Raw genomic sequence first — 142,572 nt, forward strand, 5'->3', positions numbered from 1 at the left:
CTTGGTTGGCATCTGATAGATCACAAATGACTTCTGAATTGCCAGGCTTAGGGTCCATATGCTTGACAATGGGCAGACCCCCATGCTCTCCCTTGCTGGCCAAGATGACTTCTGGGGCTAAGTCTACTAGTAGGTCTAGAAGCAAGTAAGGCTGGTGGGCAGAGGTCCTGAGGAAAACTGACAGTACTTTGGGTAGCAACTACCTCAGGGGAGACTCTTTTCTCCCAGCCGAGAGCGTCGTAAGAGGTAAACAGACATTAATCACATCACCACAAAGTATTAACATTGCAAATAACAATAACCGATATTTATTGAGTGTAGGATGTAGCAAGAACTAGCTTAGGAGTGTCTGTGGGGAACATGAGAGACTCCTAAATCTGGGAAACGAACAAGGGGTAGTGGATAGGAAGGTGAGCGGGGGGATGGGGTGACGGGTGATGGGCACTGAGGGGGGGAACTTGATGGGATGAGCACTGGTGTGCTATATGCTGGCAAATCAAACTCCAATAAAAAATATACAAAAAAAAAAAGAAATAAAGATCACTACAAAAAAAAAGGAGTGTCTGTGGGTATTAACTCATTTTATCCTCAAAATAATTTGGAGTGTTACAATCATTGCCCTGTTTATTCGTAAGGAAAAAGCAGCACAGAAAGGCAAAGTCATATAGCCGGCATCACATAGCTAAAAGTGGTGGTGAGGGACCCTAACAATCTCACCCCAGTTGTCTCAGTTTCTAAAGCAGAATGACAGAGTTTAGAGCTTGCGAAGGTTAAATTAAAAGAAGTCTGGCAAACGCATCTAGCAACAGGACTAAGTTTACAGTAAGTGCTCAATAATGATTACTGGATTTCAATGGCTCTGGGACTGGTGAGACGGATGGGGACCTCCCTCGCCCTGTTGGTAGGTCCTCTTGGCATTTGCATAGGCTTCATGATGGCCTTGGTCACTCTGCATGAGTCCTGAGCCATCAGAGACATTATGCATGGGTGCAAAGACTCGGGGTAAGTACTGGGCCCGTTGTACAAAGAGAAATGTCCAGGCTTCCCAGCCTGGCATCTGGGCCTCCCCAGGTGGTCTAACCAGGCCCCGATGCCCTGCGCTGCGAATACCAGAGGCCTCCCCTCCTCAAACATGCCAGGGGCTCTCCTGCTCCCATACCTTTGCCCCCAACTAAAATGCCAGCCCACTCACATCTCTGCCTCCGCAGATAGGCAGCTTTCCCAGGGGAGTCCCTCCTTGTCAGATCTGTAGATCTATTTTGTGACCAAGGCCAGATCAGTTCTGATCTGTTCCTCATCCCAGTGGCCATGACAGGGACAGCCTACTGTGTGCCTGCTGACCCTATCAGATCAGAGGCTGGGGACATGGAGCTCCTTCTCTCCTATCACCAGAAGGCCTGGGAAGGTGGAAGCAGTGAGAATGCTGTTGGATTAAGGCCATATTTTCTTCCAGAGAAAAACTGTGTCAAACAGTTAAGCTCTCCTGGTGTAGACATTTTACCAACTTCTTCAGTGATACAAAGTTCTATCCCGTGGTCTAAGCTGCTTGCCCACATAGAACTCCCCAACACTGCCTCCTAACCATAGATAGGGGAAACCATTATTGAGAAAAGATTGTTCAACAGAAATTCTCTTTAGTTCTCGATCTTTTTACTAAGGGAGTGGATTATTAGACCTGAGACTTCATGGTTCAATTCAGCCCCGGTGCCATCCCATGAGTGTCCGGTGCTGTGGACAGTGGACAGTGACTGCATCCCATCAACATTGCAGGGGACAGAGGCTGGGTAGCCTGGGCCTTGTCGTGGGGCGGTCATCCTGGAATGGCCTTGCAGCAATGCTGGAGGTTACCGTCAGCATGTCAACAGAATCTGGGTAAACTCCCGAGAGCCGTGACCTGGTCTTGATTTTCTGAGCATGACTAGTCTGGGGTTGTTGACCAGGGTCTGCAGCAGGAGCCACCGCGTCCTGGACCTGGTTGAGATTCGGGGACCTAGGAGTGAACCAGAGCAGAAAGACTTGGGAGATGGGTCAGCTTGTCTCTGTCCTTCTCAGAAGCTCTAGGGGAAGCTGACTGTTAGGTGTGAGGTGCCAGAGAAGGAGCAGGACCAAGACGTGAAGATGGCTGTAGGGTTGTGAGTTTGTCCCAGAACCGGATATCTGCAGTTGGGAACAGTGAGGAACATAGTCCAGACTAATACTCATGAGATAATTGGTGGGTTTCCCAGCAGGAAGTAGAGCAGAGTAATAGGGATGGGAGGAGTGGAGTAGACAGTAGAGACCCTTGAAGGGGCAGGGGATGGTGACCAGCAGAACTGAGCCCCATCTTGGAGGGCATCTGGCCTGAAGTCTGGGATATAGGTGGGATCTCAAACAAATGGACTGGAGGACTCAGCAGAACTAGAGCTCATTTCTGGGAACAAGAATCCACTTAGAAGGACAGAAACACTAGGCCTCAGGGTGGCTGCAAGCTGTGCATCCTGTTCTCCTAGGTAGAAGGTTCCCCAGGACATGGAGTATGGAGGAAGGTGGGCAGGGAAGGGGGAAGCTGGGACATCTCCGGGATCCCAGAGAAACCTTAGGGTACTTGTTTCCTACCATCCAGCCCCAGCATAGGTTCGAACAGGAGCCTTACCTGCTGACTGATTTAGGTACCAGTATTTGATGGCTCTCTGCAGCCTCCTCTCCCTGTGCCCTATGATCAGGATGTTACAAAAGCTGACGAGCACAGGGTTGGTGTGATAATGATCCACATAGAGCATGCCGATCCAGGCATTGAATCCTGAAATGCAGAAGGCGAGTCAGGCCGTGCAGTATGCCCTGTGTCCCAGGATGCTCGACACCTGTGCTTTCAATAAGCAGAACTGCAGTGTCACCTTGTTCCTAAACGGTGCCCAAGTTTTCACTGAGAATCTAGAAAATTAGGTATAAAGAGCTCTTAAGCTCTTAAGGGTTCTTAAGATAGCATTCTAATCTATCCATTTTATGGGGAGCTTGCGGCTGAAATCAGGAGGAGCGCTGTGGCTGATACGCAGAGGCTTCCAGTCACACATTGAATGGATGAGTGAATGAAGGGACACAGGTCAGATATAAAACAAAAATGATTTTTTGCTCTATAGAAGTGGCTTGATTTTGGAGTCTTTCAACTGAACAGACCATTTTCTTAACTAAATTTCCAACTAATGACACCAGTAATTCTGAGATATGTTCTTTCTCAAAATTTTCAGAGCTGTGCATTCATAAAACAATTACTTTCTAACTGTTGAGATGCAATTCTAGTACTTCTTACTGCTCTCCATGATACCTCAGAGGCCTTCAAATATGCAGCCATTTACTAGCCTGAATTCTCTTTTGACCATTAGGCCGAATGTTTTTTTCTGCTCAGTGTTACAACTTCCATGAGAAGCAGAGCTCTGAGCAGAATGAAGAGTGTGAAGCCCAGGCCTCTGGTACCCAACCTGTAGGCAGCTTCTATAAAGCTGCAAGACCAGCACCACCACCCCCCCACGCCTCACCCTGACTCAATGAGCGGCCACTGGGGGACCAGCCACTTACCCATGTCTGCCCCCTCATAGCCATTCTGCATGATGGTCCTGTCGATACGCGCGATCAGCCACGTGCCCAGGATGCAGCTGATGAGCAGCCGGGAGAGGCAGGCGCCCAGTCCCAGCAGCACGTTGTAGAAGAACAGAAAGTAGTTGAAGTTGTGGAACACTCTCCTGCAAACAGAAGGAGACAGAGGGGCTGCACCCTTTCAGTATGAGGAGGTGGCTAGGCAGGCTGGCTCAGGGCCCCAGGCCTATGGTCAAATCCTGCAGCTCCCATCTCCTAGCTATGTGATCTTGATTGTCCCTGCCACACAGCACTGGTATGGGCACTGGCCCAGTATATCATAGAAGGCACTGAGCCCATTGCAGGGTCAATGTCAGTAGTGGCTGTAGTATTTCATGGGCTCTTTGGGTTTTGAGGTTTCCTGTACAAGAAAGAAATCTTATGTGGCCGTAGCTGACATCGTGGTTACAGCAGAGGTTGTGGCTCTCCCACCGTCTGTAGTAACAATGACCTGCCCCAGCTGGAACTGCTCCAAGTCCTCCAAATGGAATTTCCTGAATGACCACTGGATCATGTGGTTTCCTGTTGCCTAGGGGATGAAGCCTGAACGCAGCATCCTGGTTTTCTGGGCCACTTCTGAGAGGGGCCATTTTTGGGGTCATCCCTTTGTGCACTCTCTCTGCCCCTCTCCATCCAAGGCCAGTGCATGGTCACCATATTGGATTATCACTGTTCTCTCCATCTGCCTTGCCCTTTGAGGCTGCCTGCCTGCATCTGCAGAGTGAGGGCTGCCAGCCACACCCTCTCCTCAGAGCCACCTGTAGGAACCCCACCACCCTATGGACTACAGCTCCAACATTCCATGTGCAGCTGAATGAAGCATTCCTGCCTCTCTTTCTCCAGTACCCGGATCACTCTTGTGAGGCTTTCACCCCCTCTGGAGTCTACTGTCACCACATCTGTGTCTACTGGCTCCTGTGGCCCAAGAGCTTCCTCAAGAGGGTCATGTGGGGATATCTCTGTATCCTTAGTGCCCGGACTTTGAATGAGTGAATCACAAAGGGTCCCCATGGGCCAGGCACTATTGTTCTAAGTTCATACTTAAACACATTTCATTCTCAGGATACCTCTTTGAGGTGCACAATTATTTGTAAAAGGAGCAAATTGCACTTGATGAGTGTTTGGAATGGTCACCTAGGATCCCATAGCTCATAAGGGGTGCAGCCAGGATTTGGACCCAGGAGTTGGGTTTCAGAGCCTACTCTCGAAGCATGGCCCCTCACCCTGTCAGAGAGGGCACAGACCACCCAGGATCCTGCCAAAGGTGAAGAGGAAGGAACTAGAGACTGCTGAAGCCAAAGCCTCCAATCCCCATTCCTTCCTTTGCCCTCACCGGTTGTTGAGTGCCAAGGGCTTCTGCTTGTCAGCCGCACTCATCTTTGGCTGCAGGAAGAAGCTGGAGGCAATCCACACCTGCAGGATCATGATACCCAAGACGATGGATATGGTGAGGCTGCAACACAGGGCAAAGACCATCCTCAGGTGGCCTTGTCCAAGCACTGCTCCAATGGCCAGTGATAGGACAGAGATGGGACAGTCCACTGGAAACAAAAGTAGCTCAGGTCTGTGCTGTAGGCCTCCAAAGTACTTTCTCACCTATTGTTGAGAAAATTGAGGCTTGGGTGCCTGGGTGGCTCAGTTGGTTAACCATCTGCCTTTGGCTCAGGTCATGATCCCAGGGTCCTGGGATGGAGTTCCACATTGGGCTCCTTGTTCAGTGGGGAGTCTGTTTCTCTTTCTCCCTGTACCCTTCCCCCTTGCTTGTGCACTCTCTCTCTCTCTCTCTTTAATAAATAAATAAAATCAAAGAAGAAGAAGAAGAAGAAGAAGAAGAAGAAGAAGAAGAAGAAGAAAGAAGAAGAAGAAGAAGAAGAAGAAGAAGAAGAAGAAGAAGAAGAAGAAAGAAAGAAAGAAAGAAAGAAAGAAAGAAAGAAAGAAAGAAGAAGATGAAGAAAGAAGAGGAGGAGGAGGAAGAATAAGAAGAAGAAAATAATTGAGGCTCGTAAAGGGGAGATGACTTTCTCAAAGCCACACAGTCGGTCTTGGCTCCAGACCAGAACTCCAGGATTTAATTAAGTCCTTTTGTCCACGAGTGGCAGCTGAGATGCATGTTTAACAGCATGGAAATCAAAGAAAAGCATGGAGTTTTTTTAAAGAGTTCATGAAGGCCCTGAGAATGGACAGACAGGCTCTGCCCAGCCTCCCACGTGGCTCTAGAGGAGAATAGAACCAAAAAGCTCAGATCAGGGAGTTCCCAGAGAGGGCCACATCCTGTATTTGCATTCCCTGAGCAGCAGTGTGGGACGGCAGTTAAGTGGGGCCTTGGCTTCAGATTCCTAGCTCCCAACCCTGCCTCTTCCCCTCCTTGGACAAATTAGTTAGCCTTCTGTGCCTGTTTCTTTGTCTGAAAAATGGGTGTTAACATGAGATCTAACCTTCAAAGGGTTCTTAAGAGAAAAGATGCATAGTGAATTCTCAGTAATTCTGAGATGCATAGTGAATTCTCAGTAATTCTGTCTTTTACTGAAAAGTCAGCCTTCACTTTTATCTTCTATCTGGGTAAACTGAGGCTCAGAGAAGCAGTTTACCCAAGATCACACAGCTGATCTAGAACCTAAGCTCAGATTCCCTCTCTTCTTCCACTACACTGCTGTGACTCTCAGGTCGCCTCCCTGAACTTCAGTCTTCCCAGCTATAAAATGGACATATGCCTATCCACCCCCCAACACAATTGTGAGTGCCCCAATGAACAGTGTCGACTGTATGGTGCCCATTGTGATGAGTTGCTAGTCTGGCCCATCCTTGGGTCAGAGTTGAGAGAGCAAGGGTCCAGGAATTGGTGAGAACCCAAAAGGGAAGGATCAATCTGAACAGGAGCTTCAAGGGTCCACCAACTCCTAGGCCCTGGGAGTTGACAGGGAACCCACCCAGCACTTACGTCCCAATGCCCAGTCCTTGGAGCATCTCCAGGCCCTGGTTGTGGATGATAGGCAACACCAGGCCGTACATGATCAGCATGCCGCATAGGCTCTGTACCACGTGGATGATGAGGTAGCCTGTGGGCCAAGGGAACCCATGGTCATTCGAGGCCCTTTATGACCTGTCATACATGCCCCTTCCTGAAGTTCCCCCTCTAACCTCTCCCCACCAAAGGTCTGGCATTTTCACTTATGCTGTTTCCTCTGCTTGGCATTGCTGTCTTCCTGCTGACCTTCTCTGCACCTCCTGCCAGATGCCGTTCAAATGTCAAGTCCACTAGAAAGCATTTGTGTACTGTCCTGGATATGGAGAGTCACCTCCTCCTCTATATCACCACTGCCTTTAGCATTTCCAGCCCATGGACTTAGGGCAGGAGGTAATGATAGCTATGTGAGAGTGGGATTCTCTCTCATTCCAGAAGGAGGAAGAACAAGGGCTGCTTCTTCCTCACCTCTCTTCTTACTACACGCAGCCAGGACTCTGCAGGTGACTGCGGAATGGGTGCTGAATTGAATAGGTCACATGATGGCACTTACCCCACAGAATATAAGCTATTTGCCAGCCAGAGTATCTTGCAATGGCCACCTGAGATTTAAAAAGAAAAAGGGGTTTCAGAAGGAAGAAAACACTGATCACCTGTAACACACGGGTCCCACATCCCTGCCTCATCTGAGGTTCAGGTGTCATGATGGTCTTCATTTTACAGATGAGGAAACCAAGGGCCATATGGGGACAGTGACTATCCTGAGTCACCCAGCAGCAGAACAGACTAGAAGTGAGGCCTCTGGACTCCCAGTCCAGGGCTCTCCCTACCCCAGGATGCTGCTCCTGTCCCAGGGGCGGGAGAGCAGGATTCGGCCGATCACTTAGTTTCAGAGCAGAGAGAGGCCTCTGAGGACTTACCACACTCTCTGCTGAGGAAGGATTATGGAACTTCGAAGGAAGAAAGTGCTTATTTCCTGCCCACAACCTCTTCATGTGCTTTCTAGAGAAAAAGTAGGAAATTAGTGATGTTCATAACCACGGCTCCTTATGTACTTAGGACTCAACAGATGTAAACAGAAAAGCCTGTGGAAGGAGATGGTGGCCAGCTCGGCTTCCCTGTACTGACCACAGCTCGTGGGACAGTTCTCACGAGCCTTAAAAATATTTTAAAGAACTTTTTAAATTGAGATATAGTTGATATAATACATAAAGTTTCAGATGTACAACATAATGATTCTATATTTGTGTATATTGCAAAATGGTCACCACAATGAGTCTACTTACCATCCATCACCTCGCATAGTTACAAGTTTGTTTTTCTTGCGAGGAGAGCTGTTAAGACACATCAGTAACTTTCAAATATGTGGTACAGTACTATTATCTATAGTCACCATGCTGAATATGACATCCCATGACATTTATTTTATAACTGGAAGCCTATCTTTTGACTTCCTTCACCTACACCCACCCACCACCTCCACCTCTCACAATCTCAAATCTGTTCTTTTTACCTGTGACCTTGTTTTTTTTTTATTTTTTATATTCCACATGTAAGTAAGATCATACAGTATTTGTCTTTCTCTGTCTAATTTTCTTCATGAAGCATAATGCCTTTTAAGGTCCATCCATGTTTTGCAAAAGGCAAGATTTCATTCATTTTTATGTCTGAATAGTATTCCGCTCTGTGTGTGTGTGTGTGTGTGTGTGTGACATCCTTTAGCCCATTCATCCCTCAATGGACACTTAAGTTGTTTTCATATCTTGAATATTGTAAATAACATGGTAGTAAACATGGATGGGTGCAAATATCTTTTCGAAATAGTGTTTTTTGTTTTCCTCCGATCAATACCCAGAAATGAAATTGCTAGACCATCTGGTAGTTCTATTTTTATTTTTTTTTTTTTGAGGAACCTCCAGACCATTTCCCACAGTGGCTGCACCAATATATATCCCCACCAACAGGGCATGCTCCTTTTTCTCCACATTCTTGCCAATGCTTGTTACTTCTTGTGGTTCGGGTACTAGCCATTCTAACAGATGTGAGGTGATGCCTCATTGTGGTCTTAACATGGCCACACATTTCCCTGATGATTTAAAAATCCTAACATATTTTGTAAAAATAATATGTAATTACCCAGTCTTCATGATGACTGAATGTGATCATTGAGACTCTATGTGTAGCTTTTATTTTCTTCAATTTGCTATATTTTCTTTTTTTTCTGTGATGAATATGTATTACTTATGTAATAATATTTCAAAACAGGTAATAATGGAAAACGATTTTTAATGATAATCCACCTTATAACAACATAAAGGAAACTGAAAAAGGTACCAGAGCCCCTCATACTCCCAGCACCCCTGCAAGCCTCCACATGCCTTCCCCTGTGCTAGTCTCGGCCTGGCCCTTGTGTAAAGATTGGGTTGGTGATGGCTATGTTCATGGTCCATGTTCACATCTGTGTCCTGCTTTTTTCCTTAACATCCTATATCTAGCATTTTCCAGGATGTTTTGCAATTTTATGACCACTACTTTGGGAAGACTTAGTATGAAATGAAGGATATGAATATCTCATTAATAGTTTGTATACTTATTACATGATGAAATGATGGTTTGGGGCTATGTTGGATTAACTAAAATATATTATTAAATTATCTTCACCTCCTTTTTCACTTTTTACAAGCGTCTATTAGAAAATCCAAAATTGCATCTATGGTTTTCATTATGTTTCTGCTCAGCAGGACTGGAATGGAGTATGCCACCAGGAATACAAACATACAGATATATTTGCATGATGTACAGAGAATTTTTGGAAGGACGCAGAAAATGAATAACGTTTAGCTCTAAGGCAACAAATTGGGGTCTGACTGAGAGAAAAATTTTACACTAAATATTTTTATAACATTTTTTAAAAAGAGACTGCAAGGATACCTGGATGGCTCAGTAGTTGAGCATCTGCCTTTGGCTCAGGGGGTGATCCTAGAGACCTGGAATCGAGATCCGGATCAGGCTCCCTGCAGAGAGCCTGCTTCTCCCTCTGCCTATGTCTCTACCTCTCTCTTTCTGTGTCTCTCATGAACAAATAAATAAAATCTTTAAAAAAATAAAAAGAGACTGCATATAGGTTGGAATAATTCTAAGAAAAATAAAAATACTGGCACAGTACTAGTGCTGTCCAGCTGTAGGTTTTTCTTATCCACTCTTTCCTTTGCCCCATGGTCCTGTAAAGCCAACAGGGCAGGGATCATCAGTCCTCAGTGACAGGTATGGGAGGGAGGGGCCAGCCTGGGCAAGAATAAGTCTTCCCTGCTACAGGTACCTTCTCTTCCCTGTGCCCTCCACCCATGTCAGTGCAGCCAGCTCTAAAAGGTGGTTGTGACTGGTTGTGGTCCAATGTCTCACTGATAATCTCCCAGGCAGTGTCAGGCCAATGAAGGAAGGAGTAGGGATATCCCCGCATGAGGCAGGGCAGGGGGGAGCGCCAGTGTCCAGTCCACCCCCGGGGCCCGGGGAGAAGAAAGCAGAGAGAGGGAGCAAGCTAGGGCTGCTATGGAGAGCTGGGGCCTCTTCATGCCAGGAGAGTCCTTACTGCAAAATATCCATCCTTGGGCAGCCAGATAGTAAGGATGTGAGGCAGGATGCTTCGGAAGAGTAGGAGTTGGCCCTAGGCTTTCTGTGACTGCATTTGAGCTAGAGACTGAGGGGGGACAAGGGAACAGATGAGGTGGGGGAGGGAGGGGGAGAGAGAGAGAGAGAGAGAGAGAGAAGGGCAGTTACTAAAATTCAACTATCTGCATGAAATGTTCACTTCATATTGAAGGCCATCCCCTCCTCCTGCTCTGCTCTTCTAGAGACTGATGCACCTGGTGTCCTTGACCTGCTCTCCTTTGATGCTCCCTTGAGCCAGATGTACTTGCTGGGAACTCAGTGTGGTTAGTCCTGGAGACCAGAGCAGGTCTGACACTCAAAAGAGATGCTGAGTGTACAAGAAGCAATAAGGCCTCTCAGGGCAGAAGACATAGCCAGCTGCTAATGGCTTGGGTGAGTTATTTTGTTGAGTCTCAATCTTTTCAGCTGAAAAAACAGAGACAAAATTACCTCTCAGGGTTATGGTGAAAATCAAAAGATTATCTTTTTTAAAGATTGATTGATTGATTAATTTGAGAGAGAAAAAGAGAGCATGCTCACTAGGGAAGGAGCAGAGGGAGAGGGAGAAGGAGAGAAGCAGATGCCCCCCTGAGTGGGAAGCCAGATGTGATGCAGGGCTCAATGCCAGGACCCTGAGATTGTGACCTGAGCTGAAACCAAGAGGTGGCTGCTTAACCAACCATGCCACCCAGAAGCCCTTTAAAATCAAGAGTCTAAGCACAATGTCAAGTTTATAGTAGAAGCTCAAATCAACAGTGTTTTGGTTTGGGGTTTTCTGTCCTACTACCAATAGATGTGGCTGTTCCTGGGCAACATATACATTTCTGGTTCCAATTTGGACACTGCTGTCACGGCTCAGGAATTTTTAGAAAATTCTGGCTGAAGACACACAAATGACTCCCAGGGCCCTCCTACCTGTAACAGGCCAATATGTGGAACAGATAGCTGACGCACGTGAAAGAGGCGGGCAAGATGGTCACCAGCCAGACTCCTGAAATAGAAAAAGTCACAGGACAGGCCTGAGAAGATGAGTCAGAAATTTATTTTCAAAATGCAGATGCTCGGGCAGCCTGGGTGGCTCAGAAGTTTAGCACTGCCTTCAGCCCAGGGCCGGATCCTGGAGACCCAGGATCAAGTCCCACATTGGGCTCCCTGCATGGAGCCTGCTTCTCCCTCTGCCTGTGTCTCTGCCTCTCTTTCTCCCTCTCTGTGTGTCTGTCATGAATAAATAAATAAAATCTTAAAAAAAAAAGGCAGATGCTCACATCAGAAAGGGCTGGGCAAATACATTTTACTTTCTTTTTTACCCACATTTCATGTATAAATAAAGTTTTGTTTATATTTCTGTTTCATTTCAGACACACACCCCCTCACTATACTTCACTTATTGCACATGCCTCTCCTTTGGTATTAATATTTTCCATCTAGAGTGCGTAATGGGAAGAGAAAATTAGGGAATATACACATCGTAGTTACCTTCTGTCCTTGTAAAACCATTAATAGCTGACTTCTATTTGCCACCCCCAGTAAAGAGCAACCACATACAAGGATAAATCGAATCAAGAGGTATTGACTATTCTTTCAACCCTCTTTTGGCAAGTTTTTAATATGCTGTATCTGGTTTGCTTTCACGTGATCCTGTGTGCTTATGAGAAAAGGATGGAGAAACAGGGGAGGGAGATGATATGTAGATATAAAAGCTTCTGGACAAGCTGTTTATTAGTTGGTCCGCAAGAAACATTTCTTAAAAATCCAACACCTCTTCATAATTAAAAACACTCCATAGTGTAGAAACAGAAGAGAACTTCCTCAATTTGATTAAAAAGTATCTGCAAAAAATCCACAACTAACATCATACTAAACAAGAAAAGACTGACTGCATTCCCCCCACGTTCGGACACAAGAAAATCAATATCCACTCTCACCAATTCTATCCAACAGTGTACTGGAGGGTCTAGTTGGGGAAATTAGGCAAGAAAATGCGGCCAGGCTGTAAAGGAGGAAATAAAACTATCTCTGTTTACCAGGGTTCTTATGTTTAAAAAGTCCCAAGAAATAAACTCATTAACAAATGAATTCAGCAATGTTGCAGGTTACAAGGCAAATATATGAAAATCAACTGTATTTCTGTACACTAGCAATGAACAATCTGAACATGAAGAAAAAAATTACGTTTGCATTAGTATCAAAAAGAAATATTTAAGAACAAACTTAAGAAGTATACAACTTGTACACTGAAAACTATGAAAGACTATTGAAAGAAATTAAGGAAGATGGAGATTAATGAAAAGACATGCCATATTCATGTATAGGATGTTCGCTAACATGGCAATATTCTCTAAATTGATCCAAGGATTCAACCCAATACCTATCAAAATTCCAATGCCATTTTTGCATAAATTGACAAGCTAATCCTAAGATTCATATAAAAATGAAGGGATCCAGAATAGGTATTGCCAATCTTGAAAAGGAAGAAGAAAATTGCAGGACTCAACCTCTTGATTTCAAATTTACTACGAAGCTACAGTAATGAAGATAGTGTGGTATTGCCATAAAAATATAAGGGAAGGGAGAAGAAGTGTGTGGGAAATATCAGAAAGGGAGACAGAACATAAAGACTCCTAACTCTGGGAAACGAACTAGGGGTGGTGGAAAGGGAGGAGGGCGGGGGGTGGGGGTGAATGGGTGACGGGCACTGAGAGGGGCTCTTGACGGGATGAGCACTGGGTGTTATTCTGTAAGTTGGCAAATTGAACACCAATAAAAAATAAATTTATTATTAAAAAACGAAAAAAATGATAATAAGAAAAAAAAGAATAGATGTGTAGGATCAATGTAATAAGAATTCAGAAGTAAGCTCGCATCATCAAATATTTTCAACAAGGATAAAAAAGACAATTCAATGAAGAAAAAATATGCTTTTCAACAAACGGCACAGGGTCACTGATACTCACATGCAAAACAATGAAGTTAGAATCTTACCTCACAGCATATACAAAAATTAACTCAAAGTGGATTATAGGTTTAAATGTAAAAGCTAAAATTATAAGTCTCAGAAGAAAATATAATAAATTTTTGTGACCTCACGTTAGGCAACATTTCCTTAGATACACACATGAATATACACAAATGAATATACTGAACTCCATCAAAGTTAAAAACATCTATGTTTCAAAGGACACCATCAAAAAAGTAAAAAAAGCAACCTACAGAATGGGAGAAAATACCTGGAAATTATATCTCTTAAGGGATTCTTATAGCTCAATAATCAATAAAGAATTCAATTTATTATATTTTATTTTTTTTATTTTATTTATTCATGAGAGACACACAGAGAGAGAGAGAGAGAGGCAGAGACACAGGCAGAGGGAGAAGCAGGCTCCATGCAGGGAGCTTGACGTGGGACTTGATCCCAGGTCTCCAGGATCAGGCCCTGGGCTGAAGGCAGCACTAAACCGCTGAGCCACCCGGGCTGCCCAAGAATTCAATTTAGAAATAGGCAAAGAATCTCCAAAGACATTACTCACAGACGATGTACAATTGGCCAATAAAGACATGAAAAGATTTTCAACATCTAGATATCACTTGGAAATGAAAATCAAAACCACAATAAAATGCTATTTCACACTTACTAGATGGCTATCATTAAAAAAAAAAGACATATCATGTTGGTAAAGATATGGAGAAATTGGACCCCTGATACATTGCTGGTGGGAACACAAAGTGATGCAGCTGCTTTTGGAAAAAGTCTGCCAAATCCCTGAGAGGTTAAACATAGTTGCCATATGATTCAGAATTCCACTCCTAGATATACACCCAAGATATATGAGAATATGTGAAAAATTTGGAGGTGAATGTTCATAGCAGGATTACTCATAATAGCCAGAAAGTTGAAACAACTCAGATTTCCATCAACCAATGAACGGATAAATACAATGTGATATATTCATATAACAGAATTAATTCCAGCAATAAAAAAAAACCAGAGTTCAGTCACATGCTATGACATAGATGGACTTTGTAGACATTTGCTATGTGGGAGAAGTCAACCAAAAAGACCACATATCATGTGATTCCATTTATGTAAGAAGTCCAGAAGAGCCAAATCATTGAGTCAGAAAAGAGTAGTGATCTAGGGCTGAGAATGTTGAAGGGAAATGGGGAGTGATTACAAATGGCCATGATTTCTTTACAGGGTGATGACATGTTCTAAATGTGATGGTGGTGATGGTCACACAATGGTGATAGTTGAGAATATACTAAAACCACAGAATTGTACTTGGGAGTTCAATGGATGAATTGCAAGGTATGTGAATTATATCTTTGAAAAGTTGTCTTAAAAAGAAGGAAAAAGAAAGCTGATCTCTGTTTCTTTTAAGTTTTAAATGTGTCTCTGTCCCAGCATCACCAGGATTACACAATTGCTATATCCCAAATTTCAACCAACACAAAGGGTGCAGGTAAACTACCATAAGCTCACCCCTGTGGGGCACATGGATCCTTGAAGGAAGGATGGGAGGAGTCTTGCCACAAGCAGAGTGAGTGCAGACTTGCTCCAGCCAGCAGCAAGGGCATGACTCAATGCACACCTTTAATTTAATGCTTTTATCTACCCAAAGATGAAGCACTTTCAGTTTAAAGTCTCTCTTGGTCAGAGGACAGCTGTTTTAAAGCTGGAAAAGATGAAGATAGAATAAAAAAAATTTCATTCTATGAAAAATTTCTTTCTTTTCATGCATTGATTCTCAAATTAACTAAACATGTGAAGTAACAGTAATACATGAAAAAGGGCGTACAACATGAGGGAATATGGTGATATATTTACTCCAGTTCACCCACCCTAATCACCCAGAGGCATGTTATCAGTTGTAACCCACTTTTCTCCAAAACCAGTCACCTTGTGCAGGTAATAGCAATCCTAGAGCAATCATTATCCCAGGTGTGCACCTGCCACTATCTCTCAGTTTCCCACACCTTCCCAGCAAAGGTGGCAGGACGGTGTTACCTTTGCTGACGCTCATCAGCTCTTTCACCTGCAGGATGACTGGGGTCAGGGTCCCCGTCTGGTTCATGGAGGCGATGTAGTTCTCCAGCTCCCCTTCAAACACATCCAGCTCGTCTCTCACAAACACGAACATGCAGAACTCAATGACAATGAACTGGTACAAAGAGCAAACATTTCAAAGTCTCACCTGAGTCCAGCCTACTAGGTGAATAACACATGGATCTTTCTTTGGTTTTGAGGTCAAAATTCTTTGAAGTACAAAACTCATCTGAAATAGACTCTAAACAGTACCAAGATGAGTGGGATTATGACTTCTTTGGAGTCACCCCAAACTCTTTTCTTCACCCTATAGCATACAAGACTAGGTCCTACAAGGGCTCAGGGAACTCTTCCAACATTTATTACATCAAAGTGAAATGAATGCCTGTGAATAAGGAGCGATCTTGGGGACAACTCTAGCCGAATCTGCTCTCCTTCTTGGTGGTAACCAAGTTACAGAAGTACTGTTTCCTGTATATAGTATCTTGGTAGTAACCACATTATAGGAAGTACTGTTTTCCGTAAACTTGTCACACGTGCTCACTCCCATCATCCTGGCATCATGGCCTCATGCCACCTACTAGCATACCAAAACTTCTAGAGTTCCCACTACCATTTTATTACTTCATCAACCAAATTTTGTCTGTTTTTGAATGTGCAGCCAAATGTTACCATCTTCAGGGAGCTTCTCAAACTAGAATAATTCACTAATTTCAGAGTACTTTCATCTTTTTTTTTTCTCTATTTACATGGCAGGTACTTCATACCACATTCTATCCCCATCTCTTAGACCAGGTCTCTCCCAGAAGGTCTCTCCCAGACCAAGACTCTTTGGAATCAGCTGTCTTCTCTCTTCCAGGTCTGAGCATGGTGCTTGGCATACAGTAGATAACCATGAAAGACTTAAGGAACACAGTAACGCCAAGTCATGTTGCAGAAAATTTCAGTTGTCCATTAAAACCCATTTTCTCATTCTTTGGGCACAAAGCCGGACTACATTTCCCAGCCTCCCTTGAGTTAGATGTGGCCACATGACATGTTTTTTTTTTTTTTTAATGACATGGTTCTTGCCCATGGAAGAGGAGTGGAAGGAATGTGTGCTATTCCACACAGGTCTTTGAACCCCCCACCCCCACCCCATGCATTTCTCCATATACCTTCCCCTTCTGCTGACTAGATGCAGAGGGTGAGGGTTCTTGGGGATCATAAGGCATATGGTGGAAGAATCTGGGTTATGGAAAAACACACAGAGGACTGCTGCCCCCCTCAAATATGAATACCCACTCAACATTGTTATATGGGCAAATATACATATAGTGCTAAGTCACTGAAATTTAGGGGTTTATGTGGTACTTCAGCATTACCTACCTAACACATTCATCTAAAACTCAATCACAGGATGAATTTAGGTTATCATCCAAAAGATAACTTGGAGGCAGCACGGGTGGCTCAGCAGTTTAGCGCCACTTTCAGCCCAGGGCCTGATCCTGGAGACCCAGGATCCAGTCCCACATTGGGCTCCCTACATGGAGCCTGCTTCTCCCTCTGCCTGTGTCTCTGCTTCTCTCTCTCTCTCTCTCTCTATCTCTCATGAATAAATAAAATCTTTAAAAACAACAACAACAAAAGACAACTTGGTCTTGCCAGTTCTATCTTTCTATGTTCACCCCACTTTTGACTCAGACAAGTTACCTCAGGTAACTGACCGCATGAAGTGTTTTGATCCTGTGTTTAATAAAATATTAAAGTCAGGGGGATCCCTGGGTGGCTCAGTGGTTTAGTGCCTGCCTTCGGCCCGGAGCGTGATCCCAGGGTCCTGGATCAAGTCCCACATCAGGTTCCCTGCATGGAGCCTGCTTCTCCCTCTGCCTGGGTCTCTGCCTCTCTCTCTCTGTCTCTCACAAATAGATAAATAAAATCTTAAAAAAATATATTAAAGTCAGAATTATGCAAACATTTAAAATTTTTGTTGAGAAAACACACTTAACTAACGCACCTATGCCGAAACATGATTATCATCCAAGCTCCATAGTTCACACGAGGGTTCACTCTTGGTGTTGCACATTCTATGGATTTGGACAAACATCTAATGACATGTATCTACCATAATAATATCATACAAAGTATTTTCACTGCCCTAAAATCTTCTGTGCTTTTCCTATTCATCCCTCCCCTCCCCCACCCATGGTAACAATTGATCTTTTACTGTCTCCATAATTTTGCCTTTCAAAATGTCACACAGTTGGAATAATATATGTGACCTTCTCAAATTGGCATCTTTCACTTACTATTATGCATGTAATTTTCTTCCATGTCTTTTCAGGGCTTGATAGTTCATTTCCTTGTAGTGTATCCCTTTGTCTGGATGTACCAAAGATTATTTATCCACCCACTGAAGGATTCTCGGTCACTCCCATTTTTAGCAATAATGTATAAAGCTGCTACAAACATCCACATGCAGGAAAACTGACTTTTTAGTATGTTAACCTTATACCCTGCAACTTTGTTGTAGCTGCTTATTAGTTCCAGTTGAGTTTTTTTAAGACTTTAAGTAATCTCTATACCCAACGGGGGCTTAAATTTACAACCCCAAGATCAAGAGTCACATGCTCTACTGACTGAACCAGTCAGGTGCCTCTTCTGGAGTTTTTTGTTGCTGTTGTTGATTCTTTTGGGTTTTCCACATACACAATCCTGTTATGTGTGAACAAAGACATTTTCGCTCCTCCCTTCCCAATTGGTGTTCCTTTTATTTCCTTTGTCTTGTTACTTAGCTAGGATTTCCTAAGTAAATGTTGAGTGGTGAGGGGAACAGTCTTGCCTTCTTCCAGATCTTAGTAGAAAAGCTTCTAATTTCTCACCATAAAGTATGATGTTACCTGTAGATTTGTTGTTGATATTCTTTATCAGATTGAGAAAGTTTCCCTCTATGCTTAGGTTGCTGAAAAATTTTCTCATGACCTGGTGTTGGATTTTTTTAAATGTTTCTTCTACATCTATTGGTATGATCATATGATTTTTCTTCTTTCGGTCAGTGATGTGATTGATTACATTAATTGACTTTTTAACATTTACCAGGCTTGCATATCTGAGATAAATCCCACTTGGTTGTGGTTTATAATTCTTTTCATACATTGATGGATTGATTTGCTCCATTCCATTGTGGTTCTTTTATCTACCTGTCTCCAATTGTAGGGGCAGTAGTTTGTACCATGACTTCTCTTCTTTTATGGATCTAAGAAGAACTGTTGATTTTTCAATTTGTTCAGATTTTTACTTGCTGTTAGAATGGAGTGGCATCTTGTGAGTTCTTTACATGGTCAAAAGTCCTTTGACCCAGCTTTTAAAGAATCACCCCTGCCCTAAACCATCCATTCCCACTTATAAAAAAGAAAAGAATTTGTTCAGATATACTTACAAGGTACAGGCATATGAAAGCCAACACAATGGTTCCAATCATTCTGCTTGGGAACTGAAAGCAAGGGTCCCACTCATATATTCTGGTTTGGAACCAGGACTTTTTAGACTCCCTGTGAATGAATAAATAACAAGAAAAGAGAGGCTGTGGTTGATAAACAAATGCCTGATTCTTCTGAAAATAACTGCATTGCCTCTGCTTATCTTAGAATCTAATGAGGAGAAAGAACACTGGTAGATTCTAGTTTTCTTTCTCCCCTTATTCTTAAGAACGGAGACTCAATTTTACTCAGTAGAGCAATTCACCAAACTAAAGGGCTATCACTCCTGAACTCTCTTACAGCTAAGAGTGACCAAGACTAAGCACAGGCCAATCAGATGTGACCACAGTGTGGTGTGGCGCTTTGGGGAAGGCGCTGAAGTGGAATTGACACAGCTGAGAGGGACCCCATTGCCCTTCCTTCGTTTTTCCTGCCTGCTGTCTGAAATGCAGACATGGTGGCCAGTCCAGGCTGGAGCCTACCCAGCATCTACCTTGGACATGGACAGCCTTCATGATGAAAATCATAAGAATGATCAGCAAAGTTCCATGGTGGGCAGTTCAGGGTCAGTATGAACTACCTGCCTCCAAAATTCTTTCACATGAAAAAGAAATCTCCCTCTTGCGTGTCCCACCATTATTTTGCGTTTTCTGCTACATGTAAGCAAATGTAGTTCCAACCAATGTACAAGTTTCGTCAGTGTATGACCTTGGACTAGCCACATCCCTCCTCTGGGGTACATCCTCTTATACATGGTGGCAGTGGCACCGTTTATTTTTGGTCACTGAAGACCAGGTGCTTTTGCTTGGCCATGAGCTGTGTCTTCTTGTATTAGTAACAGCAAAGCAGTCTTTCTCTAGGAACCTGCTCCCTCCCATCAGTCCTTGCGGTTAAGTGAGGCTGAACCACTTCCTATGTTCCAACGGTGAATATGTGACAGGCTTACCAATCCACTTAATCTAATCACCCTGCCATAGTAATTGGTTTGGGGAAGGCTTGGGGTCCAATTGATCCAATAAATCACAATGGGAGTTTGGTCTGAATTATCAGAAAGAAAAATTTCTTTTTTTCTGGGATCTTAAACCAGGAGGGTATAAGCTTAGAGATTCTGGGGGCCACCACAGGGAGGAAGCCCACCTCACTATGAGGCTAACACAGGCTAAGAGAAAATGAGGCAACTAGCCCTGGTTCTGATAACAAGGAAGTCACTGGCTCCATCTGCATCGGAGCTGACCACCTCCAGACTTTTAGTTATGGAAGGTCATGCATTTCCATTTTCTCTTTAATTTAGTCCGAGTTGAGTGTCTGTCTTTAGCAAACAAACGTCCTGACTACTATGCGCCCTTCCAGTCGTCTCACGGTCTGCCACACTGTCAGGGCTCCTCAGCGCTGGTGCAAACACCGAGGGGTGACTGAGGCACCCTGGGGCTTACTGCAGGGGGGGCTTCCTCAGGAGCCGTTTGACGTGCTCTGCCTGGTGAGCTTCCAGGAAAGGCTTTTCTTCCTGTGAGGCAAGAGAAGGGTGCATGCTTAGGCTCACAAATTCTTGTCAGGGTTTGGTCTCTTTAACTGGCTACTGTCACAGAGGCCAGGAATTTGGGTAAAGTTGCTCTTTTGGATTGAGAACAGCAGTTAAGAGAGAGCCTCAAGCCCTGAGCTCTCTGGGTCCAGTTCTGGCTCTGTTCCAGACCAGCTGCGTGACCTCGGCCAATGCAACTCCCCTCCCCGGGTCCGCGTTTCCTCACGTAGAATGGGAGAAGTAGAACCAGCGCCTCCCTCACAGGGCAGTTGTGCCCACTAGACCTGCGGGGACACACACGGGGCTCCCCCTCAGTACTCACCATCGGCAGCTCCCAGCCCAGGTGGACCCTCAGAGACTTGACAAACATGTGCAGGAAGCGGCCCAGCAGGAAGGCCAGGCACAGCAGTGAAGGCCAGTAGAACATGACTGTCTCGTACCTCCCCAAAAACTGCAACAGAAGCAGAGCGCGGGGTGCGGGCTGTAGGCGGGCTGAGGCCAGGCCACCGGTAAAGCTGCGGGCAGGGGTCTGCCTGTCTGCCCACTCCCTCAGAGTTGGGCGGCCAGTGGTCAATCTCTGCTCACCCGGTCCCATGGCATGAGCAGTGGCCCTACAGTCTAGCAGCCCTGGGTGTGAGTCGTAGCACTTCCATTGTATTTTATACAAAGGGCTTTCGTGGCTTTTTCTTTCTTTTTTTTTAATATTTTATTTTTTTATTCATGAGAGACACAGAGAGAGAGGCAGAGACATAGGCAGAGGGAGAAGCAGGCTGCCTGTGAGGAGCCTGATGCTGGACTCGATCCCAGGACCCCAGGATCACACACTGAGCCAAAGGCAGACATTCAACCACTGAGCCACCCAGGTGCCCCACGGCTTTTTCTGATCAGGTATCAAATACTGCTACTTTTGGAAAATACACATAACAGAGAGAGATATAGAAAGAGGAGTAATGAGGAGAAACAGGGAGAGGAGGGTCAGAGAGGAGAAAAAAAGAGAGAGAAGGAGAAACAGAAAGAGAAGAAGGGAAAAAAGGAAGGAAGGAAGGAAGGAAAGAAGGAAGGATGGGCAGGAAGGCCTCATAACTGCCATCATGTTGGCAGCAACAGAAGTTCTCAAGAGTACAGGTCTCTCAAGATATTGTTCATAGTTTTTCTGTAATTTTAGTTTCATTTTAACGGAAAAAAAACCCACACAAAGTACTTTTTCACTGTTTTAAGACAAATAATATTGTGACTTATCTTTCACAATTTAGTGGTTAGTTTCATGGGGGTTTTTGTTTTTAAAGATTAATTAATTTATTTCAGAGAGAGTGAGTGTGAGTGGAGGGAAGGGCAGAGAGAGAGAGAGAGAGAGAGAGAGAGAGAGAATCCCATGCAGACTCTGCACCCACTGCAGAGCCAGGTGCAGGGCTTGATCCCACGACCCCAAGATCAAGACCCAAGCCAAAATGAAAAGTCAGACATTTAACCGATGGAACCACTCAGATGCCCCTGGTTTCATGTTTTTTATGTTTCCTGAGTACTTGCCCCCATGGGGAGTTAGGTTTTGATGCTGTGATGTTCAGGTACCAGGCAGAAGCATGCTGAGATGTGAGCACTCATGTCTCCCCCTCATCCTCACCACTCTATGCTCACCACTCAGACATCAGACATCACCACTACCAATATTCCAGTGTCTTTTCTTTGTATCTATCCTTACATATATGTCTATTATAAACTGAAATTATGGGATGCCTGGGTAGCTCAGCAGTTAAGCATCTGCCTCCAGCTCAAGGCATGATCCTGGCGTCTTGGGATCGAGTTCCCCATCGCGCTCCCCACAGGGAGCCTGCTTCTCCCTCTGCTACTATTTCTGCCTCTCTCTGTGTATCTCATGAATAAATAAATAAATCTTTAAAAAAATAAAATAGAAATTATACCAAATACATAGGCCTGTATACATCGTAATCAGCTCCCCATGTGCTTACAAATTATTTGCAAATGTCACTTTTAATGCCCCGTAATACTGCATTACTTAGATGATCCAATTTTATTTAAAGTTTCTCCTAATATTTGACATTTTTTACTCTTCCAATGTCTCATTTTCATACATAATGCTTCCATGAACACATTTGAGAACACAAGATGAAATCTTTATTATTACCTTGATCTGGATTCTAGTCCCATGATTTTTAACTCATAAGTCCCATTAGCCCCTGAGTCTAACTTTCTTATTTATTGGTGAGCTGGGTATAGTACTACCATACAGCCTTCAAAGGACCTTGAAGCGCCTTGAATCATGCAATAGTTAATCTCGGGGCCTGAGCCTAGGACAGCACCTAGAATAGCAGTTCTTAACATTAGTGACTGAGCATAGAGGTAAGAGCCTGCCATTTCCCTTAATTGACCATGAATATTTCGAATTTCAGAAGAACCTCAGGAAGTCTGGAACCTCTCCAAAGAAAATGTCTGTGATCTGGAATCTCTGGCACTGTGAGCAGGGTGGAGGGTATCTCTTTGGGCAGAGGAATGCTAGAATGTTCTCGTGCATTTCAGCACAGAGATGCAGAGGGAAGGCCCAGCCCTCAAGCTTGTTTTCCAATCCAGCTCCATCACACCCTCCATGGTTAGTGAAACCTGGGAAAGACTTTGACAAGGCTCCCATTGGCTCCTGCTCTCGGTGGCCTCCTGATGCTCCCCCCCCCTACCTGCCTAGCAACACTTCTAGATGCAGTGTGACACTCTCTTTCATCTTGCTCATTTTCCTAGCATACAAGGCTACACAGATGAACCAGTTTCTCAATTCCAAGAAGGACAATGCATGCCCAAGCTGGAGGGTTTATCTAGTCCAAGTCTCCCATTTTATAGACAGAGAAAGTAAGGCTATGTGAAGGAGTCAGCCAGACCTGGTCTCAACTCTTAAATCTGCTACTACTTTAGAATTACTTAATACACTTGGGCCTCAGTTTCCTCACCTATGAAATAGGTCTGCTGAGGAGTTCCCCACCTTGAGGGGCTGCTGTGAACATCAACTGAGAGAACATCTGTCTATGAATGAGCACCTTGATGAATAAAAGATGCTGTACAAATGGAATATCGTGAATGGCTCCAACTTTCCTTTTGCTCACACACGGAAACTGAGGCCCAGAGAGTGGCAGAGGCTTGTTCAATACCACACAATAAACTGGTCACAGTGACAGGACTGAATACTCTAAACATAGCTCAGTGGGGACTCACCTGCCCATGGGGACACTCTGTGATGTAAAGGATGGTGACAGCAAACCTGCAGGACAAAAACAGGGTTTGGGGTACTATGGTTGCTCCCAGCATATTCCTTGTGAAGAAGCCCAAACGAAATCAGAGAGGGAGACAAGCCATAAGAGGCTCTTAACTCTAGGAAAAAACTGAGGGTTGCTGGAGGGGAGGGGGGTGGGGGAATGGGGTAACAGGGTGATGGGCATTAAGGAGGGCATAGGATGTGATCAGCACTCGGCCTTGTATGCAATTGATGAATCTCTGACCTCTATATCCAAAACTAATAATACACTAAACATTACTTAATTGAATTTAAATAAAATAATTTTTAAAAGATGAAAAAAAAAAAAGAGGTCCAGATCCCATCAGCCTGGAGCTACAACCTCCCCTTCCCTTCCTCCTCGGGAAGGCCTCTGTGTACATCCTTCCCAGATCAGACACCCTGCTTATGCCAAAGTACATGCCCCAAATTCATTTAATATGCCTCGAATAGGACCCAATCCCAGAACCCACAGAGCAGAGCCCCTGAGTGATCTCCTTCTCCCTGCCTCTGTCACTCAGGTGGGCAAGCCAAAGCCCACAGAGGGACAGAAATTTGTCCAGAGTCACACTTGGAGCCAGGACCAAGGCCCAGGTCTCCCGACTCTGGCATCTAGGCTCCTTCTGCCCAGACTGGCTTCATTTGTAAACACTGCCCTGAGGAAGGAGCCTAAAGCATTTGCCCACTGGACGCACAATCCTCTTTGTGTTCCAGCCTGATTCATCTTCTGGGGAGCGCAGGTTGCTGAGCCAGTCCCACTACCCTCTCTTCCCCGGGGCGAAGATTTGTCAGGGCTGACAGACGGTATGGTATTACTCCAAGTCTGACCCTGGATACTCTCTTTTAATTTTATAAAATGAGCCATTTACAAACTTGGGAATTGTAGTCGCTGATGTGTCAGCTGTTTGCAAGCCCCCGAGGTGGCCTGCACATGGGCCTGAGGATCCCTCTGTGGATCCCCAGAAAGTGCTGCAGTGCTTGGGGGGTGGGGAGAACCAGCTCAGTGAGGGGGACAGAGGCTCAAATCCTCTGGCCAGAATGCCTATGGGATTATTCAATCAGCAAGTACTCCTGGGGCCAGCTCCATGCTGGTGCTGAGGACATAGACATCAACCAGAAGGTCAAAAAGTTCTCCATCTGTGGGGTCGACAATCCATGAAGGAAGAACATGTATCTATCACTAGGCCAAGTAGGGGAGGCTGATCCACAGGGGGAACAGCCACATATAGACAAGGAGGTCAGAATGCATGAACCACAAGGGTCCCTCTTATTCGCTAACATGTTCCCTGGGGCACAGCGAGGATATGATAGCATGTCTGCTGAGTTAGTGGGTGAATGAAGGAATGCAAAAGTGTGGTATGACCTGAGGTGTGTGCTAGAGATCGTGGCGGATGGAGAGAGAGGGGAGGCCACACTGCAATGGCCCTCAATGTTGAGCTGAGGTGCATGGATTTTCTCCTGGGCTCCCAGGAGATATGTGACAACGCAGAGAAACATCATTCACACAGGACTCCTGCATCCCCCTATGGGATCCTTGGCAGTTTACAGAAATGAAGTTTGCTATATCCCTGACTTCTGGGAATAATCTAATCATGAGTGACCCATGAAGCAGAAAGAATGGTGTCCAGACCTTCTGCAGCCTTCAATGCAGGCCCACAGAGAGGCCATAATGGAACCTGGGACCAGTCACCCTGCCTGCCCATCATGAGCCCCAGGTCTGGGCAAAGATCCTCAGGGAGCTCTCAGGTCACCTCCAGCCTTTGTCCAGAGTTCAGCCATGGCCAAAGGAGTCACAGGAAGGCAGACAAGCAGCATCCGTCTTACCAGATCAGAGAGTAGCTGAAGCCGAGGATGGAGCTGACCAGCTGGAACTCCGACGAGAGGCAGGCAAAGAAGGGGAAGTGGGACAGGCCAACTTCCACGCCTCCAATCAGCAGCACAAAGGCTGGGAGAGACAGGGCCAGAGACGCTGTGAGTCCACTTCTCCCGGGCTCAGGGTGTCCCAAGGAAGCTATGGGACTTCTCACCGACTTCCAGTCACAGGCCTCAGGACCCAAGGAGATGAGAGGACAAGCCCCAGCTTAGCAAGGAGGAATGCAGGAATGTCTTTCTGTCTTGCAACAGACCTTCCCTGGGACTCTTCCATGCCAGGCACTGGCTAAGTATTGAGATGTAGAAGACCTGGCCCCTGCCTCTGGCCAGCTCACAGTATGATGTGTGGAGACAGGCCATATAAGTGAACAAACAGCAATCACCAAGAGAAGAGCCCTGCAAATACACCATAGCAACACAAGGACTGGTGATGTGTGTGTGCAATACCTCTTGTAACCACTACCTACTTTCTAAACAAGGCAATGATAATATTCATTCTACCACTGACTCGCTCTTAGAGGATCTAACAGGATCCAGGAAAATCTAACCATGCAAGATGACCTTTACAGTATCTGCTTTGAGCCAGGTTCAGAGCCAGGCACTCAGGCCATGGGAAGAATGAACAAGTTCCTTGCTCTGAGATGCTTACAGCCTCAAAGAGAAGACAGGGAGAAAGGTGAGTGTTGTATTACCAGAGACATAGTCAACCTGCTGTGGGGACAAAAAGTAGAAGCCAATGACTTCACCTGGGGTCTGTGTCAGGGAAGGCTTCCCAGAGGTGCTGACATTTAGCAAGGCCAGGAAATGCAAGCAGGAGTTTGTAAGATGGAGAGGAGAAGGGAAGGAAGGGCATTCCTCACTCAGAGGAGGTGGGATGGCCAGTTGGGGTTGGTCAATATTTATGTGCATGTGAGCTATGGGAGGCTGGCAGGGACAGACTATACACAAGGAAGAATTTATGTAAGGATAGAAGCCACAACAGCATCATTTTGCAATCTACCTGAAATCCCCATCACAGAAGCAGACAGAGCAACTAAGATGGCAAAACCAAACCCAGAGACAACACCAATCAGAAATCTAGGTCTCGAGACCATTTGGTATCAATACCCGAGTAAGAAGAAGCAGAAGAAGGCAGTGGGAGTCTGAAGGGCCCAACAGTAGAATCCCAAAGTGCCAGCAGACACAAGACACCAAAGCTGAAATCCCAGCTGAAAGCAGGCAAGGTGCTGAAGGCCGAGATTTGCAGATGAGAAGAAGCACGGTATGCTGGTGCTGGAGCGGGCAGGCCTGTGACCTCCCTATGCTGAATACCTCAGGCCCCTGCTGGGATGGGGGCCCCCCAAGGAGGTGGCCTGCGGACAGTAAACTCCAAAGTGGGAGGACCGTAGGACTCCTAGGAGCTGGGAAACAGCGTGTCCAGACACAAGTGGAGGAAAGAAGTTGACTCAGAAAGTATGAGGATAACAGGAGGATACGCCTCTATAATCACTATGTGAAAAAGAAGAGAGGAATCTAGAGTCATGAAGCAGGAAATGATGTCTGACCCTGCCAGATGCTCCACGGCATTGGTCTTTAGGGACCTGTAAATCCAGACAGCAATTAGATACTAAGATACACACAGATACACATACTAAGATGGCTGTAATTGTTAAAAATAGAAAATACTGTTGGGGAGGATGTGGAGAGACTGAAGCCCTCCCATGCTGATCGATGGACCAGAGCAGAGTCCAGAAACAGACCCATATGTATGTAGCCAACTGATGCCGACAAAAGTCCAAAGACAATTTTGTGGGCAAAGGGTAGGTTTTTGAAATAAGCAGTGCTAGAAAAAATGGGTAACTAAAGGCAAAAAACAAAAAAAACCCCAAAACCCTTCAATCCATACCTTACATTATATGCAAAAAATAATTCAAAATGTATCATAAACTTAAATGCAAAATATCATAACTATAAAACTTCCAGCAAAAACACAGGAGAAAATCTAAATGACCTTAGACTGGGCAAAGATTTCTTCTATGAGACTGTAAGCATGATCCATAAAAGAAAATGAATAAATTAGATTTCATCAAAACTTTAAGTGAGCTTTCAAAAGAAATTGTTGGAGCAAATGCAGTTCAGACATCTGATAATGGACTTATATACAGAACTAGATCTAGAACTATCAAAACTCAATATGAAGAAAACAAAAACCCTAATTTTTATTAATAAGGAAAGTGATTTGGACCTTCACCAAAGAAGCTAGAGGGACAGCAAATGAGCACATGAAAATATGCTCAATATCATCAGTCATTATGAAAATGCAAATGAAAACCACAATAAGGCATGACTATGTGCCTCTTAGAATGGCTAAAATTAAAAAGACTTTGTTTCGTTTGTTTTTTAGGTTCCACATATGAATGAAATCAGATGGTGTTTGTCTTTCTCAGTCTTACCTCACTTAGCATTAGACACTCTAGGTCCATCCACATTATTGCAAATGGCAAAATCTCATCCTTTTTATGGCTGAGTAATATTCCTACGTGCGTGCATGCGTGTGTGTGTGTAGCACATCTTCTTTATTCATTTATCGATGGGCACTTGGAATGCTCCCATTTCTTGCCTATTGTAAATAACACAGGGTGCTTGTATCTTTTTAACTTAGTGTTTTCATTTTCTTTGGGTACATACCCAGCAGTGGAATTACTAGATCATCTAGTAATTCTATTTTTAATTATTTAGGACTCTCCATACTGTTTTCCACAGTGGCTGTACCAGTTTACATTCCCACCAACAGTGCATGAAGGTTCTTTCTTCTCTACATCCTCGCCAACATTTGTTATTTCTTAAACAAACAAACAAAAAGTAGAATCAGATCTATATTTACAGAGAACAAACTGATGGTTGCCAGCAAGGGAGTGCGAAGTGGATGAAAGGGACTTCCAGCCTGCCAGTTATGGAATGAATAACGAACAGGTCACAGGACTAAAAGGCACAGCACAGGGAAGATAGTCAACGATATTATAATAGTGCTGTATGGCGATAGATGGTAGCTACATTTGCCTGGAGCAGAGCATAACATACAGAGATGTTGAATCACTAGGGCTGTATACCTCAACCTAATGTAACATTGTGCATCAACTATACCCAGAATAATTTTTTTGTGTGGAGAAGAGAGTGCATGCACAAGTGGGAGTGGGAGAGAGGGGCAGAGAAAGGAGAAAGAGAACCCTTTAAAAAAAGATTTATTTATTTATTTGAGAGAGAGAGAGAGAGAGTGCAGCAGGGAGGAGCAGAGAGAGAAGAGAGAGTCTTAAGTAGGTTCTACCCTACTAAAACAGAGCCAGACAGCCAGACATGGTGTTCAGTCTCACAACCCTGAGATCATGACCTGAGGTGAAATCAAGAGTCAGGTGTTTAACTGACTGAGCCACACAGGTGCCCCCCAAGTTTTTTAATAAAGAGAACTGACAACAACAATATAAATAAAAAATAAAAAGACTGACCATGTGCTACCAACGACATAGAGAAACTGGAAGTCTCACATATCAATGATGGTTATCTAAAATGGAACAATCACTTTGGAAAACAGTTTGACGATTTCTTTTTAAAAATATGATCTGGAGCATTGGAGCTTTTCAGTGATTTAGCGTCTGCCTTTGGCTCAAGTGGTGATCCTAGGGTCCTGGGATCAAGTCTCACATCAGGCTTCCCACAGGGAGCCTGCTTCTCCCTTTGCCTATGTCTCTGCTTCTCTCTCTGTGTCTCTCATGAATGAATAAAGAAACTTTTTAAAAACTTTTTTAAAAATCTAAAAATAAAAAAGTATGATCTACTACATGAAGTATATGATCTAGCCATTCTATTCAAAGGTAAAATGGAAGCCAGGAAAAATGGAAGCACAGGTACACACAAAGATTTGTACACAAATATTCATAGCAGCTTTATTTACAATAGCTAAAAATGCAAATAAATCAAATGTCCATCAAGAGTTGAATGGGCAGGCACCTGGGTGGTGTGGCTGGTTACAAGGCTAACTTTTGGTTTCAGCTCAGGTCATGGTCTCAGAGTCATGGAATTGAGCCCCACTTTGGGCTCCAGCTCAGTGCAGAATCTGCTTGAGATTCTCTCTCTCCTTCTCCTCCTGCCCCTCCCCACCACTCACTCACTTTCTCTCTCTCTCTCATCAATAAATAAATCTTAAAAAAAAAAGAGGTGAATGGGCACAGGAACTCTGTTTTCTCCATATAGTAGAACATAACTTAGCAATAAAAAAGAATGAATTTCTGGCATGTGTTAAATGGGTATGAATCTCAAAATAACTATGCCATGTGAAAGAAGAATACATTCTGTATATTTCCATTTAAATAATTTTTAATAAAAGATCAGAAATGAGGGCAGCAATGGAATAGGGGGAAGGAGAGATTACAAAAGAGGACAAGGAAACTTATGGGGTTCATTGTCTCAATTGTGGTCATGATTTCATGAATATAAACATTTGTCAAAACTTATCAAATTATATATGTCAAAGAGATATGTGATAGTATATCATTTCAGTTTTAATTTGCATTTCCCTAAAGACTAATGAGATCTTGGTAGACATTTGCTCAGACAGGCCTGGAGGCCCTGAGAGAGGTTGGACAGAGAGGTTCAAAGTCACTGTATTAGGGTGACTGAATCTGTATACTAGAGTGATCCTTCAGGGAGAATGTGAGGCATGGGAAATGAAGAGGCTTCAGACCAATGGCCCCAGAAATAAGCATTGTTCTGTAAGGAGGAATCCCAGGGCTTGTTGATATGAAGAAGGCAGCAATGGCTAGGACTCAAGAGAGTTTTGGGGTAGGTAATGATGAATCTAATTTTGAGCCTTTGTTCTATGTCTAAAGGAGCTCTAAATCTCACTGGGAGAAAGCCCCACAAACAAGCTTTGAGACCTGGCAAGCTAGGCATTTTCCTTGGGCAAGTGACAGCTAGGGAAGAACACTGACTCTCATAACATTTATCCTTTGATCTCAGGGAACCTGTGCCAGGCGGTCTCTGAGAGCAAGACCTGCCATGGCAAAATGCCCAGCAGGTATGAGGCAGCCTTTACCTTGGGCCCACTGCGGGATCTGCAAGGGCTGGTAGCCTTCTGAGAACAAGAACATGACCTTGTTGGCCGTGGCCCCAAAGGCGATGCCATAGGACCATCGGTTACTAAAGGTGCCCACGAAGTCCAGAGGTCTGTGAACAAGAGAAACAGCTTGTGAGGCCAGAGAGTGGCTCATTCCCACAGGCCATCTCCAAGATAGCAATCTCACCCTGAGGAGGGATTACTGGGTAGTGAATTATTCATTTCAACTGACATTTTCTGAGACCCTCAGCTCCAATTCTGGGGTAAGTGTGGATTCAGGGTACTGAAGCAGGAAGACAAAAATCTTTGCCCTTGAGAAGCTCAAGTCCTGGGGGAGGGGGACACAAGCAAGGACACCACTAGCCATGACAACAAACAAAATAGGATGAGTTTCACCTATGAGAGGCACAGGCAATAGGACTTAAGAGACCTAAACAAGGAGTATGTGCTTGGCAGGCTTGGAGGAGCATGCCCTGCACCCCGCCACTGTGAGGGTTCCAATACCCCTAGGAAGGTCTGGGTAGCATTAGCTGGGCTGGTTCCATGCAAGCCTACCTTCTCAGCCAAAGCTGATTGGACCAGGGGTGACCACCTGACTTTGGATAGGCCAATCAGATGCCTGGCCTTGCATTTTGGGTTTCTGACGCTGAGAACAGGAACCAGTCAGCTGTTAAAATTCTGTTCTGGAAAGTCATGCCAGGTTGGAATCAGAGTCGGGAGCAATGCATGGAGGCAGGGACCTGGGGGCAGGATCTGGATCTCACCTCCTGCCTCGCTTGTCTTGCTGTCTTCCCCTTCAAGGCTTAGCTCAATGAGCACCTCCTCTGGGAAGGCCCCCCCCCCATCACCCAAACTACTCCCAGCAGGCCCAGCGGGTTGCTGCCTTGCCTGTGTCCCCTCAGCATGAACAGTGTGGCCATATTTCAGCACACCTCTCTGTGCTATCTGTTGGTCTAGGAAACAAGAAGCTCCAAGGGGTGGGCACCTAGCACAGGCCATTGAAGAGAGTAAGTGCTCACTACATGTTCGCAGACACGCATTTTGTTGATGTGAACCAAACTTAATCAGTACCTCAGAGATATATGAGACTGTTGCCATATCATTAAAACAGATAGCAACCCCCGCTCCACTCATGTCAGAGACACTGTGGGTGACAAATGAAGAAATAGACAAACTGTCGTGTGCCATGCACATGTGAGGGGCTTTCAATGAGAACTACTCAGAAAAGCAGGGGTTTTGATGGGAAAGTGGCCAGGGAGCAAGCAAGTTGTGCCGTTAGCAACTGAATTCAAAGTAGTTCAACATGACCCATACAGAGCTCCTACCACTTAAAAAGTCCCGTACCAGGCCCTGCATGTCCAATACCTGGGAGGGTATACCTCTGCGCCCCACCCACGGCGGCTCAGAACCAGCAGTTTGGGAGCAGTTGAGCCCTCCATTGGGTAGTATCCAGAATGAGTCTGCTAGTCAGAGCTGGTACAGGGATTCCCTGGACACTGCAGGTGGATTTGTCACCCTGAAGCCTTAGGTCACCATTAGCCTTGGTCTTGACACCCTGGCTTCCTCTCCCTTCTCCAGATCCCACGGCTGAGACCTTCGCATGTTTACAGGCTTGAGCCTGCTTAGCATATGATACTGGGGAATCAGAGCAAATATCAAGCAGACCTCGGTTAAAGCTCTTGTCACTTAGTTAGCTGTGTAGACTTGGGCAAGTCACTTAACCTCTCTGAGCCTGAGTTTGCTCATGCACTACATGAGGATAAGAACCGCCAGCATGCTAGGTTGGCAAATGCTAGGCAAAACAAATGGTTCAGTGCCCAGACCACGGTCCCCGTGCAATAACTGTTATCTGCTTTATTATCATTATTATTTTGAATTATTAAGGGGTGATGCAGCAGAGATATGAACAATTAGAGCTTAAGGAGAAACTGATAACGGGTGCAGAGACAGGATGGCTGAGCCAGCCCAGCCCGGAAAGCAGCCTGGTCCAAGCAGATCTCCCTGTGAGTGACTCATGGCACCATCCCAGCATGAATGCTTGCTGCTGCAGGCGCCGACCAAGAACTCTTCCTCCTGCTTCCTGAGGCAGCCATAGTGCTGGGTGTGGGAAGGCCCTTCCCATAGTGAGCTGAGCCTCCTTGAGATGTTTTCATCACATCTGGGCAGCCCTGGGTGCTGAGACTGCATGAGCTTGGACACCGATTCTGAACTCCCAGAGCTGGGCTGGGGTGAGGTAGGGAGGGGAAGAAGTGGGGGAGAGGAGGCAAGGCCTGGAGAGGCAGCGGGGAGTAACCCTGGCCTTATAACAGGTGTTGGCCCCAAACACAGGGCACCCCAAGCTGTAGTGATCAGCCCTAGCTCCACTCACATGATGATTTCAAAGCGCTTTCCCAGGAGGTGGGAAGTTTCATCTCTCTGCTTACGGTGATCTCGTTTTTGGAGAAAGGACAAGACCAAAATGATGAAGAGCTAGGGGAAGAGAAGATGGGAGTGTCAGTGGGAACATTCATCCTCAGTGCAGCCCTGAGGCCCTTCCCTGAAAGAGAAAGTGAGGGTCAGGAGAGGACGTAGAGTGTCTGACTCCTCAGACCCCCCCAACCCCAAGTCGAGGAGCTGGCTGCACATACCCCTGAGTTTTCAGAATGTTTTTTTTAAAGATTTTATTTATTTATTTATGATAGACAGACAGAGAGAGAGAGAGAGAGAGAGAGAGAGAGAGAGGCAGAGACACAGGCAGAAGGCAAAGCAAGCTCCATGCCGGAAGCCTGCTGTGGGACTCAATCCCGGGACTCCAGGATCATGCCCTGGGCCAAAGGCAGGCGCTAAACCGCTGAGCCACCTAGGGATCCCCTTCAGAATGTTTTGTATTGAGTTTTCCTCTGTGTTGCCCTGAACAGGTTCACGTCTCGTCTCCCCCACATATTGACTGGAAGAGAGACCTAACTTCTCTGAACTTCCATTTCCTCATCTGTAAAAAGGGGTTAATACCTGTCAGGTTGCAAATCCTTCTTTGCTTTTTTTTTTTTTTTCTTTTCCTCCTCCTGTGGATTCAATCATATTCTTACATCCTTGATGCCCCTTTATCAGAAACTTCTTGAGGATTGTCTACACTTGCTGTCTTCATATCCTCACTTCTCACTTGCTCTTCAGCCCCTAACCTGGCTTCACACCCATCCAAGGAAACAGCTCTGGTCAAAGCCAAAAATTATCATCAATCCAATGGAAACCTGAAGCTCAAATCTGGCTTGATCACTCAGCCGAGTTTCACCAGGTTGACCACTTCCTCCTCTTAGAAACACCTCCCTAGGCTTCCAACAACCATGAATTTCTGGGTACTGTCCATTACCTCTCAACCTCCTCTGCTGGATTATTCTTTATTCAACCATGAAAGTCGGGAGTTCTTCATAGTTTAGTCCAAAGACCACTCCTTCTATTATTGCATCCTCTCACACATGTCCATGCTTTCAATGGCCACCAAAGCACAGAAGACTCACAAGGCCACCAAAGCACAGAAGACTCTTCAGCCTAGACCTTGTACATGAGCTCCATAACTGTTTATCTAACTACAGGGTTGGCATTTCTTTTTGACATGTTGAGAGTTTCTTAAATTCAGTATGTCTTAAATGGAACTCATAATTTGCATCCCTGCCCTGTACCTTCAACCACCCAAATGCTGATCTCTTCTGGTTCCCCTTAACTAGTGAACGGCAGGTAGCACCATCCTTCTGGCTGCACAAGTTAGAAACCCACGTCATCCTCAACCCTTCCTCTCCCTAACTTCTTTATCCCACACACTACCCAGTGCTACTGTTTTACCTCCCAGATGTCTTGAGCTCACCACCACCATCCAGGATGAGCTAAAATGTGACCCACAATGTGACCAGAATGATCATTTTAAAAGGGAAATCTGATCACACCAGCCACATGCTAGAAACACTCTAGTTACTTCCCACTGCACTAAAAATGCAGGTACCACTCACACTCTCCATTCCCCTCCTCCACAGGGCCTTTGCACGTGCTCCCCCCTCTGCTTGAAAGATCACCACATCTCCCTTCAGATCTCAGCTGTTACTGCTTCCTTAGAAGAGTCTTTTTTGACTCCCCTAAAAACCAATGTCCTTTACTCTTCAGCCCTTAAAAGCCTTCTTCTACCTGCCTTTTTGGTGCATAATACAAGAGAGCTAGTCAAGAAAATTCAGCTGATGTCTCTGCTGATCTATTCAGGCCACTTTGGGAGTCTGTATATGGGGGTGACCCAATTCCCCCCACCCTCTGCTCCACACTCTCCCCTGCCTCTACTTACTGATGGGATGAGAGAATAATGGAGGAAGAGCTCCAAGTCCACTGAGCCAACACAGGTGCCATTTAGCTGCCGGATTCTGAAAAACAGCCAAAAACACATTCTCATCATCAGTCACTGCTGCAATCACTGACCCATCAGCCTTGAGCATCACTGTTAGGAGTGCAGCTTGTACCCTACTAAGATCATCTAATCTTTCTTAACTTTGCTTCCTCAGGGCTGACACTGCCTACCTGGGATGGGTCTTCCCTAGGTGAATTCATTTTCATTCGTATTTCTTTCTCCACCTTGATTATCTATCCAACTTTCCTGCTAACTGGATCTAACTCCTCTCTTTTAAAAAAATTATTTTTAGGGGATCCCTGGGTGGCACAGCGGTTTGGCGCCTGCCTTTGGCCCAGGACGCGATCCTGGAGACCCGGGATCGAGTCCCATATCGGGCTCCCGGTGCATGGAGCCTGCTTCTCCCTCTGCCTGTGTCTCTGCCTCTCTCTCTCTCTCTCTCTCTCTCTCTCTCTCTCTCTGTGTGTGTGTGTGTGTGACTATCATAAATAAATAAAAATTTTAAAAGAATATTTTTAAAGTAATCTCTACACTTAACATGGGGCTCAAACTCAGGACCCCAAGACAAAGAGATCCATCAACTGAGCACTGAGCCAGTCAGGCATCCCTAACTCCTTCCTTTCTTGATGACATAGTTGGGGATAGATTCAGGCTCTGGGAGACCCAAAGCTTCTATAATTTGGACATTTTTTTTCCAAATAGAACTATAAAGTAATCTTAAAAGTAATCTTACCTTTTTATATTTTCAGGAAAACATACCACCATGAAACACTTAACAAAGGTGCCCACCTCTCCCCCCAAGCCTTGGAAGGGCCCTCCCTAAGCAGTGAGGCTTGAGCTTCACTAATTTCACAGGAAAGTCACGGTCATTCGGACCACAGGCTGCGGACTGTGTCCTCTCCAGGCTTCCTTCTGCAGGACTGGGATGCTGGGGGGCCTCGTGTCTAAAACATAAGACAGCAGTTCCAAACTTCACTTGACAGGGACCCTCTCCTTTCTGGGCTCCTTCATACTTTGTTCTTGATGCTCAGATGCCACCACACCCCCTCTGCACGCTCACCAGTGCTCATAGATCCATGCGGACTCTGACCCCCATCCCTAAACCATCTGTCTGGCCATCTCCAGGCTTCCTCCCCCAGCCAGATCCGGCCTTTCCCTCAGAGGGAAGAGTGCTCCTTGGGGAAACCCATGAGCAGGGCACATTCCCCTCTAGTTTTTAAAAATCCTGATATTCCCCAGTTATATCTAACCATAAGTCTGAAAGATCTAGAAGTGGTGGGGAAGGTGTGGGAACCCTGGGTCATCAGAAATGTGATAGAACTATACGGTCCCACTTCTGCCTTTAGGAAGGTACACAGAGCACATATATTAGCCTCCCCATCCCGCACAAAACCCTTAAAATGATAAAGATGTGGTTTTTCATTTTTAATTTTTTTAAAGATTTATCTATTTTGAGAGAGAGAGAGAGTACAAGCAGGGGGAGGGCAGAGGGAGAGGGAGAAGCAGACTCACTACTGAGTAGGGAGGGAGCCTGACATGGGGCTTGATCCCAGGACCCCGGGATCACAAGCTGAGCTGAAATCAAGAGTGGCTGCTCAACCGACTGAGCCAGCCAGGCATCCCAAGATGTTTTTGTTGTTTGTTTGTTTGTTTGTTTGTTGTTTGTTTGTTTGAAAAGAAAGAAAGAAAACAGAGATATTCAAAGACAAGAAGGGAATCTATTAGGGACAGAACCTATGAGAAGACCCTGAATTATGGAGGGCATTTAGGATTACAGCAAAGAGAAAAGGCATGAGCCAATAAGGCTACAGTGTGGGGCCCCACACAAAGGGCTCTACATCCACAGTGCCAGAGGGGAAGCAGGACAGGGTTGCCAACAGCCCACCCAATGATGAACTTGGGTCTCACAGAGACACAACTGTCCTCCCCGCTGTCTGCTGACCACCTAGGGGCAATGGAGGTTGTCACCAGTAGTGTAGATGGGTCACAGAGAGAGAGACAGGTAGTGCTCTGGATCACGGGTTGTCCTGCAATAGACCAGGAGCTTCGGCTTCCAGATGGCCAGGCCCTGGGGCACTCCCCCAATGGTGCCTCCCCCTCCAACCTGCTGCCCTGACAACAGCCTTAGGACTAGCCACCTTCCACGAAGCAGGTAACCCACCCTCACCCCCCTAGTGGCCACTCAGTCACAAAGATGAGCACACAATCAAGAGTCCTCAAACATCTGAGGAAAGATTACACCACAAATGGGAGGCAAAAGTTCAAGAAGGAGAAACTTATTCTTGAGGAGACATGAGTTAATACAGAACCTCTTGGAGATCATTACTACAGAAAATCCTCTACAAGAAGCATAAATCTTGGAGGAAGCAGAGGAGTTCAAAGAGCTACAGCAGGAAAAAGACTTAGCAAAACTTACTGTTAACCCTGAGCACAGGATTTTAAGTAAATATATATTTAAATAAATATAGATAGATGATAGATAGATAGATAGATAGATAGATAGATAGATAGATAGATGATAGATAACATTCTTAGAAATACAAGGCCTCAAAAGACCCTCTGGGGAAAAAAGTGACAGAAATTCTCAAGAAATAAGAGGATTCTAGGAAGAAGGAGAAGCGTTTAAAAGCAACAGCCAACAGAAAAATGAGTAAAATATATTGTTAAATATCAGGGTGCCTGGGTGGCTCAGACCCTTGATTTCAGCTCAGGTCATGATCTCAGGGCTGTGGAATCCAGCCCCACATCTGGCTCTGTGCTTAGCATGGAGTCTGCTGGGGATTCTCTCCCTCTCGCTCTGCCCCTACCCCTACTCATTCTCTAAACAAACAAACAAACAAACATCTTGGTAAGTAGTTACTGTGACAAAAAACGTGTGAAATGCCAATTTGGAGGTAAGACACTGGGCCATATCCCGCAGCGGGGGGGTGGGAGGGGCCCAAATATGCAATAAGTTCTTAAAATTATAACTAGTAGTAAAAGTAGAAGATAAAATGCTATCTTATCTATTAAATTGGGAATTATTTTTTTAATAATAAATTTATTTTTTATTGGTGTTCAATTTGCCAACATACAGAATAACACCCAGTGCTCATCCCGTCAAGTGCCCCCCTCAGTGCCCGCCACCCAGTCACCCCCACCCCCCGCCCTCCTCCCGTTCCACCACCCCTAGTTCATTTCCCAGAGTTAGGAGTCTCTCATGTTCTGTCTCCCTTTCTGATATTTCCCACCCATTTCTTCTCCCTTCTAAATTGGGAATTATTTAAAATACTACCCAGTATTAACTGAAGGTTAAGACAAGTTACTATCCATTTGCTGGTAGTAAGAGTGTAAACAGGTATAACCATTCTGTGGATTAATTTTAAAATATATACACCAGGAATCTTCAAAACACAATTCCACTTCTAAGAATTCTACTTTTGAAAAATAGAAGCTAAGGAAGTACTCAGAAAGCTACCTCAAGATATGCTCAGATTCTCCCTCTCTCTATCCCTCACTCTGCCAATCTCTAAGTATATAACACTTGAAATGTAATATATGCTCATTGTAAAACACTCAAAATATTTACAAATGTATAAAGTAGTAAATAAAAAGTCCTTCTCCTTTATAACTTTTATAGTTCTAAGCAAAAATGGGATCTGACTACACTTGATCTCTTCATTTAATCAAGGAAAGAAAACGCATTTACTAAAGAAAGGAAATTTCTTGTGTCAGTATATACAGATGCATCAGACTCTTCTGGATGGGTGACTGCCACACAGATTCACCAGCAGGCCTGTGTCCTGCTTGGAGGGGCTGAGCCGAGAGCTGGTCTGGAAACAGGTGAGCTCATGTAGCCCTGGGGCTACATTTCCTCCCAGCAGCCACCACCGTGAACATTTGAAGCCTACCACAAGCGACCCAAGTTCGAAAACCACTGAGACCCCTTCCTGGTCTCTGCTACTGATACTGCTTCCTGGTGGGTCCAGGGCTGGTGGGCAGGTGGCTAAAGGGTGAACACCTATAGGGCAGCAGCAAAGCAACACCCCCAAATGTAGAAGATCCTCTTTCCACGGATGATGCCTTGGAAATGTGTTTCTGATATACTGCTAAGTGAAAGAAAATTCCTTCTTGATCCCAAGTTGTGAACAGTGGGCATAGGTAGTGGGATTTCAGGTCATGCTACTGTCTTCTTATGATTTTTTTTCTGAACTGCAGTACACGGAGATATGCTGCTTGACAGCTGTGTCCTTCTATCCAGATGAGTGCTAAGAACACTGTCTAGCACGTAATAGAGGCAATAAACATGTGCTCTGTAATCTGGGGAAAAAATGAATGGTTGTCCTTAAGCCATAAAACACCATTCTGAAGTGAAGATGTGTGTGAAATCAGCATAAAGAGAAAATATGCAAGGTTTGTGGTGGTATAAATTACAAATCTTTAATTTAAAAAATCTTTTTTTAAAGGTTTTATTTATTTATTCATGAGAGACACAAAGAGAGAGGCAGAGACACAGACAGAGGGAGAAACAGGATCCTTGCAGGGAGCCCGATGCGGGACTTGATCCCTGGACCCCGGGATCAGGACCTGAGCCAAAGGCAGATGCTCAACCGGTGAGCCATCCAGGAGTCCCTAATTTTTAAAAATTCTTAATAAAATGCTGTGAGGGCCAATCTGAGGTGTGCTATATATTGCTCCTTTTGGCCCTAACATTATCACTCTATAGAAATAAGTTAAACATAGGACAACAGCCCTCCTTGACAGATGGGTGTCACTTAACTGTGTGTCGGCTATGGCCGAGGCATCTGCAATTTTAGATTACCTAATCTTTGCAGGAATCTCGTGTTATCTCCTAAAATTAAGAAGTGAAGCCAGGAGAGGCTTCATAGCCCACCCAGAAGAAGGTGAGGCTGCCCATCACCACCCTCCCAGTCCCAGCTGCCAACTCACAGGGCTTCCTGGAGCTGCTATAGTAGCCTGGCCTCCCAGCCTGGGGCCGACCCATCTCCCACTCCCAGGGGCAGCCTGGCACCTGGCACAGAGAGGCCGAGGAATGCCTGCTACATTTAAGAAACAAAACAGAGGATCAGGATCACAGGGAAAGGGAGGGAAAAAGAAAACAAGAAGAAATCAGAGAGGGAGATGAACCATAAGAGACTCATCATAGGAAACAAACTGAGGGTTGCTGGAGGGGGGAGGAGTGGGGAGAGGGGGTAACTGGGTGATGGACATTAAGGAGGGCATGTGATGTAATGAGCACTGGGTGCTATATACACCTGATGAATCACTGACCTCTACCTCTGAAACCAAGAATACATTATATGTTAATTAACTGAATTCAAGTTTAAAAATAAATAAATAAATATGAAGGAGGAAAAAAAAAAGGAATTGGCACCGGGAAATGTTGAGTCTATTGATTTGGGTGAGGTCAGCTCCCTCTTAGGTGCTTAAGCAGAAGAGTGCCTTCTGCTTCACCTCCCAACTATCAAGTTTTAAGTAAGTAAATACTTTAGACCAAAAAAAAAAACAAAAAAAAACAAAAAAAAAGAGGGCCAGGGAGCAGAGGAAGTCAGGATGCCCAGGACTATTTCAAGCATAGCCCAATGAGTTCAGGCACTGGCCTCCTCATGGGCAGCAGCAGCAGGACTGCTCAGTGTGGAGAAGGATTAGGGAAGGAGGAAGAGGTCTCTGTCTGTCCGTGTGTGTGTGTACGTGTGTGTCTACATGGGTGCAGGTGCCTGCCTGCCCATATGATACCTCCAGAAGGGCAGTAGTCTGTGTGTTGGGGTGTGTGATGTGCCAGCCCGGACCCACCTCTGTGAATCCCATCAACCCCCTCATGCACAGCCTCCCTGAGGGTTCAGGGCAGATGTAATGGTGTGCTCAGGCTGGCTTGTACCAGCTTGGGACTGTCCCATCATCAGGAATCTTGCCAGCCAGTTGCTCAAGACCAGCACTGTTAAAAATTAAATTATATAAATTTATAATTAAATAAGCCATATTAAAAAGAAAGGTAGGAAACACTCAAAACCCATCACTTTGTAATTATTTTTACTATCATCTATGCTTTTGAGGTTATTTACATCTATTGTATCCATATAATGGAAACTATGTTATAGGGTGCCACTGAGCATCTCTTCCCATATTCACTTTCAGGGACATCAAGCTGGGAATATTTGCATCATGTTGGGAATATTTACATGGTGGAAACAGGGAAACACTACAAATCAGGGCTTGCTTTATTGTTTTGTAGATTGACTATAAAGTGGCAGAGAAAATGTTAATAATGCAAATTACATTTAAACATGTTTGTAGCCATGGCACTGTAAATAGCAAAAAAAAAAAATTTTTTTTGAGGAAATACTCTTCCAGAATTTAAAAACTCTTATCCTATTCATCTAAGAAATAGTTTCCATCAGTTGATAAACAAGTGAATTTCTGACCCATCCCTTGTCTTCGTTGATTCATATGGGTCTTACTCATTAATGTAAATAAAATGATCAAATAACATTCATGTCGAAACTATGCTCATTCATCAGTTGCAGGTTAGCTACAGATAAGAGTTCAGCAAAAAATCAATGAAAGCATTCCACGAGAATTAATTGGTTGTATGGAATCTGTACTCAAGAGTGTTATATATATTTAATTATTTGTAAGTTGTGTGATACATCTGTTCTATTAGTACCATGTATGTTAAACATATATATTTTTTTCCAGAGAGCCAGTTTTTACACATTCCCTGGCACACCACTGGGCAGATGTGGCCCTGGCCCTGGGCATGGACGAAAAAAATGAGGATGTTGGAGTTTGGAAACTGATGTCGATATAAAATATGCTTTGGGAGAAAGATAAGTTTAGAGGAAAAAAACACAGGAGGGAGCCAGTGCCCTGATCTACTCTCTTCTCCCATGCTCTGCAAAATGAGAGGATTGGACCAGTTTAGTATTTTTAAGTTTTTTTGACTACAAGTCATAGTTGTGGTCAAGTACACAATAGCCGTGACCCAGTTCACTTGTGTATGTGTGCGAGCACACGTAAAACAAATTTTCCCAACACGGTACTCTTCATATGCACAGTATCCTCTAGTATTTTTAATTTGATTCAATTCTATTCATTTTGCTCTGGTCCATTCCATTTTGTAAAATGCCGGTCATAACCACTAAATTAATTGTACAGCCCACTAACGGTTCTCAATCAGCAGTTTGTTAAAAACCTGACTATGAGGTCATTGCCAGGGCAGGGGCCCCCATCCCTGAAGGCCTCTGACTCACGGCACCTGCTGCAAGCATTTGTCCGTACACTGAGGGTTCCCAAATACCAGGCCTTGCTCTGATGTGTAACAGAAGGTGAGATCATCTGGAAACTTTAGATGAGGCCCTTATCAGCCTGCCCTTGGGGGCATTGCACCAGCCTCCTGGCCCTGGCTCACCTCCCTGGTGCCAGAGTCCATCCCTCTGCCCTCCCCTGGGAAGGTCTCTCCACAGCTCCTTAGCCACGTGGCTCTCTGGTACTCATCACCTGTACTTCCTGTTGCTGGTGACTTCTTCAGGCCTGAGCTCTCACTCTCAGCCTGGGCTTTTCCAAAGCAAGAAAAGTGTCACTCAACTTCAAACCCCAACCATCTCCCATCCCAGCTCTACCTCCAGCTTTTAACTTGGGACAGATACATAACGAACCCAGTACGTGCTAAATGAATGAATGAAAAAAGATGAAAGGAAGGAAGGTGGAGGGAGGGAGAATGAGAAACACAGCACTGAAGTGGTGGGCTTGTGTGTGGCACAGCTATGCCCTGTCCACCTGAGGGAAAACGCTCTCATCCACCCATCATGGAGTCACAGACCTCCGGCCAGTCACCAGAAGTTTCTGGAATCCAACCCCTTTGGATGCCTGAATGCCTTCTAGGACCCTCCCCAGAACCCATATCGACACCCAGGCAGCCATGGTATCTCATTTGGGCACTTCCCCACAAAGCCAACCCTTCCATTTCACTGAGTCATTGGAGCCGGACAAACCTGAGAGGGAGCCCAGTTCCATGTCTCAGCAGCTGTGTGACGGTGGCCAACCATGCCTTCCTGGGCCATACTCTCCTCATCCTGAAAGTGGATCTGATGCTTCCCCTCTGGGCTGCCTGACAATTAGATACAGTGAGAGTCAAGGGCCCATCTCAAGTTCAGTGAGAACTGATGTTCTTTTTCATCCCTTTCCTGCTTTGGCACAGCTCTGACCAAAGAAAAGACATTTGCCTTCAGTTGGGCTGAAAAGGTACTCTTGCTGGCCAACCCTGTCTGCTCCTCTGTCCTTGGAGTGTCTATGGTCAGCCCTTCTCAATCCACTGCACGGCACAGTCTGTCATCCCCGGCCTCTTGCTAGGCATGAGGGTATCGGGGACTCCCCTGCCGTTGGCCCCCTGACCATGCAATGGACTGAAGTCCTTCACCTGGTTAACCAGTAGCCACAGTGTCTGCTACGCTTGGTCCTGTGACTGCCTCTCACTTACATGCTACTGGCAGGGTGGCCAAAGCACAGCACCTTTACCCAGAAAAGCCCCACTGCCCCTTAGAGCCACCAGCTTCTGAGACCCTCACATAAAGAGGCCTGGCCAGGCATGACTGCTTCAAGGTCACCTAGCTGTGCCGCAGGTGCCACAGCTCCTTTAGCCTAGAGACCACACTTCTGTTTGGTCACTTGTGAACTAAGAAGGCTGAACTGCTTGGGGCACAGCCCACCAACACAGAAGCCAGCCCACTGCTTGCAAGTGTCTTTTTCTGGGTCTGCATCCCCCTGGATGGGGAGCTCCCTGGGGGCTGAGACCCTTCGCATTTATCTCTAGGTGCCTGGCTCCTGGGTGCAGCAGTAGGTGCTCACAAAAGTTCCCTAAGTGGTTGGAGGGATGGCTACCATTTTCTCAGGGCCCACTGTGTACCAAGCCACGCTTTAAGGGCTGTACAATATTAGCTAACTTCATCCTCATGACAGCCCTGTGACAGAGGCACTACGATCACCCCACTTTACAGATGGGGAAATGCAGAGGCACTGAAAGGTCAGGAAGTTCATCCAAGCCTACCCAGCTAGTAAGTGGAGGAGCCAGCAGGACTCGAACCCTGGCAATGTGGACCATCACATAAGAACCTTCTGTTACATTCTAGGATTCTTCGATGTCGTATTCCAGTTCCATGGTCAGGGCAATCTGAACTCTCTCAAAGACCAGAGTTGCATGGGGGCCTGTGAAGGACTGACTTTGTGTGCCAGGTCATTTGTGCACAGATTTAAGAGTTCCATGGGGGGAAGCAAACTTCCTTTCAAGCCTGAGATCCACGATGAAATGATAGGCTGCCTGGAGGAGTGGGGAGTGGAGGGGGTCCCCAGAAAACCAGTCTAGCTGTGGGATTGGTGATGGGAAGACATGGGTTCAATACACTATTCCCATATCAGAAAGGGAGACAGAACGTGAGAGACTCCTAACTCTGGGAAACGAACTAGGGGTGGTGGAAGGGGAGGTGGGGGGGGCAACTGGGTGACGGGCATTGGGGGGGCACTTGATGGGATGAGCACTGGGTATTATTCTATATGTTGGCAAATTGAACACCAATAAAAAATAAATTTACAAAAAAAATACACTATTCCCTCCTCTGTTATAAATATGTATACTTCCAATTTTAAAACTTTAAATTGTTTAACTAAAATAAAATTAAGTCCATGACTATCATAAAACCCACACGGGTGGCCGCCTGGCAGACGATCTCTTGTTTTCTTCCCTGCCCCACTACCCCACTTCAGGCCTACCTCTGACAGCCTTTCCAGAAAAGTCATATGTGTCTTCTGTCTGTTTCTCTCTTACTGTCTGCCTGCTGGTTTGTCTCTGTCACTTTCTGTGACTCTGAGAACCAGGGGAAAGCTATGTAATGAAAGATATACACACACTCTGTTTTTGTTCCACTTTTTTCCCAGGGCTTCTGTCTTCTCTGTGTCCAAATCCATTTCCTTCTCTTTTGCCTTGACTACTGTCATTCATTTTGTCCTTGCTATACAGCTGGAAATGGTCGGTTCTGGGTCAGTAACTTCCTTAAGAGGGCATGTATAGGCTTATTTTTTATGTTCTTGTGGGACCTCAGATCTGTCTGGAGGGAAGAGTCTGAGATTTGGAGTCAAGCACCTTGCAACCTGGGGTGATTCATTTCTCCTCCCTGCAGCCTGGGCTGCCTGTCTGCAGAATGGGTAGAGTGCCAGCACGTCCCTAGATCATTAAAGAATGGATATGGATGGTGCATTGTTAACTGAGGCCCATGTCCCCTTCCCTATAGCTGCCTCCCTTAATGCCTCAGGTGGATTCCAAGCAGCAGCCTGGCCCCCAGGGGACCCCGGGGCGCTCTCCTTGGGTGGCACCAGCAGCAGCATCGAGAGACACAGAAGCCACTGTACCAAACTCCTGACTGGGTGCCCCGGCTCCACCAGTGTCTCAGGGAGACCAGATCAGCTCGACCAGGTTGGGAACAGAGCTCTTCACTGGAACATAGGAACCATGGGGTCTTCCCCTATGTCGGCTAGGGGGTACCTCGGGAAGGAACAGGGCTCTTCAGTTCCCAAAGCATTCTCACTCCCAAGGTCTGGCTGGACCCTTAGAGAAGGAGCTTCAGAGAGAGGCTGTCACTTGTCCACAGGAGCGGAGGGGGGACTCCAACACAGGTACTGACTTTAAGCTCTGAGGATCAGAGTTGAGGTATTAATGGGCCTTTCATGCCTTTATTCCATTTTCTCCCAGGGCCTCTTATTTTCCCCACCATGTGCCAGGTCTTTATTCTCTGTGAGCAGAGCCAGACAACCAGCCTGGGTCCAGGGAGATGACCATGATAAAGAGGAGGTCCTGGGAGGGGCACATGGAGGCAATGAGGGCATGAGGCTGACCTCAAAAGAATGTCAGGGGCCCAGAGGGCACAACAGCCCCACAAGGTACATCACATTCTCTGAGGGCAGCTCAGACTTCTATTCTGAGTCCAGACCATATAGCCAATTGCCTGCCTTCTCGTTATCTCGGTTTGGATGTCCCAAGCACTCCAGTCCAACCTGTCCCAACTGAACACTCCTGCCAACCTGCTCCTCCTCAGAGATCCTCAGGTCAGGAGTAGCATCACCGCCCGTCCATTAGGCCAAGCCAGAGGCCCAGAGGCATGCTCTCTAATCCACCCCTAGATCAAGCCCAGTCAGGAGGACTCTCCAATGCTTGCTGAATCCAGACACGCCTCCATCCCCCCAGTCACCACCACAGTCTAGGCTGCCCTCATCCTCACCTGGACTTCAGGATAGAATTCCCACCATGTCCTACACCTCCTGCGCTGCCCCCCTCATCTGTCCTCTACCCTGTGACCAGAGGGACCTCCCGAAGTCCACATCCAACCACACCCCGTTGCTTCCTCTTACTGCTTCCTCTTAATGCTTCCCTCTGAGCCCAAGGAGCCCAGCTGGAGAGAGCGGAGAGAGAGACCAGCCAGCGCCCTCACTCTTCCTAGTTCATGTCCCCCAGCACTCAGCTGACTCCCCTCTCTGTCCACTTGTCCTTCAGGACACCCTCTGGTCTGTTCCCTGTCCCACATCCTTCTCCACCCACTGCCCTCAGGCTTCTTCCCTCTTTCCCCATACCTAGGGCTCCAGGTACAGGTATGCCCTTCTTTTCAAAAACTCACATTAGGCCACCTTGCTTTTATAAAAGCCCTACATTAGTACTTGTTTTCACTAACCAAAAGAAACCCAAAGGGGGTTTTCCCCTTTATGAAAAAAGGCCAAAAGCAAAAAAAACAGTGTTCAGCATTTGTTTTATAGCAAGTTGTTATAGAAGCAGCAGGGACCCTAGTTATCGAGATGTGCCCCCAGCCCCCCGCCTGCTCCTTCCCCAGGAAACACATTCAGCATCTCCATCAAGCTGCCAGAGCTTGGAACTGTGTCTGTGAGCACTGGTGCTTTATCTTGATTTATTTTGTGCATCTGTTAGCAAGATGTGTCCTAAGATAACAGAAAAGCCTAAGAGAGGTTAGTTCTGGGGTCTGGGAACACTCAAAAATTTTTCTACATAACGGCTTTACAGCACTCTGGCTTATGAAAAGTTTAGTAGCAGACAGCCTGCTTCCCCAAGGGACTCCCGTCATGTCTGTCTGTCCATGACTCCTCTTCTGTCACTCACCCTCCACGGCATCCCTCAACAACCTAACCAGACACACTATGACACCAGAAAGTGACAGTTCTACTTTCTGTCATATTTTGGGCTACTCTTTTCAGGTCTTAGATTATTTAAGATGAAAGATTTAAGTTCCAATGTTTGAATGAGAGTTCTTAATCGCTGGCATTTGGACAGGACTTTATAGATCTCAAAGTCCTTTCACATCCTCTTCTCATATGATCTTTTTTTTTCTCATACGATCTTTACAAAGTTGGGGTTCAGCTGGACCAGAGTTATTACACCTGATTTATAAATGAGGAAACTGAGGCATTTGGATTTCCCGGAAACTACAGAGCCAGGATTCCAACTCAGGTCCTCCAACACCATCCCTGGGCTCTTCCCATTTGACTCCGGCTCCAAACTGAAGGTAAATAGAAATCTGTTCACTGACCCAGGAACCCATCCATGGTTCCTGTCTACATGCCAGCCTACCGACAAATCAGCTAAATCTATGCTTTCTCCCAGTTTCCGTGAACCACCAACATCAAAGAAGACAGCTGACAAGAACAAGTGGTTGTCCAGCATGACTTGTCTTGAATCCGACTCTGATAACTCACCTTGAGTTTGTAGAAAGCATCTCGGTGGGAAAGCAGTTGCCTGCAACCCCAGTGAGCAATCTGCTTCTCTGGATTGTGCTGTGAGCTTCTCTGGCCTCTTGGTTATCAACTGCTTCTGATATTCTGGTGTTGTGCCCAGTTGCCTTCACAGCACCCAAAAACCCTAGAGAAAAGGCAAACATCCAGTCAAATATTTACTAAAGAAATGAAAGCAGGCAGGTGGCTTTCTTCCTTGTTTTGGAAGACAAACGGCTATTTTTCTGCTCTTCCTCCCCTTCTCCTACTTTCTCAGGTAAAGCAGGAAGGTCCCTCCCATTTGCTCTCTCCTGGACACTTGCTATCTCTTTTAGCCCCCTGGGGTGGGCACCGGAGTGGGGTGGGGGGTGCTGAACTATCAGAACTTTGCCCAGCAGCTAAGGCCTCTTTGGCTAGCTATAAAAATCATTATAGGCAATAAAGTAGGACTCTGTCTCGAGGCAATAAACCAGGAAACGAGGACCACTGGCTTCAAGATTCTCCTTGGAAACAAGGCCACCCATTGCCAGGAGAAGAGGCTAGGGACAAGTTCAAAACTGAACCCCACCCATGCAGCAGAACTGGCTTGCTGGCCGCCAGGATTCCTGATCCTTTTCCATAAAGTGAGACTGTTGCTCAGAAGGACCTGCCCAGCCAGGGCCATATTCCCCAGACTCCCCAGGCCCTGGCTTCTAGGAACAGACATGGAGCTAAGACTCACCAAAGGAATGTGAGCAGAGGTGACTGGGGTTACTTCTGGGCCAAGACAGTTAAGAAGCAAGTGTGTCTTTTCCACCTTCCCCTTCCCCAGTTAAGAAGCAAGTGTGTCTTCTCCACCTTCCCCTTCCCCATCTGCTGGCTTAGAACACAAAGGACCTAAAGAAATGGGATGGACCAAGCCTGGGTCCCTGAATCACTACGTAAAGGAATCTGTTCTCTGCACCAGCAGACCTCTCACACACTGCTCCGTGGGCAAGAAATAAAGTTCTACTGTAACAAGCCAGGGAAGCACAGGCTTTTGTCACGACAAATGTTGCCCTCGCTGATGCGGCACAGAATGTGGAGGACTTGTAACCATCATGAGGCCCAGGTCCTTTATTCTAAAGGTAAGAAAGCTAAGGTTTAAGGAAGAGAAGTGGACTAAAAGTACTGGCCAAGCCTCAGAAACCCTGCTGTGCCCGCAGAGCTGTGCCAAGGGCATGAGCAGCCATGCGGATGTCACAGCTAGAGACCCCAGGGCCCTGCTGATTGGACCAAATGCCCGACCCCAGACAGCCAGTCATAAACTGCATCAACCTATTATCTGTGATGGACACTCTGCCCAGCGGGTCACTTGTCTCGGGAGTCTGACCTGAGACAGAGCAAGAGCTGAGTGTTGGTCAGTGGGACCGAGAACCAAGTGACACATAGATACAGGACATAGGGAGGGGTGGCGGCCCGATCAGGGCTGAGCATGCCTCTCCTGTAGCTGAGAACAGTTACGATTTCCCAGGTACCACAGCGGCCACGGATTCTAAATGGCCTCGCTGTTTCCAAATGGTCTGATTGGGAAGGGGAGGCCAGGCTTCCCCGTCTGTCAGTGCCCCCTGCGCCCAGCTCCAGGCCAGGCCAGGCACCACCCGCCCTCCTCCCCGCTCTCACTCCGGCCCCTCTCACGCACCCCTTCCCCAAGCCCGGAGGGGGCCCACATCACAACGGTGCAGGCACAACCCGGAATGAGCCGGGGTCCTGCATCAACACTGGGGGACGGGAAATACCTGTTTGAGGTTCTCCAGGATTAAGGAGTAAATGTCCATCACGTTCGAGTCATTACACGCGGTGGAGGCGGCTTGCTACAGCTGCTGGTCCGCATCCTCACGGACACCCCGGCCTTTCGGCTCCAGTCTCAGCGGGTGCCAGACCACCTCGGAGGTCCCTGCCCCTCGCTGCCCCGCCTCCCCCTCGCTCAGGACAGGGCACATCTCCCCCGGCTCAGCTGAGGTGCTCCTGCCCTTGCCCGGCGCCCTCCCAGGGCCTACACTCCTGCCCTCCTCGGGGCCTTTCCAAACCTTCCAGGGAGTCGCTTCCACCTCCTTCTCTGGCCTCATCTCCACTAGTTTCCTGCCACATTATGTTCTCTGTGAGTTGTAGTCCATCCCTAAGCACAACCTTCCATGCTCCTCTGGATCTTCAGGGAGCAAGGAACAGAGATCTACTCAAGGTGCCGTGTCCATGCCACATGGTTCAGAGAAAAGAACTGCAAAGCTCTTTTCCCTCCAGACACATGGAGATGCCATCTCTTCCAGGAGCCAGGTGCTTCCTGGCTCCATGGCCCAGGCTTCAAACGGCTATTTTAAATTCTTGGATTATAATGGTGGTTTCCCTCAATTCTACAATTCTTCTCTTCACACCATTCAGGAAAAGTCATTATTGAATTGCCACTGACCGCCCTGGGAAGGATGGGAACAGCCACTTCAAAGTGGGAGAAACGCTAACATGCTTGAGCTAAAATGCTCAAGTTCAGCAAAATTTCATCTGCAATAATAAGCACCCATTTCTAAGCAGCTATGATGTTCCAGACGTGGCCCCTCTGAACAGGGAGGCAGCCCTCTCTGGTAGATTCCATTTTCTTTCTCTCAAGCCTTCTCATTTTAGTGTTCAATCGAAACAAAGGACCTGATGGGCATCTGTAGAACGTTTCAACATTTGATTTTTCTCTACCAGTCTAACTTATGCAAACCTTTCAGAATATTGCTTCTTCTATCCAAAGCACATTAATTCCTTCTTGAAGTTTTGGGGCACCTGAATACTTATGCTGAGTTCATCCAGGTTATTGATAAAAACACTGATTATAGAGCCCTATAGCACTCCACCAGAGACCTCTTTCCAGCAGCGATGCGATGGTGCTGCAGTTGGCAGAGAGTGAGGACAGAGATGAGCAGCTACACCAGAACCCAGGTTAGGCTGGCTTACTGTCTTGCAGCTGTGTATTTAGCAGGGTTCAGAGTTTGGTGACAGGACAGAAGGGAACTCAGCACTGCATCTCAAAGGCTGTGCCCGTTTCCTGAGCGTGGGGAGCTTATCATAGGACAGCCTCTACTTATTCCAGACACGTGGCTGGCTTAATTATTAAATTTAGAAACAAAAGAACCCAGCTATCCAGATGATCTAGTGCAATTTCTCCATTAAGTAGCTATGATGTGGGGCACCTGGGTGGCTCAGTGGTTGAGCATCTGCCTTTGGCTCAGGTTGTGATCCCAGGGTCCTAGGATTGAGTCCCTCATTGAGCTCCCTGCAGGGAGCCTGCTTCTCCCTCTGCCTGTGTCTCTCCCTCCCTCCGTCCCTCTCTCTCTCTCTCTCTCTGTCTCTCGAATAAGTAAATAAAATCTTTAAAAAAAAAAAGTAGCTATGACAGCTTTCTAGAGCAGGGATATCCCTTGACTAGGGACAATTTTCTCACTTAGAAAAAGAAGGAAACTAATCTATGTTCCAATCCTGCTCCTTCTCCATTGCAGACCAGCCTGGCTCCGCCTGCTAGGAGAATGAAGACAAACTTAACTGGGCATTCAGCAACCTTTGTGACCTGGCCCCAGTTTATCTTCCCAGACTAGACTCAACTTTGGACAAGTCCGCAGGAGATCAGGACTGACCTCTCAGGTACCATCCATTTCCCCTGCAATCACCCATTCATTCTTGTCACAAATATTTACAAAGTACCTGTGTGCCAAGAAGAATGCCAGTCCCTGAGGATAGGTACTCTAGAGACACATCTTGGGCCCTCTTCCCATTAGCCAAGAGCCTGGCTGAGGCACAGTGTGCTCCCTGGGGAGGGTTCTGGTACTCTGTAATTGCTCACAGATGGGATGCAGAGAATGAGATGACTACACCAGGAGGCTGGGCTGGGGTTACACAGGGACAGACCAGAGCAGCAGATCAGACCCTGCAAAGGCCATTTCTAGAGCATCAGGAGGGGGACCCACTTAAACTCAAAGCCAACCACATATGGGAAAAGGAGTTCTGCGCTGGGACACCCAGAGACCCGGGTCTTCCCCTCAGCTCTGCCCTGCAGGGCTCTGGAACTTTGAGCAAGTTTCTTCCCATTCTGGCTCCAGTCACCCCCTTTGTAAAGTGAAGATGTCAGAGGTGGTCTCTAAAGACCCCTTCTCCCCACCTGACCCAGCTCTGATGAAGCCTTGCCTGAGCTCCCTCAAGAACCCCACTGCTTCAGATGGACTCATACGTCTGGAGCACGCTGTGATTATCTGTATCCATTTCTGTTCTCTTCTCCTAACCAAGAGTGCTTTATGCCAGCACCTTGGTTCATCTGAATGATTAGGGAACGGGACACCTGGGTGGCTCAGTGGTTGAGCGCCTACCTTCGGCTCAGGGCGTGATCCTGGGGTCCTGGGATACAGTCCTGTATGGAGCCTGCTTCTCCCTCTGCCTGTGTCTCTGCCTCTGTGTGTGTGTGTCTCTCATGAATAAATAAAATAAAATGAATGATTAGGGAGCATAGATTGAACTAAATGAAGGAGGTACAAGGTCATTTCTAGGTCTGTAAACCCGACCTTGTCCACAAGGTGGCACTGTGCACAGGTGGCCATAACCCAAGCCTCCCGTTTGGTGGAAGCCCTGGGAAAGATGCTGATGGGAAAACACAGAAAACCAGGGATTTTCCTGAAAGACTTATCCTCTGACTCCTCGGTGGGTATGTACTATCCCTTTCCTCCCCATCTTTAAGGTGTCGGTCTGTCAGACAGCAACACAGACCTGAGCTACAGGGCTGAGGCCTAGATCCCATGTTTCCAAGCTCCTCAGCCGGCAGGACCAGCACGCTGACCTCACCAGCCTCAGCACTTCCCACAGCCCCGCAGCTGGGCTGAGCCTCCTCTTTGCTCCTGACTGTGCCATGCTCTCTCTGGTCTTCATGCCTTCAGACACTCCGTTCCCTTTCTCTGCCCTCCTAGACAGCATCTACTGGCCCCTCGAGGCTCAGTTTAGAGAGTGCCTTCTCCAGAAGGTGGACTCTTTGCCCCCAGCGCTTTTCTGTAGTCCTGTTTATTGCACTGAAATTGCTTCCAATTTGCCTTCCAGAGGCCACCCTCTTGAGCACACAGCGCCTGGCTTACCCTGCTGCCCTGCACCTGCCTGGCAAGTAGTAGCAGGCCCTCTGAGAGCTTGCCGCATGAAGAATGAGTCAATGAATCTACAAATTAGGGACGTGATGGAGCAAGACAAACAGAGAACCATCTCTCCTCCAACAGGGAGACACTTAAAAAAAAAAAAAAACAAAAAACAAAAACAGGGAGACACTTGAGAATAAGAAAAAACAACTACAGGTGACCCTTGAACAACATGGAGCGGGTAGGTAGGGGCACTGACCATTTGCATAGCTGAAAATCTGCATATAGCGACGCCTGGTGGCTCAGTGGTTGGGTCGGCCTTCGGCTCAGGCCGTGGTCCCAGAGTCCTGGGATCGAGTCCTGTATTGGGCTCCCTGCACGGAGCCTGCTTCTCCTTCCTCTTCCTGTGTCTCTGCCTCTCTCTGTGTGTCTCTCATAAAATAAATAAAATCTTTTTTAAAATCTGCATATAGCTTCTGATTACCTGAAACTGAACTACTATTAGCTCACTGTCGATCAGAGGTCTTACCAATAACGCAGGCGACTAACACGTTTTGTATGTCCTATGTATTGAATGCTGAATTCTTACAATAGGGTGAACTTGAGAAAAGAAAATATCAAGAAACATCACAAGGAAAACACATTTACAGTACTATAGTATATAAAAGAAACCTGCCTACTTTAAATCCGTGTTGCTGGAGGATCCACTGTACATTTTTATGTTGACACTGGCTCAGGAAGAGACCAAATACTCCTTAGCACAATAAGGACATACTATTACTTTGAAAAGAGTAGAGCCAAGGGCATGTTAAAAGGAGGTAAATGCTTTCCTCTAGTGAGACTAGGCTGTGCTGTCCTCTAAGAAAATAATTCCTCCCCATGGCAAGGTGACTTCTCTTTCAATTATTTATGAGGAAATTGGTGGCAGCTGCTAACTCTCCTGGTTAAAAAAAAAAAAAAAAAGTTCCAGGGGCTTCCACTAGTCCCTGCCTCTTCTAATAGTCCACACTCCATATGTCACAGAACTGATGTTGGGATTCGGCCAGTTGCCAAATGTGTCTATTCACTGTGGATTTTTTAATAAAGATTCATATATTTTAGGGAGAGAGAGAGGGAGCAGGGAGGAGGGGCAGAGGGAGAGAGAGAACCCCAAGCAGACTCCCTGCTGAGTGGGTAGCCTGACACAGGGCTCAATCTCATGACCCTGAGATTAGGGCCTGAGCCGAAGTCAAGAGTTGGACGCTAAACCAACTGAGCCACCTAGGCGCCCCATGGTTCACTATGATTTGAACATGGACCCTGAGTCCTGCAAGGCCCCCTTTGATTGTGGGCTACAGTGAGCCACTCCAGTAAATGGTCAGAGGTCCTTCTGGGAAGGCCTTGAAGGAGGACTTAATAGAATTTGTATAGCATCCTTGTGTAAGGGATCTGGCCTCCCCTTCTAATTAGGCCTGAAAATTGGAAAAGAGAACCTAGTGATTCAAATCCGCTTCTGGACACCAGATCTGGAGCTTTTTCCCATTGTACACAGCAAGTAACATTTTAGTAGGATGCTCACTATTTCATTCCTAGGGACACTGTGACAACCAGACAATGCCAAAGATCCCTGTGAGTCAAAACCAGGATGTCCACTTCATCCTGCTGTCCATCATGGTAACTGCACCCTGCCATGCCTTTGGCAGTTAAGTGCTACCACTTGGCCTCTGCTCTCCTGCAGTCTCACCATCCCCAGAGGACTCAGGGAGCCCCTTTCAGTGGTGGCATCTCTCATCATCAAATGCGGCCAACAGAGGAGAGCACCCAAAGAGTTTTTCAAAGATAACAGTGCTCCCCTTGCTAATGAATTTCTCAGTGTCACAGGGAATGAGTGGTCCTCTGGATCCCCTTGGGGAATGTAGTAGGTGGTTGTGCGGTGGTCCATAATAAATCTATTTCAACATCTCCCCTAAGCCTTTTAATTTTCTCCTTTGCAACACCCTAAGGAAGTATTGGCATCTCAATTTAATTCAGTGCAGATCATCATTAAGCCTCAGTTTCACTTAAACAAGCTAAGTAAACTATAGAGTCACTACCAGCTACACAAACTGACACATTGAATCCACTGCACCTGTATCAACGCTATAAAAAGTTATATTCTGTTTTCTTTGGTCCCTCACCCTTAGAATCTATTCTTGCACATACTCCTCAAGTTGCTGCAATGTAATTTAGCAGAATCTTGGCATTCTTGTATATCTCAGATTAGACTTTGTACTTGCCCTGCTCAAGCATATGGAACTCTAATGCTTGTGAGTCAGGGGCCACAGCAGGCAAATGGAGTAGGTCTCGAAGAGAAAAGGTATGCCTGGGAAGCCCGGGTGGCTCAGGGGTTTAGCTCCGCCTTCAGCCCAGGGCGTGATCCCGGAGACCCTGGATAGAGCCCCATGTCGGGCTCCCTGCATGGAGCCTGCTTCTCCCTCTGCCTGTGTCTCTGCCTCTCTCTCTCTCTCTCTCTCTCTCTCATGAATGAACAAATAAAATATTTAAATATATATATATATATATATATATATATATATATAATTTAAAAAAGGAAAAAAGAAAAGGTATGCCTTGCAAGGTAACAGCCTTAAACAAGGGAAAGTGAATCTTCTCAGACATAATCTGCAAACTGCTTCCACTGGGGAGGGAGGAGGCAGGGAAGGCTCTGAATAACTCAGAGGCTCAAGATTCTTAACTTCATCTGAGTCCACCCAGATATCCCCATTCCAGGTCCAGCACCTACACTATGTCTGGGTTTTATAGTTATCTACAACAGGAGGGCAAACTCTCTATCATATCTTGGCTGCTTAGCATCTAAGTGTCCACCTTTGCAGAGCTCCACATCTTGCTATGTTCCCTCTGACACAGTATTGAAATCACAGTATTGAATTGAAATCTGTCCCTCCACAACTCCCACCCTTCATGCATGAAAACCCACCCCTCTCTCTGCTCTGAAACATCCCACCAGAAAACTGGAGACAGAGATTTTGTTTTCCCTCAGCCTTCTATGATTGGCCTGTTAAGCTTGAGATTCAAGACTATGGCCCATTTATGATCCCTGGGTGGCTCAGCCGTTTAGTGCCTGCCTTCCGCCCAAGGCGCAATTCTGGAGTCCCGGGATCGAGTCCCTCGTCGGGTTCCCTGCATGGAGCCTGCTTCTCTCTCTGCCTATGTCTCTGCCTCTCTCTCTCTGTGTGTGTCTCTCATGAATGAATAAATAAATAAAAGCTTTAAAAAAAAGACTATGGAGAAACTTCTCCTCACCTTAGGTCCTCAGACTGGGACAGTCACACCCACTTCAGCAGCTGCTGAGTGTGTATGTATCCATCCTAACCGCAGTATGAGCTAGTCTCCTATGTGTGCCAACTGTGAGCAGAGGAGGTAGAAATTCACACCATGGGAGCTCACTACCTGGCAGACAACAGAGGTACCTCAACCCTCTTCCCTGCCAGGAGAACTCATCTTTTCTTTTACCCATAATCTTATGGGGCTCACAGATGTCACGCTCTGTGTTAACTGGCACTCTGGGAACCAGAGTTCACTGGGCTATGGGCTTGCAGGCAGTTTTAAAGGAAATGGACACCAATCCAAAAGGCTTCTCCATCTCTAAGAGTTCAGAAAAGAAAGAAAACTGCACACGGCAAATCAGGATTAAGGGGTGAGCAGGAAAAGCCATCCACACAGCTGAGTCAACAATCTTCTCCCTCCACCCCACGTCTTCACTTCACCATACATCCAACTCCAGCAATCAGGACTCCCTAGGGTTTACTGTGCAGGTCCCCTGCCAGGACGGGGCCAGGGAGAGGATCCACAGCCTGGCTGCCAGCAGGGGCCACGTGAATAAATAAACTGACCACATGCTACCCTGTCTTTCCAACATGCACTCCCCACTAACCACAGATATACTGACACCTGCGCGCCAGGACATTCATCACAGCATTATTTGTAGTAACGAAAGGACTCAAAACTGGCTAAATAATTGCAGTTTCCATGCAATTAAACACTATGCAAAGTTTAAAAGTCTGAGGCTAATCCAAAATAGATCATCAGATCTCATCACAACCAAAGTCACTTTTGACTGTGAAATATACCAGGGTTTTAGTAGCATTCAGGGGAGAAAACCAAACAACGCTCCATTGTTTGTACAAGCCCCCTTTCAGAGACAATAAGAGGCTGGACACTACGGGAACTACTATGGATGGAAAAATCAAGTGCAGAGTAACATGCAGGCCACGCCACTGTGTGTGTGCCCGTGTGTGATCAGATGGAGGGGCTGTACGGCCATACGTGCTTTAATGGGCATACGAAACTTCTGCAAACACGCAAGAACCTGATAACGAGTGGCCTCTTGAGGCTGGGCTGGGACACTGGGTCACAGGGCGGAAGGGAAACTCTTTTCACCATTACGCCCATTCGTATAAACTCTGACGTTTTAATTTTTTTTAATTTATTTATGATAGTCACAGAGAGAGAGAGAGAGAGAGAGGCAGAGACATAGGCAGAGGGAGAAGCAGGCTCCACGCACCGGGAGCCCGACGTGGGATTCGATCCCGGGTCTCCAGGATCGCGCCCTGGGCCAAAGGCAAGCGCCAAACCGCTGCGCCACCCAGGGATCCCCAAACTCTGACGTTTTAAACCTTATAGTCGCTTTTTAAAAACACGAAACTTGAAAACTCCTAAATGCAAACTAAAATTAAGAAGCGCGTCCTGTTGCGAGCGTCAGTGCACCTGGAGCCCGTACGCCCAGTCCTGGCGCTGCGGCGGCGACCTCGGGCGACCTCGGGCGAGCTCCCGCCGCAGGCCCCCGGCTCTAGGGGCGCGGGCCTCGGGTCGCCGCCCCGGCCGAGCCCACCCCGCCGCGCGGGTCCCGGGCCCGGAGGCCGGCGGCGGCGCCCCGCGGAGGGGGCCCGGCCAATCAGCGGCCGCGAGGCGGGCGGGCGGGCGGGCGGGGTGGCGGCGCGGCGCGCGCCGAGCGCAGCGCGAGGCAGAGGCGCCGCGGCCGTCCCGAGGCCGACCATGGCTCGCCGCCCCCTGCTCGGCCCGCTGCTGCTCCTGCTGCTGCCGCCGCTGGCCCGGGGCCTGGGGCTCCGCGCGGCCGGCGGCCGGCTCCCCGCGTGCGGCCCGTGCCGGCCGGAGCGCTGCCCCGCGCCCGCCAGCTGCCCGGCGCCCGGGATCGCGGCGCGCGACGAGTGCGGCTGCTGCGCGCGCTGCCTGGGCGCCGAGGGCGCGAGCTGCGGAGGGCGGGCGGGCGCGCGCTGCGGCCCCGGCCTGGTGTGCGCCAGCCGCGCCGCGGGGGCGGCGCCCGAGGGCACCGGGCTCTGCGTGTGCGCGCAGCGCGGCGCCGTCTGCGGCTCCGACGGCCGCTCCTACCCCAGCATCTGCGCGCTGCGCCTGCGCGCCCGGCACGCGCCCCGCCCGCACCCCGGCCACCTGCGCAAGGCGCGCGACGGCCCCTGCGAATTCGGTGAGTCCTGCTTCGGTACCGCGGTGCTGGGGCGGGAGGAGAAATAGGGACCCCAGCCCCCCCGCCCCCCCGGAATGTGGAACAGAGGATCCCCGCACGCACGGTGATCGGTAGAGCCTCGGTTTTCCCTTCAGAAGCAGGGTTTCTTACCTGGCCAGGTGCTCCAGGAGACTTGGGACAGGAATCCACATCCTGCCCCCTTCCTTGCCAGGCTCATGGAGATACAAGCCCCTGCGCTGGTCAGAATTTTGGTGAGCCTGCTGTCCCTTTTGGTACTTACCTACCGAAAGGCCTGCAGTTAGTGCAGCCTGCCATGGATGCCCCCAGCCGACTGGGAGTGGGGGGAGGAGGAGTCCTACAGGGTGGAAGTTCCCCGAACTGGCACTGGGCCGCGCAGGGTGGGGTTGATGAATGAAGAGGGAGGGAAGGTGAAGATGCTGGGGGAGGAGGCACTCCAGACAGGGGACTTGGGAATCACTGGGCCAGAACCCCAGGGTTGGGACCCTGCTAGGAGGACCTGAGGGATCTCCCACCCAGGACAGTTAAGACCTTTGAGGACCTAAGCTCTGAAAAGATGATGGTGCCATCAGGGCCAGATCTGGATTTCGCAGGTCCAAGGCTCATATGATTTGAAGGTTAAAGGAATGGAAACGTATTCATTGCTGGGTACCTAGAAACTTAAGGTTTATTAACATCCCAGTAAAGTCATCTATGGGTGCCGTTGTTGCCCAACTCTATATGGAATTTTTTAAACTCAAACAAAAATAGATCGAAAACATCAGTATAGGGATGCCCAGTGAAGCACCCTGATGGCCCATTAGGTTTTGGAGAACTGCCCCCGTCTACACTGCCTGGAGGGGGCAGTGGAGAGTTGGTGAGTGAGCTGGTGGCCAGGAAGTTCCAAGGAGTCTGGTTGGGGGTTCTGGCCTGGGCCTCCAGACCCAAGTCTAGACCTAAATGCCTAAATCAGTGTAATGACTTTAGCTCCAACAGGAAAGCCTTGGGGGTAAGGGTCCACCTTTTCCAGGCCCTGGGTAATTTTTAGTATTATTTCCCACCCCCTAAGCATTCCAGGTACGTGCACTCAAGTACAGGAGACCCAGAGGGTTGTTGGGGATGGGGTGGGAAGGTTCCTATCTCTGGAAACACAAAAACAATGTGCTGCCCATTGAGGGGGCTGCAGCAGCCCCGGAGCACAGGAGAGTCACCGTTGGCTATTCCTGGCCGGGGCTCCCAGGAAAAAGAAGGGAGGAAAGAGCTGGCAGGTGCTTCCCGAGTTGCTGCTGGTTTCCCTGAGTGACCTTGGGCTGGTCCCTGACCCTCTCTGGGCCCTGACAGCCCGGTGGAGCCACTGTTGAGGTCCCTTCCACTTTGAACCTTTGTCTCTGCCCCGTGGCATTTAAACAGTCCTGCCTCCTTCCTTCTTCTAGCTCCCATCACTCCTTTTTACAATCTGCTTTCCTTAGCAGTTAATTCACAGGCAGTTCTCTTTGTCTCCAGACAGGCCACACTTTTCACTCCACACACTGGAGACACAAGAAATGCTGACCAAGTCCCCAGAATCTAGCCGGTGCTGATGGTCTCAGATTATTTCTCCCTGGAGTGATACTCTATTCCTAAAACAGAGCCACCCTGAAGACACATAGACCAAATCTGCTATTGTGCAGAGGAGACTGAGACCTGGGGTGGGGGTGGGAGTGGGGGCGCAGGGGACACAGCCAGGATGACCAGGAAAGCCTGACGGGCATCCAGGACCCCGACACCCTGTGTAGTGCTCTTTCGGGACAGGACTTGATAGTGTTAAGTCAGGCAGGTGGTGGTTGCCATGGTTACCAGAGTGCGGCCAGATGGCAGATGGAAACCCCATACCCCTAATTCACTGAAAATTACCAAATGACAAGTAAATGTGACAGCCCCTCCACTCTGATCTATGGGCTCTGAGGCCCACCCCGGGCACAGGCCCCGAGAGTAAAGATGTTCAACGAACTAAAAGGAAGGAAAGTCAGAAACTGCTTTTAATGATCTTGTTAGTGACAGGCATCAGGCCTCCCCAGAATTTAGCTCTCCTTCCCCACCAGCAATGATGTCATCTGCCACAGACTCAGGCACTCTTGTTCCATCTCTCTTCGTCCTGAAATGTGCTTGTGGCCCCTGCCTTCGTGTCCTGGTGAAGCATGAAGGTGTGGATGGGGACCTCTTTCCCAGCCAGTGAAGGGGACATCTCCTTGTGCCTCCCTAAAGCCATCCTTTATTCAGACGACACAGCAGGGGTACTTTTTAACAATGCCCCTAGGGACCCGGGTGGAAGGGAAACAGGCTGAGTCATAGTGGCAGCTGTTCTGCTTCAATATTGTTAATAAAATTACCCCTCCTCGGCGCTCACCTATCCTTCAACAAGCGAGCACCTGACTTTAATGGAATGAGACCCCGTAAATATTTATCAGGTTCCGAAAGGTGCGGGAAGGGTTCTTACACATGCCTCTGTGGGGCATTTGGAAACCATTTGCAGGCTTAAATTCTGACCTTTTCCTATGGTCTGAAACTCCCCCCAGAACACCTAACAATAAGAGCAATCCTTTGATTAACACATTTAAGGAAGACTCACCCTGTTCGCTTAGATGAGGAATTCTTGACTGTTGAAAATCGCTCTTGCATCTCTTCTTACGCAGTTTTCAGAACACCAGCCCCTGGGCCAGATCTTACTCCTCTTTTCTTTTTTTTTAAGGATTTTATTTATTTATTCATGAGAGATACACACACAGAGAGAGAGGCAGAGATGTAGGCAGGGGGAGAAGCGGGCTCCATGCAAGGGAGCCCGATGCGGGACTCGATCCCAGGACCCCGGGATCACGACCTGAACCGAAGGCGGATGCTCAACCACTGAGCCACCCAGGTGCCCTCACTCCTCTTTAATAGAAAGGAGAATGGAGGCACACAGAAGGGAGTTCCATGGAGCTTCCTGGCTAGCTCCTAGCTGAGGTAGGGCCTCAGCCTGGCTTTGCCCGGCTCTCTTCACACGGAGCCAGGCACGTCTAGCCTACTGGCCTCCTGATCAGGATGGGGCTGCAAATTGGCTACCCTTGAATCTTGAGGGTTTCTGGGTCTGGATCCACCTTCTGCTTTTCCCTCAAGGCTTGTTGCTGGCTCCTCTCTTCAGGGATAGCTTCACGAGGGGAAGATATCTGAGAGGAACCTTGAAGGACTTTTAGAAAATTCTTGGGGAGAGAGGGGGATGGGGAGGTCCTTAGGTGGGTGCAAACCTTGGCTGCTGGGCAGGTATGGGGGAGGGGGTGTGCCTGGGGCCGGGGGTGAGGCGCATAGAGGTTTGGGGCAGGGGCATTGCCAGCCTTGAGCACCAGGCTGAGGGATGAAGCTTCGTTCTGTACTGAGTTAGTGGTTTTGTTCTGAGCTGTAAAGTGGCATGGTGTCGTTGCTGCTGTCATTACTTTAAAAGGCTGTGTCGTTCCCTGCGTGCTCCCTGGCCATTTGCTGACACAGGGAGGGGACTGGGATCCTGCGGGCAGCAGGTTGCTAGCCGGTTCTGAATGCTAAATCAGATAGGATCAGGGTCCCCGGCCAGTACCCACCAGGGTCCTGGGCCCCCGAAGCTTCACTGCGCTCTTGAGATCCTGAATCTTAGAAAATCCACCTCCGTTGACATTCCAGCTCCACTTAGAAATCGCAGCCTGAGCGAGACGCGTGTTACCAGGTAACCGGGAGAGGCTGCAAGCGCCACTTTGTGAGAGGGACAAAGACGGGGGCCTCGTGCTCAACTGCCTTTCATGCCGAGGGAGGGGGTGTGCGGCACGGGCTGCGGGGAGCCGGATTAAGCTGTTTCTCCTTCCACATCCTAACATGACTATTAGCATAAATTATCAGGGCTGTTCAATGCATTGATGATTAAACTCTTTGGTTGTGCACTTCTTTGTACAAGCAGATGGGGTCCTGGAGGACGACTTTTGATATTCTTTCTTTCCTCGGCACCATTGACTTAAAAGGAACCTCAGAGGCTTTTGGGAAGATCTTTCATTCTAGCCATCAAGGACAGATCTAGTTGACCGTGTGGGGGGACAGATCACCACACACTAGAAAAATACTGTCGACCCCTCTCACTCGTATAGACCCACATGGTTAATAATTCAGCCACATCCATCCTCTCCCTTTACCCCAGAGCAGACTCGAGTAGCAGTGACTGTCTTCATTTGCAGACAAGGAGGAAATGGTTGATGACTTGCCCAAGCTGCCATGGTTGGCACCGGGACCCTGGGGCATTTGAGTTTCCCTCTATGCATGCCCAGCGCTACCTCTGTGGGTGCACATGTGGGTGACTATTCTATTACCTGATGGGTGGATCTGTGCCATCCCAGCTTTTCTAGAGCTGTTGCTGGCATGGACAGAAGGAAGCAAGTATTTAGCCAGAAAGAGCTAGAGAGACAAAGCTGGCACATTCACAGACTGGGCCCACCGGGCACCATCCTTCCTCCAGAAATCCACATCACTTTCGTCAAACGCAGATAGAAAGGAAAGCACTGGCTCTTCCAGGAGTGTGGCAGCCCTGGCAATCGCGAGGTGAGAGGCTGTGCCCCAGGCTGGCCAGAAAGAAGGCTGTGGGCATGGGGTCTGGAACCTCTGGGCAGGGCCCACCTAGAGGCCTGCTCCCCCGGAGGCCAGGAGGCCGTCAGTCTGGAGCAGGCTAGGAGCTTCTGAGGAGGAGATTCCCCATGGGGCAGCACAGCCTGCCACGTCCAGTTGCCTTTTATGGTTTGCAAGGGTTCTTGGAGCTCTTCCTCCCTGGCGGGGGGGGGGGGGAGAGGAGAGAGGAAGGAGAGTAGACACCACAGAAGAAATTGAGACCAAGTCACAGCATTGCAGGTGTAGCAGAGGCAGGATTTGAAACTGGGTCTATTCTGCCTGTAGGAGTCATGATGTTGGGAGCATCCCAGCACCACACTCGAATGAGCCCTTGGCGACAGCAGGATTGGGAATGTCCTGCTAGTGTAAAAGACACATCACCCATTTAATAGTGTCTTCACAAGAGCTGTTCCCTGGGGGTGGTTTGGAGGGATTTCCCCCCTTCCACCACCACCACCACCATGCAGAAGAGAGTAAACAGAGCAGGCCTGGGACTTATCCTTACCTTAGAAAGGCCTCTGGTCAGGTTGACCATGGCTCGTGTCCGGGAACTTGGATTTCAGGAAGGTTCCTGCCATTTTCACACTGATGCCTAAACCGTACAGACAACCCGCTTTATGCTGCACGCCTGCTCTTCTTCAGGACCCTGGAATTTTGGTCAAGCAGAGGGTGCCCAGGTGACCTGCCCCCAACAAAATTCCCGGGCATGGAGTCTCTAGAGAGCCTCCCTGGCAGATGGCATTTCACACGTGCTGTCACCATTCACTATTGGGGGATTAGTTGTGTCCTGTGTGATCCACCAGGAGAGGCTCCGGGAAGCTCATGCCGGGTTTTCCCTCTTGATCCTGTGAGCTCCTTTTCCCTTTGCTGTTTGCTTTGTCTCCTTTCGCTGTAACAAATTATAGCCGTGTGTAAAACTGCTGAGGCCTGTAAGTCGTCCTAGCAAATCACTGAACCTAGGGATTGTCTTAGGGATCCTCAGTGCAGTCCCTAAGGAGCTCTTTCATATTCTGGAATGGAGTCCATACAGACCACATATGTTTCACTTTAAAACTCAGTGGAGAGTTGATGCGATCAGGGTGCCTGGGTTTGAGTCCCTGTTCCTCCAGGCCCTTCACCTTGCTGAGCCTTGGTTTATCTCATCTGTAGAATGGGGATAGAAGCACCTGCTTAGAAGAGTATGTTTAAGGATGAAAGGAGTAGTGTACAGGGAAGTGTCATCCAAGTAGAGGACAAGACTCTGTGGGGCAAAGCTCAGAACCCTGGGCTCAAAGTCTCACCCAACCATTTAAGCCTGGGTAGCCCTAGCTAGCTCCACAGCTGATGAAATTTCTGCAAAGATGGAATGAGTTAACCCCTGGGAGCAGACTAGAGTGCCTAGCACACAGCAAGCTCTCGGAGTTAGATGGTGGCATTATTACCATTATTACTATGATGATGGTGGTGGCTGATTATGAGAAGCTATGATGGATAAAAATATTTTAAATTAAAAATCAGATAGGTTAATATTAAAACCAGATTCCTGTGACAAAGAGCAACATGAGGGAATTTTTTGCAGTAACTGGACTCTTCTAAATCTTGGTTGTGGTGGTGGTTACACGACCGTAGGCATTTGTCGAAACTCGAGAGTTGCACTCCACAAGGAGTAAATGTGCTGTATGTAAATTTTAAAATCAATAAAAATGTGAACCTTACTTTATCATCAAAAGCCGGGGGCTCTTTTGTCAAGGAAGTGATATTTTCTGCCACAAGATCAGTAGCAAAGACACTGTTTCCACGACAGTCTTCAAAAGAGGGAGAGGGAAAATTTGAGGCAAGAGAACGTCGAAATGTGATTTACTGGTTTATTCGTTTAGGCCTGAGAGAGATTGATGAAATCTCATTTAAAATTTATGACTTTACATGAATGAAAGTAAAACATGTTGATTGAGTGTCCCTTTGGAATCCATTGAGGGCTTTGGAATAAGATAGGGTTCTGATTGTTCCCCCAGCGAGCTATTTGAGGAGTGTTGGGCTCCAGGGGAGGGGATGTTGGTGGGAGGGTGCAGATAAATTAGACTCTCTTTGTCATGTTGCAGATGGGGCCCCTGCTGGAGAGGAGGGGTGTTGTGGTTCTTTGTGGCAGTTTGCAGGTGGCTGAGATGCTTCTGACAATGTTAGAAGCCTAGGGCCTTGGTTCAACAAGGGCACTTTGGCTGCACTCAGCGTTGTGGGTAGAGCCATGGTGCTTGGAAAGCAATCAGATGGGCACAACTGAGGAAGCGGGCTGATGAGGCTGAGGGAGGAGAAAGCAGTGGGGCAGGGGGGAGGGATGTTAGTGTCTGTATTCCATAGAGGCCCATGGGGCACCCAGGAAGCTATAGGGCTCCAGTGAAGCAGCCCTGCGATCAACATGTGGGAGTTACAAGCAGGTGAGTTTTAGCTCCAGGTGAAGAGAAACTTTCTTACCAGCAGGGCTCTCCTAGGGTGGAAAGGCCTGGCTCTATAGGTAGTGAGCTCTCTGTCACTGGAGGCATGCAAGTGGATGCTAAACTGAACACATCATAGATGGTTAGGCACAGGATCTTGGGGGAGTTGGGGCCCTCAGGTTTGAAACTCTGGTTCTAAGACAATTTTCCGGAGGTTTTTTTTTTTTTTTTTTTTTTTTTTACCAGCTTGACAAGTCTGTGTGCAGGGGCCAGACCAGTCTTATTTCTGTGCCCTTTCACTTCTGGCCCTCCCCCTCCTCCTGCGGCCTTCTCCCTCCCTCCCCTGGCTCTCCTTTTTTATTGCAGCTGCACCCAGACAGGCGAGCGCCCCATCCCTCTCCAGGAGAACACATGAGTCACAAGGCGAAGCCCCGGGAGCATAAACCCTGCAGTTTGTTTGCTCCTTCTTTGCCATGTGTTTCTTCATCTAGTCATCTGTTTACCAGATGCCCACTTATACGTCCTGGTAACTTAAACCACTACTCTCACACTCATCCCAGGGTAAGATCAGCTCAACAGCCCTGCGAGCAGGGGGTATGATCCCCATCTTACAGACGCCAAGCAGGGAGCATTGTCCTCACCGGGCCTCCGCACTGCATCTTGTCCGGGACGCTGCTGGGCTGGATGCAGGGGTGAGTCCCGCTGCTGTCAAGGCCAGGTGAGGCCAGGGGAAGCACCTGGACTGCCTGCTGGCTGTCATCTAGCAGGTCAGAGGGGTGCAGGCGCCCTGGTCCTGGACTCAGACACACACCCTCCAGGTCCTGCGGGATGGGGAGCTGTCCCCTATGGACTTGGGGGGTCATGCATGCCAAGCAGAGGGGAGGCAGGCAGTGCGGGCAGGTCAGTCGAGCGCCTCGGTGCAGGGCCTGGAAGCCGAGGTGGCCGGACTTGATTCTTTTAGCACCATTGCGAGCAGAGCACGTGGAGGGCACTGAGAGGAGGGCAGTGTGGAGTGCCAGCTAAGTACTTCCCACTCGGATATCCCATGGTCTCGGGCCCAGCCAGCCAGCACCGCCCCCCCCCCCTTTTCTGTAATGTTCTGGCAGCCTAGAGTGGCACTGCCTGGGTAGGGTGGTCCCAGGAGGTCGCCCCTCTCGGGGTGTCCTCAGACCCTGTGCAGGGGCTTCGGTGCCTGAGCTCTGCCCCAGGAGGCCAGGAGGCCGTGGGGAGGGGAGGCCCGCGGAGTCTGGAGTCTGTGATATGCAAACGAGCGTCTGGAAGGCCCCGCAGGGGGTCTCAGCTCGGAGTGCAGCTGCTCCGCTCGGCCTAGTCTTTGAACCGCCCTCCACGTGCAAGGAGAAAAGCCCATCTGCTAGAAGGCTTGGCGTTGGTGAGGTGACACCGGCCCCTCCGTGAGCAGATGGCAGCCGGCGTCCCGGAAGGGGCCTGGGCACGGGGGTGACGAGCCCCAAGCTCTGCCGCCGACGTGGTGGCGGATTTGGGAAGTCGCCTTTCCTCTCCAGATCCCTGTGTTGCTGTTGGTAGAACAAAGGCGATGGGTGAGGAAGCGCGTAGGCGGCCCTCCAGGTCTGAGGGAACCGGGACTCGCCTGCGACCGACCCCGACCGAGCGAGCTCTTTGTGGCAGCTCCTTGCTGCCGCTCCCCTCCCCTCACGCGGGGCTGCGGGCAGGGTAAAGGTCGTGACCCCTTGTCATCCCTTGTCTTCTTCCTCCAGCTCCTGTGGTCATCATTCCACCCCGGAGTGTTCACAACGTCACCGGGGCACAGGTGTACCTGTCCTGTGAGGTGAGGGCTGTGCCCACCCCTGTCATCACGTGGAGGAAGGTATTTATGTCCAAGAATTCTGTGTGTGTGTGTGAGTGAGAGAGAGAGAGAGAGAGAGAGAGATCTGTGTGCTTGTACGTCTGCATCTGTGGAATGGATGGTTTAAAAAATGATATGGTACATGTCACTCTTCTACCTCCAAGTGTATATGCCTCAGAACTTTTACCCCGGAGCTCTCCCCAGAGAGGGGACTAGCCAGCTTTTCCTTGTGCCATTTGCTCCCTCGGCCCTTCAGCTGTCCAGAAAGTTCGCCGTTTATCTAGCCTAGATGCACTGGAATGAAGTTAGAGCCTACTTCACGGGATCTGGGTTTTAGAAAGACTCTCCAAATCCTATTCCAAAACTAGATCTTCCTGCAGATCAATTTGTGAGAGACTGGCGTGGGTCATAGCATAGCTGTGCCCCCAGCTCAACAGCCCCGGAAGGGTCACGAAACTCTGAACCACTTCTGTGGGATAACGGTGGTGTCGGCATCGTTACTGTCCAGCAGGGGGTGCTGTCTGCACAGACATTTAGGTTTATAAAGCCACTGACGTATTTTTACTAGGAATAAGAGGTGCTAGGATATGGCCTTTGAGTCAGTCGGAAGATGATGACAGTAAGGATGCTTTTTCTAAACCACCCATGGTTTTTCTGTCCTCTGCAGGTCACACAGTCTCCTGAGGGTACCCGGGTGCTGGAGGACCTGCCTGGGGACCACGTCAATATAGCTGTGCAGGTGCGAGGGGGCCCTTCTGACCACGAGGCCACAGCCTGGATTTTGGTGAGTATCTCATTTGTTTCGGATTACTGGCTATTATTGACTGGCCCTTATAAAGTACTGCTTATATTTCTATAACACATTACACATTTCAAAGCTGGTTTTTTTTTTTAAGATTTTTATTCATTTATTCATGAGAGACACAGAAACATAGGCAGAGGGATAGCAGGGAGCCGGTTGTGGAACCCGATCCCAGGACCCCAGGATCATGACCTGAGCCAAAGGCAGATGCTCAACCACTGAGCCACCCAGGCATCCCCTCAGAGCTGTTCTTATCATTTTCTCGTTGGACCCTGCAATAACTGTGAGGGAAGTTTAACCCCTGAGAACATAAGTGACCTTCAGTGGTGTTCAGAATTATGGCCCCGGAAAGCTGTCCACGTCCCAGTCCCCAGAATCTGAGGATCTGTTATATGCGAGAGGGGCTTAAGGTTGCAGATGGAATTAAGGGTGTTCATGACCCAACTTTAATAAGGGAGTTATCCTGGATGATCTGGGTGGGCCCAGTATAATCACAAGAGCCCTTTAAATGCTGAAGAGGGGGACGCCTGGGCAGCTCAGTGGTAGAACGTCTGCCTTTGGCTCAGGGCGTGATCCCAGAATGCTGGGATGGAGTCCCACATCAGGCTCCCAGCATGGAGGCTGCTTCTCCCTCTGCCTATGTCTCTGCCTCTGTGTGTCTCTCGTGAATAAATAAAATCATAAAAAATAATAATAAAAAAAATAAATGCTGAAGAGGGAGGCAGGAGGGAAGGAGCCAGAGGGATGCCAGCATAGGGGAGATGTGAGCCATCATCTCCTGCTTTAAAGATGGAAGAGGAGAGCCATAAGCCAAGGAATGCCGGCAACCTCTAGGATGGGAAAGGCAAGAAATGGATTTTCCCTTAGGACCCCTTGGAAGAAGGCAGCTCTGGTGATACCATCTATCCTCAAGAACTAAATATAGGGGCGCCTGGCTGGCTCAGTTGGTGGAGTGTGTGACTCTCCATCTCTTGGGGTTGCGAGCTCAAGCCTCACATTGAGCAAAGAGATTGCTTAAAAATAAAATCTTTAGGGGCGCCTGGGTGGTTCAGTGGGTTGAGCATCTGCCTTTGGCTCAGATCACGATTCCAAGGTCCTGCTTAGCAGGGAATCTGCCTCTCCCTCTCCCCTCCCCACCGCTTATGTGTGCTATCTCTAATAAATGAATAAAATCTTAAAAAAAAACAAATAAATAAAATCTGTAATAAGATTTTTTTAAAAAGAACAAAATATAATAAATTTGTGTTGTTTTAAGCCATGAAGTATGTGGTGATTAGTCACAGCAGCCACAGGAGACTAATAACACTCGCCCAAGACCATGTGGCCAATAAAGAGGGAAGTCAGCACACTGGTGCCCCACCCCCACCCCGCTGGGCTCTCCTGTGCCACTTGCAAGCAGTTTCGCTAAGTCACAGGAACACACTGTATTTGAAAGAGTGAGGGAGTGACGGACAGGGATGTGTGTAGGGCTAGTCACTCTACCCTTGAGCTTCAGGTTCACAATTGTACGAGGAGGGCTTTGGACTACAGACGATCCAGGGGCCCTGTGACCCAGTAGTCTGTGACTTACCTGCCAATCTCCTGCAATATCAGGATGATGATGCCCCCCTTCCCCCACGATAGGCGTGAGTTCAGAACGAAGTGCTGTGCGTAATGCCTGCCCAGTCTGCAGAGTGACCCATGGTGGACAGAGGTGGTTCTACCAAGAGAAAGCGAGAGAGTAGAGAGCCAGTGTGGGCCTGCTCTTCCGGGGCGCGAGGACGGGCTGCTCTCAGACAGTGTCAACCTCATTTCACTCCCACTCTGCAAGGTTTGGTGACTCCTCTACCCGGCCCAGACACTCAGAGTGCCATCGGGTCCATGGCTTTTTCAAGTCAAGCACATTCCCCTGTTTATCACACGAAAGGGTAGAGGAAAATGTTATCCCTCGTTTTATTTTGTAAGGCTGTCTCCACTGAAAGCACTTACGAGTCATTCTTTGGTCAGTAGAGTTTTCTTTTAACTTGCAATATTTTCCTTGTGATGTATACCTATCACCTTCAATAAAAGGGCCGGGTAGCCCACAGTGAAAGGTGGGAATGCAAAGGAATCATTAAAATGAGAGCCCCAAGAGAGAAGGTACAGAGAATAAAATTTAACTCTTTAGGGTTAGGGTTAAGGTAGGTTACCCAAGACAAGAAGAGGAATAGTGAGCTCTAGCTGATTTTGAAAAATCAGTGTTCAGACATATCATTAGGAACTAAATAAGCCATACGTAACTACAGAAACTTGCCTGTTTTGTTTCTAGATCAACCCACTGAGAAAGGAAGACGAGGGTGTGTACCTGTGCCATTCAGCCAACGTGGTTGGGGAGGCCCAGTCCCAGGGCACGGTGACAGTTATAGATCTGAGTAAATACAACGCGCCCCGCCTCCCAGCTCCAGATGACCGCATGTGATGGAGTAATGTACGTGGTTTAAGTCATTTCTGGTATTTATACACCTGTGTCACAAGAGATCGAGGTGGCATACAGTAACAAGGCGCTTGGGTGGCTCAGGGGTTGAGCATCCGCCTTCAGCTCAGGGCGTGACCCCTGGGTCCTGGGATCGAGTCCCACATCGGGCTCCTGCAGGGAGCCTGCTTCTCCCTCTATCTGTGTCTCTGCCTCTCTCTGTGTGTCTCTCATGAATACACTCTTTTTAAAAATAATAAACTCTTTTTAAAAATAAGATGTATAATAACAAAGAGGAAAAATACATAAATCGAGGAAACAGAGGAATACCAAATGGAAGTAGGCACATATTGCAATTAGCAGACAGACTCTAGTTCAACACACGTACCACCCTGGGCTTCTCACACAGTGTGCAAACTCAAGAGCTGTGAACTCTGTGGGTGTCCATAGGTGGGGAAGACCAGGCTTGTTTTTTTTTTTTTTTTCCTGTTTCTGAAGCAGAAGAGAATATTTCCTTCAAGTCCTGCACAGAGAGCAGTGTGACAACATGCCCACAGCAGAGACAGTCTGAGCGTCATTTGTCTGTCCCCGGGTTCTTGCTGGCGGGCAGCTCTGCTGTCTCCAGGCCGTACCTCCCTGTCCTCAACACCGTACGTGCTCAGCAGCACGTCCGGGAGAATCTGCATCTCCCCTGGCCCCAGGGCTCTCAGTCCTTATTGCCCCCCCGCCCCGGGTGAGAGCTGGGGTTGCATCTGTCCCCTGCCGACAGGTGGGCCATGAACCTAGGAAATAAGCCCCTTAATTAGCCGGCTTTTGCTGCATAACAACCCCAGAGCCCGCTGGTGCACAGCCACCCACGTGTATGTCTTGCTCACGTTCCTTGTCATGGCTGCCACTCGGCTGGCTGTGGCTCTGCGCCATGTGTCTTGTCATCCTGGCACCCAGCCGGAGGAGCAGCCCCAGCGTGGACTATGTCCATTCTTGTGGCGGAGGGAGTGTGCGAGACACTGAGCCAGGTACACAGTCTCATTTAAAGATTCTGCTCAGGGCAGCCTGGGTGGCTCAGCGGTTTAGCGCCGCCTTCAGCCCAGGGCGTGACCTGGGATTTAGTCCCACGTCGGGCTCCCTGCAGGTAGCCTGCTTCTCCCTCTGCCTGTGTCTCTCTCTCTCTCTCTGTCTCTGTCTCTCATGAATAAATATAATTTTTAAGAAATTAAAAAAATAAAAATAAAAATTCTGCTCGGATGTGGCATATGTCACGTCTGCTTATGTCCAGCCACGCCCAGCATCGGTGGGGTAGAGGACCCTGCTCCTGTCACAGGAGACCCGGGGCCAGGCACGCAGGACTTTGCTGTGCTTGTCATCCATATTCTTTCATATTCAGCCACTGTCGGGGTGTACCTTCTGTGCACAGGCCGTACATCGGCTCTGCAGGGTTGCACAGAAAAGCAAAACAGTGAACGTCACTAAGATACAAGAAGTGCAGTGTTAAGGAAGCGAGGGGTGTGCACGAGTTTGAGGCGAGAGAATCGGCTTAGAACCGGGTAGAACAAAATCACAAGGGGATCCCTGGGTGGCTCAGTGGTTTAACGCCTGCCTTTCGGCCCAGGGTATAATCCTGGAGTCCCAGGATCGAGTCCCGCATCGGGCTCCCTGCATGGAGCCTGCTTTCCCTCTGCCCGTGTCTCTGCCTCTCTCTCTCTCTCTCTCATGAATAAGTAAAATCTTTGAAAAAAAAAAAGAAGCCGGGAGAGCAGGGGAGAGTGGCACCAAGGAAGTGGTAGTGGATGAAGTAGTTAGAGCTGCTGGAAACGGGAGGGAAAAAGAAGGTGGGAAATTGTCAAGTAGGAATTCAGGCAGGAGATGGTTCTTTGTTTTCTATGGATGCGTATTGTTATACGTTATTATGTCGCATATCAGGACTTTGGTCCTGCACACTTGTATGCATATATATGTGTGTACATCTGTGTGTGTGCCTCTCTATATTTCATGTTTTAAATATATATTCAATTTTTAATGTGTATATTTTTCAAAAACACACACACACCGTGGTACCAGGCTATGAATGTAGTCTATTACAGATGAGTTTTCAAAAGGGAGCTACAAAGCACCATGAAACTTTGAGACCATTGCCAAGCAGTTCTTCATTTTCCCCTGCAACATGCAGTACTGGCCAGCTCTTGCTTGCATACCTCCAGTAATCTGGAGCTCACTACCACCGACATCCATCTTTGGATTTTCCAGTAGTTGAAAGTTCTTGCTCGTGTTCAGCTGGATCTTGCCTCCCTGCAATGTCCACCCAGTGGTCCCACGTGCACTTTTGCCTGCCCCCAGTGCCCCTCTGGTCCTCACCAGCACTACCCCTTGCCAGGATGATTTAGAGTTCAGGATCATTTCCCCCATCTTCCATTTACCACGTAGTTGATTATAACAAAGCAGCTTCTTTCATCTCATGCTTTTCTCTCTTTCCTTCCAGGGTCTTAGAAACATTGATGACAGGATGTTGGAAAAGTCGTCTTGGATCGTTTTCTTTGTGAAGATTTGGAGAAACCTGTGTTTGTAGATGACCCCTTTTATATGTTTTTACAAACTAGATGCCAACTAGATTCGTATGCAGATGTAGTTTTTAGCAGGACAGGCATTGGGAAACCAGACTGCATGTGGCTTTTTTATACTTTTGAAATGAATTGCTCTGTGAGAATTCTTTTGTAACTAATTCCTCCCAGGGAAGGTCACCTGGTGGTGTATTTGTAATTCTAAAGGGCTGGAACCAGGCCTGTGTCATCCATGAGTCTTTACTTCATTTGTCCGTGACTGATTAGCGTGAGTTGTAGGAGGAGGGGGTAGGGTAGTGTCCTCTGCCTTCCTCTGACATGCTGTGTGGCCTGGACAGGCCCTTCCCCTCTCTGGGCCTTTTCTTCTTCACCTGGGAACCTGGTGTTTGGACTAAATGTTCCTGGGTCCCTTCGAGCTGTGTCATTCTAGTGAAATGGTCCTGTGGAAAAATACGAGAGGCAGAGTCTTCGCGTTCCTTTTATGTGGCAGTCCCTCAAAAACAGCTGCAAGGCTGTGGAGCTGGCCTCGGCGCTCCCTTTCCTGCCATTTCCCGCCTTAAAGAGATGGAGCCCTGGGTAGGACACGTTCCCTAACTCAGGAGCCCCTTGGCTGGATGTTTGGGGACCAAGATGTCCCCTTGTCCACAAGCCCAGCACTTTCTAATCAGGTGGCAGTGGCTTCTGGACATCAAACGGAGGAAAGGGGGTCAGATGCTTCTTTCTCTGGGATTAGAGTGTAACAAAATAATTTTACTTGGAGATGTTTTCACCTTACCTAGGAATAAGGCGGGCTGGCTTGCTTTCTTACTTTTCCTTTCTTTTCCTTTCTTTTCTTTCTTTCTTTTTGTAATGGGAAGAGTATTTAATACCTGGGTGAAAAAATAGATCCCTTAGGTGATCAAAATTTTTTTAAGTCAGGACTGGGATCTCCGTTGTGTCTAGTCCTTCAAGCTCCTGAGCGCTTCTCTGTCTGTGGTCCTTCCATCTCCAGGACGGCAGGCAGGGCCCCGCCCCCTCTTTGCAGATGAAGGAACCAGGCTCAGAGAGGGAGGTACCGACCTGAGGACTGAAGGCCTCTAAGAAGGACCAGAACTCAGGGCACTTGGCCCTCCTGGGCCCCCTCCCCTGCCATGGTGCTGCTTCTCGGGCAATCTCGTAGCTACATAATGGAAGGTTCTGGGGGTTCCAGGGACTCTTAGCACCGTCCCGCTCAGCTTTTATAGCACACTCCCATGCCACTCCCGCTGGGCATTACATTCTGGAATCCTTTTTGGAATTAAGTTTTCTGCCTTTGAGCCTGGCCATTCCATCTCTGAAACACATTGGGGTGGCATCACCCTGATGTACTACATGGCAGGAGCATGGCCTGGGAATCCAGAAACATGAGGTCCATTTGGGAATTCATCCCTGGCTTGCTGCCCAACTGCAAGCAAGTCCCCTTCACCTTCTGGACCTGGGTTTCCTCATTTCAATAAGAAGGAAATGACACTAGATGGGTGGTTTGCAAACTTTAAAACATCAGAACCCCTTTCTTTGAATAAGATCAGAGCTGAAACAGATTAACTAGAAGCTGTACATGTCTGTTGGAGGTCGGGGCTGCAGGGGAACCCGCTCACATCCCCCCTACTCTGCACCCCCTCCTCTCTCCCCACCCCACCTTGGGGGTTTCTTATCCAAGGTCTGCAGCTAAGTCTTCTGTGATTTGAATAGTGAGAAGAATTGGTAAGGCACTTAGCGAAACTGTCAGGAGAAGTAGGGATGCTTTGGCCCTGGAGAAGGTACTAGAACAATCGCACATCTGCTGATAAATGCATTCAGCGAGATCGCTTGACTCCCCTCCCATTTGCCCAGTCACAGTTGGAGAGCTGGGTCTAGATGCCAAGGGCAGGGGGGCAGACGGAACGCTTGGTTGGCAGAGCTAAACATCAAAACCGCAGGAGGCTGGGTGAATGTCGTAATGATGTGCAAAATAATAGTGATCATCTCGCACTCTCTGAAATTTTCACCAAAACCAAAAAGACAGATTAACAGGATTGTTCCAACCTAATGACTTTTCAACTAGGAGAGTCCAGAGATATTACCCCCTCCGTCCCCAAGGCCGAGAGGACTGTGCTATGGCTGTTGCCCTTCAGAAACATGATGCCCCCAGAGCCTGTGTCTTCTGCTCTGTTTTTATAAATGGTATGCTGTCACATGACCCCTGCACCTGAAAATAAATGTTTTTAAGGACAGTCTTGGTGGTCTCTTTGTTCTTAGAATACTGCTGTGGGTGGGAGCAGGTCCCTCAGATACGTCTCCAACGCCCTTGACATCCCTTGCCCTTTTCTTGCCCACATCAGCTACTTTGATCTGAATCCTCCTCTCCCCTCACACCTGGGCTCTGGTCACAGCCCCACCTGGACACCTTGCTCACAGTGTTTAACTAGTGCTAATTGCCTCCTGCCGGCCTGATCCTTCTAACTCCCTCAGAACTTGTATCTCCCACTGAATACTCATCCTAGTATTTCAGTCACTCAGAGACCTGTGCGCTCTGTCATCTCCCACATGCACACAGGGTGGTGTTTTCGAGAGGCCAGAAAGATGCAAACACTGGCAATATGAAGGTGGGTGGCGGGATGCCTGGGTGGCTCAGTGGTTGAGCATCTGCCTTTGGCTCAGAGAGTGATACCGGAGTGCTGGAATCAAGTCCCACATCGGGCTTCCGGCATGGAGCCTGCTTCTCCCACTGCCTAGGTCTCTGCCTCTCTCTCTGTCTCTGTGTGTGTTTCTCACGAATAAATAAAATGTTTTAAAAAAAAAAAAAAGGTGGGTGGGACCTGGGCCCTCAGATGAGACTCAAGTGGGGAGGGGTGGGATGAGGTTACAGTCCTGCAAGGCAGCACAAGGTGTCTGCTTTGTGATCAGCTCAGGGGGAAGTCAGAGAAGACTTCCTGGAAGAGGAGGCATCTGAGCTGGCAATTGGAGTAGGTATGGGGAACTCTGAGGTAGGGCAAGAGTATGTGAAAGGAGCAGGGGTGGAGAAGTGAAGGGTAGCTTGTGAAGGGGAGTAGTGACCTGTGGTAGATGCCTGGAGCTGTAGTGGCAGGTGGGGGACAGTGGTTTTCGGCCACACCCCTCACTGCCATCCAAGGAGGTTGGACCTGAAGCTGCAGGAGGTGGGCAGCCTGAATCTCAGTCTCCTATTGCTAAATGAGTTATAACTGGGCTTAAGGGAGATCATTCGAAAGACAATGTTCAATCCCAAATGTACCCACTTCCCACCTTATACAAAAAGCCTGATTTTTAGTCAAAATGGATTTTTTCCTTCGAATTTTATGGTAAAATTAATTCTATGTCTTTAAAAAACATTGCCCTCCCTTCTCCCCCAGGGATGGATGACACAGGAAAATTTAATAAGAACGAGCAAATCAATCGACAGTGAACAGTCCCCTCTAATGAATTTCCTCGTTCCCAGCCTTTGCCAGGGTCTCCTGAACATTAAATCAGAGAATTTTTATTATGTGATATTTTAATTAATTGAGGGAGGCTAAAGTGGCCTGGCGTCTGGAGCTGAATAATGACTTTGAGAAGTGGAGCCTGTCACCCAGGGCAGGACCGGAGAGCGTGGTTACCCAGCCTTGGCAGGGTGGGACTGGCCTCTGGCCTCTGGAGTGTGGACTTTATGAGTCCGGGCTACCTCTGAGTTCAGGCGCGACTGCATCCAGAGGCTGAGGACAGTGTGCCTGGTGGCAGGGGCACAGGAACACAGAGCAGACATGCTGGGGGTCTGTGGAAGACACAGTCCAGTAGGACCAAAAAATCAGACCCAGGGGTGCCAGAGTGGCTCAGTCAGTTGAGCATCTGCCTTCAGCTCTGGTCATGGTCCCAGGGTCTTGGGATCGAGCCCTTCTGTCCAGTTCTCCTGAGTGGGGAGCCTGTTTGTCTCCCTCTCTCTGCCTCTCCCCCTGCTTGTGCTCTCTCTCTCTCTCTCTCTCTCTCAAATAAATAAATACCTTTAAAAAAAAAAACAGACCCTTCTCATTATATGCTAACAAAAAAGAGCCATCACAGAACAACACTAAATGAAAGGTGGGAATTATGAGCCCCAAGGGGCCAGAGATGGCAGATTAAAACAGCCAGAGAAAGCATCCCGGGGGAGCCAGGCCTTCAGCAGGGCTCTCAGAAATCGGGCTGACTTTAGAGGGCAAAGAAGTAAGGAGGAAGGAAGAGCAGGAGCGAGGTTGGAAGGGAGTGAGCGAACAGTCCATGAAAGGACTAAAGTCTAAAACTACATATGTGAGGAACACCATAATCCTCGTGCAGACCCGCCTGACGGCGCGATGTGTCAGGGCAAGCTGCCTGCTGCATGTCGTGGCCCTCTCCACGGTGCCAGCAGGTCCCTGTAACTACATCTCCTTGCCTCCTCCGGCACCTCAGTTGGGTCAGGTCATTTTGGCCAGTGGACTGAATGGAAGCCAGAGCTTTAAAAAGTAAGTGGGGGGGGGGGCATCTCGGTGGCTCAGTTAAACATCCAACCCTTGATTTGGGCTCAGGCCATGATCTCAGGGTCATGAGATTGAGCCCCAAGACAGGCCCTGCCCTCCATGGGGAGTCCACTTGAGAGTCTCTCTCTCCCTCTTTGCTCATACCTTCTCTCTTTCTCAAAAAACTAAAATTAAAAAAAAAAAGTAGGTGGGCCTCTTTCACACTTTTGCCCCCATTACCACATGACAGGGAGGTCTCTGAGGCCCCACACAAGGGTTTTCACTTGGGTCTGTGGACCCCCTAGGGATTCTATAGATGGTTTCATGAGGTCTATGAGCCCCTTGAAAGTGTGCAAAATTTTGTGTGGATGGGCATAGGTGCAGTTTTTCCTAGTAGCTTTCATTAGCTTCCCAAAGGAATATAGGACATAAAAATGGTTAAGAACCATTGTTGACAGGGGAGCCACCAGCTGCAAGGAACCTGTGCTTCTGAATCTCCATGTGGAAGACAAGTGCCAATTAACTAGGCACCTGCACTAGATTAGTGTAAGAAATTAACCAATTGGCCATCATTAATCATTAACCCTGGTTGACCATTGGTTAATTGCTTAACCAAGATTAAGCAAGAAATAAACAGTTGTTGCTTTGACCCCCTCGACTTGGGGGCTTGTTTGTTGTGGCACTCGTGTTACATTGGGACACGTGGGAAGAGTACATGGCTGGGGGCCAGGAGACCTGTATCCAGGCCACACTCAGGCACCACAGAGCCCTGTGGTCTAGCACTGGTTACTCGGTCCACCCTCTGCTTAAGTGAGTGGGAAGACCAGAGCTTCTCCAAGGCCCTCATAATGTGCCTTCTTGCTTTCCTTCCAAGGTCTTCCAACTCTGGGATCAATGTACAGACCTTTGGGGCCTGGGGGGATTTAGTGGCGCTCTCAACCTACAGTGGTCTGGCTTCTGTCCCTACCCTTCCACATGAACTGCCCTTTCCAAGTCTCCAGGGACCCATGGCTTCAGCAGGGGATGCTTCCCAGTCCTCTTACCTGACTTCTAGGAACCACTTGACTCTGCCTATGGCTCCCTCCTTTTGCAAACTCCTGCCTTCCTAGGCTTCTTGACTTCGCTCTCTCAGGTCTTCCTTCTTGGCTTCTCAGCTGCTTCTCCTTGGCATCCTTTATGGAATTCTCATTCTCCACGCACTCTCATCAGAATGGAGCTATGTTGTCCTCCCTGCAATTTGCTGTCAACAAGGCAGCTTCAGTGATCCTTTTAAAACATGTCAGATCATGTCACTGCTCTGTTCACAACCCTCCGGTGGCTCCTTCATCATTCAGAGTAAAGGCCCCAATTGGCACAGTGACCTTCAAAGCTCCATGTACCCCTACCCCAGACCCTCTACCTCTCTACCTCCATCTCTAGCCCTTGCTTACTCCACTCTGGCTCCTTGGCTTTGTGTTCCCAGAATCCCCAGATGTGCTCCAGTCTCAGGCCCTTTGCACCTGCCACTTCCATACCTCTTCAGTTCTTTGTCATCTCTTCAGTAAAACCATCTCTGAGCACTTTATTGAAAACTACAGTTCCTGCCCCACCCCACCCCCTCACCCATGTTCCCTATTCTCCTTCCCAGTAGGACTTTTCTCCACAAGAACCTTATCCACCCGATGGACTAAATGTTTCACTTACCTTACTTGTGGTCAGCATGCCCCATCAGGGGGAGTGCGCAGGACTCATGTTTTGTTCCCTGCCGTGTCCCAGCACCTGGAATAGCTCACCTCTGGGCTGGAGGATCTACTGCCCATCCTCACACCAGGCTCAGGTCAGCATCACTTTGGCATTGGCAGTAGCAACCAGCTCCAGGTCGACCCCTCAACCCATCCTCCCACTGAAGCATAACCAGCTTTAAAAACCAAAATACAATCCTACCACTTTCCTTGGGAAGCCCTCCTGGCTTCCCATTACTGGACAGCCCATGACTTCCTTGCAGGACCTCCAGCCCCTTTACAATGCAGCATCTGCCTTCTCCCAGGTTTCTGTTTTCCTCACACCATTCCTACACCCCCCCACACACACACTTCCTCTCTCTCTGCTTGCTTACCTCCTTCTCCTCCAGCAGATCCCACGCCCCTCCCTCTGGGCCTGTCCCTTGGGCCGAGCCAGGTGCAGGAGAGAGTCATGAGCCCTGAGCTGGAACCCTGGCTCCACTCACTGGCTGAACACCTCTGGGCCTCCACATTTACTTAGCAAGTGGAATGCCAATAACAAGTACCTTGAAGGTAGTTAGAAGCACTACATGAGATCATAGATATTGGAGGTGCCTTACAAATATAGTGTGGGCTTCACATTATTCCTTTCTTTCTGTGATCTTATGGTCTCTGTGCTTCTACTTATCACAGACTTTTCTCCTCTTCTGAGAATGGCCTCCCTGCCAGGCTGTGAGCTCCTGCAGGGCAGGGACTGTTTCATTCAATTATGTTTTTCTCTTTCCCCACAATCTGCCCAGAACCTGCACCTGAGCCTTTTTTTTTTTTAAATCAATGACTAACCTGAGCAAATTGACTAACAGAGTGGCCACCAGAGGTCAGCCTCACACCCAGAATAGAACCAACCCAAACTAGAGTTCTTTTTTTTTTTAATTTATTTTTTATTGGTGTTCAATTTACCAACATACAGAATAACCCCCAGTGCCCGCCACCCATTCACTCCCACCCCCCGCCCTCCTCCCCTTATACCACCCCTAGTTCGTTTCCCAGAGTTAGGAGTCTTTATGTTCTGTCTCCCTGATATTTCCCACACACTTCTTCTCCCTTCCCTTATATTCCCTTTCACTATTATTTATATTCCCCAAATGAATGAGACCATATAATGTTTGTCCTTCTCCGATTGACTTATTTCACTCAGCATAATACCCTCCAGTCCCATCCATGTCGAAGCAAATGGTGGGTATTTGTCATTTCTAATGGCTGAGTAATATTCCATTGTGTACATAGACCACATCTTCTTTATCCATTCATCTTTCGATGGACACCGAGGCTCCTTCCACAGTTTGGCTATTGTGGACATTGCTACTATAAACATTGGGGTGCAGGTGTCCCGGCGTTTCATTGCATCTGAATCTTTGGGGTAAATCCCTAACAGTGCAATTGCTGGGTCGTAGGGCAGGTCTATTTTTAACTCTTTGAGGAACCTCCACACAGTTTTCCAGAGTGGCTGCACCAGGTCACATTCCCACCAACAGTGTAAGAGGGTTCCCTTTTCTCCGCATCCTCTCCAACATTTGTGGTTTCCTGCCTTGTTAATGTTCCCCATTCTCACTGGTGTGAGGTGGTATCTCACTGTGGTTTTGATTTGTATTTCCCTGATGGCAAGTGATGCAGAGCATTTTCTCATGTGCATGTTGGCCATGTCTATGTCTTCCTCTGTGAGATTTCTCTTCATGTCTTTTGCCCATTTCATGATCGGATTGTTTGTTTCTTTGCTGTTGAGTTTCATAAGTTCTTTATAGATCTTGGAAACTAGCCCTTTATCTGATACGTCATTTGCAAATATCTTCTCCCATTCTGTAGGTTGTCTTTGAGTTTTGTTGACTGTATCCTTTGCTTTGCAAAAGCTTCTTATCTTGATGAAGTCCCAATAGTTCATTTTTGCTTTTGTTTCTTTTGCCTTCGTGGATGTATCTTGCAAGAAGTTACTGTGGCTGAGTTCAAAAAGGGTGTTGCCTGTGTTCTCCTCTAGGATTTTGATGGAATCTTGTCTCACATTTAGATCTTTCATCCATTTTGAGTTTGTCTTTGTGTATGGTGCAAGAGAGTGGTCTAGTTTCATTCTTCTGCATGTGGATGTCCAATTTTCCCAGCACCATTTTTTAAATTTATTTATGATAGTCACAGAGAGAGAGAGAGAGAGAGAGAGGCAGAGACACAGGCAGAGGGAGAAGCAGGCTCCATGCACCGGGAGCCCGACGCGGGATTCGATCCCGGGTCTCCAGGATCGCGCCCCGGGCCAAAGGCAGGCGCCAAACCACTGCGCCACCCAGGGATCCCCCCAGCACCATTTATTGAAGAGACTTTCTTCCAGTGGATAGTCTTTCTTCCTTTGTCGAATATTAGTTGACCATAAAGTTGAGGGTCCACTTCTGGGTTCTCTATTCTGTTCCATTGATCTATGTGTCTGTTTTTGTGCCAGTACCACACTGTCTTGATGACCACAGCTTTGTAGTACAACCTGAAATCTGGCATTGTGATGCCCCCAGCTATGGTTTTCTTTTTTAAAATTCCCCTGGCTATTCGGGGTCTTTTCTGATTCCACACAAATCTTAAAATAATTTGTTCTAACTCTCTGAAGAAAGTCCATGGTATTTTGATAGGGATTGCATTAAACGTGTATATTGCCCTGGGTAACATTGACATTTTCACAATATTAATTCTGCCAATCCATGAGCATGGAATATTTTTCCATCTCTTTGTGTCTTCCTCAATTTCTTTCAGAAGTGTTCTATAGTTTTTAGGGTATAGATCCTTTACCTCTTTGGTTAGGTTTATTCCTAGGTATCTTATGCTTTTGGGTGCAATTGTATAATGGGATTGACTCCTTAATTTCTCTTTCTTCAGTCTCATTGTTAGTGTATAGAAATGCCACTGACTTCTGGGCATTGATTTTGTATCCTGCCACGCTACCAAATTGCTGTATGAGTTCTAGCAATCTTGGGGTGGAGGCTTTTGGGTTTTCTATGTAGAGTATCATGTCATCGGCGAAGAGGGAGAGTTTGACTTCTTCTTTGCCAATTTGAATGCCTTTAATGTCTTTTTGTTGTCTGATTGCTGAGGCTAGGACTTCCAGTACTATGTTGAATAGCAGTGGTGAGAGTGGACATCCCTGTCTTGTTCCTGATCTTAGGGGAAAGGCTCCCAGTGCTTCCCCATTGAGAATGATATTTGCTGTGGGCTTTTCGTAGATGGCTTTTAAGATGTCGAGGAATGTTCCCTCTATCCCTACACTCTGAAGAGTTTTGATCAGGAATGGATGCTGTATTTTGTCAAATGCTTTCTCTGCATCTAATGAGAGGATCATATGGTTCTTGGTTTTTCTCTTGCTGATATGATGAATCACATTGATTGTTTTACGAGTGTTGAACCAGCCTTGTGTCCCGGGGATAAATCCTACTTGGTCATGGTGAATAATTTTCTTAATGTGTTGTTGGATCCTATTGGCTAGTATCTTGTTGAGAATTTTTGCATCCATGTTCATCAGGGATATTGGTCTGTAATTCTCCTTTTTGGTGGGGTCTTTGTCTGGTTTTGGAATTAAGGTGATGCTGGCCTCATAGAACGAATTTGGAAGTACTCCATCTCTTTCTATCTTTCCAAACAGCTTTAGTAGAATAGGTATGGTTTCTTCTTTAAACGTTTGATAGAATTCCCCTGGGAAGCCATCTGGCCCTGGACTTTGTGTCTTGGGAGGTTTTTGATGACTGCTTCAATTTCCTCCCTGGTTATTGGCCTGTTCAGGTTTTCTATTTCTTCCTGTTCCAGTTTTGGTAGTTTGTGGCTTTCCAGGAATGCGTCCATTTCTTCTAGATTGCCTAATTTATTGGCGTAGAGCTGTTCATAATATGTTTTTAAAATCGTTTGTATTTCCTTGGTGTTGGTAGTGATCTCTCCTTTCTCATTCATGATTTTATTAATTTGAGTCTTCTCTCTCTTCTTTTTAATAAGGTTGGCTAATGGTTTATCTATCTTATTAATTCTTTCAAAGAACCAACTCCTGGTTCTGTTGATCTGTTCCACAGTTCTTCTGGTCTCGATTTCGTTGAGTTCTGCTCGAATTTTAATTAACTCTCTTCTTCTGCTGGGTGTAGGATCGATTTGCTGTTTTTTCTCTAGCTCCTTTATGTGTAAGGTTAGCTTTTGTATTTGAGTTCTTTCCAGGTTTTGGAATGGATGCTTGTATTGCGATGTATTTCCCCCTTAGGACTGCTTTTGCTGCATCCCAAAGATTTTGAACGGTTGTATCTTCATTCTCATTAGTTTCCATGAATCTTTTTAATTCTTCCTTAATTTCCTGGTTGACCCTTTCATCTTTTAGCAGGATGGTCCTTAACCTCCACGTGTTTGAGGTCCTTCCAAACTTCTTGTTGTGATTTAGTTCTAATTTCAAGGCATTATGGTCTGAGAATATGCAGGGGACGATCCCAATCTTTTGGTATCAGTTCAGACCCGATTTGTGACCCAGTATGTGGTCTATTCTGGAGAAAGTTCCATGTGCACTTGAGAAGAATGTGTATTCAGTTGAGTTTGGATGTAAAGTTCTGTAGATATCTGTGAAATCCATCTGGTCCAGTGTATCATTTAAAGCTCTCGTTTCTTTGGAGATGTTGTGCTTAGAAGACCTATCGAGTATAGAAAGAGCTAGATTGAAGTCACCAAGTATAAGTGTATTATTATCTAAGTATTTCTTCACTTTGGTTATTAATTGTATAAGTATTTGGCAGCTCCCACATTCGGGGCATATATATTGAGGATTGTTAAGTCCTCTTGTTGGATAGATCCTTTAAGTATGATATAGTGTCCCTCTTCATCTCTCACTACAGTCTTCGGGGTAAATTTTAGTTTATCTGATATAAGGATGGCTACCCCTGCTTTCTTTTGAGGACCATTTGAATGGTAAATGGTTCTCCAACCTTTTATTTTCAGGTTGTAGGTGTCCTTCTGTCTAAAATGAGTCTCTTGTAGACAGCAAATAGATGGGTCCTGCTTTTTTATCCAGTCTGAAACCCTGCGCCTTTTGATGGGGTCATTAAGCCCATTCACGTTCAGAGTTACTATTGACAGATATGAGTTTAGTGTCATCATGATATCTATTCAGTCCTTGTTTTTGTGGATTGTTCCACTGAACTTCTTCTTAAAGGGGAATTTTAAGAGTCCCCCTTAAAATTTCTTGCAGAGCTGGTTTGGAGGTCACATATTCTTTCAGTTCCTGCCTGTCTTGGAAGCTCTTTATCTCTCCTTCCATTTTGAATGAGAGCCTTGCTGGATAAAGTATTCTTGGTTGCATGTTCTTCTCATTTAGGACCCTGAATATATCCTGCCAGCCCTTTCTGGCCTGCCAGGTCTCTGTGGAGAGGTCTGCTGTTACCCTAATATTCCTCCCCATGAAAAGTCAGGGACTTCTTGTCTCTTGCTGCTTTAAGGATCTTCTCTTTATCTTTGGAATTTGCAAGCTTCACTATTAAATGTCGAGGTGTTGAACGGTTTTTATTGATTTTAGGGGGGGATCTCTCTATTTCCTGGATCTGAATGCCTGTTTCCCTTCCCAGATTGGGAAAGTTTTCAGCTAGGATTTGTTCAAATACATATTCTGGCCCTCTGTCCCTTTCGGCGCCCTCGGGAACCCCAATTAAACGTAGGTTTTTCTTCCTTAGACTGTCATTTATTTCCCTTAATCTGTCTTCATGGTCCTTAATTGTTTGTCTCTTTTTTCCTCAGTTTCCCTCTTTGCCATTAACTTGTCTTCTATGTCACTCACTCGTTCTTCCACCTCGTTAACCCTCGTCGTTAGGACTTCTAGTTTGGATTGCATCTCATTCAATTGATTTTTAATTTCTGCCTGATTGGATCTAAATTCTGCAGTCATGAAGTCTCGTGAGTCCTTAATGCTTTTTTCTAGAGCCACCAGTAGCTGTAGAATAGTGCTTCTGAATTGGCTTTCTGACATTGAAGTGTAATCCAGATTTTGTAACTCTGTGGGAGAGAGGGCTGTTTCTGATTCTTTCTTTTGAGGTGAGGTTTTCCTTCTAGTCATTTTGCTCAGTGCAGAGTGGCCAAAAACAAGTTGTTTTGGAAAAGGAGAGAAAGAGAGAGAAGGAAAGGAAAGAGAAAGAGAAAAAAGAAAAAGAAGAGGAAAAAAAGAGAAGAAAAAGAGAAAGAAAAAGAAAGAAAGGTGAAAAAAAGGGGGGCGGGGGAAGCAATCAGAAATCAAAAAGAAAAGAAAAAAGAAAAAAAACAGAAAACACGGGGAAGTATCTTCTGAATCTGTAGACTTTAAGTCCCTTGACTTCCCCTGGAACTGTCCGTCCAGCTGGTCTTCTGGGGGAGGGGCCTGTTGTGCTGATTTTCAGGTGTTAGCACTTGGGGGAGCTGCTCTGCCCCTGCCTGGTGCAGGCTACTCAGTGGGGGTTGTTTACCCCGTGAGGCCCCAGGAGGAACAGCCGCAGTGGCTGCGGCAGCTCTGGAAGCCTGGATTCAGCCTCCGCAGTAACTCCGGGGCTCTCCGTCTGCAGGGCCTGGAGGCTCCGGGGCGGGGCCGCTGATCTGCTCAGCTCGGGGCAGGAGCGTCCTCGCTGTCCTGGGCCCTCCCGGCCTCTGCCTGTCCCGGGGGAGGCCGGATCCTGGGCTGTGTCCCGGCGCCCTGTGCTCCGGGGCCTGCGCTGGTGGATTCGCGCTCCCGCCCCGCAGCCGCCTCCGCCGAGCCGCCGTCCCGAGCCCCTCCGAGCTGCTGCGGCCCCGCCGTGCGCGCTGCAGCCCTTAGGGAGCTCGGCGCACTCTCCCGGGGCGCAGGTGTCTGTTAGTGTCCCCGGGAGCCCGAGGGCATCCCCGCCCTCCTGGGTCCTGCTCCAACTCCCTGCGAGCCCCTTTCCGCCCGGGAAGGTTGGTGCAGCTCCTGCTCCTCCGGGACGGGGCTCTCCTGTCCTGGGGACACTCGCCCCGGCCTCAGCCCGGCTCCTCGCGGGGCCCCTCCCCCTCGGAGGCCTTTTGTCTCTTTATTTCTTTTTCCCCGTCTTCCTACCTGGATAGAAGCGCGAACTCTTCTCACTGTAGCGTTCCAGCTGGTCTCTCTTTAAATCTCAGGCCGAATTCGTAGATTTTCAGGATGGTTTGAAGGTTATCTAGGTCATTTGGTGGGGACAGGTGATTTGGGGACCCTGCTCTTCCGCCATCTTGCCCCTCCTCTCCAAACTAGAGTTCTTAAAAGGCCCAGGATCTGAGATCTGGGGTCTGATCTAGAGAAGCCCTGGTGGATCCAGCAGAGAAGTAGGGTGTTTGCACTTGTTCAGCAGCTGCTGAACTGCTCTGGGCTCCTGAGGCTTCCTGAGGTGTGATTAGATGCTCCGTCAGTTTGGCCCCCTTTCTGGGCCCTAGTGTATGCACAGAAGAACCTGAGTCCAAATGAGCCTCGTGCTAAACCCCTCAGCTTCCACTTCCTCATCTAAAAAGAGGGTCGGGGTCCCTGGGTGGCACAGCGGTTTGGCGCCTGCCTTTGACCCAGGGCGTGATCCTGGAGACCCGGGATCGAATCCCACGTCGGGCTCCCGGTGCATGGAGCCTGCTTCTCCCTCTGCCTGTGTCTCTGCCTCTCTCTCTCTCTCTCTCTCTCTCTCTCTCTCTCATAAAAATAAATAAATAAAATAAATAAAAATAAAAAGAGGGTCACCCCACGGCCTCCTTTATGGGATTGTGAGGCTTCAGTGGCACGTAAAGACGACTGGCAGAGATTGTGCTGGACAGAGTAAGCGCTTGGTGTAAGCTTGTGGAATGGGTGCTGGCCCAGAGTCGCATCTATGACCAGGTGCAATCATGTACTTAATGAGACCTGGTTCAACCTCCTGCTCACACCTCCTGCAGTGACAGCAACGAAGGAGGACAGAGGGGCCTTGGGGCTCAGCTGACTAGGAATCTGACCTGACTGGTTAAGCTCAGAATTTCAGGGATGAAGTGAAGGACCTAGAAGGAACCCCCACACTCTGAGACACCCTCTAACAGTTCCTCTTGGCTTGGAAGTACCAAGAAGCAGATGACAATGTTGCTTGTTAGTGGTGGGAAACCCCTGTTTCCTTCTTCCTCCCACCTTCCCAGGCTGTTGCTCTCTATGCAAATGTGCCAACAGCCTCCAGAGAAAAAGATCAAAGGTGCACTTTGGGGGACAGTCAGGGTCACCCCAGGCTTAGACAAATGGTGCAGAAAGGAGGCCCTAGGAAGGGGAGACTAGGGACCTGAACAGACCCCGAGTTCGCAGGAAGCAGGGTCAGGCCCACTCCTAAAGACACAGAACAAAGTCATCCCGATGCCTCAGTGAGGTAACAGGACATTAAAGAGATGACCAGGGCTGCGCATTCCCATGACTGGGTCTACTTGAGTGAACCAAGAAGTGCAATGAGCAACGTGGTCTAGAAAGATGGAAGACAAGGAGAGAGAGGATCGACATTGTTGTGGACCGTGGTCTGGCTGTCTTGGATTCACTCCCTTCCGATAGGGAATGAAGTTGGAAGACTAACAACAAATACACTCAACTCTGAAGTTTAAAATTCTGGAAACCAGGGCTCCTGGGTGCCTCAGTCAGTTGAGCATCCGACTCTTGATTTCGGCTCAGGTCGTGATCTCAGGGTCCTGGGATCAGCAGGTGTCAGGCTCTGTGCTCCAGAGGGAGACTACTTCTCTCTCTTCCTCTGCCCACCTCCCCCCCTCCCTCACATGCACAAGTACTCTTGCATGCTCTCTCTCTCTCTCTCTCTCTCTCTCAAATCTTTAAAAAATAAAAATAAATAAAATTCTGGAAACCCCTAGCATGTCAGAATGGCTGTGATGCAGGGCTCTGCTTGAGGGGTGGTGTGCTTGGGTAGGGGCTGGGGGAGAGTGTGGAACCCTAAAATGGGGACCCAAATGGACTTGTTCTAGGCAGGAACCAGGACTTTTCTCTGTGGGCCTTCAGACTGCACTTTGTCACCCAGCCAAGGGAAAACAAAAATGCAACTAGAAATATTGGGGAGGGAACTTTTGCACCTGGCTGGGGGTTGACTACATGACTACTTGTGTCCCTTCTGTTACCTCAACTCTAAAATTTTCAGTTAGAAGAGAATATTGGCACCCAATGGACTAGATTGGCAAACAACGTATGAATATCTTTTATTTGATTTTTAATTGAAATTAATTCATATATCATAAAAATCATCCTTTTATGTGAATCACTGTGCAATTCAGTACTTTTTAGTATATTCACAAAGTTGTGCGACCATCACTACTATCCATTTTCAGAACCCTTCAAAACTTCCCAAAAAGAAATCCTATACCCATTAGCAATTACTCCCCATTCCCTCCTCCCGCAACACCTGGAAATCACTCATATACTTTTTTGTCTCTGGATTTGCCTATCCTGGACATTTCATGTAAATGGAATCATACAATATGTGGCCTTGTATGTATGTCTGGCTTCTTTCATCCTGCCTAATGGTTTCAAGGTTCATCCATACTATAATGAATGTCAATACTTCATTCCTTTTTTTATGGCTGAATGGCACAAGGAATATTCCATGGAAACATTTCATTTATCCACTCACTAGCTGATGGACACTTGGGTTATTTATTTTAAAGGAATGGTTTATATAAATGCATTCTTTGCTCACTTCTCCCTCAAATTAAAGAAAATCAGCAGCAAAATGAAGGGTAAGCAAGCAAAATAGCCAGCAACTGGTACTTAAAAAAAAAGGAAAAGCATTCTTGATTTTTTAGGTTAAGTCATTGAAAAATGGGGCCAAGATTTGGCACCCACCTAGTTTGACACTCCTAATGCTTTCAAATCCTACATCTGAACTGAGTCCATCTACTAAGCCATTAGGTTAATCCATTGGGATGTCCTCGGATCAGAAGCAAGAACTAAAAGCCACTGCCCAGATCAGTAGTTTTACATCTATTTTCCAGACACTCCCAAGATTTCATGGAAATAACTCTGGGCCACCAAGGTGGCTGGGGCTGAGGGGCTATTGGATAGGACTCCAGGTCTGGTCCCCGGCCCTGCTTTACCAAGAGCAATTCTCATTTTAATTGTTTTATTTGTTGAGCTTCCCTATTAGAGTTCATATGGAGCAAATAAAGTGGGGCCTGAGGCTAAAAACACTATTTGGCAACCATGGTCTAGGTGATTATGGAACCTGTGGACTGGAGGGGGGGTCCCCGTGGTAGCCTGTCTTACGAGTTCTTTTGCGGAATCTTGATGGTAACTGTCTTCACCTCCGTGTAAGCCTTAAGCCCATCCTCGCCCAGCTCCCGCCCATTGCCAGATTCCTTAAACCCTCCGAAGGGCGTGTGGCAGGTGACAATGTTGTAGGTGTTTACCCACACCGTGCCAGCCTGGAGCGCCTGCGTGAAGTACATGGCCTTGTCCAGGTCCTGGGTGAACACGGCAGCAGCCAAGCCGTACCTGGTGTTGTTGGCCCTCTCGATCACCTCCTCTATCTTCTTGAATTTAAATAAGGGCTGCACGGGCCCAAAGATCTCCTCTCTGGCGATCTTCATGTCATCCTGCACGTCACCAAAGACCGTGGGCTTGATGAAAAAACCGCGATCCCCAAAACGCTCCCCGCCGCACAGCAGTCTGGCCCCCTCCTTCTGGCCGAGCCGGATGTAGTTCAGGATTCGTTCAAACTGCTCCTTGTCCGCCTGGGGCCCCTGCTGGGTGTCCAGCTCAAAGGGGTTCCCGACTCTTCTCTGCTTAGCCTTCTCCACGGTTCGCTCCAGAAATTCATCATAGATGGATTCTTGGACGAAGGTCCGGGAGCCGGCACAGCAGCACTGGCCCATGTTGAAGAACAAGGCTTCGTGGCACTGCGCCACAGCATGCTCCATGTCAGCGTCGGCCAACACGACGCTGGGGCTCTTCCCACCCAGCTCCAGGGTGACCCTCTTCAGGTTGGAGTCGCCGGCCGCCTTCTGGATCAGGTGGCCCACCTCCGTAGAGCCGGTGAAGGCAACTTTGTCGATATCCATGTGCTGGGCGATGGCTGCACCTGCCGTGGGGCCGTAGCCGGTGACGATGTTGACCACCCCCGGGGGAAAGCCCGCCTCTTTGATGAGGGAGGCCAGGTACAGGGCGGAAAGGGGGGTCTGCTCTGCCACTTTCATGACTACGGTGTTGCCGGTGGCGAGCGCTGGGGCGAGCTTCCAGCCCTGCATGACCAAGGGGAAGTTCCAGGGGATTATCTGGCCACAGACACCAACCGGCTCATGCCGGGTGAAGCAGAAGTGCTCGCCATCCATGGGGATGGTCTTGCCGTGCCACTTGTCGGCCCAGCCAGCAAAGTACCGGTACACCTTGATGACCTCATCCAGGTCCAAGGCGTAAGACTCCTGGAAAGGCTTCCCGTTGTCCAAAGTCTCCAGTGAGGCCAGGTAGACGCGATCCCGCTCCACGAGGTCGGCCAGGCGGTTCAGCAGGCGGCCCCGCTCTGAGGCATCCATCCGGCGCCACGGAGACCCCAGGCGGAAGGCCTCGCGGGCTGCTTTCACTGCCCGGTCCACGTCAGCCCGGTCCCCTTCAGCCACATGGCCAATGACCTCTCCCGTGGTGGGGTTGACTGTCGGGAAGGTCTTCTTGCTGGCTGCGTCTTGCCACTCATTGTTGATGAACAGCTGGTTGTAGCGGATGTCCGGGTTCAGGATGGGGCTTGGAAGGGCTGCTGCGGAAGAGTAGGGGGCGGTCCTGCCATGGAGGCAAAGCAACCGGGGTGCCAGGAAGCGCAGCATGCTCACCACTCTGCAGGGGGACAGGAGGAAGCAGAGGGAACAGGTGAGAGCTGGCCAGGTGGTCACGCAAAGGCCCACCAGCTCAGACGTTCTAAGATGCCAGCATAAAGGTGCCACCTCTAAAAACATGGATTGTCAAGGGTATAAAGGCCCTACAGAACCCTCTGGTCCAACGCCCTCATGTCCCATCTATCCTCCAGCTCACTCTCACCTCTTCTGGGTCTTGGATCAAATGTCACCTGCTCAGCAAGGCCTTCCCTGATTGCCCTTTATAAAATTTATAAAACTGCCACCTTTCTCACTATCAGCGCCCTGTCTCCCCCATGCTTTATCTCTCCCCACCTGCGACATCGAATAGTATATTTACACACTTATGTGTACTTATGTGTTTATTGTCTGCCTCACCCCAGTAAAACATCAACTCTGAGAGGTCAGGCATTTTTTTTCCTGGTTCATTCACTGCTGTGTCCCTGATGCCTCGAAGTATGCCTGGCACAGAGCAGCTGCTCCACAGCTAGTTGCTCAGTGATATGCATCAAAATTTCCATAAACACTGTTCATAGTTTGACCTAACAATGGGGAAGAAACCAAAGGGGCTGAGAGACAGAGTTGTTCTCTGAGACAAGGGCTTGCTTCACTTCACCCCCGTGCCTCAGTTTCCTCTTAATGTGAAAGGCCTCATGGGGCTACACTGAATGGGGCTGTGCACTTAAAAAGCTTGGCAGCCCTCCACCCCAGCACATCAGAGCCAGCAGCACCCTCAGGAACCAGCCTAGCCTGGCCCCCCGGGGCACAGGTCTCAGCTTCTCAAGAGGGTAGCAAGTCTCAGAGCCTCTGGAAAGAAGGGCCTGTTTATTCTTGCCTAAAACTCTGAAACATTCAGAGTTTATTAAAAACAACAGCTATAACATTTAAACAGTATATAAAATGTATTCAATGAAATGCATTTCATACATATGTATGAATACAAATTCATGTATGAATTTCATACATAGGTGTATGAAATTCCTAGATTCATTGAAACAGTTACTCTTCAGCCATATCAACCCCTCCACCTTCTCTGTCTCACTTGAGTCTTGACCCATCCAGCAGCCAAGAGGAACTGCACCTGGCTTCTCCACCCCAACCCTCTGCCACGGGGCATCCTGGAAAGCAAAGCCCAGCCAGGTGCCTCAGCTTCATACAGAGCAGTGCTGCCCCAAGAAAGCCCTCCCTTGGAGGATAGTTGAGCCAGCAGACCTGTCAGGGGTGCATGCAAGTTCCATTCTGCTCAGTGCTCTGTCCTATGCTGGGACAGAAGCAGCTTTGTTTGAAGTCTGGGTCTGAGGCCAGAAGGGGTCCCAGGGGAGGCTAAGTGGAGGTAACCAATCCATGGGGAGGTGGGGGTGGAGGGGCTAAACAGAGAGACAGTCATAGACCAAGGCTGGCAAATCTTTCATGCTAAACGCCAAGGCTGTTCCTCTTCTAGGGGCTTAAATGGGTCCACGGTTGGAGCCTTCACTTGCATTTGGAAGACCATTGCTCGCAGCATACCTCGCTTGACAGTTTGCAGGCCATTTTCTTAGCACCTAAGTCCAGGAGACTCCTAGTAAACCCTGGGGTAATCTGGGCAGATGATCATGACCCCCATTCTGGAAGAAGACTGGGATCAGAGAGAGAGGTCAGGGACTCACCGAGAACACACAGCAAATAAGAACAGGAGCCTCGGCCTGGATTCCCACAGTCCTAGTTTTGTTTCCTCCTGACTGTGGGCGATTTCTTCCGGTTCCCAGCACTAGTGCCCACCGCCAAGCACCAGAGCTCTGGACCACCCTGTACGAGTGGCACCAACGGCAAGAGCGGCCCCTCCAATGAGGTGAATTAATAAGTGACCTGCAGTAACACTGGCTGTTAGCAAGGTTACACCCTTTCTGCGGGGAGGGGTACGTGCCTTGGCCTCCAGCTAGAGTGGGGGGGGGGCTCTCGGCCAGATTGGGCTGGATGCGCGGGAGCCTGAGGTTGAGCTAAGGGGGGGAAGGTTTGCCCGGATCTGCGTCCTGCGAGCCCCACAGCAACCACCCAGCGACCCGGGTGCAGGCGCAGGGGTGTTAGTGTCCAGGGGGTCCCACAGTGCACGCCTTGGGGTCCCTGGGGGTCCCCCCTCCACGGCGGGCGGGCGGGGCGCGGCGTGGGGCCCGAGGGGAGGGCGCTGGCTACCTGCGGCCGCTGGCTGGTTAGCCCCGGTGCGCTCCGCTCCGCTCCGCCGCGGCTCGCCCGGGCCGCCTCCGCGCTGGGCTCAGCCGCCCGACCCGGCCGAGGCCGCTCCTCCCGCTGGCGGTGGGGGCAGAGCCCCCCTCCTCGCTCCCGGCTCCTCCCCCCTCGCGGAGACTCCCGGCGCGGGCTGCGGGCCCCAGGCGCTCGCGGGGGAGCGGAGAGACCCCGGGGCAGGCCCTCGCCGCCACAGGTAGGCTGCAGCCGGGCGTGCGCTTCTGCAGCCCCTGGGGACCCCTCGGTGCCGCCCCTCTCTCGGTCTCCACCCCCCCCCCCCCCCGCCGCTCTACCCCCTGCCCTGCCCTCTGAGATGTTCTTTGCGCGCTTTTTAAAAATGCATTTTCTGGGGCCTAGGACAAAAAGAATATATGCACAATCTAGAAAACTTGGAAAACACGGAAAAGATTGCAAGAATTTTTTTTTTTTTTTGGTTGCAAGAATTTTAAGGAATACCTTCCATTGACAGTTTTTCTGTCAATTTCTGAGAAGACTGTTAAAACCCGTAAGGATTGTGCGGAGCTACTTCTTTGCATTCCGTCATTCCTTGCTTCATGTATTAGGTACATAATATGTTTATGATCATTAAGACTTATGTATTGACCTTACATCATTACGAAATTACATTTTTGACCTCTGGGGGGGAAAAAACAGCTTCAATCCTTTCACCCAAAAGGTGCCATTTATCTTGCAGGTATTTTTAACTGTATTCTTTTTCAAAAATTCATTTAATACAAAAGAAATTATATGGTGACCTCTATTCTGTGGCCTGCTTTTTTCCCTTTTCTTTCTTTCTATCGTTCTTCCTGTCTTTTTACTTATTATGACTTATTGTGAACCTTTTCTCATGTCATGTTAACTAAAAGGCAACACTGGCCTCTCCCAACTGGCACAGAATTCTGTGGTAGGGTAGACAGTCCATGGACACTTAGCTTGTGGCCATCTTGTTGCCATAAAGCCTGAATGCACATCTCTGACTCACTCGGCCTCCACTGCGCCTTCCCTCTGGTTGGAGAGGGTGGTGGGAACCTAAGAGCTGTTTCCCACCCTTGTTTGCAGCTAGAGTTCTGTGCTAACTAGGTGCCTCTGATTTAGCGACACCCCTGCCAAATGTGGAAGGGGGAGGGTACTGTCCTGCCCCTTCGAGGGCATCGCTGACATGATGGCAGGTTTGAGGATTTTCTGCATTAGCCTTCCTGGTCCCTTCTCCAGCTTCCTGGATACAGGGTGGCAGCTGTGGGTGCCACCCCTAGACTCGGACCACCTGCTCTTTGAATCATGGCTGCAGGGCTGTGTCTGCAGCTAACCAGCTCCTGAGGTGGCCTCACACAGTAATGACACTGGTGGGCCACATCCATCTGGTGCTGGGACTCTGTCCTGGAGGTCTGGCTCTCCCTCCAGCCCTTCCAGCAATTCGGTCATCACCTGAATCAGTAGTTTCAAATCCCTGCTTCTGCACATATTGAGTATTCCTGTTTTCCTGCTTGAACCTGACTGATTCACATTATTGTTTCCTTAAGCTACATCTCTTTGGAATCTTTTGTTACCATGTCCCCCTTAGGATGTTTACATCCTTGGACGCAAAATGTAGTTCTTTGCTCAAAGCAGCACATCTCGCGTCTTGCCACGGCTATGTTCATGGCTTCCTCCGGCTCCCCCAGCAATGGTGTAGTCCCTTGCAGAGCCCTTCCGCCTCCCCCACAGCACATGGCCAACCCCGTACCCCTTGGGCACTTGGCACTACGTGATGGACTGACTTAATAATAATTCAGTCAATTATTAACAGCCTCATTGACAGAAGCAGTGAGTCCACAACAACAGGAGTATCAATTTTCATGCTGCTAAGAAAGCTGTGGCAGGTGAGAGGCCAGTGGCAGACAGGAAGTGGCCCCATAGGGAGAGGTTGAAGGCTGTGTCCTGCGAAGAACAGCCCAGAAAGAACTGGTGTGTCCATTCCTTAGAACCCACGGGACAAGTTTGCACCCTCCAGATCTCCAAAGGACAAAAACAGGCATCTGTGGAGTGAGGGACAGTTACAGGGAGCAGAGGAAGAACTTCCTGATGGGCGCCTGGGTGGTTTGTGGTTGAGCATCTGCCTTCGGCTCAGGTTGTGATCCCGGGGTCCTGGGATCAAGTCCCACATCAGGCTCCTTGCAGGGAACCTGCTTCTCCCTCAGTCTGTGTCTCTGCTTCTCTGTCTGTGTCTCTCATTAATAAATAATAAATAACATCTTTAAAAAAAAAAAAAGAACTTCTTGACAAAGTAGAGCCAGCTAAGCAAGGATAGGAGGGGCTGCTTTGAAAGGCAGTGAACCAAAAAGAAAAAAAAAAGAAAGGCAGTGAACCGCAACCCCCCCCCCCATCACTGGAGGAATACAAGAGGAGATAGACAACCATTTGGCAAAACCCTGTACAAGGGAGCACTAAATAAGGACTGAAGAAGACAGGTGGCTTCCAGACTTAGATGTGCATCAGAATTGCCTAAAAAGTATCCCCCCCAAAAATCCTAAAACCAAAAAAAAACCCAACCTCAGAATCTCTCTAGGTCTTACCTTCAGGGATTTTAAATTTTTAGGTGTTGGTTGAGACCCAGGAATTTTTTTTTTTAAGTTCTCCACATGCTCTTGGTATACAACTATATTTGGGGAGGACCGACCTATCTGCTCTTTGGGGATTCTATGACTACCGTGGATGGTTTTCAGAAAGGCACTAATCCAGCGAATGCTTTGTCTCTATCTATAGAGTCCATTCAGCATGCCCACCCTTGACATTTCATAAGCTGTGGCTGTCATCAGAACTCACCAAAATCGTCCCATTGAAAGGCATTTGTAAAAGCATCCAAAAAATTAAAAAGCAAAAACCTTCCACAATGCTTGACATTTATAGTTTGGAGACAAGGACACATGTGCCGTGGTTCAGGGTAAAAGGCATAAATTATTTTTGCGGAGAGTTGACTATTGTTCAGGAATGTTTTCGATTCAGCTTCCTAATTGGCAAAAAAAGATCCAGGCCTCTATAACGGATGTTGGGCCTGGAGCCACTGTAAGTGTTTGGACTAAAAGGATTGGAGGGGAAATAGTGAGATAACACAAGCCACAGCCAGGTCATTGTCAGCAAGGAATGTCACCCAGGGATGTGTTTACACTGGCCTGGTGGGAGAAGAGAAGCTATTTCTATCCTTCAGCATTTTGGGGCCTTATATGTCTAGGAAGTTACTAGAGAAGATTCCTGGCTCTGAGACAATGAACAGATGAGACAGATTCTGAACAAAAAGACATGCAAGCTGCACTGGGCATTTATTCTCCACGAGCCCGACAGGTGCCCCTGCTCTCTGCCTTTGAACTGGAGATGGAAACTGGGTCAAGATAGTGAGGGAGCTGCAGGGAATGAAAATTTAAAAATAAAAGTGCATGTAAAAGCAAACGAGAATAAACCCTTTGCCTCCCTGTCCTTTTCTCCTGAGTGAACCTCTATACTCTGTGAAGTTTACATTGTGTGAACACGACCAAAGTCTGAATGTTGTCAAACCAAACAACCAGCCCTGAGTACTGACCACTAATTCCATTTCCCTTCCACCTGCCTGCCTGCCTTCCTCCTACCCTCCCTCTGCACCTCAGGTTATAGTTGAGTAAACTGAGAGCCAAAAAGGGAGAGGGACTTGCCCAAGAACCCACAGGAGGTGTGTGGCCAGAGTTCAAGCTAAATCCCGGCTCTCGCACAAGCACACAAATCACAGGGACATGGAAGTAGAACGTGGGGCAGCACAGGGCATCTGTCGTTAAGGATCATGAGGTAGGGAGATTATCCCGGATGAGAGGGGTGGGTGCAATGGAATCACAGGGATCCTTATCGAAGAGGGATGGGGATGTTAGCATCAGAGGAGATGTGATAGAGGCAGAGGGTGGAGTCATGCAGCCGTGAGCCAAAGCATGCAAGCAGCTGGAAAAGGCAAGGGAACAATTTTCCCACAGTGTCTCCAGAAGGAACACAGCTCTGTCAACATCTCCACTTTAGTCCAGTGACCCACATCTCAGAGCCCACAGAACTGTAAGATAAGCTAGTATTGTTTTAAGCCATTAAGTTTGTGATAATTTATAATAGCTAACAAATGGAAAACAAATACATTGGCTCACTCATTTATAGCCCTTGTAGTCATTCGAGTTCATGGGCTCTGGTCTAGCTGGAGCAGGCCTAGTGGTCAACAGCCTTCCACTGTACAGATGCCACAATTACAGCGGACGTTGTTTCTTTTGCTCACCCAGCATTCCTCTGTTCTGAAAAGGGACCTTCTTCTGCCTCCACCCCAATCATATTTTTGAGTCAGAACTGCCCGTCATAGCATAGTCCATATCCTGGGGAGCTCATTAATCCCTGTTAATTATAAATGCCTTATATTCTGCATTTCTAACAAGTTACTCAGTGATGCCAGTGCTGCTAGTGCCAAGACCAGCTTCATACAGCAAGGGTAGAGTGTGAAGGACAAGCAAGGGGTAATGAAGAAGCAGGTGAAAGTTGCAGGTAACAGGGACAGGCATAGGCATAGCATAGGCCTTGAGATGGGAGAGAGGTCAAGTGCATTCAAGGAACTGGGAGAAGACAGACAAGAGAGGTGAAGGGGCAAATAGCTCTGGAAGAGGCTGGAGGTGTGGGGAAGGGGCCAGACTGTTCTGGAGGCCCAAGTAAGATCTCTGACCCCTGGGCCAGGCCCTGGGAATAAACCTAATGTGGTCCTACCCTGGAGTTCCTCTGAGCTTGACCCGACCACACTGCTGGCATAAACTACCATACACCTCTGGTAGAGAGTAGCTCCAAGCTCTGTGGAAGAACAGAGGAGGAACCCTGAGTTCCTCCCACCTGGGACCTCTCAGGAGATTACTTTTCAGCTGAAGTCTGTGTCAGTTAGAACTAGTTCAGACACAGGGGCACCTGGGTGGCTCAGTAGTTGAGCGTCTGCCTTTGCCTCAGGTCATGATCCCGGGATCCTGGGATCGAGTCCTGCATCGGGTTCCCCGCAGGGAGCCTGCTTCTCCCTCTGCCTGTGTCTCGGCCTCTCTCTGTGTGTCTCTCATGAATAAATAAATAAAATCTGTTTTTTAAAGATTTTATTTATTTATTCATGATAGACATAGAGAGAGAGAAAGAGGCCGAGACACAGGCAGAGGAAGAAGCAGGCTCCATGCCAGGAGCCCGATGTGGGACTCGATTCCGAGACTCCAGGATCACGCCCTGGGCCAAAGGCAGGTGCTGAACCACTGAATCACCCAGGGATCCCAAATAAATAAAATCTTAAAAAAAAAAAAGAAATAGTTCAGACACAGATCATTAAACAGTGGTTCTCAACTGTGACTACATGGTAGTAGCATCACCTGGACAGCTCTTTACAGCATCAAAGCCTGAGCAACACTTCTGATCCCCAGTCAGAATCCTTTGGTGTTGTACAAGGTTGTCTAATTTTCCTCATTGTCATTTGGGTTTTTTTTAAAGATTTTATTTATTTATTCATGAGAAACACACACACACACACACACACACACACAGAGGCAGAGACACAGGCAGAGGGAAAAGCAGGCTCCATGCAGGGAGCCAGAAGTGGGACTCAATCCCAGGTCTCCAGGATCATGCCCTGGGCTGAAGGTGGTGCTAAACCACTGGGCCACCAGAGCTGCTCTTGATTTTGTTTTTAAGCTCCTCTACTGACTCCAGTATGTAGCTTTTTGTGGACTCCTGAAATTAGAGAGAACCCAAAATAAAAGTGGCTTAAACAAGAGAGAAGCAAACTTTTCCTCTCACTTCAAAGAAGTGCAGAGATGGGCTGTCTGGGGCGGATGGAGCTCTGCTTTGCCTTCCTTCCTACGGCACAGAATCCCACTATAGTTTTGAGGAAGAAGGAGGCAAGTTGAAAGGATCCAGTTTGCAATTTAAAGATTATTCTGGTTGTAGTGTGTATCTCTTCTAGATTCCTAGGGGGTAGAGATGATTCCAAGTTATACTACCCAAAACAGCAGGTGTCAAGAACTACTTAAGCTGGCTGCTGATGGGCACAGAGAGGTCATTATATTTATTTCTGTGTATACTTAAACTGGTTCATAATAAAAAGTCAAAAAACGTGATAGGATCATGTCACCAGATCATTAGAATCTGTCCTGGATCAAAGGCTCTGCAATGGATCTGTCCCTTCGTGCCCCTCATGGGTGGGCCTGAGGGGTCTATGTCTTTATCTAAACGCACAGTTAATTATTGGACGGCAATCACAGAACAGGGCCAGGGTGGCACCAGGGGCAAGGGGCTGGGTGTGTGTGACCTTGGGTAGCTTCCTTCTCCTGGCCCCAGTCCTCCCCACTTCAAAGGAGGGGCTACAAGCTATGAGATGCACAGAAGGGCTATTGGAGGATCAGGGCCCAGGAGGTTATGGTTTGGCTGATAAATTGTTAGCAGAGTCCTTGGACCACAAACTTCGGCCCCACACATGTGCTAGTTGTAAAACCGTCAGTTGACTTTCCCATCCTGTTATCACCGCTGGTTCTAGGCTGTAGTGAGGCAATGACTGAAGTACAAAGTGTTGGCAGAGGCCAAGTGTATCTTTACACACTTGCTGACTGAGCGAGCCTGAGATGCTGCCCTGCCGTTAGTGACACTTGGGGCAGATTTGCCAATGAATGTGCAAGGAAGGGCTTCTTAGCTCCAGGAACACCAGACCAGAGCAGGGGAGTGGGGACCAGCCACTGCTCAGGATACCCTTGCCTTTCTCCTCCTGCTTCCAAGACTGTTTCCACACTAACAAGCATCTGCTTCCATCTTTCCTCTCTTCACTCGGCATCTATTAGGGATGACCCTGGTGCAGAGGCCCTGGCAGTGCAGAGATGAACCAGGCACTACCCCCGTCCTCAGGCCTTTGAGGCAGATTAGGAGGCACACAGATGTGGAAACTGGTGCATTTCTCTTACACAGTGTCTCTGTGAGAGAGCCCCAGGGTGCCAAGAGAGCAAAAAGAAACAAGAAATGGAACACGATAAAGCCTGGGAAGGTCTTGGGAGACTTCCTGGAGGAGGTAATACTTGATCTGAATATTGAAAGCTGAAGAGGGCCAGGGGAGAGATGGCATTTCTGGAAAGCTGAGTTATAGGTGCAAAAGACCAGAAACGAGGGGTGGCCTGGGTGGCGTGGGGAGCTGTGAGTAGCTCCTGCTCGCTGGTACTTAGGATGGGATGGGCAAAGTGGGGTGCAGTAAGAGAGCCAAGGCTGGATTGGGGAGGGTGACATACCGGGAGGGGCCTGAAGTATCATATCATGCTAAGGAGTTTCAATGTTACCCCGAGGAGACACAGGAGGACTTGTGACTTGGTTAGGTGAGAACCATTTCATTTCATCGGATCCTGTGATAGTGAGTGAGGATTAGGGTGAGTAGAGAAATGCCAGTAGCAGTGACCTGTATAAAATGGGAGTTGATTTCTCTAAATAAGAAAAATAAGCCCAGGGGGAAGCCCGGGTGGCTCAGCAGTTTAGCGCTGCCTGCAGCCCAGGATGTGATCCTGGAGACCCGGGATCGAGTCCCATGTCGGGCTCCCTGCATGGAGCCTGCTTCTCCCTCTGCCTGTGTCTCTGCCTCTCTCTCTCTCTCTCTCTGAGTAAATAAATAAATATATATATTTAAAAAAAAAAAAAGAAAAAAGAAAAAGAAAAATAAGCCCAGAGGTAAGCAGTGCAGGGAGGCGATAAATGATCCTCAAGTATATGCATCCCCCCAACTCACCAATTGGTCATCCTTAGCAGTAAGCATTGCCTTCGTGGTTTGAAATAGCAGCTACTACATCCACATTTCAGGTGGCAGGAGGGAGGGAAGGATGAGGACATTTTATTTATTTATTTATTTATTTATTTATTTAATTTATTTTTTTTAAGATTTTATTTATTTACTCATGATAGTCACACACACACACACACACACACAGAGAGAGAGAGAGAGAGAGAGAGAGAGAGAGAGAGAGAGAGGCAGAGACACAGGCAGAGGGAGAAGCAGGCTCCATGCAGGGAGCCCGACTTGGGATTTGATCCCGGGTCTCCAGGATCGTGCCCTGGGCCAAAGGCAGGCACTAAACCGCTGCGCCACCCAGGGATCCCAGGATGAGGACATTTTAAAAGGCACTGCTTTTGAGGAAAGGTCCCCAAAGCTGCCACCATTTGCATTCCTTTGGCCAGAACTTCATCACATGGTACAGCTAATTATAACAGAGGCTGGGATGGACGTGCAGGCTTAATCCTGGGTGGTCATTTGGAGAGATCCCATTTCTGTGGTTCTATGGGAAGACAGATACTGGGGCATAACCAGGAAGCTCTGCAACAGACCCTCCTAACTCTGCTTCAAAAACAAGCGTTATCAGCTCCGGTGGACAGATAAGAACACTGAAGCTCAGAGAGTGAAAATGATTCACTTGTTAGTGGTGCACCTGAATTGCAAAACTTGGCTTTGATTGCCACATTCTTAAGCACTAGGCAAGCTACTGGAGGTGACTGACCTGGGCTTAGCCTCCCCTCTCTGAATCTGGTTTCAAAGATCCTGCCACGCCTGCCTGAGTGGGTCATCGGGAGGAGCAGCCCCTACCTGGGAGGACTACCATGATGGCTGATACTACGCTTCACCTTACAGAATCAGGGACAGAGCAGGGAGCAAGGGGGCCCTTGAGTTTCTGGTCCAATGTTGCCATTTTACATATGGGGAGACTGTGGCCCAGGAAAGGACTTCTCCAGGTCCTTCAGGGAGTCCATGGTAGGGAAGGAGGCTTGGACTAGCATTCATAGCAAGTCTTATTTATTATTCACCTGGTATCTAGTGTGGTGTTTACACAACCTTTTCATATAGGCTGCATCCTGGTTAAGGCCACAGATGCAAGTTGGGGAAATTGCCGTAGGGGTGGAATAAGAAAGGTGTTTCCCATTGCACATCTGTTCATAAGGATTATGGGGCATGGAATATTCCTTCCCCAGAACAGAGCAGTATGTCTGCAACAATGAGGAGGATGGAACCACAGATGAGAGAGGACACAAGATATAGTGGGCAGAGACCTGGGCTGGGGGCCAGAGGCCTGGGTTCCATACTACCTGCCTCACTGTGTGCCCTCTGGGCCTAAATGTCCATATAGTGAGGGGACTGGGCTAGACCACAGACCCAAATGAAATCTTACACAGAAGGTCAATGTCAGGGTGCCTGGGTGGCTCACTCAGTTAAGAGTCTGCCTTTGGATCTATACCCTAAAAACTACAGAACACTTCTGAAAGAAATTGAGGAAGACTCAAAGAGATGGAAAAATTTTCCATGCTATGGATTGGAAGAATTAACATTGTGAAAATGTCAATGCTACCCAGGGCAATTTACACATTCAGTGCAATCCCTATCAAAATACCATGGACTTTCTTCAGAGAGTTGGAACAAATCATCTTAAGATTTGTGTGGAATCAGGGATCCCTGGGTGGCGCAGCGGTTTGGCGCCTGCCTTTGGCTCAGGGCGCGATCCTGGAGACCCGGGATCGAATCCCACGTCGGGCTCCCGGTGCATGGAGCCTGCTTCTCCCTCTGCCTGTGTCTCTGCCTCTCTCTCTCTCTCTCTGTGACTATCATAAATAAATAAATTAAAAAAAAAAAAGATTTGTGTGGAATCAGAAAAGACCCTGAATAACCAAGGGAATATTGAAAAAGAAAACCAGAGCCGGGGGCATCACAATGCTGGATTTCAGGTTTTCCTACTACAAAGCTGTGATCATCAAGACAGTGCAGTTACTGGCACAAAAACAGACACATAGATCAATGGAACAGAATAGAGAACCCAGAAATGGGCCCTCAACTCTATGGGCAACTAATATTCAACAAAGCAGGAAAGACTATCCACTGGAAAAAGGACAGTCTCTTCAATAAATGGTGCTGGGGAAATTGGACATCCACGAGCAGAAGAATGAAACTAGACCACTCTCTTGCACCATACACAAAGATAAACTCAAAATGGATGAAAGATCTAAATGTGAGGCAAGATTCCATCAAAATCCTAGAGGAGAACACAGGCAACACCCTTTTGGAACTTGACCACAGCAACTTCTTGCAAGATACATCCATGAAGGCAAGGGAAACAGAAGCAAAAGTGAACCATTGGGACTTTTTTTTTTAATTTTTATTTATGTATGATAGTCACAAAGAGAGAGAGAGAGGCAGAGACACAGGCAGAGGGAGAAGCAGGCTCCATGCACCGGAAGCCCGATGTGGGATTCGATCCGGGTCTCCAGGATCGCGCCCTGGGCCAAAGGCAGGCGCCAAACCGCTGCGCCACCCAGGGATCCCAACCATTGGGACTTAATCAAGATAAAAAGCTTCTGCACAGCAAAAGAAACAGTCAACACAACTAAAAGACAACTACAGAATGGGAGAAGATATTTGCAAGTGACCCATCAGATGAAGGGCTAGTATCCAAGATCTATAAAGAACTTATGAAACTCAACACCAAAGAAACAAACAATCCAATCATGAAATGGGCAAAAGACATGAACAGAAATTTCACCAAAGAAGACATAGACAAGGCCAACAAGCACATGAGAAAATGCTCCGCATCACTTGCCATCAGGGAAATACAAATCAAAACCACAATGAGATACCACCTCACACCAGTGAGAATGGGGAAAATTAACAAGACAGGAAACAACAAATGTTGGAGAGGATGCGGAGAAAAGGGAACCCTCTTACACTGTTGGTGGGAATGTGAACTGGTGCAGCCACTCTGGAAAACTGTGTGGAGGTTCCTCAAAGAGTTAAAAATAGACCTGCCCTACGACCCGGCAATTGCACTGTTAGGGATTTACTCCAAAGATACAGAGGCAGTGAAACCCCGGGACACCTGCACCCCGACGTTTATAGCAGCAATGTCCACAGTAGCCAAACTGCGGAAGGAGCCTCAGTGTCCATCGAAAGATGAATGGATAAAGAAGATGTGGTCTATGTACACAATGGAATATTACTCAGCCATTAGAAACGACAAATACCCGCCATTTGCTTCAACGTGGATGGAACTGGAGGGTATTATGCTGAGTGAAGTAAATCACTCAATCGGTGTCCTTCAATCGGAGAAGGACAAACATTATATGGTTTCATTCATTTCGAGAATATAAAAAATAGTGAAAGGGATTATAGGGGAAAGGAGAGAAAATGAGTGGAAAATATCAGAGAGGGTGACAAACTATGAGAGACACCTAACTCTGGGAAAGGAACAAGGGGTAGTGGAAGGGGAGGTGGGCAGGGGGGATGGGGTAACGGGTGAGGGGCATTGAGGGGGGGCACTTGGCAGGATGAGCACTGGGTATTATACTATATATTGGCAAATTGAACTCCAATAAAAAAGATACACACACACACACACACACACAAAAAGAGTCTGCCTTTGGCTCGGGTCATGATCCCAGGGTCCTGGGACTGAGCCCCAGGTTGGGCTCCCTGTTCAGTGGAGAGTCTGCTCCTCCCTCTCCCTCTAACCCTCCTCCCTACTTGTGTTCTCTCTCTCTCTCTCTCCCTCCCTCCCTCGTAGATAAATAAAATCTTAAAGAAAAAAAAAAAGAAAAAGGTCAATGTCAATCCAGGTGAAAAGGAGCTGCTCCCTGGACCTCCCCACCCCCATAGGACCCCTGAGGCAGCTCCAGGGGTCTCTGTAGCTCCATCATCCCTCCCAGCTCTGCTCCTGGGCTGAGGTGTCTAGGAATGTTCAGGAGGAGGGGCAGCATAAACAGTCGCAGCATAAAGCGACGCAGGGGCAGGAACCAGGGCGTGTGGCCTCCACCTGGCCTGGTGAGAATCCTTCACAGGGTCTAGAGGACAGCTGGCCAGGTCTGTCCTCCCAGGACCAACTTTTTGGACCAAATGACCTGCTAGAAAGGAGGGTGGGTGGACAGATCAAGGGTCCCTTTCTGGGCAGTGACTTCCCAGGGCTGTGAATTTGTCCCTTGTCCCACTCTGGTGTGTAAAGGGTGGGAGAGGCTCCTCAGACAGACAATACTGTACCAGGTGGTGCTTGAGCCTATGGAGGAGCTAGGTGTGCCATTCAAAACCTGAACACCAGAAGTCCACACGGACTAGGAACATAGAGCCTGCTGGGCCAGGCAGGACTCCTTTGGATGCTGAGTCATGAGGAGGTTTGGGGGGGTCTCAGGGCAGTGGTTAGGAGGCCAGAGTAGATATAGGTGGGCTCTTGGGGGCTCAGACACTGGCTGCTTACAAATTGGTTGGTGATCATTTCATATGAAAGCACCCATATGGCAGTACTAGCACTTTTCACCTGGGAAAATGAGTCCTGCATTGTCATTTATGACTTGAGCCAAAGGGGTTATCACTGTGACAGGAAGAATATGAACTAGGAGCGTTGTTATCCTGATTGTACAGGAGAGGAGACTGAATCCCAAGCAGGGACAAAGACTTGCCCCAGGCCAGGCAGAGAGACCCTGGCAGTCAGGGCAGGGCATGGTGGAGGAGAACCTCAAGTCTCTGTCTCTGCACCCTGAAGCCACCACACTACGCTGGTGGCCTTGGAAGTGTAATTACTGCCTGCTGGGGGACAGATCAGTGCCTTTAATAGGCATGTTTATATAAAGGGCTTCCAGACTCTCAACACCTAGAAGGAAAGAAGAGATAATTCAATCTTGTTTTCAAGCAAAAAGAAAAGCAAAGAGGCGGGGTATGAGGGCGCCGAATCATCCCCCAGTTGAGGAGGCCAGAGTCTCAGACTGCATTCCACCAAAGCCATCTCTGCCGGGGACAAAGGAGCGGCTGTACTGAGCGGGGCTGTTTCTTCTCCAAACCACATTTGCAAGCCTGTTTAATCATTCTCTTCTAATCAGCGCCACCATTCCGCGCTTCACAGAGCAGCGGGGGCTGGCAGAGAGGGCCCTCCTGCTCCAGATGTACAGGCTTCAGGCCCCCAACAGGGGTCTGCCCCTGCTTCTTGTCTCCACTCCTGCTCCCGGGGCTCGCAGTCCCTGGGCTCCATTCCAAAGTGATCTCGAGCTGGGAAACTGTTCCTGCCTCCAGCTGAAGAGCATTGAGGAGCATAGAAGAGGAAAAGCAATTATTTTTGAAAACTCGAGGTCACCCCCTCAGGGAGCCCTCAAGTCCATAGTAAACCGAACTCCTGGTTTTAAAACCTGAAGGATTTTTAAAATCCTCCTCTGCCTGCCAAACAGGCTCTACCCTTTCTGAGTATGTGTAAATGGGTAATTTCTTACAACCTTAAGGCATGCTGGGAGCAAGATACTCACCCAGGTGACACTGAACCAGGTGCTTGGCCTGTGCTTTGAGTGGCATGGGAATCCCATGAAGCCAGAGAGATGTCTGATTAGATCCTGTCTTATGTCTCCCTGGAGTTTGAAATGCTTGATTTAGGGACGCCTGGGTGGTTCAGTGGTTGAGCGTCTGCCTTCGGCTCAGGGTATGATCCCGGAGTCCCGGGATCAAGTCCTGCATAGGCTCCCTGCAGGGAGCCTGCTTCTCCCTCTGCCTATGTCTCTGCTTCTCTCTGTGTGTCTCTCATGAATAAATAAATACAATCTTTTAAAAAATGAAATGTTTGACTTAACTATACCTGAAAATGTCACCATATTAGTGATCTAATGAACCTTTCTATTTATCCTGAACATTTTAGAAGTGGATAAGGTAGAGGGTGCTGAAAGATGATCTGTCAGATTATTGAAGTATAATACTACTTAACATTTGTTGAGGGCTTATCTTGTGCCCGGCACTTTACACATGTTGCCTGTTCAAGGCTCATCACACCCACATATAGGTAACCGACCTCTGATTTCTATCTCCAAGGAGGAACAGATTTAGAGGGGTGTTGCCTGGCCACACGTTAGAATCACCAGGGGGTTTATAAAAACACTGACGCCCAAGCTCCACCCCAGACCACCTGAGTCAATCTTCAGGGATGGAGCCTGGTCACGGGTATGATTTGAAGTGTTCTGGGTGATTCTAATGTGTAGGCAGAGTTGAGAAGATGGTGTTGTATAATCTGCTCAAGGTCGCCCAGCTAACAGTGGTGGACTCTAACCCAGCATGTCTAACTCCCCAGGCCTCATTTGAATATACCGCTAATCAGTGTCATCAGTTACCTTCTCAGAGGAACTAGGGATTTAGTTTCTTTTCCCCTTAACAACAAAGGCATATGTGAGCCTGAAACCTCTAGCAGCTCTGGAAGCAGATGTGTTTATTTCCTGCTCTAAATCTTCCTGATTGTACCAAATGAACATGACACAGTATATTAGTTTGCTATTGTCCCCTGATACAAATGGCCACAAACTTATGGTTTGAAACAATGCACGTTTATTCCCTTACAATTCTGGAAGTCAGAAGTCTGAAATCAGTTTCACTGACCAAGTCAAGGTGTCAGGGCCAAACTCCCTCTGTTCTCCCTCTAAGGGAGAATCCATCTCCTTGATATTTTCAGGGTTGTTTTGTTTTAAGGATTTTATTTATTTATTCATGAGAGACACAGAGAGAGAGAGAGAGGCAGAGGCATAGGCAGAAGGAGAAGCAGGCTCCATGCAGGCAGCCCGATGCGGGACTCAATCCCAGGACCCCAGGATCATGACCTAAGCCAAAGGCAGATGTTCAACCACTGAGCCACCCAGGCGCACCGTTTTCAGTTTCAAAACTTTTTTTTTTTTTTTTAAGGCTCCTTGGCTCATGGCCTCTTCCTTGATCTTCAAAGCGAGCAGCACAGTATCTGCCTCTTTCTCTCTTTTTAAAATATTTTATTTACTTATTTGAGACAGAGGGAGAGAGAGAGACAGAGACAGAGCAGGAGCAGAGGAGAGGGGGAAAGGGGGAGAGAGAAGCAGACTTCCTGCAGAGCAGGGAGCCTGACAGGGAGCTCCATCCCAGGACCCCAGAGGATCATGACCTAAGCTGAAAGCTTGACCGACTGAGCCACTCAGGTGCCCCCTTTTATAAGGATCTGCCTTTTATAAGGACCCTTGTGACTGCTTTTAGGGTCCACTTAGATAATCCAAAAAGTCTCCCCATTTTAAGATCTTTGGCTTACTCACATCTGCAAAGACCCTCTTCCATTTTACAGTCAGCCCCAGGGGCATGGTATGCAACTTTATAATCTGTCCTTGCCCCTACATTAATCAGCCCAAGGCTACTAGGCAGCTGACTTAAGTGAAACCAGAAAAAATCCATCATAAAGGAAAGAGACAGGTCAAAAATCAGGGAAAAACAAAGCATTCCGCTGACAATAAAATGATGGAAAGGGGGCCCATCAAGGTCTCTCACAAACAACTGTGGTAAGATCTAATATTATCGGGGCACCTGGGTGGCTCAGTCGGCTAAGTGTCTGCCTTTGGCTCAAGTCCTGGTCCTGGGATTGAGCCCCATGTGGGCCTCCCTGCTTGGTGGGGAGTCTGTTTCCCTCTCTACCCTTCCCCCCCCCCCCACTTATGCTCTGTCTCTGTCTCTCTCAAATAAACAAATAAAATCTTTTTTTTTTTTTTAAAAAGGATCTAATATTATCTGGGACCTCTAGAGAAAATAGAGACAAGCTCCTCAATTTGTTTTTTTTTTAATTTGTTTTTATTGCAGTTCGATTTGCCAACATGTGGTGTAACACCCAGTGCTCATCCCGTCAAGTGCCCCCCTCAGTGCCCGTCACCCAGTCACCCCATCCTCCCCTTCCGCAACCCTTTGTTCGTTTCCCAGAATTAGGAGTCTCTCATGGTTTATCTCCCTCATTTTTCCCACTCAGTTCCCCTCCTTTCCCTTATAACCTCTTTCACTATTTCTCATATTCCCCGTATGAATGAGACCATATAATGTTTGTCCTTTTCTGATTGACTTACTTCACTCAGCATAATACCCTCCAGTTCCATCCACGTTGAAGCAAATGGTGGGTATTCGTCGTTTCTAATGGCTGAGTAATATTCCATTGTATACATAGACCACATCTTCTTTATCCATTCATCTTTCGATGGACACTGAGGCTCCTTCCACAGTTTGGCTACTGTGGACATTGCTGCTATAAACGTCGGGGTGCAGGTGTCCCGGGGTTTCACTGCCTCTGTATCTTTGGGGTAAATCCCCAACAGTGCAATTGCTGGGTCGTAGGGCAGCTCTGTTTTTAACTCTTTGAGGAACCTCCACACAGTTTTCCAGAGTGGCTGCACCAGTTCACATTCCCACCAACAGTGTAAGAGGGTTCCCTTTTCTCCGCATCCTCTCCAACATTTGTTGTTTCCTGTCTTGTTAATTTTCACCATTCTCACTGGTGTGAGGTGGTATCTCATTGTGGTTTTGATTTGTTTTTCCCTGATGGCAAGTGATGTGGAGCATTTTCTCCTGTCAAGCTCCCCAGTTTGGTCTTCTTAGCCTAATGAAGGTGTTGCCTCAGGGAAAGCTGTTTATTCCTTTGAAGGAAGGTTCAGAAAAGCCAGGTGTGGGGGCAGCCTGGGTGGCTCAGTGGCTTAGCACCGCCTTCGGCCCAGGACGTGATCCTGGAGACCCAGGATTGAGTCCCAGGTTGGGCTTCCTGCACGGAGCCTGCTTCTCCATCTGCCTGTGTCTCTGCCTCTCTCTCTCTCTCTCTCTCTCTCTCTCTCTCTCTCTCTGTCTCTCATGAATAAATAATAATAAAATCTTAAAAAAAAAAAGCCAGATGTGTTGTCAAGTGCCCTTCTGCTAACAGAGGAATTTGAGGGGTGGATCCCCTCACCTCTAGAGATTAGGGGTTAGGCTAATGTTGCCCTCTAGTGTTTACAATAGGGGGTGACCAGAGGTCCCATGTTGAACTAACCGATCATTGGTCCTACACTAACAAATACGCTGTCTAGCTCTAACAGCTTCTGGAGCTGCATGCACACTTATCTATGGAAACCTCTTGAAATCTGGTGGAGAAATAAAAAATAAATAATAAATTGGTGGTAAATTTCAGGCAAAGACCCTCACGGGGAGATACCCTCATTCATACTTCTATTCGGGTTCAAAGCCATCTGTGATTCGGCTGACAGCAACAGGAGTGAAATCATGTTGGTTGATATTAGTTTGGTCTGAATGAAAATTTGGTTAAGAAAAAAAAATGCTGTAGCAAGTACCCAAGAGAGCCCCCGAAGAGCCCTGGCTCATGGCACCCACACCCTGCCCACCTTGCGTAGCCCCCTCCCACACACGTGAGCGACGGTGAGTGATGGTGCTGTGTCACACCCGAGATTAGATCATGGAAGACTGAGGCGTCTGTCTTGGGCTTTTTCTCTCTGATCTCTTCCTCCAGGGAAGCACGCTGCCATGTGAGCTTTGGGGACACGCACCTCTGACAAGCTGTGGCGTCCTTTCAGGCTGTCAACATCCCATAAGCGCACTTGGAAGTGGATCCACCAGCGCAGGCAAGTCGTCAGGGGGCTGCCAATGGCTTGGTCACAACCCCATGAGAGACTTGGAGCCAGAACCAGCCAGATAAATCATTCCTGGATTCCTGCCCCTCAGTAACTTGTTTAAAAGTGCTAAGTCTGGGTACGCCTGGGTGGCTCAGCAGTTGAACGTCTGCTTTTGGCTCAGGTCGCGATCCCACGTAGGATCGAGTCCCGCATTGGGCTTTCTGCATGGAGCCTGCTTCTCCCTCTGCCTATGTCTCTGCCTCTCTCTGTGTGTCTCTTATGAATAAATAAATCTTTTTAAGTGCTGAGTTTATTTTATTTTTTTTAAAGATTTTATTTATCCATGAGAGACACAGAGAGAGCAAGGCAGAGACACAGGCAGAGGGAGAAGCAGAAGCAGGCTCCATGCAGGGAGCCTGATGTGGGACTCGATCCCGAGACTCCAGGATCAAGCCCTGGGCTGAAGGCAGGCACTTAACCACTGAGCCACCCAGGGATTCTCAAGTGCTAAGTTTAGGGGCAATCTGTTATGCAACAATAGAGAATGAATACAACTGACTGTTCTGTCTCTGTTCTAGAACTGGCAATTTTTAGTTCCTCTAATGGGACATTTTGCAAACTTCCAGGTAACTTGAAGCATTTTGTCTATCTTTCAGAAGTGTGCAGTGACTGATTTTTCTCTTTTATAAATGTTCAGCCATTGACCTCTGTGTTCCCAGATTTTAATATGAAAAAAAGGCAAAGAGAAGATGACTTGGAATGATCTAATACCAAAAAAATGGGGATTGGCTGGTCAAGGCACACAGCTCATCATCACTGGTGCTTCCCTGACACAGGGGCAGTGGAAAGTGGCTGGGACCTCCTTTATCAGGACAGACCATTATATCCCAGGTGACCCTCTCTTTCTGAAAACCTGCATCTTCCCCTCCACTCCTCACCCCCCACCTCACCTTTGCCTTGACCTTCACCAGGACCCTTCAGTTTGAAGAACTTACTGTAGTGTTGGGAATCATCTTTTCTATTTCTGAACTGGGGTCTCGCTCTATCTGCTCTCCTAACTTGGCTTCTGGGTACCTCTCTTCCTTGCTCCTGACCTCCTTTTCTCAACTGCACACTGACTGCAGTGAAGTGACCCTGACTCTCTTTCCTTAACAACATTTCCACCTCTTCCAAGTCAAGGGAGCCTCAGCTGGAGGTCAGAATCAGAAGGAAAGCAAAGGGATTGGAGTAATTCACACCAGGGGGTGAATGGCTGATAGCTCCATAACTGTAACTGTAGCCCACCCCCAGGACTTAGCCTTAAAAACAAAAACAAATAAGAGTGAATCATGCTGGTGGCATTTTACATGAACTGGAGAAGAAAAAAAAGGAATTACTCTGGTACTGAGAAAGATAAAGGGACCAAAAACCCTCCCCATAGCCTGAGATAGACTTAAAGCTCTGGGACCAGAGCTGAGGCCGAATCAGCTCTGCCACTGACAGGCTTTGTGGCCTTAGCAACTTAGCAATCTCTCTGAGCTTCAGTTTCTACACCTGTAAAAGGCTGCGATGACCTCTGTATCTCATTTGTAATAAGCTACAAGCAAGTCAGCACAGGTGATGTGCCCAGCCAAGTGGGTGACCAGGTGCTAGATTTCCTTTCTTCTTTTCCTCTTTCCACCACCGAAAGTGGACTTCTTCCACCCCCGGCCCCAGCCCTAGGATCTGGTGTGTGGGCCACGAGCGAAGTGGACTGCAGGAGGAAAGCCAGATCTGTGCTGGCCCCCAGGATGGGGAGGGTAGCAGATGACCTTCTTCCCAGAAGCCCCTGGCCCCACATGCCCTGACTGGGTACAGATGGTGGAAGCTGAGGGTTGGCTGCAGGACAGGGCTGGCGGCTCCCAAGTACCACGCAGGGTGGAGGGGAAACAGCTTTCCTTTAAGGCAAGTTGGCTCAGCCCACTGCTTTGTTTAGCTTCAAACATTCAACTTCTCACTTCTATTTGAAAATCTGCATCTGATGTGACGTCCTGGCAGCTGGCGAGAAATGTGGGGAGCTGCATCTGTGTGTACGTGACAGCCTAGTCTTCTCTGTGCCTGGGATCACATTCAATCACTCATTCATCAAATATCCAGTAGGTGCTTACTATCTGTGCTAAATGCTGGGATCCAGTTGATGAACAAGACAGACATGGTCCCTGCCCTCAGACTGTAGGTTCATGGAGGGGAGGGGCCGCCAGTAGCTCATTACCCAAACAAAGCACACAGGTTGGTGTATGGTTGGGGCCGATGGGTGTTCTCAAGGACTGGAATATGCTACCATCAAGATGGGTAATGGCCTTTAACCAGGTAGAAGGGGCTGGTGAATTTAAGTGTTTCTGTTAATCCATTCATCCAACAATTATTTACATCTACTCTGCCCTAGGCATGTGTCAAAGCCCTCAAGGGAACGTCGCCTTGCCTACCAGAAGCTCCTTGAGGGATATGCAGACATGTGATCATTCTCCTCTGTACCCTCCATGCTAGACTCAGGCTTGGTGATGCAATAGGGACTCAGATACTGAGCCTGGGATGGAAAGCTATGCAGAAAAGCAGAGAATCCTTCCTGGCTGAACAGAGATTTGAGGAAGGGGGAGGGCCCAGATTATCACTAGTATTACTGTGAACTTGAGGGCCTGAGAGATTCAGGTTCTAGCTCTGGTTGTCTTACTCAAGAGCTGTGTGACTTCAGCCAGCCCTCTCCCTTGCTGGTCTTCAGTTTCCCCTACTGTACAAGAAAGGGGTTGGAACAGGTCAACATCTGGGTCAAAGCCACAGAGCCCAGGACAATATCTAGGACAGAGCAAGAACGATTATGTCATTTGTCAGAGGGGCCAGATGCAACCAGAGTTGGAGACGTGAGTACTGCTTATGACAAACAGTACTAAGCAATGCTGTGACACTCTCATCCTACCTGTTCATAATCAGGGTGATTTTGTAATCGGAGGAACACAGCATAGTTCAGTTTATAGTGATTCTTGGATCATTAAGTCTGACAGGCAAATTTCCCCTTAAAGCTTGAGGTTAAGTATATTTTCAAGTGATCATAGTTCATTGGTTTGTTTTAAAGAACAATTACAGTAGGGTGATAGGTACTATGGGACCTATAAAATAAGATTATAGACTCTATCCTTGCTTCCAAAGACTAGAATGTAGAAAGGAAAAAGTAGTTAACTTTCCATCAGAGACACCTGGCAAATACCACCTTGAATGAGTGATCAAGGAGAACCACACCAGTGATGGCAGATGTCACCTGGTATGTCGTGATAAGAAGAGCACTTCGCCTCTGTTATAGTCTTCCCATAAATCTATAACCTCAGTCTAAGCATGAGAATAACATTAATCAGGGACACCTGGGTGGCTCAGCAGTTGGGCAGCTGCCTTCAGCTCAGGTCATGATCCCAGGATCTGGGATCGAGTCCCTCATCGGGCTCCCTGCATGGAGCCTGCTTCTCCTTCTGCCTATGTCTCTGCTCTCTCCTCTCTCTCTCTCTCTCTCTGTCTCTTCTGAATAAATAAATAAATCTTTAAAAAAAGAGAGAATAACATTAGCCAAGCCCAGATTAGAGAATATTCTCTACTGAGCCAGAACTTCTTGAAACTGTCAGGCTCATGAAAAAATAAAGAAAGATTGAGAAACTATCATAGCCTAGAGGCGACCACGAGGAGACAGGACAGTGCCCCGCATTGGGTCATGTCGCAGTAAGAGGACATTAATGGAAAAACCAGTGAAATCCAAGTAAAGTCTGGGACTTACTTACTAGGTCTGTACCAATGCCAAATGTCCTTGTTTTGACATATATACCATGGCAACATGAGAGGGTCACAAAGGGGAAAACCGGACAAGGGCTATTTGTGAGCTCTTTGTACTATCTACACAATTTATTTTTTCTGTAAAACTAAATTTATTCCAAAATAAAAACTTTATTTTTAAAAAAGGAAATAGAAACATTTTAAGACTAAAATAAATGCATTTGGTAAAATGGAGGGAAGGATGATTAACAGACAAAATACTTTCCTTCTTAGAAAATACCATGCTGGGGTGCCTGGGTGCCTCCATCAATTAAGTGTCTGCCTTTGGCTCAGGTCATGATCTCAGGGTCCTGGGATGGAGTCCCTTCTCGAGTTCTCCACTCAGTGGGGAGTCTGCTTTCTCTCTCCACCTGCCCATCCCTCCCCTTCCTTGTGCTCTCTCTTTCTCTCTCAAATAAATAAAAAATCTTTTAAAAAAGAAAATGCCATAGAATAATTTGTTTCGTCCTAGTTGATGGGGTTAGGGTTTTTGATAGTTAACAAAATTCCTAAGTGAATGAAACCAAACTACAAGGATTTATGTAAGGTGCTGCCTTATAAACTCATACTTCAGCTTGGTGCTGATATAGAGGGTTGCACAAGATGAACCAAAAGCATAGGAGGAATCACTAACTCTGGAAGGGTCGCAGAAGACTTCCTGGAGGAAGGGGCATTTTGAATAGTATCTTAAAGGATGTATAGGGGCTATCAAGCTAATGAGAAGGAGTAAGGATAAGAATCTCTATAACTATATTTAATAAATATTTATTGGTTACCTACTAAGTGCCAGCCACTAGGCTAGGCTCTGGGGGTATAGCTTAAACAAAACCAAGAAATGTTCTCTGTCCTCATGGTGTTTTGTTTCCTGTTACCCTCTGCAACCTAGGTAATTACATGGCTATAATTATGGAGTGGATGTGGATCTTTAGGTATGTGTGTTCTAGAAATATCAGCTACTGGGGCCTGCCCTGTCACCATCCTGGCTTCTAAGGGACACCACTCCATGTTAGGCTTCTGCTGCGCACAGCACCATGTTTTTACCAGACTGGTTTGCCAGGTATGTGATCTGTGCAATTACACAAGACACTTGGGGTTTTTTTTGCTGTCATCATCTGGAAATGCTGAGTAATTTTACCTTTGAACTTGCATTTTGTAAGTGAAGTCTAATGAGATAATGGAGCATGCATGTGAGTGGGAAGAGATATACGAGGTACCAAGGCTTGCACGTGTGGGCTTGGCCCCACGGGGACGGCGAGCAGCGCACACAGCAAGCAGATGGCCTGGCCACTGCGTGTGCATATGCAGTACCTGGGGTGGTCTCGGGTAACAGTAGGACCCTGAGGGGGCAGCCAGGGCTGGGACATGAGTTCAGATTGCTGACAGTGAGGGTAGTAGCAACAGCAGAAGCAGCAGTGCTGGCAACAGCTGAGCCTCAGCAGAAAGGAGCCTTCAAATCTGAGATATCAACCTTTACTTGATTAGTCCTTGCATTTATTGAGAGGCTACTGAGTGTTAGCTTCCGTGTTTGATAGGAACTCTAGTTATGCCCCACAAGAGGTAGAAGGAATAACGGTTTTTTTTTCCTTTAGTTTTTTGTCTCAATAAAAAATATTATATAGCAAATTTGGAAGAAATAAAAAAGAGAGGAAAAAAAAGACTCCATAGACTCAAAACCTCAACAAATAACTACTACCATTATGGTATACTTTTTTCTAGACTTAGCTATGCACATTTTTACAGTGTTTAAACAATATATATATTTTAGCAAGCGAATATACCACATTAACTTTCTTTGACATTTATGTGGTTTCCAATTTTTTGATAAGACTTTGCTTTACATCTTTGTGTATAATTGTACTTTTTAATAAACTCACTCATTTCAAAAGAGCATGAAGTTCTTCATGAATATCAGATTATTTCCTAACCCAGAATTTCTGTTCTTTGTTGGCTGTGGTTGCTTTAGGCGAGTCATTCATTCATATGTTTGGTTATTTCAGCACTGACTTGTCCCTAGCTTTATAACAATACATTTAATAACTCTGATGAGATGGACAAATCCCTTGGAAGACACGACTACCAAAGCTTCACTCAGGAAGGAATAGATAACAAGAATGGCCCTGTGTCTGTTAAACAAATTGAATTCATAATTGAAAATCTTCCAACAAAAGAAACTCCAGACCCAGATGGCTTCACTCGTGAATTCGAATACCACCTTATTCGAGCAATGAAGAATACCAACTCTGCACAAATTCTTACAGAAACTAGAAGAGGAGGAAACACTTCCCAGTAATTTTACAAGGCCAACATTTCCCCAACAACCAAAGCAGACAAAGACACTTCCCTCCCCTGCGCCCATGAAAAAAAAAAAAAAAGAAAAACTATAGTCCAATATTCCTTATGAATATAAATGCAAACAGCTTCAACAAAATGTTATCAAAGCAAATCCAGCAGAACATACGAAGAATAATTCATAATGCCACATGGGGAAATAACCTGCATGTCTTTCAACTGATGAGTGGATAAACACGCTTAGGTGCATTCGTACGATGGAATACTGCTCAGCAAGCAAAGAAATGAACTACAGATAGACGCAACATGGATAAATGTCAAATGCATTACAGTTAGAGAAGGTGCATGCAGAAGCTATATACATTATGTTTCTATTAGTATGGCTTTCTGGAAAAGACAAAATTATAGGAACAAAAAACAGATCACTGACTGCCAGTATGAGGACAAAGGGTGACCAAAGAAGCTCAGCACAGGGAAATATCTGGGATAAGAGAATAGCTCTGTGTCTTGATTATGGTGGTGATTATAGCACCATGTGTTTTTTGTCAAAACTTGGAATTCTCCATGAAAAAGCATACATTTTACTCCATGTAAATAATATCCCAATTAAAAAAAATAAGAAGGCCAATATCTGCTTCCATTTATGACATTCTGGAAAAAGCAAAAAAACAAAAAACAACAACAACAACCATAGGGACAGAGGCACTTGGGTGGCTTTTGTTCAGGTCATGATCCTCAGATCCTGGGATTGAGTTCTGCATCAGGCTGTCTGCAGGGAGCCTGCCTCTCCCTCTCCCTTGCTAGACCTCAATAATAGTTATAATAATAGCACTTACTTCATAGGAATGTTGGAAGAATCAAATGAGATGGTCCATAAAGAGTGTAGCACAATGTCAGACACACAGCAAACATTCCACAAATGGCACCTATACGCTCAAGTCCTATCTGTCCTGACCTATGCAGAACTGTACAGGGAGATGAAGGGTTTTGGGGCGGGCATCTGTGATAGGACAAATAATGGATCCCCAAAGATGTCCATGTCTATGGCCAGAGACCTTGCAAATGTGACAAGGATCTTGACATGGGAAGATTATCCTGGAATATCTGGGTGGGCCCAATGTAATCACAAGAGTCCAGAAAAGAAGGAGGCAGGAGAGTCAAAATAAGAGACAGAGACGTGACAACAGATGCAGACGTTGGACTGATGTGGGGCCATGAGCCAAGAAAAGCAGACAGCCTCTAGTCTCTGGAAAATGTAAGCCAACAGATTCTCCCCTAGAGCCTCCAGAAGAAATGTAGTCCCGCCTACTATTTAGATGTCTGACTTCCAGAACTCTAAGAATACATTTTTGGCTTTTTAAGCCACTAAGTTTGAGGTAATTTGTTATAATAGCGAGAGGAAACAGCATCTCAGGTAAAAGGATCCTGTTTCCCAGATCACTGGGACTGAGGGTGATACACTGAACAAGTTCTTACAATTAGGCCTGGCTAGGACCATAGAGAATGCAAGGCCCCAGCAAATGAGGAAGCTTAGAGTAAGGTTTCTCCCCATCATGATCTGATCGATCATGGGCAGGCTGCCTCCCTCCTGGCCCATGGAGCCACCGAGTGGAAGCTCAGTGACCTTGCCTCCGTACCAGAGGATGAGTCTCTCACCCCGCACTATGAAACTACTTGCTGCCTAGGGGGTGGCCCCTGAACAGAGTTCCTGGCTGAGTAGATGCCTGACCTCTCCTGCTCTCTCAAAGTCCATCCTGGAAAATTTGCCCTGTCGCCATAGGACCAGTCTGGAATTGGAGATGATCCAGATTCTGCTTTCTTTGAGGGAGCTTTGGGGTGCTTTCTTTTGATGTCCACTAGAGGGTACTGTGTACATGTATATAGGAGACTCTGAACACAAATTTGGGCATCCTCTCCTGCAAACACTCTAGTAGAGAAACATGGACAAAGACATCCCCACACATGTCCCTACAGTCACACACATGGACACATATAAACCCAAAAATCATCACACACATAGCACTCATTCACACAGAGGGATAGATGTGTATATATACACCAGCACATGTGCATGAAAATATACTCATGAACACAGTTACATGGCCATAAAACACAGAGACACACAATGTACATGACCACATATATTCAGAATCATACGGATTCTTCTATGCATACACACACACACACACACACACACACACAGGTTCAATCTAGACATCCGTGTAGCCAATTTTATATTGGCAGATGACACACAGTCATGTATGCAGCATCATAAATACATATTCAGACACACAGACGTAAGCATGATCACAGACAGGCACACACATTTAAATACCAACACATATGCACATACATGCACACCTAGTCTGGGCCTTTGTTATCTTACTTTTGTGGAAAATTAAGTCCCTAGAGGGATGATTACCGTTGTGATGTTTTCTAAGGAAAACAGTGAAAATGCCAACTTCACGATCCCAATGGAACTGTTTTATTCGTTAAATGTTAATGGAAGGCAGTTCAGATAACAATCAGTTTTTACACCGAGACACCCTAAAACAGACACTGGTTAAAAAAATACTAGAGAAATTTCAATAGAAAAATCAGGATAAACCAAAATATCATGTTAAGGTAAATAAGTCCAAACAAGTCCTTCCTTCTCAGAGCAATAAAGAAGCATGGAGCCTTTGCAAATGATTATCAGATGGCCAGGCCTGGAAATTTGCCTTCCATAAAACAAAGGCATTAAAATAAAGGAAAAGATAAAAGAAGGAGAAAGGGGGGAAAAGCCTATAAAAGGAGCTGATTTGCTAACAACGTTGTATAGCTGAGAGAAGTCAGCTGTCAGAAATGCACACCACTCCGGCAGCCAAGCCCTGGCACAAAACAGGTGAATGCTCTCTGGGCAATGGGCAGAGGATCAAGCGGAGGCGTGAATGGCTTTGCACAGACATACACTGTCCATCTCTGTGTCTCTTTCCACAGAAGCCTTGTAGGTACGGGAGACAGGCTCAGCTTCCAGGTCAGGACACCCAGGCCAAGTCCTCTTCTGCTGTCCCCTTGTTGTATGATACTGGCAGGTCCAGCCCATCCCTTGGCCTCAGCCTCCCCAGGTGCACAGTGAAGAAACTGGCTTCTCTGATCTCTGCAGGTCCTTCCGCTTCGGACACCTTACCATTACAGGTCCCCAATGCTATCTTTCTGAGACCCCTAATCTTTCTGATTCCCTCGGCCAGAATCTTTGCAAGTAGCTTGATTTGTGCATTTAACAAAGTGCCCGTTCCAGCCCATCAGTGCGATCCCAGTGAACAATAGCTCAGGAATAGATAAAAGGCATTCATCAGGCAGCCAGGCCCAATTATCATGTCACACTGAATGAATGTATTTTAAAATCTTTTCTGACAAGAAAATGTTCCAAGTAGATACCTTCAAATTAGCTGGAAAATCCAGAAAATTCGCTATTAGACCTTCTTTGAAGAGTCTTTATTCCCCCCTACTGTTCCAGAGGAATTCCTTGGATATTATTAATTCCCTCTAAGAGTATGACCTTGTGCCCCCTGCTGGGACTGGAACACTTTGTCTGCCTGACTTCCCTAGAGCCACGGCAGAGATGATACACACCACAGCCCTAACAGGGGATCACCTGTCCATCAATTTCAAGTGTCAGATGGGCTCTCTGATAGAAATTCAGTTACATTCAATTCCACCAACATTTACAGAGCATTTTTTTTTCTGTGTCTGTGAGCCCCGTGGTAAGAGCTGAGTTCCATCCAGCTCTTGTCCTTGCAGGGACACTCCACGAACAGAGATGTGCTTATAAACAGACACATGTCAGGGGGAGGTCGTGTGGCACAGTGGAAAGCCAGACAGACTACACTTTGAGGCTTGATTCGGCTACTGGCTGTGTGACCTTGGGCAGGTGACTTCACCTCTCTGAGCTTTGCTTTCCTTACCTCGAAAAATGGGAGAAATGATACCTAACTCCTGTTAGGCTGTTGCTCCATGTCATGGACATAGACTGTCCCTCCCTCTGACCTAACTATGGTCAAGACCCGGTGTTCCAATGTCATCTCTACCTCCCAGGGTCGAGGGGTCCCCTGACCTCCTCTCCACTCACACACAGCAGTATTCCTGCTGCTTTATTTTCCATTTCACATTGCAGATGGCTCCATTTGGCTGTGGTCTGGGAGAAGAGATTGCTCTAGCCTAATGAGAAATTGCATCAAATGCAGCAATACCTGGAACTTATGGCTCTGATGTGGAGCTCTGGAAAGGCAAAAGCAGCATTTGGAGGAGAAGAGATTGCTTCAGGGAATTCACTTCCAAATGAATATAGAACAACCTGCTTTGGTTTCTTCATATCACAGGTTTGTGCAGGAGCAGACTGCTAATGAGGAGAGATTTTTTTTGTTGACCCTCAAAATTTCAGGACTAGAGGGGACTCAAGATGACCTAGTTCTTATTTTACAAGTGAGGAAACTGAGGCCTAGAGATGGGAAGGCACTTTCCCAAAAGCACACAGTGAACCTGCAGCAAAATTAGGCCTGGATCCCAGAGGCCCTGAGCCCTCCCCCTCTATTCCCCCCTTTCATTTGTGCCACAGACCACCACCCAGAGGACTGGAGATGGGCCTCTCTCTCTAGCTTCCCTTCCCTGCTTCTAGAGCCCCTGGCCCAGGAACTCCCTGGCTCTGCCCTGTCCTGACCCTACAGGCCCTTCCTGTTCTCAGGTGGGGTCATCCATGTCTCCTGAGGGCCTTAGATCCTGCCTCCAGCAGCTCTGTGGACCTCCCGGCTGTGGGAAGAGTTCAGCCACCATTCCTGCAGTAGGATGACACCCAACGAATATGAGTAAGGCATGGTGGGGTGAGAAGACACACTGGGGAAGGCTATACAGGTGACAGCTTTTGTCCAGGGGAAGAGAACTCATTTGCCACCAGGTATCTGGGAACTTCTACCGGGCTTAATTTACTTCACAGTCTACAAAACACGTCCACATCCATGAATGGATGGGCTCATCCATCCCATTTTATAGATGAGGCTCTGAGAGTGTGAGAGTATCACCTAAGGGCCCCAATGTCAGAACCATGGAGTTGAGATTTGACCAAGTAAGCCTTCCAGGGAAGAGAGGAGCTTGACATCAACAAAGGGGTCATTTGCATTTATTTTCCGCATTCACCCTGGTCAGAGGGTTGATGCAGCTGCTGTGCCTGGGGAAGAGCAAGACACCTACATGCATTCTTGGTAGTTACTTAACTGGTAACATGTTGCCTGGTACTTTTCCCCAACACCTCTTGTTCGTTTTACTTTGACCAGGGATATGCAGAAGAAACAGTCAAACACGCTGCCTCCAGGACTTCCTCAATACCCAGGGAAGTGGAGAATGCTCTAAGAGGGGATGCCCAACTTCTCCTCCAGCAGGAAGGACGAGGAAGCAAAGGACAGGCAGCAAAGGGGTGGGGAAGGACATGCCAGCCAGAGGGGGCACATTGGAAAAGGCCTGGAGGAAAGAAGGCACGTGTTCAGGAATAAGAGCTTTGATCTGGGTTCAGCGTGGAAAGTGCGAGTGCCCGAGGGGGAGAGATGAGGTTGGCACAGGGGATTGTAGTGAGTGGTCTTGACCATGAGGATGAGGGATGTAATAATATCTAAGAGATGGGGAGCAGAAGGATTAAGAAATGTTCTGATCTGTAGGTGAGCTGATGGTTGGATGGACAAGGGCAGAGATGAGATGAAATCCATCCACCAAACAACCACTCAGTGGGCAAGTCCGGACCAGGTCCGGTGCCAGGGTCCGCCTGCCCTGCAGAGATGGGATGCCTTAAGGAAGACACCCGCACCCACAGCTCTGGGCCAGGCTCAGGCTGCCTGCCTTTGGATGTCTCTACCTCAGACTGTATCTTCTGAGGCAACACCTTCATAAGGCAGCCTCAGAGGCCCACAGCTGCCAGATTTCTCCTTATCTGTCTTGTAAACACAGATGTTTTACTACCTTGTCAAAGGACCGCTCTTACAGCTTGCCTTGGGGAAAACAGAAATTTCAACCCCTTCAGCCTCCTGAAAAAGTGCCATTGTGAGGTCTCTGGCTTGCATGCAAAATTGTGCAAATCTCTCCTTTGAAAGCAGTGGAGGGCCCCCCTTGGGGCCTCCCCTCCTTCCTGTGGTAAAGGCCCATCTGGGAGCTGGCGTGGAAAGCCTCCTCCTTTTGTTTTCTGGTCCATCTCCCCACTAGCTTGACGCCCCCAAGGGTGAGGACCACCACGGCTCACCGGTTCACCCACAGGGGAGTGCCCTGTACCAATCTACCAGTGGGTGTGGCCGCTCAAGGAATGTTTGTGGAATGAATGAATGAATGAATGAATGAGTAAATAAGTGAGGGGGCCTCCTTGACCTGTCATCCTGGGATTTCCAAGCAGTCTGAGAGACACAACCCGGAGGCTGTAGTCTTCTGCTTTCGGCAAACCCTTGACTCCACTAGAGCAAGAATTTGCTGGTGGCTCCAGGGTTTACAGCTCATCTCTTTGCCACCAGGCTCAGGGGTGGACAGGGATTTCCCATTCATCACTTCAGATCAGAAGACAGAAAGGGCTGAGAGTCACTCCCAGAGGACACACATTTCTCAAGGACAATTGAGTCACTTGATTCACATGACAGCTGTTGTCTGGTTAAATGCCCACCTCCTATCACATTCCAGATAATGATCCAGAAGACCCAGTTCCTGGGACTGACGATGAATGACTGCCAAGGTCAGAGGGTAACTTCCACTTGGCTTCTTCATGGCCGCCTCAGAAAGGCAGTGGGGGTGTGGGAGAGAGAGAATTAGATATTGTGCCAGATGGACTTGAGTCTCTCCAGCCCCACCACTCGGTAGCTCTGTGATATAGACAGGTTCCTTGACACCCCTGTGCCTCAGCTTCCTTTTATGTAAGAGGGGAGAAATAATACCTGGGATCTTGGGGACTATTGTTGGCGCAGTTGGCAAGACATGCTGAGGGTAGTTGGTTCCTGTCCTGGGTTCCAGCTTTGCCTCCAGCTTCTGAGCCACTTCAGCTGGGTCTCCCACTCATCACCTGTAGAAGAGGAGTCTGGTGAGGGTTAAATGAAATACTTTACAGGCTTCTAAACTGAGAATGGGTAGGTACTGCAACAGGACTAGTATTCTATTCTTTCAAATTGCTCAAACCAGATGCTCTGCCAAATGTGAAGCACATCAGCCTCAGGACTACGGTTTGAGCTCAGCCTATGGGTCACATCACCTCTCTGAGCAGGTCAATGGCTAGAGCATAGGGTGTGTGACAGTAATGGGAATCTGGGGTGGTGATGATCAGGGGTGTGGTACAGGAGCTGCTGCTAGGAAAATGATGAACGAATGACTGATTTCAGGCTTTATCCAGGAGGCAATGGGAAGCACATAAGGTCTTTAAGCAGGAATAAGGCAGGATCAGATCTACAAATTAGAAAGAACATTCTGATGGCCTGTGTGGTTTGGGGAGAGTGAACTTGGAGTAGGGAAACTTGATAGGCCTCAGCTAGCAATGCACATTGGTCCCGAGACCCAAGTGAGGGATGGCCAGGCTAGCACAAGGACTGTTTGACTCCAAGGTCTAGGTCCATGGCCACAGCACTTTGATGCCTCACTCATTAATTAGAAATATGAGGAAAGACCTCATGCTAAGAGCAAGGCTGAAGGTAAGAGCATTAACCTTTTAGAGAAGGGGTTAAACATCATAAGCAGGAGGCAAGAAGTGGTTGAACACAGCTTCACCCCTGAGCCTCTCAAATGGCCAATCTTCGGCTTGGTAATGATTTCTCTGAAATCATTAAACAGGTGAGAGGGAAAAAACGAGTCCTATGAACAGATTTGTACTTTGCTATACTTGAGTGCATGTTTTTACAGAGGCCTTTCTTTTTAAGGCCACTTTCTTCCATTTAAGAGGGACAATTATCCAGGTAATGGAGTGGTACTTGCCCGCATGAAAATCCTGCAGCCCCTGGTGTCCGTCGAGTCTCAGAGTCTCAGCCTGGGATGCTTTGGGTAAGGGAGCAGCAAGATGACATCCATGGAGGCCAAGATTGACCCCAGCCTCACTCTGTCAATATATTCCCCCTGGCATCCTCAGCCTTGGCGCTACGATGACTGGAGTCTGGAGTCGATATCTGCTGTAATGTGTTTTGGTCTCATTAACATGGACTGGATTAAGCAGCCGCATGGGCTTTTCAATTAGGAAGACAAGTTTCTGACAGTGTTTACAAAGGGATTAGATCCCTGCTTAGCATGTGGCAATCCTTGCCTCTCTTTCCTTCTTCCTTCCTTCTTCCTTCCCTCCTTCCTTCCTTCCTTCCTTCCTTCCTTCCTTCCTTCCTTCCTTCCTTCCTTCCTTCCCTCCCTCCCTCCTTTCCTTCCTTCCTTCCTTCCTTCCTTCCTTCCTTCCTTCCTTCCTTCCTTCCTTCCTTCTCTCCCTTGCTCATTCCTTCTCTCCCTCCTCCTCCTGCTTTCTCTCCCTGTTTCTTTCCCTGTGTTCCATGAACAAATGGGTTTGCTCTGTTTTTCTTTTGGGGATATTTAGCCAGATATGCTGGTAAGAGTGGGCGGAGTATGATTAGGATAATTTAACCATCCTAGGTGACATCTAATCCAGCTGCCCTCCCACAATTGTTTCTACACCTGCCTTTGTTTACACACCTCCCACCCCTGGGAGCTCACTACCTCAGGAGCCAGCCCATGTCACTGTTAGAAGGTTTTGACCACAGAAAAATCTTCCCAGATCTGAGCTGTCAGCAGGCCCAGGAAAGAGTTTCCCCTCACACCCCAGGCCTGCTTTTCAAGTCCACAAAAGCCCAGCAGCAGCTGCCACTAGTCTGGAATGACCTTTGTGACAGAGATTCAGAAATCTCATGCTACAGGGTAGTCTCCCTCTGTGTGAACACCTCACTTCTCTCAACGGCTCCTCCTTTGCTGAACGCAGGCCCCGCCCCGCCTCACACAGGCACATGTGCATATAGTTTCAATCATACTGTAAATAGCCTTTTGTTCTCTTTTTTTAAATTAAAAATATACCATAAACATTATTCCATATGGTATGCCCACTCTTCAAGACATAACTACCCTTTTAGGCATTTCAGAGTATTTCATGTGGAAGCATTATGCCTTGATTCACCATCTACCATTAAGGGATGTATCCTGCTTGTTAACATTTTTTCACAGCATCTTTGTTCATTTGGCTTTCCCTTCTATTGAATGATTTCCTCAGGAGAAATACACATTAGCGAGATTCCTGAATCACTTGTCTTGATTTGATTTTTGGTACACATGGTTAGATTACTTTATAAAACGTCCATGCCAGTGCAGGTTGCCACCTCAACAGCTAGTGTTGCGTTTTTGCTAGAAACCTCACCTGGATTAGGTATCCCTTTTTAATATTTTTCCTATTTTATGAAATAAAGCCATCTTGTTTTAACTTGATGCCTTTTACAACTGATTTTAAAAAAAAAAGAAAAATGAGGAAAAGACATCTTTCCTTGGTTTCGATTGCTATTTGTCTGTCTCTGGAGGGAAGGGTCTGTGTGTACCCTTCGCTCATTTACATATTGGGGTATTGATATTTTTCTTAGAATTTCTCATGAGCTCTTAGGTTGTAAAGACATTAACCCCTAGTCTGTCCCCGTCAGATTTCCCCGCAGCACTTTCACGTTCATTTTAATAACGTTGTTCTTGTTTCCTGCCTGGAGGAGCTCACTACTGGGGACTGGGAAATAACTCTGGGCACTGACTGTCCAGCCCCACAAATGGCACCTTTGAGATGCAAAAAAAATATTAACAAAAGCACCGTACTAAGGGTTCTGAGGATATTTTCTCTAATCCTCAAAGCAACCCTGGCAGACCTATGCCTATTTTACTGGTGAGGCAGTGGAGCTCAGAGAGGTGAAGTACCCCGTTCCAGGTCACACAGCATGGGTGCTCACAGGGGCTAGTGAAGGTCAGCATTGTCTCCAAGTCTGCCGCCCTCTTCCACAATACCAGCAGCCTGCAGAGAAGTAAGAAAACATCTGCTGCCAACATCTCCAGGTTTGTGACTTCAAACTCCCCTGGCAGAGGAGAGAATTACCATATTTGGGGGCAATTTACATCAAATTACCATGCACCAGCCAACAGCTGCCGCCTGGAGCAGGAGGCTGGCTGCACGGATACGATCACATTTGTACACACGATAATGAAAACCCACGCTTGGGCCTCCACATTCTCCCATAAATATGGTCATTATGATCTTGTTGGCATTGCTTGTTGAATTCCATCTTGCAAATTGTTTCCTGGTTGCCTGGGGGAGCTGACTTGGGTTCTTCTCCTCCTTTTCTCAAAGATGCGACAGTGCTTGGGCTCGCCCACTCTCCTCAAACTGTCCTCTGCCACAAGACTGAAGATTCTCAGGATGGTCTCTGCCTAACCTTATGAACGTTCATCAAGTGCCTGCTGCATGCATGGTGTGTGTGTGTGTGTGTGTGTGTGTGTGTGTGTGTGTTGAGGTGGATGACAGGGTTCTGGGGGCAGGCCCGGTCCTTCGTTGTACTTCTGCACTAGATCTGCCCAGAGAGCGTGAGAGACAGGAGCGTGGTTTAAATCCAAGATAAAAAAGGATGCTCTGTGTCCCCTGCCCTGGACCCTGAAGCAAGGGCACCCGGACCTCCCTGTAGCACCTGGATGGGGACGGGCAGGGCAGGCCGTGGGGCTGAGTGCTGGCATGTTCCATTTTTTATAGTTAGGCCTTCCTAATTGTAAATAATAGAAATCCTCTTTGGCTAACTGAAGGATGGGGGCGTGGGGGCAGGGAGAGGATTCTGAGCAAAGACACGGGAATCGCATAAAATCCGAGAGCTAGATCAAGTGATGCTCCAGAAGGACTAGAAACAGGAAGTGGAGAGCTAATAGGAACCCAAGGTGCCCTGTTTCTCCACCTCTTGTCTGCTTCTCTCTGCAGAGGATCTGATCTTCTCAGCCTGCAGATGCACATCCCCTGCTCCTCTGTGTACGTGGTACAACATGACACCCAAAGTGCACTGTTCAAATGTTACAAGGGTGGCCATCCAGAGGAAGGTCCCAGGTCTCTCTGGTGTTCTAAATTGTCCCAAAGAACTGAGGGGTGCCTGTAATGATCTCAGCATGGGTCCGATGCTCCTCCTGGCTCAGTTACCTGCAGCAAACAGGGTGGGCACACTTCATAACACAGGGCTGTCAAGCGTCCACGGTGTGCCCTACCCTCAGTCTAGCACTTAAAAAAGAAGATTTACTTATTTATGTTGTGGGGAGAGAGTCAGAAGGAGGGGGAGAATCTCAAGCAAACTCCCCACTGAGGGCAGAGCCCAATGTGGGGCTCAATCTCAGGACCCTGAGATCATGACCTGAGCCCAAACCAAGAGTCGGACGCTCAACCGACTGAGCCACCTAGGTGCCCCAAGCACTTTTTAATTAATTGAAATGTGTATAGAAGTAATTGTAGATTAACATGAAGTTGTAAGAAACAATGCAGAAGGAGGTCTTGTGCACTTTACCCTGTTTGCAAAACTATAGTGCAACCAGCATATTGACATTGATGCAACCTGCCAATCTTACTCAGACTTCACTGGCTTTTACTTGTACTCAATAGTGTTGCGTGTGTTACGTTAGGTCCAACACCAGAAGGATCCCTTGTGTTGCCCTCTGAGGTTGGCTAAATAATTCCATCACCACCCCTCTGCCGCAGAGATACCTGCACCTTATCCCTGGAAACTGTGAATGTTACCTTCTATGGCAAAAGGGACTTTGCAGGCATGATGAAGGATCTCAAGATGGGGCAATGATCTTGGGTTATCCAGGTGGGCCCTAAATGTGGTCACAAGAGTTCTTGTAAGACAGAGGGAAGAAGGTCAAAGGAAGAAGCAGAAAATACACTGATAGACATGAGAGTTTAGAGTGATGCTAGGAAGGGCTCATGTGTTAAAGCACACAGGCAGCCTCCTGAAGCCTGAGGGAAGGTGAGGAACGCAGTGTCCTCTAGAGCCTCCAGAAGGAATATAGCTCTGTCACAGCAGTGACGTTAGCCCAGTGAAGCTGATTTTGGATTTCTGGTCTCCAGAACCACAGGAGAATAAACCTGCATTGTTTTAGGCCACTACATTTCTGGCAATTTATGAACAGCAGCAATAGGAAACTAATATATCCTTTTACAACTACACTCACCTCTGTTCCAGCACCCTTGGCCCCATCAGCAACAACTCATCTGTCCTCCATTTCTAAAATTTTGTTATTTCAATATGTATTTCAATATATTATATAGATGGAATCATATAATATGTAATCTTTTGGAATTGGCTCCCCATCCCATTGCCCTCCACTCAGTGTAATTCCTTGGACATGCTCATTCTTTTTTATTCTTTTTTATTGCTGAGCAGTATTCCGTGGTATGGATGTAAGTCTAGCACTCTCCAATGCCTGTGCGTTTTATCTTTATTACTAGCTCTAATTAGGGATATTTTGATAACAGTCTCTAGAGGCAGGATGTAGGAAGGAAACTTAAAAGTCATTCCATTTTCCCTACTACTGTATCAGATACCTGAGTCCCTTCCAGGCCTTGCCCACCATGTACCCACCAGCTTCGGCTTGCATACCTTCTCTGACCAGCCGCTCACTACCTCCTGACAACACCTATTACAATAACTGTGCAGCTGTACCAGAAGCTCTGGTCTTGAGCTCAGCAAAGTGTCTCTCTTAAGGGGAATGTGCTGAGAGGGGGATGGTGTCAGACCCAGAGAACCCCCTCAAATGAGAGCAATTTCAGCTGGAAAGAGACCTGAAAGGGAGTCAGCTGGGCACTAACCTGGGCTCCATTCACATACCCGCTAACCTGGACATCTCCCTTCCCCATTCCAGCTCTTCTTCCTAGGAGCTTCATGCCTCCTGGCCCACAGCCAGGAGTCCCTACTCCATGAAATCCTCCTCCCCATTTTGCTCCATCCTCCTCTGTCTTCTTCCCCATGGCTACCTCCATGGGGAAGGAAACACCATCCTGCCAGCTGTTTGAGGAGAAGGAGCCAGTCTAAGAAGGAGAGGCCAAAGACTCAGGACAGAGAGATGGAGCAGAATGGAAGGAACAGGAATCAGAACCTGCCCTCCACCCAGGCGATACACTTTAACAAAAGGGCTTCCTCTAGGCTCTTCCCTTTTTTCCTCCCTTCGAAGGGGGGAAGCTGACTCCTCACAGGCCTAGGCCTCACTCTGAACTGTCCCCACCCCCACCCCGTTGCCTGGTGAGAAGCACCCTGGGGATTCTGAACAAAAGCATCAGGGAGCTAGAACAAGAGCAGATCATAAACCACCCTTCGTGCTGCCAAGCCCCCCCCCTTCCCATCCACACACCCCTGGGCTCCCGCAAACACTTCCTGGCTCGGGCCCAGCACTGGGCCTTCTGGTGAGAACCCCTCCCTGGGAGTGCTGCCTTCTGGGCAGCTTTCTTCTCCGGGACTGAGCTGTCAGGAGCCTCCAAGAGATTTCAAGACAGCTCCCCTCCTCCAAGGGATGCCTTTGTCTTTGTCTTAACAGAGGAGGTAGTAGCAAGGGTTTGGAAGAGAGGGGAATGAGGCTAGTCCTTACCCCCAAGGAGCTCATGACTGGGGAGGGGACAAGACAAGGATGCTTTTATACCTTTACTGCAAAGGGGAGCTTTGGGAGCTCAGAGACCTGAGAGTTCACTGCCTTCTGAAAGGTGGTCAGAGAAGGCTTCATGGAAGAGGCAGCCTTTAGGCTGTCCTGGAAGGACAGTGGGGTTAGATGGGCAGAGATGAAGGGGAAGAGCATTCCAAATGGATATGGGAAGCACCAGCAGGAGGTGGTCTAGGATGCAGGCCCTTGAGGGGGAGTGTGCCGGGAAATGGGGCCAGAGAAGCCACCTGGGCAATTGGATTGTGCTGGAGAGGTGAGGGCCATTGCTCAGGCAATGGGGAGCCACTGAAAGCTTGTGAGCAAGGGAGTGACTTGACAAGAATGATGCCTCTGGTCACCTGAGTGAAGGATAGATAAGTTGGGTGAGGTGGAGGCAGGGAGAGCAATGAGGGGATCCTGGGTGGCCTGGACCAAGGAGGGCAGCAGTTGGGGTGGAGAGAAAGGTGTGCACGTGAAGATCACTTTCAACAGAAGGCAGACCTTACAGAACATGGGACTGACTGGAGGAAGGTCAAGGAAGAAACAGCAGTCAGGGATGACTCCCTTGCAGAGGTTAATTGAGTTAAATGGAGAACAGGAGGGCGTGGGGTGGCATCTTCTGAGCACAAATGTCTGTGTCCCTAGGGATGTCTGGGGCCCCACATGTGGGCCTGGGAAGGTGGCTCTGCCCTGGGAAAGACTTTATTGCCTTCAGCTCCACCTCCCCCCCTAACCCCCCCCACCCCGTGATCTCTCAAATGCATGTGGAAGCTAGGACAGGCACATGGAATCTGCAGTGTGAAGCAGGGCTGGTGTGCTATAGCCAGACAGGTGGAAGACTTGAGGAAGAGAGAAGGAGCAGGTGGGAGGTCAGCCACAGACCCCCCATGGGATACATGAAAGAACACTACTTGTCTTTCCACTGAAAGATGATGCTGACATTGACTTTTCCAGCATTCGAATGTTGACAGAGCCCCTCTCATGTGCCAGATAGTGGTAGGACCAGGGTGGGTCCCAGCCCCAGCCCCAGCCCCAGCCCCTGCCTTTTAGGAAGTCTCAGGCTAAGCAGGGAGGCTGGTGTGGACATAATGGACTCCAATACTAAAGCCCACAGTGCTCAGTGCCGTGAGCAAAGGACAGAGAGTGACAGGTGAGGGAAGGAGTCCTCAAGGTGGCTTCATCCCAGGGGCGTGGGGTAAAGAACAATTGCAGGAGAGGACGGAGCTTTAAACAAAGTCATGAAGATAGATTGGAGTCTATCTGCATGGACTGGTACCCAGAGGATTTGAGGTAGGAGATGGGAGGGCAGTGAGAGCGGTTCTAGAAAGGCAGATTGAGGCAGATACAGGGGACCTGGGCCAGCTGGGTGTGGGAGACTGTAGTGCAGGCAGTGGCAAGGGGCAGTGGGGGGAGGCAGGGAGAAGGATGATGGAAGAGTTTCATAAAGGCAGAGGCTGTGATGGTTGCTGGGCCCGAGAGGTCACTGGGTCCCAGCCACCCGCCCGCCTCCCCAGGACCTCTCAGTTTACATTACTGTCTGGGTCCTGACTCCTTTATGTTACATTTTTGGATCACCCACTCATAAATCCTCAATGTGCCTGGGGCTGGGAGCCCTTGAACAGAGAGCAGCTTTGATTTAAAGACAGAAATGGCAGTAAAGGAGAAGCAAAACTATCCAGAGAAGAACACAGGCTTCCCCTGGGGGCAACAATGTAATTAAAATGGGGCCGGCTCTCTTCCTGGGATGGGGAAGTCTGGCCCTGGCTCTGCGTGGCTCTGAGAATCTCCCTAGAGTGCTGACAAGGGAAGATCACCACGTGCCACCTCCATCCACTGTGCCAGCACACTTCCAGATCCAGGAAGAAAGGCCAACTCAGAACAGCCCAGCTCCCCGCTGTGGTAAGCAGACTTCTAAGACAGCCTCCAATACTCTCCACCTGCTAATAGTCATGTCTTTGTGTAATTCCCTCCCCTAGGGTGGGAGTCTGGAGTGACCAAGTGACTTTTTCTGATGGATAGAATGCAGCAAATATGCAGGTTGTCACTTCCATGTTTAGGGTACAAGATCATGACTTCCTTCTTGCTAGCAGACCCTATTGCCTTTCTGCATGCTTTGAAAAAGTAAGCTGCCATAATGAAGAGGCCCCCATGACAAGGAACTGAAGATGGTCTTCTGTCCACAGTCAGTGAAGAAATTAAGTCCTCAGTACAACAGCACAGAAAGAATTGTATCTTGCCAACAACCACATAAATGAGTTTGGAAGAAGACCTTTCTTCCCCAGGTGGGCCTCAGATGAGACCACAGATTCTGGGCTGACACCTTGATTATAGCCTCATGAGGGACGACGAAGCAGAAGATAGAGCTAAGTCGTACCTGGATCCCTGCCCCAGGAAACTGTGAGATAATACTGTGTACTGCTTTAAGCCGACAAATGTGTTCACAGCAGTAGAGAACTCATGCATGCACTGATTTAAGTTGGTCAATTCCTTGCCCTAAATCTCAATATTCTCATCTGAATAAATGGGCTGAATTGATACTCAAGCCAAGGGACTGTTGCAGAGGTCAGAGACAATGGCAGATGGGAAAGAGCTCTGCAGACTGTAAAACGCTGTGTGCAGGGATCCGTGGGTGGCGCAGCGGTTTAGCGCCTGCCTTTGGCCCAGGGCGCGATCCTGGAGACCCGGGATCGAATCCCATGTCGGGCTCCCAGTGCATGGAGCCTGCTTCTCCCTCTGCCTGTGTCTCTGCCTCTCTCTCTCTCTCTGTGTGACTATCATAAATAAATAAAAATTAAAAAAAAAACGCTGTGTGCACAGAATGCATTTTTGTGAATAATGATTATCTCAGTGAAGGGTTAAAGAGAACATGCTTCTTGTCTCAGCTTCTTAACTGACATGCCAGGTGACCCTGTGTAAGTCAGTTAACCACGCTGTCCTCAGTTTCCTTATCTGTAAAATGGGGTTGCTGGGAGGATTAGCATCCTGAGGATGCAGGGTGCAAATGGGAGATAAAGGAGAGGAGGGAGTCCTGGGGACAATGTGCACATTGGCTCACCGACACCTTTTCTCATCTCTACTGGGTATTGGATTCTGACTGGGTAGACTTTGGCCTTCTCACGGCCTACAGGTGAGGGGCTCTCTATACCCTCCTGTGCCATAGCCCGCTGGGCAAACCAGAGCCATTGGCCCAGGGAGACAGTGACTTACTTGCTCAGGATCACACCGCCAGTTGGTGAAGGAGTGGGAGCAGAAAGTGGGTCTGACCGACCTCAAAGCCCATGAAAAAAATTAGCCTGCCAGAGCTGAGGTTCTAAGGCTGAACTCATTACTGTTCCTTGAAAAGAGAGGATGAAATTGCAGAGTTTAGCACACTTTAATCCTGGAGATTTTAGTCCAAAGGATGACCGTCTTGCCTTGTCAGAGCTTGAATGTATTCTGTTCTGTACAATGACAGAGATAATGACATAGATGCAAAAGAAGAGTCCAGTTCTGAGAGCAATGATAGGAGAGGCCTAAGTGAGATAGGTGAGAGGTATAAGAGAAGACTTTTCTCTTTTTTTTAAGATTTTATTTACTTATTCATGACAGACACACGGGGGGGGGGGGCAAAGACACAGGCAGAGGGAGAAGCAGAAGCAGGGAGCCCGATGTAGGACTCGATCCTGGGTCTCCAGGATCACACCCTGGGCCGAAAGCAGGCACTAAATCACTGAGCCACCAGGGCTGCCCAAGAGAAGACTTTTCTGAAAACAGCTGAGATCTAAAGGATAGCTAGGAATCAGCCAGGAAGAGCAGAAAAATAGAGTCACAGGAAGAAGAAATAGCATGTGCCAAGGCCCGGAGGCAGGAAGGCATAGTATGTTCAGGTGATGGAAAGGAGGCCAGGCTTCTTGGAGCTCAGTGAACAATGGAATGGTAACTTAAGGCCAGAGTGAATAGTGTCTTTTTTTTTATGTGAATAGTATCTTAGAAGCCTTAATAAGCAGTTTGGAGTTTATTCTGTGTAATTCAACTGTCATGATAAATAGGCAAGACTGCTGGATATGAGGTGGTGTGGTGGTGGGAAGTGATAGTAGGGGTTTGGCTGGAGATGGTGCTATGTCCTAAGATTGGATGAGAGGTAGGGAAAGAAATGAATAAGGTAAGAAAGCACCAAATGCCTTTGAACAGGGCAGCTTTGGTTTTCCTGGGCAGCTTTGCACTAGGGTGCTTGCTTCAGGTTGCAAAAGCTCGACTGTCAGAAGGCATGGCATACATGCATGAGCTCTCCAAGGTCCTATGCGACTGTGTCCCCAGACAGAGGCTGCTGAACCCTGGCACATCTGGTCCAGGCTAACACACCTATTGTGATTGGCTGAGGGGCTCCAGGGGCAGGATTCTTCTTTTTATCCCTGGAATAGGCAAAATAACACACACACACACACACCCCATGTCTGTGTCCTAATCTCTGGAGCCTGTGAATATGTTAGGTTACATGGCAAAGGGGAATTACAATTGCAGATGGAACTCAGGTTGAAAAACTACTGATCTAAGGAGGGTGAGGATCCTGGATTACCTAGGTAGGCCTAACGTAATCACAAGGGTCCTTAACAGTGGAAGTGGGAGGGCACCTGGGTGGCTCAGTATCTGCCTTCAGCTCAGGTCGTGGTCCCGGGGTCCTGGGATTGAGCCCTGCATTGGGCTTTCCACAGGGAGTCTGCTTCTCCCTCTGTCTAGGTCTCTGCCTCTTTCTCATGAATAAATAAGTAAAATCTTTGGGGGAAAAAGAGTGAAAGTGGGAGGGTAGGAGAGAGGTCAGAGAAACAGAAAGACAAGACATGGGAAGAACTTGACCGCCCTTCTTTGCTGGTGTCGAAAATGCAGTAAGGGGTCATAAACCAAGGAACACAGGTGGCCTCTTGAAGCTGGAAAGGGCAAGAAATGGATTGTGCCCTAGAGCCTCCAGTAAAGGAGCACAGCCCTGATCATACCTTGACTTTAGCCTAGAGAGACCTGTGTCACACTTCTATCCCGCAGAACCGTATGATAACCATACATTTGCACTATTCAAGCCACTAAGTGGGTGGTAATTTGTTATGGCAGCAAAAGGAAACTAATGCAGTCCCCTTTTCCCCCAAGGGCAACCCTAAGGCATGTGGGGACCACCTCTGTGCTGATGAACAAAAATATCTTCCCCAAACTGGGGTGCAGTGGGATCTGGAGTCTGGGAACTTGAGCTGTCACTGTGGCTTCGCCATCTAGATGTGAGACTGTGAGCTGGTCCCTTCCTTTCTCTTGCCTCAGACAGCACTGGGGCTAATAACTGCCCCCTTTGTCACCTTGCAGGGGGGACAGCACTCTGCAAACCATAAGGTGGTGCACTTGTGTAAAGGATGTTCGACAGGGTGCAGGAATGAGAGCCGAGGAGAGGGAGATCATAATCCCAGAAGAGTAGACATTCCAATGAGGAGAGAAAAAGACATGGGTACAAATTAGAATAAAGTAGAAAAGCCACTGGGAGCTGTGACTGGAAGACTCCAAAGCCAACACTGGAGGCTGGGCAGCCCTGAGCATGTTCAGGGCAGATGCTGAGTTGCCTGACTGCACCCAAGCCTGGGGCACATGAGGGAGGGCTGGCCATGAGGCTGGAGCCTGGCCTTGCAGGATCTCTAATGCCAGGCAGGGCAACCCAGACTTAATTCTGAATATGGACGCTGGGGAGCCCTTGTGGGGCCCCAGGAACTTACTGGAAAGCCACACAGGGATGGGGGCACAGGACCACATAGGAGATTGAGAGCAGAATCCCAGCCTTGGGCAGGTGTCTGTGGATGCGTGGATGCCCTATTTTGCTTTCCTGCCTCCCCCTGCGACTCTCTCCTCCCCAGCCGGGAGACCTTGACAAATCCTTGCCCTCTCTCATCTCAGTCTTTCCTCTCATAAAATGGGCGTTGTGAGGATCACACAAGAAAACATGTAAAACACTTGCTGTGAACTCCTCAAGTGCTACCCAAACCACCAGGCTCCCTTCTCACTAACCAGCGACTTCCACTCCGTTCAAGTGGACGTTTTGCACCCTGTCCTTCCCCCAACGAAAGCAACTTTTCTTTTCCGTTAACCTGTATATCCTGTCCCAGCTAGCGTTTCTGATATCTGCACGGAGCACCCCCACGTTCTTCAAAAGACGTGTTTGGAAACAAGAAATTGCTAGAGAGATGATTCAGTCTTTGGCCTCAGATTGTGTGTGGACATAAGCAGGCCCATCTGCAGAGCCTACACTGCCAAATTCTGTCACTCTTGCTCCATATGGTCCATGCACCCCCCCTCCCATCTTTCCGCCCCAAAGCTGCGGTCTGTGCCTGTCTCTCACTCCACTTGGTTGCTACGCAGAAAATTCAGCAAGGGGCGTCTTGACTCCAGTGGGTGGGGCATCTCTGCTCCTCTCCTGCTTTGCCTGGGGCTGTTAAGGGACCAGACCAGTTGGTGGTGGGGAGGGTATTGCTGGGCTCCCTTTGGCCCCCTCACTTCTTGCCCACGTAGGGCCAAGTGTAGAGTCCTAGAGCTGAGAGGGACCGAGAGAAGCTGTGAGCTCCTGCTTCAGAGGCAGAGTTAAGTTTCTAAAACGTTCACCAGTCCAATCCCCTTGTCCCAAAGCAGAATGGTGAGTCGCGGCCTCTTCCAACCACACTCTTGCCTGTGGGCAGCTTGATGTGTCATCGGAAGACCCCAATGCACGTCAAGCTGTGCGACATTGGTCATTGGTCCCCCTTTCCTCATTTGTGACCTGTGAGTAGTGATTCCTGCCTTGTTCATGTCATAAGTTGGTTGTTGGGGTCTAATAAGATAACAATTGGGAAAGAGTTTTGTAAACTGTGGAGTAGCAGATCTCAAAGTGTGGTCCCGGGCCAGAAGGTGCAGCATCGCTTGGGAAGTCATTAGGAATGCAGATGCTTGGCCCTGTGGCTGACCTACTGACCCAGAAAGCCCTGGAGGTGGACCCAGCACTTGGGCTTCCGCAAGCTCTCCCAGTGACAAGGGTGGGGATCACCCCTGTGGGAAGCTGGGCACAGGGACAAGACTGTCCCCACCTCATCAGCAGTGTAGGTCAGGCAGTCCCCTCAAGCATCCGAGGGCCCATGTGCCACGTTGGGCTGCATAGATATTTCATCACAAACGATTTATGGTTTCAAGATCTGCATGATCTCTCATGCGGGCAAATCCATTTCAAAATAAATTCATGATGTTCATGGTCAGATTGAAAAAGCAACTTCCCAGCGAGATTGAAACCCTGGGTGGCAAACTCAAAGCCTCCAGGAGCTAAGCAGGGATGTGAATGAGGAAGAGGCTGGGTGGGATCAGAAGAAGCAGAACCTAGCCTTGCTGTAGAGCTCAGACCCTACCTAAAGCCATTGAAGAAAATAAACCCCTGAACTGGGCCAGACAAAACACTTATGTTAGACAGATCTGGTTCAATGCCTGCCAGTTTGTAACTGGTGTAAATGTTGGGAAAAAAAAATCTGGTCTTATGCATTGGCCATAGGCTTAACTACCCTGGAAAAGTGTTTGGCACACAGTTATGATTCCTAGGTTCAGCCTGGGCTAAACATGGTATGATTTCACTATATCAGTCAGGTATTCATTCTGAAAACACTATCTTCTAGGTCCTGTGCCGAGGTTTGTCTACCTAAAGCTGAATCGGACACTATCTCTATCCTCCAGGGAAGCCGGACGTAGCTGTGAATGGCTCCATGGCACCCTTTTCCAGCATTCTGTGGAATGCTACTCAATGAGATAATGAGTGTTCCATGACAAAAGTGGTGCAGGGTTAGTTAAGCATGGAAAGCACCAAGTTAAATTTGAACCTATTACTTCACTACAGGACTTCTCAGAGCGTTTACTTGGCCCATTAAATGACCTCCGAATATCTGGGCCTGTCTGGGGTCTGTGACCAGGACCTAGATGTCCTGACCTGTGCTGGGGCTGATGAATGAGCAGATGTGGATGAGTCAGGGGCCCAGTTATACTTAAGCCTGAGAAGCCTCATTCCATGGGCCTCCTGATGAGGAATAGGCTGAGGCCCTCCTTTCAGTGGGGGAGGGGGTGGACAGTCCTTGAGGGTGGACTTCACTTTCTGGAAGGAGGAAAATCTCAAAGGGTTGAATCCAGGGGCCCCTGGTCTCAGTGCATTTGAGAAATAGGGCTGTGCTATGCTGGGGAGGAGGAATCCACAGGAGAAAAGGAAGAACAGTGAGCGTCTCATGCAATGGGACTGCTGAAGCCTACTCCTATGCTAGTTTCTGGTTTTTATTACCAAGAAGGGAGAGAAAGCAATTCCGTGTGTACAAACAGGGCTTTATCTCCCTCCTCCAGTGTGAGCTGCTGCTCTGCCCAGGAGAGTAAAGAATCCTCAGACAGAGCCTACAGTTACATTAACTGCTGCTTTTCAACCAAGGCTGGCTCTGATTTCTATGAATAAAATTGAGAGGTTCAGGACAGATCTGAAAACCAATCTGCCCCTTTCTCTTCTCAACCCTCCCTACTCATTGTCTGGCTTTCTCTTTCTCTCTCTCTCTCTCTCCCCGATATATGAAGTCATCACAGTTTGGGACTCAATACCACTTTTGTTCTGGAAATCCCCATACTGAAGGTAGAATGAATTGCACTTGGTCAGGAATAATCTTTCACAGAATTAGGGTGGAAGCACATTCATAGAAAAACACCAAACAGAACAACAAAAAACCAGAACTCTCCTGAAAGCATCATTCATAAAGATCACCTCCAAGAATTAACTTCTCAAAACAATAAAGATTAAGTCTAAAAGTGTATGTTATGACTCCCTTTATATGTTCAGCTTCAGATACCCAAAGTACTTGTACCCAAAGTAGAATGGGTGGGAAAATCCCACTTCTTGATAAGTCAAGTCCTATTTAAGGACTCGGGGTAGGAAAGTTTACTATGGCAGAATCCAAAAAAGCTGGAAGCCAGAAAGAGGAGACATATAAATACACACACACACACACACACACACACACACACATTTATTTCACCCACAGTGTGCTCAACATTCTGCTGGGCATTTCCATATGGTTCTCTCACTCATAGTATCTCCCCAATGACCCATATTCTCTGTGCTCTAGAGAGTCAAAGGGACTTTCTCAAGGCCAGATGGGAAACAAAGGGCAGCTCTCAGAGTTCCCACCTATTGGTTTTAAAGCTAGTCTGTTCTGTATCTGGGATGGACCTCAAAAGATCTAGGTATTTGGAGGATGGAAAGAAAGAGAGGTTTCCACTTGAAGGAACAGCAGGTAGTGCCTGCTGCTGCCCGTCTTTGTGACAGAAGGGAGAGGGATTCTCCCCACAGACGGGCCTGGGGATTTCTTTCCTTTGCTTTGTCCTCAGTCTCTCTCCTTGGCAGCCCCTGGTCTGTCATTTTGTGGGGGATACGCCAACCAAGCAATCTAAAGTCGTGCTCCCAGACCAGAGAAAACCAAACTAGACCCTACTTCCCAACAGTGTGCAGGATATATACCCCAAACGTCATGGGGATCTGCTTCTGCAGAGCCTCGTCAGCAGGGACAGACATGATCCAAGAGCGGGGCTCACATTTCTCAGACATTTGGAGGAGGTAAGAGACCATAGAGAGCTCTGGCTTCAATCTGGCCAAGACTATAGAGAGCATCTGTTTTACGTGGATGTCTCTTGCTTTAATTCTTGTCCTGCTGTTGGTCTGTGTTGAAAGCAGGTCTGAACTTGTGGGAGCATCCGACAAGCAGATGAAGGAAATGGGAGTATTTTTGTAGGCACTAGAACATTGGGTTTAGAATGAGGGAGGCCATGGCCCCACCTTGGCCACTGCTAGGACATCAGGATCCAAGTACAACCAGCACCAGAGTAAGTCCTCATGGCTGGCAGGTGACTTTATGGGTCAACAGGAATGATGCTGCCAAAACACCTGTTCAACTAGGCAGTTTCCAAGGTCACAGCTGCTATTTTTGTTATTGCTTAGCTAATCAAACATTTCCTGAAGTATCTTTGCTTCTGCCATGTTAATAGGTGCTATATTACGGAAAAGGAGGTGTCTCTGGTAAAAATAAGTTTGGGGGGAAAGCTGAGTCAAAGAAAATTAATTAGATTTCTTTAACTAGAAGACTTCTCAGAGCCTTAAACTAATGTGCTTTATGAATCTCCGAGAGGCAAGTAGTTGGTAACATTCCCCAAATTTCCTGACCATAGATTCATTTTCCCTTCCAGAGCACCTCAGAGGATGAGTGTTCTATGGAACACACTATTGGAAAGGTGGTTTTCATGTTACACTCTGCCTACTTTTGTAAGAACTGACATTAACCAAGCCATGGAAAAAGAGGACGTCACAGAAGGAGATAAAAGGGAGCATGGAGTGTGGACACCTCCAGGCTGCTGAGAAGTTTCTAAAGGTAAAGGCAGAAAGGGAAACACTGAGCTACTCTAACAGCTATTGTTTCCTGTTTCCTGAGATGTTTTCTTCCCAGTCCCTTCTGTTAATCAATGCTCTCCCTCCAACCTGAGTTATGTATATTTAGGATTAAATTTGCAAAGAGCAAAGTTTGCAAAGAGCAAAGGCACCAAATTGGTGGCTTAAAAAGGCAGAAGGATATTTTTCTCTCACAAAAAAATGTAAAGAGAAGACAGCTGAAGACTGGTAGGGCATAGACATGGGATCAAGGACCCAGGCTCTTTCTTTCTTGCTCCTCTGTCACATGTAGTTTCTATTCCATTCTTCATGACGTAGAATGGCTGCTGGAGCTCTAGCCATCACATCCACATTCCAAGCAATAGAAAGGAGAAAAGAGGAGCACCTGGTGGCTCAGTCAGTTAAGCGTCTGATTGCAGCTCGGGTCATGTTCTCAGGGTTGGGATCAAGCCCCAAGCTGGGTTCCCTACTCAGTAGGAAGTCTGCTTGTCCCTCTCCCTCTGCTCCTCTCTCTCCTTGTGCTCTCCGTGTCTCTTTCTCAAGTAAATAAAATCTTCTAAAAATGAGAAAAAGAGGAGAAAAGGACACCTCTCCCTTTTAAAAGCTTCCAGAAATACCTCAGAACGCTGCTTCTTATATCTCATTGATCAGAAGTTGGACACATGGCATATCTAATTGCAAAGGAGACAGGGAAATATATTAACTGGGGCAGCAATATGCCCAGCTCAAAAATGGAGGTTCCAGCACAAGGGGAGAATAGATATTGGGAGAAAGAAATGGATTGAGCTCTGTCACACATCAAATATTATTCTCCTGGCTAGAAAATTTAGGTCAAGCTGACCAGTCTGAGCTTTGCCCCAGGATGATTTAGTTTGAAGCTGGAGGGGAATATTCTATTTCTTCTATGGTTACTGAGCTGAAGGGAGTCTGAAGGTTTGAAGTGCTGCTCCCCAGCACGTGGAGAAAGCAGGTGCAGATGGGGAGGACAAAGGCAACGTGCAGAGAGACTGGGGAGGAGACTGGAAGAGGTGTCAATTGATTGATGGATCCCCAGGTCCAGTCATCCCTGAGACAAGCCTCCCCCTGTCTCTCCTGGTTACATGATCCAATAAATCCCCCTTTTGACTTAAAGTGTTTCCACTTGGGTTTCCATCACTTGCAATAAAAGAACACTGGCTACTAAAGTTATCACCTTTCATTGCTGAGAGCAGGGACCACATGGATCACTCTTCTGGCAGGGAAAGCTTTTTCCTGGAACTAAATCACAGAAGGACTTTATTGCCTGATTTCATATTGAAGGACATCAAGTAACATACTTACATGCCTGCACGTCTGCATGGCTCTACAGTTTACAAATCTCCTTTACATCCATTAGTTCACCTGAGTTTCAGTCTCTCTGAGCCATAGGCTTTACTTTCCCCTGTTCTAAAGATGAGGACCCTGATGCTTGGCAAGATAATCTGGTTCATCTACTTCGTTGGGCAGCAGTGGTACCACTCACCACTCAAGCAGTGTTTCATGTGCAACCCTCTGTAATGTGACCATTCTCATGTAACCATGAGAATGGTCACAGTATGGAGGGAAACAGAGAACATGGGGCGGATGAGCTAAGAAAGCCTGGCCCACATACCTAACTCAGAGCTAGACTTTAGAGTGAAATATTGGAGAATGGGCATGACCATAGGATTGTTTCAAATACTGGTTGAAATAAAATCATTTTCAGACCAATACTGAAAAGGTTTACCAGCAACAGACCCTTTCAGGGGTTAAATGTAAATGTTCAGTGACTGTATAAAATACTACTAATAATCTGGAAGATATGAAAATAATGTAGGACTAAAATGCTGTGCAACAAAAAGACATGAGTGCTATGATGAAATCCAAGGTCTTTGCATTATTTGGGAAGAAGGTACAGGAGCACTTGGGAGGCTCAGCCAGTTAAGTGGTTAGG

General features: G+C 47.7%; 3 protein-coding genes and 1 long non-coding RNA gene across 8 annotated transcripts; 1 reads left to right on the forward strand and 3 right to left on the reverse strand.

Annotated features, from left to right (window-relative positions):
• Positions 1 to 307: 307 nt before the first annotated feature.
• Positions 308 to 49,448, reverse strand: LOC129495236 (stimulated by retinoic acid gene 6 protein-like). Of its 4 annotated transcripts, XM_055302712.1 has the most exons (20): positions 49,355 to 49,448; positions 47,583 to 47,745; positions 42,830 to 42,945; positions 34,779 to 34,854; positions 32,844 to 32,944; positions 30,455 to 30,585; positions 25,339 to 25,459; positions 23,457 to 23,502; positions 20,563 to 20,691; positions 20,155 to 20,225; positions 18,682 to 18,793; positions 15,225 to 15,378; positions 11,135 to 11,210; positions 7,492 to 7,573; positions 7,125 to 7,173; positions 6,548 to 6,665; positions 4,943 to 5,062; positions 3,553 to 3,716; positions 2,633 to 2,779; positions 308 to 1,990 (listed from the first exon to the last, which is right to left on the reverse strand). In XM_055302712.1, exons 3-20 carry the CDS (start codon positions 42,907 to 42,909, stop codon positions 1,851 to 1,853), a joined length of 1,917 nt encoding a protein of 638 aa, XP_055158687.1. In that variant the 5' UTR covers positions 42,910 to 42,945; positions 47,583 to 47,745; positions 49,355 to 49,448; the 3' UTR covers positions 308 to 1,850. The 4 variants fall into 4 exon arrangements, with proteins under 4 accessions (XP_055158687.1, XP_055158688.1, XP_055158689.1 ...); XM_055302713.1 differs by lacking the exon at positions 42,830 to 42,945 and having other exon boundaries at positions 49,355 to 49,446; XM_055302714.1 differs by lacking the exons at positions 23,457 to 23,502; positions 25,339 to 25,459; positions 42,830 to 42,945 and having other exon boundaries at positions 49,355 to 49,447.
• Positions 49,449 to 57,733: 8,285 nt separating this feature from the next.
• IGFBPL1 (insulin like growth factor binding protein like 1) lies at positions 57,734 to 72,879 on the forward strand. Its single transcript, XM_055301445.1, has 5 exons — positions 57,734 to 58,181; positions 66,958 to 67,067; positions 67,714 to 67,830; positions 70,136 to 70,294; positions 72,756 to 72,879. Exons 1-4 carry the CDS (start codon positions 57,734 to 57,736, stop codon positions 70,283 to 70,285), a joined length of 825 nt encoding a protein of 274 aa, XP_055157420.1. The 3' UTR covers positions 70,286 to 70,294; positions 72,756 to 72,879.
• On the reverse strand, positions 71,459 to 79,369 carry LOC129494534 (uncharacterized). The gene is made up of 3 exons (XR_008661367.1): positions 78,981 to 79,369; positions 78,341 to 78,563; positions 71,459 to 73,274 (listed from the first exon to the last, which is right to left on the reverse strand). It is a non-coding gene; the product is annotated as an uncharacterized LOC129494534 (long non-coding RNA).
• Positions 79,370 to 88,173: 8,804 nt separating this feature from the next.
• ALDH1B1 (aldehyde dehydrogenase 1 family member B1) lies at positions 88,174 to 93,137 on the reverse strand. Of its 2 annotated transcripts, XM_055301572.1 has the most exons (3): positions 93,002 to 93,137; positions 92,479 to 92,677; positions 88,174 to 90,815 (listed from the first exon to the last, which is right to left on the reverse strand). In XM_055301572.1, the coding sequence occupies exon 3, from the start codon at positions 90,803 to 90,805 to the stop codon at positions 89,252 to 89,254; it is 1,554 nt and encodes a 517-aa protein (XP_055157547.1). In that variant the 5' UTR covers positions 90,806 to 90,815; positions 92,479 to 92,677; positions 93,002 to 93,137; the 3' UTR covers positions 88,174 to 89,251. The 2 variants fall into 2 exon arrangements, with proteins under 2 accessions (XP_055157547.1, XP_055157548.1); XM_055301573.1 differs by lacking the exon at positions 92,479 to 92,677 and having other exon boundaries at positions 93,002 to 93,135.
• Between the last annotated feature and the right edge of the window lie 49,435 nt (positions 93,138 to 142,572).

Source organism: Nyctereutes procyonoides, unplaced genomic scaffold, assembly GCF_905146905.1.
Source record: "Nyctereutes procyonoides isolate TBG_1078 unplaced genomic scaffold, NYPRO_anot_genome, whole genome shotgun sequence".
In the NCBI taxonomy this organism is placed as follows: Eukaryota; Metazoa; Chordata; class Mammalia; order Carnivora; family Canidae; genus Nyctereutes; species Nyctereutes procyonoides.

Excerpts from the sequence above, each read along its gene's own strand:
- LOC129495236 (XM_055302712.1), bottom strand. The coding sequence starts at position 42,909 with ATGAGGAGAGTATGGCCCAGGAAGGCATGGTTGGCCACCGTCACACAG. Across the intron at positions 34,855-42,829 it reads GGAACTGGGCTCCCTCTCAG|AATCCGGCAGCTAAATGGCA; the intron begins GTTTGTCCGGCT and ends GCTGTTTTTCAG. Across the intron at positions 1,991-2,632 it reads GTACCTAAATCAGTCAGCAG|GTCCCCGAATCTCAACCAGG; the intron begins GTAAGGCTCCTG and ends GTTCACTCCTAG.
- IGFBPL1 (XM_055301445.1), top strand. The coding sequence starts at position 57,734 with ATGGCTCGCCGCCCCCTGCTCGGCCCGCTGCTGCTCCTGCTGCTGCCG. Across the intron at positions 67,068-67,713 it reads CTGTCATCACGTGGAGGAAG|GTCACACAGTCTCCTGAGGG; the intron begins GTATTTATGTCC and ends TGTCCTCTGCAG. Across the intron at positions 67,831-70,135 it reads AGGCCACAGCCTGGATTTTG|ATCAACCCACTGAGAAAGGA; the intron begins GTGAGTATCTCA and ends TTTTGTTTCTAG.
- ALDH1B1 (XM_055301572.1), bottom strand. The coding sequence starts at position 90,805 with ATGCTGCGCTTCCTGGCACCCCGGTTGCTTTGCCTCCATGGCAGGACC.